This window comes from Protopterus annectens, chromosome 9.part0 (assembly GCF_019279795.1).
Source record: "Protopterus annectens isolate FY-2018-M chromosome 9.part0, PAN1.0, whole genome shotgun sequence".
In the NCBI taxonomy this organism is placed as follows: Eukaryota; Metazoa; Chordata; order Ceratodontiformes; family Protopteridae; genus Protopterus; species Protopterus annectens.
This window is the reverse complement of record NC_056743.1, coordinates 1,648,036,505-1,648,180,683: the sequence shown is the minus strand read 5'-3', so window position 1 is coordinate 1,648,180,683 and position 144,179 is coordinate 1,648,036,505.

The window sequence follows — 144,179 nt, the reverse complement described above, 5'->3', positions numbered from 1 at the left end:
TGTTACTTAATATAGCCTGTATGTCTTTTTTCATTGTACTGTCCTATACACTGTACTTAGAGTGGCTCATTCTGAGATACTTAGTTCTTTCTAGCTGATCAGATTTTTTTTTATCTTGAGGAGGGGCTGCAGGACTCCTTGGATGATACTTTTATAATATTATAGAATTCATTCAGACTACACATGAAGGATTTTTTTAAGCTATGCTAATAAAGTCTGATATGCAGTCATGCCAGACTTGTATTGCTTAGTTTGGGCCCAACTTCGATTTTATTGGCATCAGGTCCAAACAGTAATAACTGATGTGGAACAAAATATGAGGATGATTAGTGTGAACACTGATTCCCTCTTTTGGATAAAACATTGCAGGCCAAAACTAAACTAAAACTGAATATCTTTTAATATTACCCTGCTTAAGAGTGTTGGTGATGAAAATAAAGCAACAGTAATTGAAATAAACAGTTACTTTTATTCAAGTCACATGGCTTTCAAAAATGTCTGTTTTTCTGTTTTAGAGATATTAAAGGTTTTTGCCTCCTTTTATGGGGAGCTATACAAGATTGACTTTCAATTTAAGGTTGCTTCCTAGTAGGACAGTCAAGGAATTATGGTCACTGTCAGAAATGATATTTTAGTGGGTGTTTGTCAGGTATTTTGAGCCTTCTGGGATGCAAACCATTCCTGATATATGTTTTACTAAACTGTTTGCACTTTCACTTGAATTTCCTGTTTACATTTCAATTTATGGTACTACAGCCTTTCACATGCAATAACTGACACCTGGGATGTGTGAAGTGCCACCATTAGCAGACAGTCTTTACAAAGAATAATGTTCATGTTGCATTTCAACAGAAGTGCACAAAGTCTTAAAAAGTCTGAGAATTTTTACATAAAAATAACAAAAGATCTGTCCTATTGCTGCACTTAGCTCTCTGTGATTAACTTTTTTTTTGGTTTCAGTATAAATAATTTTCTAGAAAAGAACAAAGACTGGATTTAGGAAATTATAGAATTCATAGTGCAGATGAAAGTGTAAAGTACAAATATTATTCATTTTTATTGTCTTAATTTCTGTGGTATAATTTTAAAACTTCCTGGGTTACTCCACCTTTGCTCATCCTGCCTCTTGAATACAGCCCTTGAATGGGTGTCCAGCTTCCTATCAAAACCATGAAATCCTTATTAGCATTTAATGAAATTGCCAAAAAATAAGGTTGGAAACTGTTTTGTGGAGTGTTTAAAATGTAGAATATTCATAAGTCAAAAACTGACATTCAACTTTTTCTGAAAGGCTCATCTTCCGCCAAAAAGCTGTTGATAAATCATAAACATTTTTACTATTTGCTGTGCTCCCACACCACCTGCTAATTATATATTCTAACTCTGAGATCACACTACAGTGAAGAAAAGGGTAATTTTCCCAACCCCCACTGTAGTGAGATCTGATTGTAAACAGTGACATGCAAAACCACAAATGCAAGCCACATGTCAACATTACAGAGACAATGGGATTTCCACTCACAATTTTAAACTTTTGCACCTTTACCCTTGACCTTATGAATGAGGTTAAGGTAAGTTTCAAACATTTGATAGTAAACTTGGATGTCCATGAGGTAGTACTTGTTTGATTAACAAGTTGTGTTTAAAACTAAAAATATCACTGTCACTCTGATACACTTTGTAATTTGGCACAATACAAATGTGGAAATATATGGTATATATGCATACAACAAATGCATACAGCAATATGCACATACATTTAACTATGTATCAAAATGGCACACCCATTTAATTGCACAAACACAATATATCCACATTTTCCATTCAGCAACTACAAGCCCCAAAGCATAATATGTGAAACACCATTAAATACCACATATTCAGTGTGTCCACATTCCTCTCAATTTAGCATCACATTCATGATTTGGTACACAATACTGTGATTTTTAAAACAGCAGCATAACCATACCAACAACAACTGTGCCTAAAAGCATAGTGTAATACACTAGTGACTACTTACTGTCCCTAACAGTTTCCATGACATCTATTCCTAAGTTGGTTGACTAGTACAGTGGTTATATCTCAAAAAAAAAAACTTTGGGAATAAACAGAGTCCCTTCATAGACCTTATGGTAGTCCAGTAGAGTAACAATCATGAGAGTGAACCAAACTCACCTTTTTATTTATGTAGACTTAGATAATTGTCAGAAAGACATTACAATCTGCCCTGTACTAATAGATAGTCTCAGATACATAAGTATGCCAGCTGACTATGAAAACAAGCCTGCGTCACCAGTATTACTTCTGTGTTATGTCTGTGTTTTTGATGTAACAGGCTTAACAGACTTAACTTTTCCTAGATTCCATTTTCAGTTGTATTGAGTTACGATAGAAATAAATCCAAATCACAAATAAAGTACAGAAATACTTGTTAGAAGGGGAGGCTGCTGCCCCCCTTAACTTTCAACAGATCATGGTGTAAAACAAAAATAGCTGATTATTAACTTTTTTTTGCTTTATATTACTAAATTTGTAGTCTTTATTAGTTCTGAATTCCTTACACTGATGAATGTTTGACAGCTGATGCACATACTCAGTCAATGCTTCTGTCACCAAAGCCTGTCAGTCAAGGAAACCACACCCCATCCTATGCAAAATATGTACGGTGGTACCTCCTTTTAAGTATAACCAAATCCTTATGGAGTGTAATAGTTCAATAGCATAATTATTAAAAATAAAACAGAAGTAATATGCATTTACTTACTGAAATAGATGGGTCAGTGAGTTAGGCAAAGGACAATGCTTTTGTCAGGTTTTTGCCTGTTTTAAAGGTAGGAGTCTTATTTCAAGGGGATCGAAATATTTTGCAAATAAAAGATTTCTTAAGAGATTTGCAGTTGCTACAAGTCCCACGAGAATCCTTTCAAATGCTAATAGGTCAGAATGAAGAGTCGGAAATATGGCAGGTTTAAAATAAGCAAATGGGAAGACTCCTGACTATAAAGGAATCTCAGTGCAAAGCTACCAATGGGGAGAGTAGGTGATTAATAGTAACATTAACTTACTAGGTAACTAGGTATTGAGGTCAGGTAAACCTCCTTCACCTTGGGAAGGAGCTATGTGTTCATTCTTAACCAGGTCAGCATCCCTCTTCAGTAACAGGTCAGTCTCAATTTTAAACTATGATTACAAACTATATAATTGCTATATTAGCAAGCAGGATTTCTCATCTTCTTCCCTCTTTCACTCCTCAAGACAAAACAGGTTTTATACCAGGCAGGACTACATCAGAAAATCTTACAAAACTCTCTTAAACAATAAAGATTGAACATTTTCTCAAATGCCCCTTTTAAAAGCAAGTCTAGATGCTGAATAAGCATTCAACATGGTTGATTTGGTGTTTCTTTGTGAAATATCGTTGGCCTTCAGCTTTACATGACAACCTGGTCAAATGTTATTGATTACCTATTGCCATTCAGCAGTTTGGTTAAAACTAAGACCTAGATTATCTCATATTATGCCTCTCAGTAGGAGTATAAGGTAAGGGCTTCCATTATCCCACTTGTGTTTCAGCCTTTATCTGGAAACACTAACATCAATGTTTGAAGACATTTCCAATTGAAAGCTCTACTGAGAGTTGAGTCTCTCACTAAATTTCTTTGTATAGGGATACCTCTTGTTATATCTTACCAAATGAAATAAAGATTCTTCTATGCTTTTCCAAGAACTTACTAAATTTTTCTACCTTTTCTGGTTGTAGGTTAATAAAAGTAAGAGTAAGAGTGTTGAGAATAAATTATCATTTCAGTTAAATAACGTTGAAGTAATATCTTATCCTATTCTCCATACCATAAACCATATAATTTACTTGGGATCATCTATAGATTCTTCTATGCTTTTCCAAGAACTTACTAAATTTTTCTACCTTTTCTGGTTGTAGGTTAATAAAAGTAAGAGTAGAGTGTTGAGAATAAATTATCATTTCAGTTAAAGAACGTTGAAGTAATATCTTATCCTATTCTTCATACCATAAACCATATAATTTACTTGGGATCATCTATATACTATCCACAAGAGGCTGCTGCAATTTGCTCACAAATCCATCAGACGTTTAGCTTTTACACTTCTAATTGGAAATCCTTATGTCTGAACATCATGCAAAATATCCAGGCAATGTCATGGTCTGTCCTTCTTCTAGTGATTTATGCATTTCAGGGTGCTTCACTAGCCACCCCTCCACACACACAAACATTTGGGTTAAATTCAGGAAGAGAACCCCTCAATTCTTTTGGACCAATGATAAGCCTCAGAAGCTGTGGCAACACCTTACTCTGCCCTTTCTGCAGGGGCTCTGGGTATGACACAACTCAAATTATAAGATGAGGTAGCAATAAAGCAGTCAGTATATGAGGTCACAGTGCCTTCGTAGCAGGACAGTTGGGAAAGTTTTCAGCTCCAGACATTTCATAGGTTAAACACCTTTTATGGCAAGATTAAGTTAGGGAGAGATAAGTGGACAAATGGTCATTGCAGACTGCATGCCCCAATGCTTTTGGTGGCTCATAGATTATTTGACAGGCCATAACTTGGGAACTGACTGAAGAACATACTCCTAATAGCCCACTGTAGAAAATAGAGTCTGTGTAGTAACTTATTAAGTATAAGTTAAGATTATCTCAGGATCAATTACACTGGGCACAAATATTAGAAGGGGACAATGTAAAACTTTGGTTGGAGATTAAATCAGAATTTAATTTAGGTGTCAATTTTGAAATCTTTTATAAAATGTTAATAGAAAAGCTCAAAGTTAACTAACCTGAGGTTGCTTTCCAGGTTATCTTGGCCATGTTGGATTCACTGAGTAATAGAGAATGTGTCTGCCACTTCCATACACAGCGGTGCCAGAAGTCAAGCATATAGATTGCTGTTGCAACCAAGGGAACCACTACTTAATAAATTTAGAATAAAGTGAAAAAGAGAGCTAAATATAATCATCACCTCTCCCCAGGTTTGTTGGCCTTGATTTCAGCCCATAGGTATGCAAGCCACTCTAGGATGTTCACTTTTTGGTGGCTAATAATGTCGGTTTAAATATTTTTACAGTCCAGCTAAATTAGGCAGAATGTTTGCTGGAACTTCAGCCTTATGTTGCTGCTGTCAAACTGGATCAGGGGAGACATTTTTCATATTTTTTGACACCACACCAAATTATGATATTTCAAACAAGGCTTGCAAAATATCTGACAATTTATTGTGCAGTCAGATCATGATAACACCCACATTATTTTTGTTGAATGTTGGTTCTTGGGGAGCACTTCCACAAATTTCTGGAGCCTTCTTATGTTTGCTCATGTTAAGAAATGCATAATGTGAAGATGAAAGCTAATTGGCCAACCAGCAGTAGATAAGCCAAGATCAACAAGCAAGTCTATTGCAGACTTGGAATTACTTACTGATAAGTGAAGAACCAGAACTCGAGATCTAAAAAGTGCTCTTAATGAGGGAGTCTTTCCCTAACTCAAGCAAGACTTAGGTACCTGACAGGATGATACCTTCTGGGTTGTAATTTACCTTAACATAAGAAGTCACCAATGTTTGCTTTTCCCATTTTATATCTGTCAATAATGCACATAAGCATATTAATGGAATATGCATATTAATGTTGTAGTACTGTATAGCTTGACTATGAGATTGTATGCAATTGTATTCTGTAGTGCATTTTGCACAATTATATCATTCATTTTTCTTTCACATGTTTTATAGGTCCATGGGTGTTTACTAGGCTAACGACCACAAGGGCCTTTTTAAGCATAGCAATGCATTCCTAATCATTGACAAGTTCTGATACCCTTGATAAGTGTAAGGATGGACCTGGGAGATTAACCATTTACAGGTTACCTGGGTCCATTAGAAAAATATGTGACAAACCAGGGATGAATTTCTGGTTTCCCATCCAATTGCCCTAGTTGAACTTGAATTGGGTTAGAGAGAACTCTGCTTCACATGGATAGGGAGCCTGTTCCATAGATGGGAAAGTCTCTGGGATACACACCTATCTCTCCTATCTATCTTTCTTATTTTTATCTATAAAAAATGTTTGTTTTGTACAGGAAATTAAAAAAAAAAATCAGAAGAAAGATAAAATGCACAATGACATCCATACAATCACTCTTAGGTTTTCTCTTCTATTTCTTGCAACTATGTTGAATTCAATAAATAAGTGAAATCATGTTTATTTTATTATTTTTATTTTACATCTGTTGACCGGGCTAGTCTAACTGGATATATGTCCATTTTCAGTAGAGGCCCGGGGAGATAAGCTCCATGACACACAGATAACATAAAAATTGCAAACAAATATAAAAAATTGCAGAAGTACATACACTGACAATTCAGGTTAATACAGAAAATCATTTGAAGAGGAGAGATGTCATTACAATGTAAACTGCAGGTTCAAAATAACATATAGGTACAATACTTAATAAAAAAGGAGGCATACAGCTTGAGTCAATGCACAAGTACAGTACATAACTTAATGGCAAAAAAGTAGGCATTCAGGCTGATGCCCTATCCAAGTACAGTACACAATGTCAGAGGCAGCTTAACGTTCAGTAGCAAAAATAATGATTTTTTTTTTAACAAATAAGTAAAAGAGGGAAGGAAAATAATGAGATACAGAGTGTAGAAGTTAAATATTGTTAAAAAGGACGACAGAAGAGTTAATGAAAAGAAAAGGGAAGGCAGAGCATATTAGGGTGGAATAGATAGTGAGGTTTAGTACAGGGGCATAACCAGTGTGTTCTGAGGAAAAGTTTCAGTCTGTTTTTGAAGAGTGATAAAGAGGAAAGTGAGGAAAGGTCGCTGGGTAGGAGATTCCAGACTTTTCCCACCGTATTAGAGAAAAGAGAATCCCCAACCCTGTTGTTAGATTTAAATGCGGTAACTAGAAGTTTCTGAGATGAACGTAAGGACTAGGGGGTGATGATGGTGGATAGAGTAGGAGTATTGGAAGGTTGATAAAGAGTCTTATGGGCAATGATTAGTTGGTGGTACTTGAGCAGATTCTGTAGTTCCAACCATTCAAGCTGCTTTAAATTACAGCAGTGGTGAGTTCTAAATGGGTTGTCTGTAGCAAATCTGGCTATGTTATTGTAGGAGATTTCCAATTTATTGAGGTTGTTCTTAGATAGATTGGTGAAAATGGATGAGGCATAGAGGAGTGTAGAGATTAGATGACTATGTGCAATAGTATTCTAGCTGTAGGTGATAGAAAGGGTTTTATTCTGTATAGAGAGCCAATTTGTTTTTTGTTGACAGATTTAATAGTGTTGTTGATGTGTATGACAAAGGTAAGGTTATTGTCAATGGTGATGCCAAGTAGCTTGGTAGTTAGGTCAGGTGACATAATGGTACCATTAATGGATGAAAGAGAAAAATCTATGAGAGTGGACTTAAGATTAGGATTGAAAAGGAGGAGTTTGTTTTTTGGGGGGTTTAAGAGAAGGCAACGGTGAGTGAACCATTGTTCAACAGTGTTAAATACTTTTTGATTAAGGCAGTGAAGTTCAGAGGTGGTTGGAGTGGAGCATACAAGTGTGGAGTCATCTGTGTATTGTATGCAAGTAGCTTGGGGAATTGCTTGATGAAGGTCATTTATGAATATGGAGAAAAGGAGCGGTCCTAATATGGACCGCTGAGGTACACCGAGGTTAACTGGTAGGTGGGTAGATAGACTGTTGTGCCAAAGCACAGCCTGTTGTCGTTTATCTAAGTAGGATTGGAACCATTTGATAGAGAGTGCATCTAAGGACAGGGATTTGAGGAATTTCAGAATTTGATGATTTACCATATTGAATGTTTTGGACAGATCGATAAATAGTGCTGTGGAGAGCAAATTGCAGTTACGGTTTTTGTTAATACAATCTGTAAAGGAAAGTAGGGCAGTGGTAGTGGTATGGGAAGGTCTGAAACCATGTTGACAGCTAGAAAGCAAGTTATTATGGATTAGGTGGTCTAGCAATTGCCTATGCGTGCATTTCTCCATGATCTTCGCCAAAGGAGAAAGAAGAGCTATGGGACGATAGTTGGAGAATTCGGTGGATTTTCCACCTTTGTGAAGGGGGATAATATGGGAAACTTTTCAGATGCTAGGGATGTGGCCTTCACTAATAGTTCTATTGATCAGAATGGAGATGGGGTAAGCATTCGATTTGGCAGATTTCTGTAGGTATTCAGCAGGTAGTTGGTCTGCTGAAGGAGAGCATGGTTTCAGTTTTTGGATTAGGGCAAGAATATGGGTTGTAGGGACTGGTTGGAGAAGAAATGGAGGGAGTGTGGTTTTGTTGTGGGTAGATAAAGTAAAATGTTTCGGTGTTAACTGACTGGTTAGAGTTTGGATAGCATCAGTAAAAAAGGAATTGAAGGCATTGGCAGTATGCATGGGATTTTCATGGTCAGTGTTTTGTGGGTTTGGTGTACTGGATTGACCTGAATGTAGTAACTGGTTGATGCACGCCCAGAACCTTTGTGGGTTATTATGGTTAGCCTTCTGAAATTGAAGGTAGTAGTTTCTTTTATCTAATAGTATAGCTTTCTTAGTGTTATTTCTTAGCTGTCTGAAATTTTGATGGTCAACAGGATTTTTGGTCATTCTCCATTTAGCCCAGTATTTATTTCTGAGATGGATTTTATGTTTGGTTACTTTAGAAAGCCAAGGGGCAGATTTAGTCTTGATTCTAATTGTACAGGTTGGTGCATGGTGATCATGAATGGCTAAGAAGTTAGAATTAAAGTATTGAAACGCATCTTCTAGAAGGAGATATTTTAAGGGAGACCAATTGCATGCTCTAAGTTCCTTTTGGAAGAGATCAGGTTTAAAGTTCTTTTTGGATCTAATATTCCTGATAGTGGTAGGAATGGGAGTATAGGATTTATGCCTGATGATATAGGTAAGTGAGTGATCACTTATGTCATCAGGAAGGGTTCCAGATTCGTATATTTGGGGATGGTTGTTTATCAGAATCCAGTCTAATGTGCTTTCTTTCTAATTGTGTTTGTTTATCCTGGTGGGGGAGGTGATGGTTTGGGAAAAACCATAAAGGTTGATGTGGGTGGTAGGGTGGTTGCTTCTACAGTAATTCCAATCAATGTTTATATCGCCAAGGATTATAGTTTCTTGGGGCAGGTGTTGAGATAGCCAGCAAAGGATAGTTTCTATGGTGGTATTGTTATTACTGGGGGGTAGATAGATACAAATAATATAGATGGCTTTGGTATTGTTAAGTTGAAGTTTGGATATGAGGATTTCTGCATTTGTATTAAGTGGTGGCTTAGAGTCATAAGTGGTTAAATGTAATCCTGATTTAAACAGAATAGCAACCCCCTCCACCCTTTTTGGCTGCACGGTCGAGTCTTAGGATATTGTACCCTGGTGGGATGATTTCATTGTTCTTGTTCATTCATGTTCACAATTAGAAGTTGCTTTACTCACTTCTGACAGTGAATGGCCTCTGTTTCCCCTTATAGCTCCTTTATGTTTTCCCTGTCATTTAATACTGCTCTTGCATTCCCTCAGAGTTGGAGACTGCCATAATGATCAAAGTGGTTACCTCACAGACACAAGGTAGAGAGTATGCATCTCAGCTTTGAATGGACATTAAATGGCCTACAAGAGCAAGTAGCTTAGTACTAACCTATAAACCTGATCGTTATCTCTTTACTTGAATGTTCTCATGTCTTCTCCTTCTATCAGTATCCTAGACATTAATAGCATGCCATGCACTAATGATATGCTCTGCCTGATGGCAAATCTCCAAGTATGTTCCTATACAATCAAAGCAATTACAAATAATTCCTTAGAATAGTTCTTAGCCATTTATATATATATATATATATATATATATATATATATATATATATATATATATATATATATATATATATATATATATATATATATATATGTATATGTGCCAACTGTACTGCAATTATACATTTGATGTTTATATTTTTGGCTATTTTATGGCATCTGCTATTTTTTCTGTTAGATTGTAATCATAGTACTCTAATCTCTAGTCTTCAATAAATGTATTTATTATATGTGTACTCCTTATCTGTGGAGCTTTTCTCCCTGAGATTTCATTGCTAAGAGACCCTTGGCTTGGCCAAACTATATCTAAGAAAAAAGCCATTGCCCAGCACCACTAATAATAAAGATAAGCATAGTACACAGTTTTGTTGCATACCAAAAATGTTTGTCTAGTTCAGTAAAAATTGTACTTATTTAGTTCCAGACAGACTTGCGACTGTTATGGAGTAGTTTATCTTGTTATGGGAGAAATAAGGCTAGTAGTTTCTGAAACACAAATCCTGAAATTTGTGCTGATAGATTTATGCATTCCTGGAATGTGAACAAACCTTAGTTAAACTTCTTATGTCTTCTACTAAAGTATGACATCGTAAGGCTGATGTTCTTAAGACGGTATATAGAAAACCATCTTCTATTTTCATTTTAAGATTCTAAGAAGATGGTACCGTAGTATTAAATCCAAACTTGGTAAGCTTAGGTTCTGATAATCTTTAAACCCATCTTCTGTAGTCACGTCGCAGTTTGTGTTCATTGCTAAACATATTTAAGAAATGCGTAGTACTCTCTGGACTAAACAGCATGCCAACATTCTAGCATTGCACTGCTGCTTGGCTACCGTATGTGAGATGTGAATGCCCATTTCAAAATATCTACTCACTGTCTCTAGTATCCTGACAAAAATTCCATTTGCTTTGGAACCAACATGTCAGTCTTAGTTTTTGTACATACTAGTATGCATAATTTCATTTAATGAATCGTAACCATTCATTGATCTATAAAGCTATCTAAGTATGTAGTAGAATAAAAATCTGCATTAGTCCCATCAATGAATATGACAGCTATATCAGAATATTGTGCCTTGTACTGCCTATGCCCTTTAATAGTGATGTCATTTACTTCTCCCATCTCAGCTACATGCAGCTACAATATCCTTTATAAACATATATTACTAAACTTAAACCAAGAACTGGTGTCTTCCTCATTGACGCAAATGTTAGTTCTTTAGATTTACTTTCTTCATGCATACTTAAAAGCGGAAATTAGTCAAAAACTGAATAACATAAGGTGACAAACTAATGAAGAGAAAAATAAGGGGAAGTTCTGTGTAGTAACATAAATAACATCAAAGACAAACATCCTGCGTGTGAGCAATTGCCCTGCTCAAGGAAACAGAGTCATACAGGAACCAAAAAATGAGAGCCAGCAAACAGTGACTAGAGAATAAAAATATTGTATTAAGTGAACATAATCACAGCAAATACAGCAGTTACAAACCGGTTTCAGCTGGCAAAGCACAGCCTTCTTCAGTGTACAAAAATCACGAGATACAAAGCTGTTTTTATCTAATAAGCAGACATCCTATTGGTTGAGCCCTAAAGGTGTTCATTAAGTCCCGGGGGGAATAACCCTCCCAGTCTAATGATCCATTTCTTTTCTTTAATATTTAATATGGAATGCCATCCTGTTTTGTTTGCCCTGTTTCCATGTATTGTGTCAATAATGATGAAATTAAAATTGGATGTTGGGTGAACTAGTTGATGCTTATAAAGGGCATTATGCATTCTTTTTTGTTTGATGTTGCTGATGTGTTCAGAAATACGTATTCTTAAAGGTCGTGACGTTTGTCCCACATAAAAGGAACCACAGTTGCAAGAGGACAAATAGATAATCCAATCACTTGAACAATTGGAAAAAAAGTTAAGGTCAAAAACCTTGGGACAGTTACGACTGGAGAATTGTTTGGACTTGTTAATGTATTTACAGTTGGTACAATGTCCACATGGAAAACAACCATGTAACGGTTCACCAGATAATGTTGTTTGTAATAAATCATGTGTGTTGTTGTCCCTATGTTTATAGTGATTGAAAAAAGAATTGAGGTTTTTACCTTTCCTGTAGGAAAATAGACAATTGTCTGGAATGATACTGGTGATGTCTGAGTCACATTGAAGAATGTTCCAATGCCTACGTACACTTTGGATGAGGCTATTGGAATTATGGGCATATGTAGTCATAAGTCTGAGGGGTTGTGATGGCTTTTTATTGTGTGTCCTGTATGTAAGTAAGTCTGTTCTCTCCATAGAGCTAACCTTGTTGCTGGCCATGGATATGTCACCTTGTAGCCATGAAGTTTAAATCTGGTAGTTAGATCCGATTTATGTTTCAAATAGGTGGTATCATCTGAACAAACTAACTACCAGATTTAAACTTCGTGGCTACAAGAGTGGTGACATATCCATGGCCAGCAACAAGGTTAGCTCTATGGAGAGATCAGACTTACTTACATACAGGACACACAATAAAAAGCCATCACAACCCCTCAGACTTACGACTACATATGCCCGTAATTCCAATAGCCTCATCCAAAGTGTACGTAGGCATTGGAACATTCTTCAATGTGACTCAGACATCACCAGTATCATTCCAGACAATTGTCTATTTTCCTACAGGAAAGGTAAAAACCTCAATTCTTTTTTCAATCACTATAAACATAGGGACAACACACATGTTATTACAAACAACATTATCTGGTGAACCGTTACATGGTTGTTTTCCATGTGAACATTGTACCAACTGTAAATACATTAACAAGTCAAACAATTCTCCAGTCGTAACTGTCCCAGGTTTTGACCTTGACTTTTCAATTGTTCAAGTGATTGGATTATCTATTTGTCCTCTTGCAACTGTGGTTCCTTTATGTGGGACAACGTCACGACCTTTAAGAATATTTCTGAACACATCAGCAACATCAAACAAAAAAATGCATAATGCTTTATAAGCATCAACTAGTTCACAACATCAATTTTAATTTCATCATTATTGACACAATACATGGAAACAGGGCAAACAAACAGGATGGCATTCCATATTAAATATTAAAGAAAAGAAATGGATCATTAGACTGGGAGGGTTATTCCCCCCGGGACTTAATGAACACCTTTAGGGCTCAACCAATAGGATGTCTGCTTATTAGATAAAAACAGCTTTGTATCTCGTGATTTTTGTACACTGAAGAAGGCTGTGCTTTGCCAGCTGAAACTGGTTTGTAACTGCTGTATTTGCTGTGATTATGTTCACTTAATACAATATTTTTATTCTCTAGTCACTGTTTGCTGGCTCTCATTTTTTGGTTCCTGTAACATAAATAAGCCATCACCAATGAAAGACAATTTCCTTCCTATTTCATCTTCTGTTTTGATATTAATTTGCTGCTTTGCCACTGCCTTGAATACTTATATGCTCATAATTATATGCAATTTCTTTGAGACTCGTTAATAAAAACTATGCTTAAATGCAGAGTCTTTCAGTTGGGAAAAGTAAGGTAGGGGAAGTGGAGAGATACAGTTTGTATCATAGCAGTTTTGTTAATATGGTTATAAGGCCTTCTGATTGAGTTGGTACATTTTCAAAAAGTACAGGGGTGGCCTTCAGCAAAGTTAGCACTGTGGTCTACTAATGCTGCAGAGGTAATTAACAATTTAGTGGCATACAAGGTCCACATGGAAAAAAATGCTCAGTAATGCTCCTTCTTTGCATCTGAATTGAACACCTAGCATAAATGGAACATCTGTGCTAATGTTCCCCTACCAGCCATTACTGTTGTATACATTGTGCGCATGGGCACACACACACACACACACACACACACACACACACACACACACACACACACACACACACACACACACACACACACACACACACACACACACACACACACACACACACACACATTCACTCACACTTGCACATGCATGCCCACTGACACACATACATACAGTCTTGCATATGTCACCTCATACAATGCCAACTGTCCCACTTCCATACTCAGCAGTGTATGATGCCAAAAAGCAGCCCATTAAATTCCACTGCTATGCACCAAAAGGACACATTATATCTTGCCTTAGAACTTCTCTGCTGCACTGTTTAAGTCTGAGAGTAAGGCTCTGGGGTGGGGCATGTCCCAATTTGCATTAGCCCCACCCACCCCCTCATGATTGCTACACTTGCATAAGGTGTCAACCAGTTTTACTTGAGCATTACTGCAGTCTTTGAATCAGACAATTCCTGTGCACTGAAGAATCTTGCTAGAAACAGGTTTATACAATGTGCTGCTGTTCTGAATCCTCCCCTACAGTTTTTGCAAGAAGACCAAGGTAAAGGTCACAAACACATGTGAGAGATGCAACTATATAGCCAAACTGGAGGCTGAACTCTCTCAACTCAGGGCTGGCATGACCAGACAGGAGGAGATGGTAACCACACACACAACAATCCTAGTCCCACATAGACCAACCACAACTGCAAACCAAACACATAAAAACACAAAGACATACTTGGAGGCTCTAATAAAAAACTTACCAAAACAACAGAGGCTCCCAAAGCAGACATCCAAAAATCCACCACCTCAAAACAAAACACATGCAACACATACTTCAATAAATCAGTGTGTCAACCAATCACAGCACTTAAGGCCAAACACCATGCCTGATACACTAGTAATAGGTGACTCTATAGTCAGACACACTGATGTCCCACTGACCAGACTGAACAAGGAGAGGGTGACTGTGAGCTGTCTATCGGGAGCTAGGATCTGCCACATAACACACGCACTCAAGTCACTCCAAAGCAAGTACAAATATGACTCTGTCATTGTCCATGCTGGCGTGAATAACCTGAGATGTACCTCCCTGGACTACATGAAAAGAGACATAGAGGAGCTCTCCGATTATGTAGCCCAGGCTGGTATGACCCTGACCCTGAGCAGCATCTTGCCCTCACCAAGAATGATACCACAATACAAAGACAAGATGATCAGCTTTAATAATTGGCTCAAGTACTGGTGTCATTCTATGGGAATCCAATGTCTGTCTGCCTGGGATGACATGTTGGACAAGCCATGCTGCTTCGCAAGGGATGGCTTACACCTGTCACCACTGGGCTTCCGGATATTGGCTAAGGCTCTTGCCACCCCCATAGTGCCTTTTTAGGCAAGGCTCAAAAGACAAACCCACCTCCTTAGAAAACAAAATGGAAAAAACTAAGGGTAATGCTGCTCAAAGCCAGAAGTCTAAATCTCAAGATGCAGGCACTCGATGCCCTCCTCAGCATGGAGAACATCGACGTCTGTGCAGTAACTGAAACCTAGTTCAAGGCTCCTGAGTGCACCCCAGCGCTACCAGGCTATACCTTGTATCATGCTTTTCGGCACCAAAACCCCGGCGAACCACAAAGGAGGAGTGTCCATATTCATCAAGGACACCCACACCTCCAGGTTAGTAGCAACACATGAAGCATCAGAGACCATACAGGTGCAACTAACCATAGGCACAACTGCTATACAACTGGTAGCATGTTACAGACCACCCACCCAATCTCAGGAACCCCACTCAGCCTTCCTGAAGACATTGGAGGATATGAATGTATCACAAAATACCATCATACTGGGAGACTTCAACTACCCAAACATAGATTGGGTACATTATTCTAGCCCTAATACCCTAGCCCAAAGGTTCCTGGAATTCATAAATTCAAATGCACTGGAACAACTAGTCACCTCTCCCACTAGGGGAGATAATATACTAGACCTGATAATCACAAACATGGGGACAAAATGCTCCACACTGGAAGTATACCCCTCACTAGTGAGATCTGACCACAAACTAATCACCCTGGATATACATATCCCACCTCCACCCCAGCACAAAAGACCACAGTGAAAAACTTCTCAAAAGCAGACTTCACTCTTCTTAAGACTGAGATGGTATCCTTTAAGCCCACTGTGCCAGTGGATACCACATCCCACAATGCCGAATCCTTCACAAATGCTTTCTATGGACATCTCCAAGAATGCATGGATCATGCAATCCCAAATAAATCCAAGTCCCTCTCCACCAAAGGCAAGCGTCAAGTCTGGTGGACCTCAGCCATTAACAAATTGTATAACAAAAGAAGGAAGCTATTGCACGTCAGAGCAAAATCCCATGAAGGGAAGACATCTCTGATCAACATTAGCAGAAAACTATGTTCTCTCATAAAAACATCCAAGGCCAACTTTGAGAGAAAAATCGCTAAGGACACTAAAGATAACCACAAAGCCTACTTCAGCTATGTTAGAAACCTGGGCGGAAACCCTCAGATATGCTCAGAGTTAGTTCACAACAACAAAAAATATACTGAACCCACAGATACTGCCAACATTCTGGCTGACAGGTTCAGTGCAAATTTCTCCCCTCCCTCACCCCCAAAAGAAGAAATACTTATCCCAGCTGAATGTAATCTCCCTGTAATCTCAGATGTCCAAGTGAGAACCGCCCTAAACAAAGCTAAAAACACAGCATCAATGGGACCTGACGGTATCCCAGGTTGCGTGTTACGTGAACTCCAAGAGGAGCTAAACCCACACATAAAAATGCTATTTAACCTTAGCCTTACTTCAGGATATGTACCTGAACACTGGCGTACAGCAACAGTGGTCCCACTCCATAAAGGGGGTACCTCTACAGACCCTGGGAACTACCGCCCCATAAGCTTAACCAACCTGGTCTGCAACGCTATGGAAAGAATCATTATGGAACTCATAAACAGAGATATAGGGGACCTACAGAGACTTGACCCCACCCAGTTCGGCTTTATAAAGGGCAGATCCTGCCTTTTGAACCTGGTTGACTTTTTTGAAACAGTCACTAGAGCCATTGATGAGGGCAAAGCAGTCCATACAGCCTACCTGGACTTGGCTAAGGCCTTCGACACAATACCCCACTCAGGCATCATAGATAAGCTCAACAGCTTAAACGTAAACCCTTATGTCACTAGATGGGTTGCAAACTGGCTAAAGGACAGAACCCATAAAGTTAAAATCGCTGGAGCAATGTCAGACTCAAAGCCAGTCACAAGTGATGTCCCACAGGGATCTGTCCTGGGATCCCACTTGTTCGGCATTTATTTCTCAGATGTTAAAGCAAACATGGGAGGGTTGTGGCTGACAAAGTTCGCAGATGACTGCAAACTAGGCGCCATAGTCGATACACCAGCGGACACATACATCCTACAAAAAGGCCTCACAGAAACGGACAACTGGTGCCGGATTCATGGCCTTAAACTAAATGCCAAAAAATGTATAGTCATCCCCTTTGGGAAAAACAAAGCACCCACAAATTATCACATAGACAGCAACCCACTGAGTATGGAAAAAGTAATCAGAGATCTAGGGACCCAAGTCGACAGCGACCTCTCATTTGACACCCACGTTGCCAAAGTGGTTAGAAAAACATTATACCTTGCACACCTCATCATGAAGGGATTCACATCCAGATCCAAGGATGTCATTGTACCCCTATACTCCTCCCTCATCAGACCCATGATTGAGTACAATGCCCCATTTTGTATGTACCTCACCTGGCATTTGCAACAGCTGGAGAGACCACAAAAGTACCTCACCAAGAGGATGAAGGGTCTCCAACATATGTCTTATTCTGCCAGACTAAAGAAACTTCAGCTCTATTCAGTACCATACCGTCTGCTCAGAGGTGATCTCTGCCTGACGTACAAGGCCATGTCCAATCAGGATCTGATGGACATGCTCCACCTCAAAAAATCCAAATCCATCAGGACCACGAGAGCTAAAGACTTAAACCTCGGCACAAGTATGAATAGGACATGCTGGAGGGATAGATTCATAACCCAGAGGCTTCCCATGCTTTGGAACAAGATCCCGGTTCATATTAGGCAGAGCCCCTCACTGACTCTATTCAAGAGAAATCTTGATGAGTGGATGGGAGATCGTAAGTTTACCCCAGGAGTCACATCTGTGTCACTGCTAGACAGGGGCACAGTAAACTAATTCTACTATATAAGGGGACCTTCATTGTGTCACTACTAGACAGAGGCACAGTATTCTAAATTTATTCTGTACATTTTTGTACCATTTCATCGGGTGGCAAAAGCCACATCACTATGGCTAGGCTTACAAATGCCCCAGGGCAGATAGCCTAGTACTATACCATGAAACTATGAAACTATGATGATGATGATGATGATGATGATGATGCTGTATTTGCTCTTACAGTGCAGATTTTATGCTTTCAGCATGGGATCCTTTCCTGTTATTGAAAGCACATTTCTGCAACCAGCATCTCAGGCTGTGGATGTTTTATAAATGCAAATACAAACGTATAATGGTTTAGTATTAAATGCCTACTGATTTCTAATATGTTCTCACTTCTATGTAAAAAGAGAGAGAGAGTGGATAAAAACAAGCACGTAAAAAGGCTTATTTGTCTAATGTTCATAAATCCCCAATTTACGAAACAGCAGTATAATACCTCCCTTCTGTATTTAGTACTTGTGTGTACAGCGATAGGTATTATATTTTAATTCACTATTATTTCCTGAACATAAGTGCAATTATGTAATGCACTTTGCAAACTCTTTTTGCTTTGGGAATTGCTAAGTCAATTAACTTAGAAAAAAATATATGTCAATCAGAGCTTATGCCACTCAAGTTACTTCAGTGCGACTTATTTCTCAAGCAGAGAAATTCATTAGTGCTACCTAAAAAATCTGTTTTTTTTTTCTGATATGGAAATGCACATTTTACTGACTCCTATTTCTTTTATCCAAAGATATCCCTCTCTTCAAAAGCATAGTATACAAAATTAAATAAATAATATTTAAAAAAAAACTCATTTGCACATCTTCTCTTGCCTCAAGGAGTTTCTTACAGAGCTAAACCAAAACGTGTCTTCTTCTCTCTTGGGAGTCAATAGTTGCAGCCTGCACTTCAGAGGTAAGGTCTTTCTTTTTCAGGTCTTTAAGACCTGACTCCAGACCTACAGAAAGCCCTAGGCCTAAAGGGAGTTGCATTTTTAAACTGTATACATACAAATTCATACATTTTAAATGTTTACAAATGCTAAAATCAGGGGATGAAGATTTCATAGACAATAATGTCCTCTTTATTTAAATTTAATTTGAATAAACAACCATTTTACTGTGGTATTTTCACCACAATAAATCAATATATATTAATAAAATGTAGCTTTAGAGAAACAGCAGATTATATTACTTAAGCAAGAGTTAAAATGTAGATGTTATACCAAAGAAATCATGGGTATGGGAGGAACACATGATCATCTTCAGGAATTTCACATATGGGCAATACATACATGAAAGACTTTAAAGTGTCACATTCATTTTATTTCACTGAAGGCACTTGCTTTTGATTTTACCTTCACATAGGAGGCACAAGCCCATGAGCACTTCACCCTTACTCATTGGAGAGTACTTCCTTATCTTCATCATTCAAAAGTTTACATTTAGCATCCTCATCATGCTGTCTTCTAGGGGTATTCCGGCTTTTTCCCGGTTAGGCACATTGAATGGCAGTGGAGTTTTTTGACGGTGTAGCAGTTTTTCTGTGTGTCGACCCCACAGCGGCCAGTAACCGCACCATGCACAAGCACACTCACACACACCTAGGGTTAAATCCACCTGCAGCATGTCTTTGGGATGGGGGGTTTGGGGGAACCCGAGCGGAGCCCAGGAGACCACCTTGTCCAGAGAGGATGCAGACAGGCAGAGGCAGCACCCCAGCCGAGGATCGAACCGGAGAACCTCTTGCTGTGAGGCAGCAATAAACTAAGATGTAAGTAGGCACCTGGTAATAATGTTAAAGGTGGCTTGATCTGCAAGAAAAAGTATCTGATAATTTTAACTGGGCAGGCATTCCAAACAAACAAAGTGATTCCTATAAAAAATTCTTAGGACAAACCATTCCTTACTGGGAAAATTCCTGATAATGTTATACCAAAAGAGTTTTAATTTTGGGCAAGAAGTCAAAGCAAGTCAGTGTAACCAGACACAATAACTTCATTGCATCTGAAAAATAAAGTTTGTTTGGCAAAGAAAAATATGTCAAACATCTTCCATAAAATACCTTCCAGTACTGAGGATGAACCACCTGAACAAATCTAAACTTAGAATTCTAAAAAATCAAAGTCCAAAGTATGATAGGAAAAATGTAATTTTGTTGTCAGATGTTTACTTTTGTATAAGCAACTGCAGGTTACCTCCAGGTGAAGTAATGCCATTGAGCTACTATCTAGCTACTGTCACAGATATCCTGCCACTGGCTGTATCCTGTGCAAGCTCTTACTGCTTACCATGCAAATTCCATAATTCAGTCAATTACTGAGTACATATAATAAATATTTTAAATACGGAAAATATGTCAGAAGGGGATCTAGGGTGATGCAAAAGGGGAGACTGTCCAGGGTGCAAGTTGTTGGGGTAGGGGGGCATGATTGGCAGTGTGGAAGTGAAGTAGCAGCATTGCCGATCGCTGTTATTCAGTGCTGTATTGTGATGCATTCACATAAACAGCTACATATTTTTAAGCAGAACTAGTTAGCAAGCCTTTTACACTAGTTTAAAACATTACTGCAATCTTTCTGTGATATATACTTTTGCTTTAATATTGTTTTCCTTCTATAAATTCTTACCATGTAGTTTTTCCTAATCATGAATCTTCTAATTTATACCCTGAGTTCTTGTACATTTAATAGATATACAGAGAATGGTGTTAAAGAAATGATTTAATTTTATACATCCTCCCTGTTAAACACTAGATAAGATTCTGATTGAAATCAGATTTTCCGTAAGGAAGTTGAAACTGAATCATGCTTTTGCTGAAAATAATTTTTGATACAGAAAACGAGGTTATTAAACACTGTAGTAACTTTAGCCCTAAATGAAATCTGACTATCCTATCTTATAAAAAAGCTTGTGAACATGCGATTAGGGTACGTCTAAAAAACACAGAACATGTGTGTGCGTGTGTGCGTGTGTGTGTGTGTGTGTGTGTGTGTGTGTGTGTGTGTGTGTGTGTGTGTGTGTTCGCATGTGTGCACTATTGGTGAAAGGGTGAGTGTGTCTGTGAGTGCAGTTGAGGGACCACTGGCATGTGTAGGTGTGTGTGTGTGTGGGGGGGGGCTGTTATACCTCAACACTCCCCTACACTAACAAGCACGTCCTACAAAATTGGAGGGGACACTAGAAGCCGGGGATAATTCTTTACAGTGAGTCTTAAAGGTGCTTAAGAAAAGTAAAAGAAAAGTGTTTTGCAACACTAAAATACATGAGCCAGTGAGAACAATGACTTACAAGCAAAAAAGATCATAGTATTGCAGCACAAAAGATATGCTGTGGTGGGGACATTAGACACCAGAGAATACTCTTTATAGCATATAAGAAAGGAACTTAAAGAAATGAAGTAACAATGTTTTTTTCAGCACAATAGACACGGGGCAGGATGAACTCTAGATACGAGGTATATTCTATATAGCATGCCTTAAAAATACTCCATACCTGTCTTTGTGTGGTGACAACATCCCAGATATCAACCTCATACATCTGAGATGATTAAAGTCAGCTAATAATACCAGCCATTAGAGACATTAGAGTTTCATATACCTCTTACTGCACAGAAACTATACCAGTGCTCCTCTTGACCCAATTTTCTTGGCTTTGCTTATTAGTCTGGAGATGTGTGGAGCTATCGCAGCCACCCCAATCTGCACACAAAAATGCACACATGCACACACACACACACACACACACACACACACACACACACACACACACACACACACACACACACACACACACACACACTAAACAACAGAACCTGAAAATTAAACTTGCCAGCTCTTGCCTCTTCCGCAAAGGATGTATATTGACAAAAGGCTGTGTTCACTGCTGTCAGTGGTCAGGAGTGGCTGTGATACTTTAAGCAAATGAGGGATTGTCTGAACTGTCCAGCTTTTTAAATGGTTTACCATAGGCAGTTCTGCCAGGTGTGCATGTGTCTAATTACCATATGCCTCTTCCCCATACTGCTTCATTAGCATTTATCATCATGGCAGTGGTGTCACCCTAACATGATTCTGTGAATGTCTTTGTGCAAAACCACTGTGGTGCTGCTGTCTCTGAATTTAAAAAAGTTACCATAAGGTATACATTTTGTGTATACATCTCATGGTAACATTCATGAGTTTAACCTACCTTTTTGTTAACAAACAAATGTAACATAAACATGGACTTTCATACCCTGCAACTTTGGCACAGGGGCTCAGTATTAACTTATTACATTTAATGATCAGGGACAAACAGCTGGGTATGTACCTGTATATGAGGAGGTTTTAGAACAAAACCAGGAAGATGCTAAGTGACACTAGAGAGAATTTTTTTTTAAAATATGAATTGGAGTCACTTAGACATGTAATAGCAGAACAGGTGTAGCAGTACAATGCACTTTTCAAACACTAAGGAGAATGGGACACAAATGACTGACTGTGAGGATTTGTGTTTTATGAGGGCAGGGACAGAAAAAATGTAAAAAGTGACATTGAGGATGCTCTGCCAACTCAGCAACAGTTAAGAGGTGTGTGTGTGTGCGTGTGTGTGTGTGTGTGTGTCATTCATCATTACAGCTAACGTGCCATTGAATTACACCTTTCCACATTGTGTACATAGCTCCTTTTGCCTGTAGCTCTTACCACCAGTGGTGGGGTTCTTTCTGAAGCTCTGGTATTGTGTTAAGCAAAAATTATTTTGGTTTTAATGGTAAATTTTATCACCAAGTTTATAAAGAAGCAGTGGATGCAGCAGTGTCTCCATTTTTCACTAACCTGGTATTAATTTCTTGGGAAATAAATCCATTCATAATATCCCACCTGAAAATATTAGACTTCACCTTAGATATATAGATGATTTTTATTATTATTTTTCTTATCTGGGAAGGTAATACATAAAATTTTGGTTAAAACTGTGGCTCATGTAAACAAGTTCACAACTTATTTATTATTTTTAGGTGCCTAGTCAAAAACTCCGATCATTTTTATAGATGTTCCTATTATTAAGAACAGGTAATTGACACACTGCAGTCTAAAATCTAGACCCCTCCCCCCGCGCCCTTCAGCACCACATATTTACATGCAAGAGTTGTCATGTAATATATTCAAAATACAATATTATTACAAGTTAGGCTATAAGTTCATCAAGATTAACAACAGAAGGTACAGTATTTATCAATGAATATGAAAGTAATGCTTTTAGATAGAGAATATCACACAGCTGACATAGATCATTTTGTCAGGGAAATAGAAGAAAAAAAAGGCAGTCATAATAATATGTCTACTCTACTCTTGCTAACACAGAGTTCAAAGAACACTGAGAGTGAGAGAAAGAGTGACTTAAGGCATAAGTAAATATATCTTTAGCCTGCTGCCCATATTAATTAATACATAGATCAGAGAAGATAGAGAATGCTGATCAGAAAAGACCGAGAGAGAGAAACAGACTTAACAACATGAGTAAATATCTCCACTGGCCTGGAATTCTCAGATGATAGCTAAAACATAAAGATAATTTTATAAAGTAACTGAAGATATTCCTAGGAAATGTTGAAGTACTGATGTATGCGGGAGGGGGGGGCTTACTTTATTTTTAAAAGAAATATTAATCTTAAAGATATGTATGAGAGAAACAAAAAATGGAAAAAAATGAATAAAAAATGGCTGTGATGTGAGAAGGACTGGTGCTTTTGCATATGGATTTTATAAGCAATGGAAGTATACATCCAATAGAACATATGCTGTTGTTAATTTGACAGATTAATTGGGGTTAAGCACAATTATACTTGCAAGAGTAATGGGGTTTGCTTATCTTGCCTTTTGTGACATATTTGAAGCATGATATGCCAGTAAAACTGAGAAAATTATCACTTTGAAGATTATGAGCATTTATCAGAACAAATGATCTAAAAATGCATTATGTAAACATATTAAGATATTTTCTTTAATTTCATTAGATCAGATTGTTTGTATAACTTTACAACGGGGTGCAAATAACTTGCTGGAAAGTAACCAAGTCTGCTGACAGTTTAGATTGAGGGCTAATCTGTTTCCTGACCCCAATAGCACTACAAATATAAAGTGGATTTTTAAAAATGAAAGCAGCAAAACTGTGAGAGTTTAAATGAAATTGGTTTAGTTTTTGAACATATGGCTTGGGTAGATGTCTTTTTAAATAATTTTGTAATGAGAGTTGTTATTTTTAAGAAGCCTTTTGAGTAATAAAGCCACACATTAAAGACAAAGACATAATTACAACTGGCTACAACATTATAAGACTAGACAGATTAAACAAAAAGAGCACAAGTGTTGCCATTATATGCAAAGACACCCTGAAAATTGAATAATTAAACTCCCGACCTACCTAGCTCCGAAATCCTAACAACATGTCTAGTGATAAACCCAAACAAAACTATTGTTATTATAATGGTCTACCTCCCCCATGGCAACAACCTACCCATCATTGAAAACCTGCTTTGTTGGGCATCATTTACTTTCAACCAAGAAGCAATTATCCTTGGTGATGTTAACCTTGATTGGCACTCCTGTTCCTCCAAAAACTCCTCCCTCATCCTAAACCTTTGTAATTTTACCCAAACCATATCCTACCCAACTCAATTAGATAAACATTCCAAAAGGCAGTCTACTCTTGACTGGATACTAACTAACAAGCCCAACCTAGGTTACCTAGCCGGTTGCCTCCCAGACTCCCTCAGTGACCACTCACCGACCTTCCTTTACAGGAAATGAGTACAGACCCAGACCAACATTATATATACGTTCATCCATAACAAGAAAAATTTCTTCCCCACCAACTTTAACCTACTACTTCAACAAAGCAACTGGTCACCTCTTAAAAACCTCCCTCTAGATCAGGCTGTACAGTACTTAAACAACACCTTTCTCAATATACTAAGTAACCTTGCACCCACAAGAAAATTAAGCCTAAAACCTAAGCAAATGCCCTGGATAACTAAAGACACCAAATCACTACTTAAAACAAGGAGACAAAGCGTGGTTAGCATATCACACCATAGGAGGGTGGCCTAATGGTTAAAGTGTTTGCCCTGCAAGCACAAGGTGCAGGGTTTGAGTCTCACAAGGAATAATTGGCTAGGCTGAAAATGGCTCACAAGGGCAGTTAGCTTAGTACTAACCTATGAACCTATGAACTACACCACATATCAACAACTCTGCAATCTATCTAAAACATTTAAAATCAGACAAACAAACTTACTTCCAAACATGCTAACAAGTCCACCAAAACAACCCCCCAAAATTCTGGTGAAACATAAACAACCTTCTCAACCCAGGCTATGTCCCAACCCCTCTGCCAGTCACCTCTAACACAACAGACCCCATAGCCACAGAGTTCAACACTCACTTCATTAACACAATAACATCTTTCCTAGGTAACCAACCAACACAACCTCTAAGTGTTCCCACTCCCTCTTCAGCTTTCCCCAATCCCTTTACATTTTCTCCTATCCAGACTAGCTACATAAAAACAGTCCTCTCTAAACTCAAACCCTGCTGTCTCACAGCTGATCTACTACCCAACAAATTCCTCAAAATAGCTGCCCCCTCTATTGCATATCCCATATCAGTCTTGATCAACTGTTCAATTGCAGAGCAATACGTCCCCTGTCTATGGAAAATACTCACATTATTCTGTTACACAAAGGCAGAACCTCTAAAGAACTAACTAACTACTGTCCCATAGCCATCCTCTCCCCCCTAGCTAAAATCTTGGAAAAATGCATTCACAACCAACTCCTCAACCATTTCCTCCATCACAACCTCATTGTACCCACCCAACATGGCTTTAGGCCTAAACATAGCACCACCACTGCCCTAATATCTTTTACCAACACCATTCAAAGTCTCATAAATTAAGGCCCAATAGTCTCATCGATTTTCCTTGCTATGTCAAAAGCCTTTGCCCTGGGTACCCTCCAACTCCTACTCAAAAAACTGTCTTGCTTAGGCCTTAGCTCATCTGTTCTGTCTTGGCTCCATAACTATCTCTCTAACCATCAGCAAGCTGCCAAATGGGAAAATACCCTTTCTATCTTCCCCCCCTTTTTCCCCCTTTCCCCCTTTTCTCCATCACTATTGGAGTACCCCAAGGTTCCAACCTTAGTCTCCTTCTGTTTACAGTTTTTACATATAACCTCAGCTCTGCAACCCAACTAGCTTCCATAGTCCAGTGCAATGACAATTCCACACTTATTTGCTCAGCCTCTACCCTCCAGGAACTACAAATAAAAATGCAAATTTCTTTCCTAGATATAGAAAAATACCTCACTGACCACCAACTCATACTAAATCCTAACAAAAGAAAATTAATAGTTTTCAGAAATAGCAAACCAAAAGCATGCCAGCCCCCTCTAACAATACTCTCCTCAAACAGAACCACTATAGAACCCACAAACCAAACCAAACTTCTAGATGTCACAATAGATAATAACCTAAGATTTGATAACCACATTGCCCTCACCATCAAAAAGGTCCACAACAAACTAGGTACCCTCTATATAGCTAAACTTTAATTCACTGAAACTGCGCTAAGAGCTACTGCTCGCTCACATTACTTTCCACCCTTTTCTATGGATCCCAAATATTTACCAGCCTACGTAAATCAAACCTGAATAGTCTACAATCCTGCAACAACAAAATTGCCAAGTTCACCGCAGGCCACTTGTATAGAACCCATCACTGCTCAACACTCCTCAGCGCAACTGGCTGAAATTCCCTAACCTGTTAACTCTCAATCAACTCTCCATAGCCCACAAAATAATTCACCAACCCAATGAATGCCCCACACTAATCAATGTAATCCAACCTAATATAAATCACAGATTACTCAGGTCCTCAAACAAACTTATGTTAAAGGTTACCCACCCCCACAACTCACTAGGCATCTCCCTCTACTTTTACAAAATAGCCAAACTCTGGAACATTCTTCCCCAACCCATAGCAAAAACCCTAACTATCATGAGTTCAAACACCTCTTAACAGAACATCTAGCAGAACATTAGCTCTGCTCCTGCCATACTCCTGGTTAAGCCAACCTTCTCCCCAACTATATCTCTCTTTACAACGAGACCCCATCCACATCTTACAACCCCATAACTACTGCTTATATTCTCATCACTAACATCTTGCCTTTCTTGGTACTGTTAAAATATATCTCCTATTTTTACAAATGTATGTCATGCACACTGTTTTGAAACTGTACTTCATGTCTTTACCACAAGTAATTGTTTTGAAACTGTATTTCATATCTATACTATAAGTAATTGTTTCCTTTCATAGTACACACTGTTTTTATCAAACATTATTAATATTGTTATATTAGCTAGTAATTGTTGTTAGAAATTGTTAGAATTTTCTACTGTATGTCAGGAGCTTTTCTTTCCTGGTCTCCGCTGAAAATGGGCTTCTGGCCCAGTCGGACATTACCTGGTAAACAAATGTAATAAATAAATAATTAATAAATAAATAAATAGGGACAAAATAGCTAAACTATTTTTACAGTCTGGTGATTACTTATCTATAGTATCTTTTTGAATTCTGCTGGCTTCATTCCTGTGCACTACAGTTGTGTTTTTTTTTTCTTTTACTATGCACGTTTGTTGTATATGATTTTTTTCTAAGTGTGTTGAGCAGTATTCTTATTTTTGATTCTTTTATGAAGTGTTTGTATTGTTGGGGAATTGAAGAGGGCTCCCTTGGAGTCAGCTACTTTATACAAATTCCTGGTGTGAAACGAACGAGTTAGCTGAAAAAGAATCGCAGACTATTGATAAAGCTTTGTAATAAGAATAGTCACTTACCTTAGGCGTGCAAGGGATTTCAGAGACCAGTTGTATCCTACCATTACCTGATAACCACTTTACTGATGGAATCTCATGCTTTATATTAAGTATCAAAAATCTTTAGCTCCAGGGTTTCAATAGGGTGCAACATTTTTGAATGGATTCACTGTTTTAGAACATTGCTTTAGTCCACACCAAAAATAGGTAGGATGGGTCTGAAGAGACAGTTTTTATTATCTCCTAGGTTATATGCTCGAAATAATCAGTAATCATACTGAAGTAAATCACAATGGTTAAATACCAGTTTAAAGCTTAAAACATATTTCTGTCCACATTCTAGCTGAATGAAAACTCTGCCATAAGGGTCCAGGAGAATGAGTGGATGAAGAAAAGGAGTCTCCATTGTTTTCCTTGGTTTAATATATAGCCTGCCACAATCTTGAAGTCTGCAGAACTTCTCAAGTCACATTCAGAGAAGTCACAGGATTACTAGTATCCCCTACAGGTCATTGTCTAAAAATATTAATGTTTTATTCACCGTTTCTCCCATCGGTATATAACCTACACCTGCATATCCTCTCTGATTAAAAGCAGCAATGAAAAGAACATCTCTAATAGAAACATCGAGGATTCAGTCTGAGACTACAAGACACATGCACAGTATACCACTAAACAGAAACAAATCTGCTTACATTATTGACTAAATCAATCCAGCAAACCTAACTTTAACAACAAGTAGAACATTAACACTCATTAAAGAGATCTAAATCTCTTTTGCTCATAAATAGCACATGTTGGAGAGAAAGATATGTATCACAATGAATAACACCGCTTTGGAACCATCTTCCTCTCTACATAAGCAAAGTATGGTTCTTACACTATTCAAATACATCTACAAAAAATGGGTGGGTAACCACAAATTCACCCCTAGTTAAACAACCTTGTCCCTCATGAATGTGGATAACATGCAAATGTTCTGCTCATCTCTGGGTTATTCGTACTCAAAGTATAAGGGTTAAAAACGTCATGGAAATGTATCACTATCCTTCTAAAGATCCTCATAGGCCAATATCTTGGTAAGTATATGAACCAATGAACAATTACCACTCCAAGTTATGAAGTGTCTCATCCAATTCCAGGCTAGGAAATGAATAAGGATGTGTTCCAGTTTGCCAGCATAGAATAGCGGTAATACTCTTACTGCTGCCTGCATAGCTGTTCTATTACCATACTGGTAGATCAATCACCATGTAATAATGCTCAAACAGCATGCCATAAACATTGCACTTAGCTGTGTGAGGCAGTTAAATGGGTACAAAGTAGGTAAACTATGCAAAAGTAGAACTCAGAACTTCATAATAATGATGTCAACATGATGAATTCCATAAAATATGTCATTTCCTTATTAAAGCAAAATACACTATCCCAATATGCTTCATGCTAACCCCCATAGACCATAGTCACATAAACATGTTGGCACTAAGACTGTTGAAATGGGCATATACACAACATTCCATCATCTTGAAACAAAGTAGCAATATTTGGAAACCATGGATTACTCTTAAATAAGTTCAGTAAAGCTATAGCAAAGAAACCTACTGCTATCAAGCCCATATATCACAGTTAAATAGGTGTGTTTAACAAGACTACCTATAAAGACAAGTACAACATATTTACACTACATATGGGAGCCTCACTGCTGGTGTGTCATTACACAAAATGACAAGTTAAGGTATCTGTAAATCCATATGTAACTTATAAAAGTTATATAGCTTACACATCTCAGGTGACATCCAGATGAATCGGGAGAAGGTTCTGAGAGAATTTCCGGACCTATTCCAATTTTTTATACATTCAGAGATTCACAGACAAATAGTAATCATTCAGTCTGTAGACAATCCAAAGTATCCCCAAAAACTCCTCTTCAAAATTTTTCTTCAGCCTCAATGAGGGCAAGACAGAATGAGAGAAACTGTGAAACTGCCCATCTAATTATCTAGGTTTACCTTGAAATGACAAGGTAATTACTTCTGCTTGACATGTGGTAGATGTTTGTTCCAGAGGTCAGGTATAAATTAGTATGAAGATTTAGATCCTTAAATGGGTATTCAAGATACCATTTGTTCTGTGAATGGGTAGGAGTTCAAAGATGGTGGGATCTTTCTTGACACAGATCTCAAGAGAGTTTTATAAGGCAACACGTGCAGAAAGATGACTTCCAGCCTGGGCTGATAGCAAAGGTTTTGACAGCACTGATCTTTTTATGCATCTCTGAGGTTTCTCAAATTGAGCAATATATTTAGACAAATTCATGGTAAAAGGTGCATTATATTCAATAATGGGGTCTTAGAATAAAGGGGAATTAACACTTTCTGGATCTAGTTGAGATGACTTAGGAAATTAAATGAGCCGGATATAAGGCTTTTTGACCTTTTGTAGAGACATAATGATCAAATGATAAGGAATTATCAACAAGAGTATCTAGATCTCCTACAACAGTGTCCAATTGGAGGGGTATTGCACCCATATGGTATGTGAAACTTTTTTTTTGTTTACAAAATTAAACTATGCAATATTTTTTTTTGCATTTAATTTGAGAGAATTGTTCTTTGTTAACATGATCAAACCATGTTGGAGCATTTGTGAAGTCGGTGTAAGTTTGAATGACAACACATTTATATATATTCGTAGGTTCATAGGAGGTTACTAGGCTAATGCCCCTGGATTCCTTACACGCCTAGCAATTTTAATCTTGATTTGTCCCAATTGTTATTGTTTAGATGGGCACAATCTGCAGAGCAAGTCTATGATCAACATTGACTGCCCCAGTCCATGAAGGACATGGGTGCCACCTCTGGGGTGAAAAAACGTGGTAATCAAACTCTGTACCTTGTATCAGAGAGGTAAACACCTTAACCATTACAACATCCTCCAACAGTGTTCTGCAAACAGAGATAAACATATGCCATGAATGCTGACCTGAATGTCTGAGAATCTGATGCCAAATAGGAGAGGGCCCAAAATAAGCCCTGTAGTATGCAACAGATAACTATTTTGCTGTCAAAAGTGGTATTTGTGACTTTAGCCACTTAGGTTCTGTCAGACAGGATAGCTATCCCTTGAACAACATAAGGATTTGTAATCATAGTTATAGGTCTGTAAAAGATGCTTTAATGGGAAATGGTTTCAAAAGTTTTGGCCAAGTCCAAATACACTGTATATATAACATAAGCACTAGCCACTACTTTGGTTACTTTTTTAAAGAAATGAATGAGGTAAGAGAGGTAGGATCTTCTTTGACAAACTCAAATTTATGAGAGTCCAGGGTTAAAAGATTTTCAGTGTCCAGATGAATGAGCCTGAGAAAAATATCCACCACAGTTTTACATATGAGGTAAGTTAGACTATAAGGTCTATAATTACTAGGGTCTGTGGTTGGGCCACCCTTGTGTAAGAGCATCACAATGCCTGTGTTCTAGGCTTCATAACAGGTAAAAGAGAAATTGTACTGTTTATGTCTCAGACCAGTTTATAAGGTAGCTGAGAGCTTTTCCTACCCAAGATGTTTTCAGCTGCTACTGAGGTACAGATCCTAACCAAAACTTTCTCCCACTTTACCCCAAATCTCAACTGAGGAGATAGCTGAATGCATGGTTTTCCTCATCCATCTATAAGGATGTATTAATTTCCTTTACTATTTTCTTCCCCATGACTGAATCTGGCATTCACTTTGTATGTACTATCATAGCATACAACACAATATATCAGACTCCAAAGATTTCTAACTAAAACAGTCAGGGGCCTGACGGCTCTTACTTATCTGGACCACTTAACTGTCCTTTCCTTGTACTCATTCTCTAGCAGGCCTCTTTATGATGACCTACATCTGGTGTGTCATCCAATAAAAAATCTAATACACCCGATTCTACTTTCTGTTTGGTGAACAAATGACTCCTCTGACACCTATTCAAAATACCCAAGTTTCTATCAACAAATAAACAGAACATGGTGGTGTGATCGATTCTAAATCCGAGTGTTGTCTTTAATTAGCTTATTTGCTAATTATTTAGAATTAGAATTAGCTGTCTGACATATCTAATTAATTACAATTAGCAAACATTGAAACTTCTTCTTCTTTCGGCTTTTCCCAGTTAGGGGTCGCCACAGCAGAACTCCGGTCTACTAATGATTGGCAGCAGATTTTTACTGTGTCGAGTTGCCAGCCCGACACCCAACCTTCAATGAAGGCATGCCTATTCACGCATGCCTTTCGAATGCCACTTGACCACAGGGAGGACATGCAGACTCCACACAGAAGACGCTCCTGCCGAGAATCGAACAGGAGTACCTCTTGCTCTGAGGCGAACATTGAAACTAATTAGACTAATTAGATTTTGAATTAGCAACTTACTGCCAACTGTCTTAACTTGCAACTTGTCAATCCAAGTGTGTTCAGCTTGAAAACAATGTAGTCTCCAAATCATATAAGTTAAACAGTATCTCTAAGCACATGTTTAGCTAAATAATCAACTGCACAGTAAAACATATTTAAAAGCATAAAACAGTAAAATCATCAAATAGTAATGTTCATCATGGTGTCTGTTTCCCTTGGAAATGACAAGCAACTCCAGTGATGTATCACTAAGTCTACTTAGCCTAGCTGAAGCAATGTACCCATCAGCACTAAAAACCCTTTCAACATTTGCTGAAGTAGCAGGTATACAGTGGTGCTTAAGATGTAACTTTTATAAGATTGGACAAGATTCTTGACATGCAATGTCACTCCAGTAGGCTAGCGTCTCCAAGCTGCTGCATGGTGATGACAAATATGATCCCCATTCTGATTCAACACTGTTGGTGTGCTGTTGTTTTCCCTCATGTACAAAAAGAGAATGTCTGGCTGTAAAGCTGATGATTGTTGCTGTAGTATTGGTGCATGGGTGACTTCTTCTTCTGCAGGTAGTCAGTGTTTATATGATTGATTTACTACTTGCATCTCAGTCAATAATGCCTGTCATGCTGACTTGCTGTCACCTAAATCTATTGTCCACCTCAGTCTGAATTGTGGATTCACAGATGTGGTGATCAGACAATGTGCCTGGTGAAACAGATAATCACAACTTTTGTTCAACGATGCCAAGAGACCAGACCTGACTGATGTACAATGCTGTAATTCAATCTTCTCAATGTGTTTCTTTAAGCCAACTATTGTCAGTAGAATCTGACTACTTGTCACAGCAACTTCAGATTGCAGGCAAACAGTAGCCACTGCTAATGGACTTAAGAGCTGCTCCATTTCTCATAGTAAGGCAATGTCATTTGGTGTGAGAGTAATTCTGGATGATAGAATATTGCAGACTCGCTGAAGGGTTCCTTCATGTTGTGGTTCCATCTTAATTGCCAAAATAATTGACAGTTTACTGTTCGAGAATGGAATTTGTATCGATGCTTCTGTCTCCAACAACTCTGTAGCTCAGCAGACTTATGAAGACCTGACATGAAACTATCACATTTGGCCAGGACATTGTTTATCTTTGGTGAGACTTTAGCAAGTCCGTAGTGAACTACCTACTGTAAAGTGTGTGTCATGCACGCATAGTGCACAGGTACTAGACAGCTACTCTCTTCTTCAAGTCATTTCCAGTCAACTGGAACATTTTCCACCTCTTCTCCTGCTTCATCTTTATCACCTTCCCTCTCTTCATCTGCATCTATTACATCAACAAGCTTCAGGAATGCCTTCACCATGCTGACGGCATTATCTGTGACTATTCCAATATCTGTCTATCTTGTGAATTGTTTCATAACCGACTGATAAATTACAGAAATGCTTTCTGCCGTATGTAAGCCTATAAACCTCTTAATGCTCACCAGTTGGGTTTCCATCTTCTGGTTGTGTATGAACTGAAATATATGAATGTATTACACTGAAATAGCCATGCGTATGCTAGCTGTACCATATATCAGCTTGGGCACAGCAAAACCAAGAATCATTCGTCATTTTCTCAATTGTTTTTATTACCTGTCTGCACTCATCGTGAACTTGCATGGTAAACTTTGCTCTAGTTGGAATATGATGGATGTTCATTACTCATTAGAGAATGAAATCCTTCTTTTTCAACCAGACTCAAAGGAAGCATATCTAGCATGACAAATCTGACAACAGACTCACTGACTCTGTCACTTGAAATGCTTTGTGATGACAGACAAAATATTTAGTCAGAGAACAAGCAGTATCCAGATCCTGTTGTGCATTCTTCCTTTTCATGTTTCTTTCTATGTCATAAGTGCTTTATTTGCCAGGATTGCACAGCTTTGAGTGACTTATAAAATTAGAAGTCACCCTTGATGGCTTCCAATCACTGGTAATTCTTTTCTTGCAGGCCTTACATGCTCCAGAAATTTGCATTTTATTATCGTTTATAACATTTAGTTTAAAATCAGTGAAAAAAGTTGCAACATTATCTGGTATTTCTTGAACAAAGTCTGCCATTCTTACAAGTCAACAAAACAGTAAACAGGAACCAGAAGATGGAAGTTATGTGCAGTGTAGGTAACTAGGTAAAGTGCGATTTGGAACTGAAACTGGAATGGGTTGCTGCTATCGTAAGATGGTAAATTAATACACTGTTAGATTACTATATTTCAGTCACTGGTAAATACATAACAGAAACTTGTTATGCAACTTTATTTCAGTTGTAAAATATATTTAATTAAGCTTCTAATTAAGACATTTTAATTAGAATTAGTTTAAAATGGTTTACCATCAAATGGTTGACAGTAACATGCTCGATAACCACCTCCTCAACCATGGTGGGAGCAACTGTTGGAATGTTGGCCTTCATTTGTACATCCATTTAAAAGGACATACATGGACAGGGAGTCTCAGCATGTATTACAATGGGACATTTCCACCTTAAGGTCGACAGAATTTGTTGACGTTGCTGCGTCAATTATGCAACCTACTTCATATTAATCAGTTGACATTATTTGTCTTGGAAATCACCGTTTGTGACTGTGATTTTCATCCTTTTGATAGTAAACCATTCAAAACACCTAATTAGAATTACAATTAGATGGTTATTTATTCTAATTAATTAGAATTAGAATTACTGCATTTCTAGTTATTTAGCTAATTAATTATAATTAGCTAATTAATTAGATGACATTGCTAAATTGCATCACATGCCTCACCTCTGGAATACACTACCCCTGCATGTAAATGAGCACCCTTGATGCTTTTAACATTAGCAATAACAATGGATATGGACTTTCAAAATTTCTCCATGGACCTATCGTGTGTTTCCCTTGAGTAGGAGGGAACATCTGACATTGGGCATTCTGGTTAAGCTAATAATGGTCTTGAGACTGACTGCCTGGTATTAACCTGTAAGCTAATGAACCATCGTTATTCTTAGGCAAAAGTTCTGGAGCAGTTAAAACCGAATCAAGGAAGGCATTTTTTATGAAAACACCTAAAACCTATATTTTGGTACATAGGTATAAGAGCATGTACAGTATCATCTGCAGAGTTTAGGATTTGTAGAATTTATGAGCAAAATAATTAATCAAGGAATTACAATGGAGGTAAAAACACACAAGGGAGACACACCTTTATTGACAATGGAGCATATACAATATAACCTTTCCCCCGGATTCAAGAAACCTCCGACTAAATAAGTCTTACTCGGAGGGTGCAGTTGAACGTTATGATGTCAGCATGCCATGAATATTCATGAGGGCACACTGACTCTACCCCAAGTCTAACACGGACCGTGCAGGCAAGCAGGGGGTGTGTCCGACTGCCGAGCAGTCTAAAGGTCCACGCCCCTGCAAGTGTGTGAAATGCAAAATGTCAACACACAAGAGCGAGTCCGCTCAAATGTTCATGTACCCAACACCACACTCCCTGACATTGTAAACCCCCAGCACAGTTATAACAAGTAAAACATTAATTATTTTTCTAATTCCCAATATAGCTGCCCGTATTTGCACGTGTGTGCACAGGGTGTGCCCATTGCTTAGCTGCAGTTAGCAATCTCGACATGGAAGAGCATAATAAGGAATGTGTATGCAAATTACACCAGATAGTAATAGTGTAGTGGTAGAGCGTTTGCACAAAGAGGAGGCATTCACTGTTCTAGTCCCACAACTCCCCTTCCTATTTTATGTTAAAAATGAGTATATGAAATAATTCCTGACATATATGATCAAACTTTTACTAAAAAGCATTTAAATGGCCTATGTATCAGTGAAAAAAAATGTATATTTATAAAGGAACCTGACATATAATTGTCCGCAGTTAAGCAACGCTTTGCCCAGCACAATATAGTTGCCCGTAGTTAAGCAGTGGTTTACCCAGCACAATGTAGTTGCCCATAGCTAAATAGCACTTTACCCAGCGCAATCGGTTTGCGCAGAGGTGCGTGCCAGACCAACCAGCGCACCATCGGGCAACGTGGAGCAACATAGAGCAAAGTTGCTTAAACAGAGCCACACCCCCTAACCTGTCTGGACAGTAGTAAAATAAAAAGCAATGACAAGGTTTGAACTCAGGACCCTGTGCACCATAATCAAAGTACTGAACCACTAAGCCACGACAGCTTAGGATAAACATCCAATGTTAACATATATATACTTACAAATGTTAGATTAACCAATGCTAAGCAGGTCTGCAGTCAGCTGAGAATTTTCAAAAACAGCCAATCACAAAAAAGTGCAGGAAATGTGGCATATTTAAGCTCCATAGGTGGGAATACTCGCCATAACTGATTGTAGCTCCCATCTGCAGTTAGAATGTCTTGTGCTGGAGAGGGTACTTGCTTTAGAGAGCAATGTTGGGGCATCGAGGAGTCAAAATACATGGTTTGGCTCCTAGTCCATCATCATGAGACTCGACTCCAGCAGGGCCAGTTCCAATGGATGGAATATAAGGCAGAGGCTTGGAACCAGTTGACTCATGAACTCACCAGTGCCACAGGCATCCCTCGGACTGGTGAGCAGGTCCATCACCACCATGCAGACCTGAAGAGATGGAAGCAGGACCTTCTGAACCAATGGATCCAGGAGGCCAGTCATATGCATGATGCCCCACTACTAAGTAGGTATCCATGGAATGCAGTATGTAAGACATGCTAATATAGTCTAAATAATGGATAGGTATGTCTCAATAACACTTCACTTACTTCACAGCTATGGGTGTTCATGCTATGAATCAGCAAGCCTATGCAGATAGGCTGCTATGGCTGCGCCACCAGGCAGGTTAGTAATTATTCTGCATGTATTGTTATATGATATATGTGAGGGAGCATGACAAAAGTGTTGTAGCCCAATAATACAGCAATAAAATGCCCTGAATAAATTCTCTGCATGTACTGTTATATAATATAAGTCAGAGAGCCAGAAATAGAGTGTACTAACCGAGCAATAAAGATAAAATAAGTCTGGAATACTATCTCTGCATGTACTGTCATAACATATCAGTGAGCAGGCCTGAAAAAGAGTGTTGTATCCCATCAATAAAGGCATAATATGTCCTGAATATGTCTTCCGTATACACTGTAATATCAAATAAAGGAGAGAGCCTGTAGAAAGAGTGTTCAATGTAATTAATAAAGATATAATACTTGGAGTGTGTCTGTGTCACTTACTTTGAAATGTTGTTGTACCCTTGCAATAAATAAATAGTACTGTTGTATTAGGTGCTGTCAACCCACAGTTGTGCAGTCCCATAAGAAGTGGATGAAGGAAGTGCCGGTAGCTGTGAAGCATATAACATTTATTCCCTGAATAAATCCTCTGCATGAACTGTTATATATCATGTCAGATAGCCAGGAATAGAGTGTATTAACCCATTAATAAAGGTAAAATATGTCTGGAATACTATCTTTGCATGTACTGTCATATAAAATAAGTGAGGGAGCCTGAAAAAGAGTGTTGTAACCTATCAATAAAGGTATAATATGTCCTGAATAGGTCTACTGTATGCACTGTAATATCAAATAAAGGAGAGAGCCTGTAGAAAAAAGTTTTAATGTGAATAAGAAAGGTATAATACTTGGAGTGTGTCTGTGTCAGTTACTTAGAAATGTTGTTGTACCCTTGCATTAAATATATAGTACTGTTGTATTAAGCGCTGTCAACCCACAGTTGTGCAGTCTCATATAAAGTGGATGAAGGAAGTGCCAGTAGCTGTGAAGCATGTAACAGTCCTCAACAGTTGTTAAATGGCTGACATGTACAGGTAAATCTGGCACACGAGTAGCTTGTCAAGGTGATCCCCAGAAATGTGAGTGTGTGACATGAAATGTAGGGTTCTGTAGTAAATCAAGTGAAAATGTCACGTGAACACATCCAGATGTGCAGATACATAAATATATAAATAAAATACAAGTATGTAGCAGTAACAACTGCATCTTGGACAGTTGCTATGACAGTGAGTACTGTAATTACCACACAGCAGGCTGTATGCATTTACCAAATGCTGGGCAACAGTTGGTTCAGAGGGCATCACATGCACATGTGCAGATACCTATAAAAGCAGATTTTCCTAGCTATCCCCACATGCAATCATTACATTGCATGTGTAAGCAACTAAACAGCTCCTGCAGACAGTAGCACATAAGAAAATACTTTATAATTAGGTAACAAATATATATACCTAATTAAAACTAAAGATATTGATTAAGAAAAGAAAATTAATAAGCACAAACTAAACATAAGTAAGTATCTTTACTTAATAAAAAAAAAACTGTCAAAGCATACACAGACGGACCTGAAAGGGACATACAGATATGTAACAATTTGTAGTTACTGGCAAGTAGTAGATGTTTATGAATAGTACTGTACATCCTCTGAAACATGCATATGTGGCATCAGTAGGTATGTATGCACTGATGCCATGCATAACTACTGCCATGGAGAAAGTGGTGAGTAGCTGTGTGCAGTGGGACATAACTGTGACATATGTAGCTCAACATTACATGTCAAACATCTGAACATGTTATCTATGGTCTGTACAGTACTCCGTTTAATGGCAGTTTGGGGGAGTAGTGCAAACACCTATATAAACTTGGATGTCACAGAGTAAGACATGCATGATAGTCACATAATCTGTAGCTTAGCATTGGCAACTGCTGTAGCAGGCTAGTATAGTAATGTATCATTTGCAGCTATATATACCCTTGTACTATTACTGCATGCACACATGTGACAACTGTACATGTTGTAGCAAGGCCCAACAGGTCATCCATGAGGTGTACAGACTTACAACAGTGTGGACCCTGTGTCTGTATGGCACACACATATGGCGAGATACATATGTGTCTGATTTATTAGCATCTGAACATGTGCATAGAGCAAGGGACATACTGCAACTGTTTGTGAAGGACTGACATTTATATGTTGGTGCAGGTTATGTGCATATTTATATGTAGGTTGTAGTGTCTGTCAAACAAGACAGCATACAGTGCTGGCATATGACATGTGTTGTTCAAACACCGTGGGTATGATTTGTTAGGTTTTTAGTCTTCCAAATAGGGGGTCCTGCTAAAGATACATGGGCTGAGAATACCTTCCATGCATTCTGCACAAGTCTTTGCAATATCATTACATAACTGTATCCCTCTCAACCTTTGCATACTTGATATTCCCACCATGAAAGGTGGACTGTGTATGTGCCGATATGCATATCTATGTGTACACCACTGGATGTTCATATGTACGCTCCAGCTCAATGTTGTACATGTATTGCCATCCCTGTTGTTAAAAGCCCTGTACCCATGAAATACTACATATGTGGTAGTCTACTCAATACCAAATGTGTGATAAGAGACTCTAGGACACAGGTGGACAGTAGTGTCCCTTATGATAATCACAGTGCCACACTAGTCATGTAAACTGAGTACAGTCCACATGTTATCAGTAAAGGTGTGTTATCCATGGAAACAGAGGTCAGTGTTCCACTCTACTCATCAGTCATAACACCCATCATAGAGTACAATGGCCTGTTGGTATGTACCTCAGAAGACATCCACAGCAACTGTAGACACCAGACACATACCTCACAAAGAGTATTACCGGACTCAAACAGATGCCCTATGCTGACTGTCTTACAAAACCACAGCTACACTGTGTCACATACCGCCTACCCAGAGGCTACCTCTGCCTAACATACAAAGCTAGGCCAAACCCACAGGTGTTGGATGTGCTCCATGTAAACAGATTGAACTCCATACAAGCTTCACACTGTACTGATCTAAACCTTGTAAAGTCAAAAAGCAGAACATGCTTGAGTGGCACATTATCATCCCAGACACATACCATACTCTGGAACCAACTACCTATCAACAGCAAATGAAGGTCCTCATTAGCAGTTGCCATGAATAATCATGATGATTGGATGTGAGATAGGAAACACAACCCGGTAATCACCTCTGTGGCTCTGCATGACAGGGGCACATGAACCTACATTACAGGGATGTTGAAAGGCAGGGTACCATATGGCTAGGCTTCCATAGGCCCTACGGATAATAGCCTATCAGCTACCTAGGACCTGATACACACATGCATATACCTGTTGCATCACATGCTATGTGAGGTTGACTGGGTGTGATGGAGAATGTGTAGGCGAATGTGTCAAAGATGTGTATATGTGTGATAACCTAGTGGGAAACTGTTTATACCATGGTATGTAGTGTTGTAGCTCTAATCCCATCAAAAGGTATGTATGCTATTGCTAGGCAGGAAAAGCAGTATGGCATACGGTATGACATAGTCCCATGGTGTTGACTGGAGTGTGCCACTGTAGGCTAAAGCAGTACATGTATGCTTATTGATTGTTAACACTAGTGAATACAAATCACGTATGAACTGTAGTACTACCTGAAGCTGTAGGCCTCAAAAGCACAGTATGGTTTATATCCACATAGCTTGGTAACACTGTTTTGTTTGTTACCTGTAGTCCTCACACATTACTTACCTCAGGCATGAGGTTTTGCAGGTGCTGCCACACAGTACTGTATGGTACAGAGGTAAATCTAATCTCGGTTGCCATACCTTTGTGTCTTGTAGATATGTCTGATGTGTGTGTGGGTATGCCTGTAACATGGACTCGGTGGTATGTGTGTCACAGGATTTAAGTGCGTATCTAGCAACATGTATAGTGTAGTACAGCAGTATGCCACCTATAGTGATGAATGTGCACATATGTTACTGAGGGGTTTGCTATCAACAAGTAGCGTGGTATACTGGTAGTACTGTAACCGTACTGTACATTCATTTCAATGGATGACAAATGTCTGTATGCGTTAGCATCATATACACCTCCTTTGGCTAGGTGGTGCATTGTGTCACATACAGTGTGTCATGTACTGTTGTATAGTCTTACATACTGGTTCCACTTTGTTGCTGTGCATAACATTGTCTGGTATATAGTATGTGCCAGGCACTGTCAGGCAGTTGTGGACTGAGCAGTCATATGTGGTATTAAAAGTGTATATCTACTGACAGCCAATAGGTTGCTATATATGGCATTTCATTGATGTCTGTACTTTAGAATGTTGAGTATGCCACATGACTCACAATTACTGTTTCATTGTCTTCCAGGGAAATGTCTCACAACAGGAAACCCGCATATTCCCTTGTGGAGGAGGAAGTAATATCAGATGCCCTCATACACCATGACAACCTACTGTTCTCCAGACCCTGCCAGGACCAGCATGGGCGCACTGCACCGTGGCAGGATGTTGTCCATCAGGTGAATGATGTAGGCATGCATAACCGGACTTATGAGTAGGTATGCCATCACTGCAGTGATTTAATCAGACATGTCCAGCAGCATGCCCCCAATGTCCACAGACAACAGCTTGCCACAGGTGGTGGTGTCGCAACACATCCCCCCTCACCAGAGTGGAAGAGCTGCGTGGTGGCTCCTGGCCAACCAGTACAACACATCTGTGTCATCATGGAGGCCGGAGTCACCCAGCATGGTGATACAGAGTGTGCAGGTAACATGGCATATCTGTAGACCACTGTTATCTCAAGTGTTATAACATGCATTTATCAGATGTGTACTGTGTATGCAGAATATGTGGAGCCTGGTGTCATGCAATACTGATAATTTGGGACATTATCTGTATGCCTGTGACTGTCACCTCATGTACTACTGTAAAATTGCAAACTCACAGCAGCAATGCCATAGTTGTTGACACTGACAAACTGTCTCATATCCTTGCAGGTCCCTCTGGTGTGATAGCAAGACAGCAGACCCATGCTGGTGAGTGGGCTACAGTTAATATAGCATATAACATGTGCATGTCATAGGAGAGTTGTAGGCCATATACACATGTTAAACACCTACACATAGTCCATGCTCTGCATGTTCTCTGTGGGACTATGCACATCCCAGTAACATGAGTAGCTGACTCAAACACATGCAATACACAGAGCATCCCAAACAATTGGGGTACACTGTAGTGGACATTGTATAGGCAGAGTCAATACACATGCACACAACATACACCACTTTGTCATATGCAGTATGTGTTAATATGATACACATGGCATATGTAGACACCTGCTGTAAGGTCATACTCCAGTATCCCATATGTCATCAACACAGCACACATACTATACCTGGGGTAGAGGCCTATCATGGGGCAGTGTGACATGTGTCAACACACAACACAGTCATGTTAGGCAATGCTCCCTATTGAACACCTGACATGCCCATGTAACAACTGTCTGTGAAATGTTAAATGTAGCCTAAGTGGTGCAGGTCAGGTACAGCAAGATAGTTGCCAGTGTGACATACATTAGTGGCCTTGAGTGACCACATGATGCTGCCTGATGATGGCTCATGGTACTACACTACATCCAGTTACAGTACCTACAGTACTACACATAGCATTCATTGTTATACACCTGACAGTTGTGTGCATCCGGCCATGGTATGTATACCTATGAGTGATAGTGCACAGGACATTGGAAAGCGTTTTAGACTTGCAGTGCAATGTTGTGTCCATGTACACATTGTGTTCCAGGGTGAGGCCAATCATTGAACAACACACATGCATCAACCACATGTATACTGTTATCAACAAGGACTCTCTATACTCACACTGCATGCTGTTGAGCAACACACATCCTGCATGCTGACATTTGTGATAGGACTCTTTGGCTTGTGATACTGTACTCCACCACAAACCACTAATGAATATGTTCCATATTGCTGTTGGTGTGTGTGTGTGTGTGTGTGTGTGTGTGTGTGTGTGTGTGTGTGTGTGTGTTCATGTGTGCATGTGTTCATGTCTTCATGTGTTCATGTGTTCATGTGTTTATGTGTGCATGTGTGCATGTGTTCATGTGCTCATGTGTGCATGTGTGCATGTGTGCGAACATCCTGTACAGATGGTAAAGTGTGCTTCCTGTCTCCTTCTCACAGGTGATGAGGTATTGTTGGATGGGTGCAGCAGGGAACCTGAGGTCACTGCCACAAATAGCGAACATGATGATACATGTGTTGTGGCACAGGCAGGTTTGACAGGGTCTGTCATTGGTCAGCCAATTGACAGTACACAGCTTTCTACTCCATCTATGCGCACATACATACATCCCTCAACACCAATGGCCTTAGGTGAGGAACAGCATACGGTAGGCATTGACCAGGACAGTGTGGTATCTATGGCACATGCAACCCCACACAGCAGCCATGCCCAGACACCCAGAATGGTACCACATAGGCATATGTCCAGGGGTTCTCGTGGGAGCACCGCTGGTCATAATGCCCCTGGCAGATGTGCCCACACAGGTCTCACAACCTCAGGTATGTTCCGGGCTGTGATGCAAGCACAGGCACGTATGGAACGGTACACCAGGCAGGGACTAAGGGCGCAGAGGGCTCATAACACCGTGATCAATGACAGTATCCATGACCTTGCCGGTGCCATCCATAATTACACCAATGTCATTGATAGACGTTGGGGGGAGACACTAGATGTCCTCCGCAATGTAATGTCCATGTGCCAGGACAGTGCAGGACGGCTGGGATGTTGACATGGACATATGCCAGCAACATCATCAGCTGGCAGATGTCGCGGATGACACACAAGTGCCAGCCACTCCCGTAGTGGCAGTACCAGCCCCAGCAATGTTGTGGCTGGGCTGTTGGTAGACCGTCTGAGACGACTACGTGCACGTGACTCTGGCCAGTCAGTCCCAGCAGGGACATGGGTCCAGTCAACATTTGTCTGCCTCTGACAATAGTACTCAGTCTGGCTTAGTACCCGATACTGTCCGTGTCACCCCTGCCAGGCACAGGTACTGCGTCCGGGGCCAGAGACAGTGATCTGTACAGCCTGAAAGGTACAGTCTGTGGCTGTCCCACAACCTCCCCTATTTGGCAGCCACAAGGGGACACTGTGTGCATGCAGACACACACACATACTACCAACACCTAGGGCTAACACATACACACACACATTACATCAACACTGACCCATACTGTACTGTGGTCCCACACACACACACACACACACACACACATACACACACACACACACACACACACACACACACACACACATACATGTCGATTGGATGGGTCATTGTCAGGCTCTGGAAAACAATAACACACCCTGTGCATATGATGAAACTGTGCCACCTCCTGTCATCTGTGACATTGATGCAGGAACAGGATAACATGGTGCTAATGCACAGGGTGACCTAATAGCAGTGTAGCAATGTTAGCATGTTGTCAACAGTAAAGTGTAATGATATCCTTGTAGGTATATCTGAGCAGGCATGATGCATCAAAGCAATGATTATCAATGTAGTATTGTTTACACCAGTGTTAATTCCAAACATGGATTGTCCACACATGTGCCAGTTGGCTGATGTGTGTAGTACTGGCAGCATGTGTCAGTGAGTGGACGTTACGTGTGTGATGTGTGCAGTACAGATTTCAAGGTGTACATTTGTGAACATGGTGGAGGTGCACTGTTTGCATGTACATGCATGGTGGGCACATGGGAAGGGTGACATGCCCTGTATTACACAGTGTTAACACTTCATATTTCCTATTGGTGTCCAGTATGCATTTTACTACACATATGTCACAACTTGGGTACACATGTGTGTATGACATGGTATGACACTATGCTGTGGGTGATACTGTTAATATCGGTCATTGGTTAGCATTCTGGTAGTGTACATAACCTCAACAGCCTGATTTTAACCAATCGTTAGATGATGTCTTGACAACTGACACACAGCTGTAGGATACACAGTAGCATTTGAATCATTCCGGTACTGTACTATACCAGTTACCAGTGGTATTGACCACCACACATTCCTGTGACCACTCCTGTTTGGCATGTGACTGTCCTAGGTACAAGCAGACACACTAGGGATATGTCCGTCCACATCTGGTAATGCATACAGTGGCCTACAATGCATTCCCCAGATTAGACACTTATCCTCCACAAGGGTATCATACAGACATATACCTGTTGACAAGCCCATGCTGTGAAGCTATGAGCCAACTATAGCATAGTCATCCACATTTACTACACATAGTATCCTGACAGTACCACATTGGTAGTAGCCCACAACATGTAGCAGGGGTACTGTTGTGTACATACAGCCACATGTGATGTCATCTGTCCTTTGATATTCACATTTCCAAAGGTAGGCTGATGTCCCTCAGTGTATCACATAAGCAATAAGGGGTCTGTATGCATATCCACAGAGTTGTTGTACACCTATAATAAATGGCCATTATTGACAGACTGTGTTGTGCTTGAACATGTCTGAAATATGCCCCAGGCATACACACTCACTCATACTATTCTATAGCAACTGTCATGTGTGTGTGACACAGATGACCTAGGGCACAGATCACTACAGTGGCTGGACTTGTCACATACATACATAAGTGACCTATGGTATGAGAAGCAGCACAACGGCTGTCAATGGTAACAGATGTAGTTGTGTTGAAAGCAGGCTTCATACCTATGAAGCGATTGAGGTCACATGTACATATATGTCTTGTCCACACAGTTACCAATTTAGGTCACATGTACATATGTGTATTTGCCACACAAATACCTGAAGTGTGCAATGCACATACTGTTGTTTTACCGATATGTCATACAGTAGTAAAAACAAAACCCACACCACATTGATCAACAGTGTCACACACACGCACACACACTCAGCAATTGCAGAATTCAAACCCCTACCTAACTATGTTATGATACTAGAGAGATGTGCATTACAATGACACGCTATATGCTTTACTGGGAGGTTTCATTTCCACTGCTGTATTTGTGGGATACTGACATCATCAAACCAGCCAAAGGGGAAATCACCTCTTTTAATGTGTTTTCACAGTCTACAAAAAGGCCACTTCTCTCATAGAAAATGATGCACACACACACACTCAACAATTGCAGGATTCAAACCCCTACCTAACTATGTTATGATATTAGAAAGGAATGCATTACCATGACACGCTATATGCTTTAGTGAGCTTTTTCATTTCCACTGCTGTATTTGTGGGATACTGACATCATCAGACTTGGCAAAGAGGAATTGACCTCTTCTAATTTGCTTTCACAATCTCCAAAAAGGCCACTCTTCTCAAAGGAAATCATACACACACACAATCAGTATTTGTAGGATTCAAACCCCTATGGAACGATGTTATGACACTAGGGAGACACGCATTAACACGACACGCTATATGCTTTACTGGGAGTTTGCATTTCCATTGCTGTATTTGTGGGATACTGACATCATCAGAGTTGGCAAATAGGAAATCACCTCTTTTGATGTGTTTTTGCAGTCTACAAAAAGGTCACTCCTCTCCAATGGAATTACACACACACATACCCAGCATTTGCAGGTTTCAAACCCCTACCTAATTATGGTTATGACACTAGTGAACTACTCATTAACATGACACACTATATGCTTTACTAGGCATTTTCATTTCCACTGCCTTATTTGTGGGATAATGACATCATCAGAGTTGGCAAAGAGGAAATCACCTCTTTTGATGTGTTTTCACAGTCTACAAAAAGGCCACTCCTTTCAAAGGGAATCACGCATACACATACTCAGCATTTGCAGTATTCAAACCCCTATCTAATATGTTATGACACTAGGGAGATACGCATTAACACAACGTGCTTTATGCTTTACTGGGAGTTTTCATTTCCACTGCTATATTTGTGGAATACTGACATCATCAGAGTTGGCAAAGAGGAATTCACCTCTTTTGATGTATTTTCACAGTCTACAAAAAGGCCACTCCTCTCAAAGAGAATCACACATTCAGCATTTGCAGGATTCAACCCCCTACCGAACTATGTTATGACACTAGGGAAGATACACATTAACACAATGTGCTATATGCTTTACTGGATGTTTTTATTTCCACTGCTGTATTTGTGGGATACTGACATCATCAGACTTGGCAAAGAGGAGTTCACCTCTTTTAATGTGTTTTCACAGTCTACAAAAAGGCCACTACTCCCTAAGGGAATCATGCACACCCCCACACACTCAGCAATTGCAAGATACAAACCCCTACCTAATTATGATATGACACTAGAGAGATACGCATTAACACGACGTGCTATATGCTTTATTGGGTGGTTTCAATTCTCCTGCTATATTTGTAGGATGCTGACATCATCAGACTGGGCATGGTAATGTGTGTGCTCTTTGTTTTATGCAATCCCAGGAATGAACCATGTGGGTCAGCAGGTGTGAACAGCTTGAACAGGACTCCACAATTCTTAGCTTGTGTGATCTATCTGTGGACAAAGTGCCATTCCTTCATATGACAATAAATATTTATACGCAGATTGTTGGTTTCGTGGATACGACATGTGTATGTGATGTTGATAAAGGGCTATTTAAAGTCTATGTGGGATGTGTGTAGCTCCTTTCAGTGATGTATGTCCTGGGCGGCTGCCTTGAAAACAGTCTAGAAGGTTTGGGAAACATGATCTGCCCATTAACATACCACAGTTGGTTGGGTTGTGTGTTTGTCGGATTCCAATAGCTCTGTTTCTGACTGCATTCATGATGGACTCCATGGCCTAGCAGTTCAGACGTCATAGGCTTATAGGACTATAGTTCCCATGGTCTGTTGTGCACCAACACTTGTGGGGTGTGCCATATGTTGCTGTAACACATTCAACAGTGTAAGATCCTGAAGAGAGGGTGAGGCTCAACAGACTGTTCAGGTGCAGGGTCTGTTTGTTGTGTAGTTCACTTATGACACATATGGGGAAACAATGTTATCCAAGTGATGCCATTCATTCGGCTTTGGGAGGAGCTGTTTACCCATTCTACATGTGATATCTCCTGGTATGATGATAGGGCCTTTTGTCAGTGGGAGGTGGGCATGTATGTATGGGCCTGTCTGACAGGATGTTGGCATTGTCAGTCAGGTACAGTTGACCCTGACTCAGGACATATATGAGTGTACATTGCTATTTCTGACATAGCTGAAGGAGGTGTCATGGTTCTGTCTGTACTCCTTCGCAGATAATCTTTCCAAAACACCAACAAACCTGTCCACTAAACCCCTGTTATACTCTTTTACACACTTAGCACACTACTGATCCTTTGTGATCAGTCAACAGAGTATGTCATTATAATATCCTGGCATGTCCAAAGGTCGGTTTCATGTGTACTGTCCAGCCCAGCTGGTGCATATTGGAATTTTGACACAATGTTACAACTGCCTTATGTACACAGATAACCCTGTCCTCCTCCCAACAAACTCAGATATATGTGAGAGATGCAACTGTATAGACAAACAGGAGGCTGAGCTGTCTCAACCCATGACTGGCACAGTCTATCAGGTGGTGAAGGTAACCACACACACCACAAATCCAGTCTCACATAGACCTAGGATGACAGCAAACCAACTACATTACCACACAAAAACATACTCAGAGGCTCTAAATAAACTCTGCCTAAGCAGCAGAGACATCCAAAGCAGACACCCAAACAACTGCTAACCCACAACTATACCCACACATCACATAGTTCACAAAGTCAGTGTGCCACACAGTCATTGCCCTTAGGGCTACACAACACACCTAATACACTTGTAGTAGGTGACTCTTATTGTCAGACACACTGACGTCCCACTCACCAGGCTGAATAAGGGGAAGGTCACTTTGAGCTGTCTGTCGGGTGCCAGGATCTGCCACATAATACATGCACTCAGGTCACTCCAAAGCAAGTACAAATATGGCTCCATCATTGTCCATGCTGGTGTGTAAACCCTCAGATGTTCCTCCCTGGACTACATGACAAGAGACATAGAGGAGCTCTCTGATCATGTAACTCAGGCCAGTATGACCCTGACCTTGTGTAGCATCTTACCCTCACCAAGAATGATGTCACAGTATACAGACAAACAGATCACTTTTAACAGTTGGCTAACATATTGGTGTCATTCAAAGGGGATCCAGTGTCTGTCAGCCTGGGATGACATGCTCGACATGCCACTTAGCTTCGCTATGGACAGCATGCACCTGTCACACCTAGGCTTTCAAATGCTGGCTAAGGCTCTTGCCACCCCCATAGTGGCTGTTTTAATAGAGGCTCAGAAGACAAAACCACCTCCATAGACGTTACAAGGTAAAAAAAACTGAGGGTAATGCTGCTCAACAACAGATGTCTAACCCTCAGAATGCATGCACTCAGGACTCTCCTCAGTATGGAGACTGTCGATATCTGTGCAGTAACAGACACCTGGTTCAGGCTCCCAAAGACACACCAGCACTACCAGGTTTTACTTCATACCATGCTTTTCGGATACAAGACTCGGACTGGCCAACAAAAATAAGGGGAGTATCCATATACATCAAACATACACACACCTCCAGGTTAGTAGCACTGCACAAAACATCGGAGAACATACATGTGTAATTAACAGTGGCACAGACTGCATTTCAGTTTGTAGACTACTACAGAACACACTCCTGAACTCAGGAGCAACACTTGGTATTCCTGGAAACACTGGAGAATATGAATGTCTCTCGAAACACCATTATATTGGGTGACTTCAAATACACAAACATTGACTGGGAATACTACTCAAGCACCAACACCCTCGCACAACAGTTGCTAGGATTTATAGACTCAAATGCTATGGCACAACTGGTCACCACAACCACAAGAGGGTAAAACATGTGGGACATGATCATCACCAACATGGGGACTCTATGTTCCACACCAGAGGTATACCCCTCATTGTTAAGGTCAGACCATACATTTATCTCACTGGACATACATATCCCATCCACACCCCCATCCTAGGTGATCTCAGTGAAGTACTTCTCATAAGCAAACGTCACACTTCTACAAACCAAGGTGGTATATGTCAGAGACCCCGGGACAGTGGTAATTATGGATCAGACCACTGAATCCTTTACAAACACATTCTATGGACACCTACTGGAATGCATGGATTGTGCTATCCCAGATAACTACAAGACTCACTCCTCCAAAGGCAGGGGACCTGTCTGGTGGACCACAGCCATTAATAAGCTATACAATGACAGGAGGAGGCTACTACATGTTTGAGCACAATCACAAAAAGGGAAGGCATCTCTGATCGGTACTAGGAAAAAGCTACGATCACTTGTTGATTCATCTAAGGGCCGCTTCTAACGGACACTTGCAACAGACACTAAGGACAATCACAAGGCCTTCTTTAGTTATGTCAGGAACCTGGGTGGGTACTCCCAGATATGCTGTGAGTTACTGCATAATGACAAAACATACACTGAACCCACTGACATTGCCAACATCCTGGCAAAGAGGATCAGTGGAAATGTTTCCCCCCATCCCCCCTAAAGTGCAAATGTCCATACCAACAGGGTGTAGCCGTCCTGACATCACAGATGAACAGGTGAGTACTGCCCTCTCCATAGCAGACAACACAGCATCAATGGGGCCAGACGGTGTCCCAGCCTGCTTCTTACACAAGATTCATGATGAACTTAACACTCACATTAAGTCACTGTTCAATATTAGAGTTACTACAGGATATGTACCCAAGGAATGGTGTACAGCAACAGTGTTCCCACTCCACAGAGGTGGTGCCACAAGGGACCCTGGACAATATCGCACTATAAGTCTAACTAGCCTGGTCTGCAAAGCTATGGAGCGTATCATCATGGAACCCATACACATAGACATTGGGAACCGACAGACACTGGATCCTACACAATTCAGCTTTGTTGTGGGCAGATCTTGCCTCTTGAACCTGTTTGATGTCTTTAAACAGTTACCAGGTCCATAGACATGGAGAAGGTTGTCCACACAGCCTACCTGGAGCTCGCAAAACAGTTCAACACAATACCCCACTCGGGCATTATACATAAGCTCACTGGCTTCAATATCGACACATATGTCACAAGATGGATTGCTAACTGGATCATGGATAGCACCCACATGGTCAGTATTGCAGGTGCCATGTCTTACTATACACCAGTTACACATGGCATCCCACAGGGCTCAGTCCTGGAACCTCTCTTGTTCAGTATATATTTCTCAGATGTACAGGCTAACACAGGAGGAATATGGCTGACCATCTTCGCAGATGACTGCAAACTGTGTGCCATAATCAACTCTCCAGCTGGCACAAGCATCCTCAAAAAGGGTCTCACAGAGATGGATAACTGGTGCCAGAGCCATGGCCTACAGCTACTTGCCATTAGATGCATAGTCATCCCCTTTGGTAATAACAACGTGCCCACACATTACCACATAGGTGATAATACATCACGTACGGTGGGTGTTATTAGGGATTTGGGGACATGAGTAGTTAGTACTCTCGCCTTTGACAATCACGTTGCCAATGTTGTTAGACAGACCTTCTATATAGCCCACCTTATCCCATAAGGTTTCACATCTAGATCAAGTGGGGTCATTGTGCCCCTATACTCATCAGGCCCATGCTTGGATACAATGCCCCATTTTGGATGTACCTTACCCGACACCTGCAGCAACTGTAATGTCCACAAAAGTACCTAACCAAGTAGATCTGGGGACTCACACAGATGGTCTGCGCAGTTTGGCTATGGTAACCCCAGCTCTACTCAGTCACTTACTGCCTACTCGGATGTGATCTGTGCCTGTTGTTTAAAGCCATGTCCATCACAGAATTTATGGACAGGCTCCACCTCAGGATATCAAAGTCCCTTACAGCTACACGCTCCAGGGACAGAAACATCAGCACTGATATTAATAGGACATGCTGGAGGGGCAGATTCCTATCCCAGAGGCTCCACTCACTCTGGAATGAGATCCAAGTCCCACATACGCAGAGACCCCCACTGACCACCTACAGGTGACATCTTGACAAGTGGATGGGTGATCATATGTTTAGCCCTGGGATATGTTCTGGGTCCCTGCTAGACAGAGGCACAATAAAATAAACATAAGTGGGCTATCTTGTGTGACCTACTATTCACAGGCACAATCTACTAATCTAACAGGGTTGTGAAAGCCAAACACACTCTGGCTAGGCTTATACATGCCCTAGGGCAGATAGCCTAGTATCAACCTCTGAACCTATGATAATGTTCAGGATGCACATTGTTCATTGATGATACTGATTGCAGGTTTTGTTTCTTCTTTGCTTTCCCACTTTCTATGAACAACCTAAGTATCTGCATAACATATTTGATTATGACAGGGTTCCACTATATTATATATGTGTCTGTTGTCATATAACTGTGTGCACAAGGCAGATTGGTGAATAGTGCGAGGTTCCTGGGTTAACACATGCAACTGTCGGATATGTGTGGCCCACTGCTGTACTCAGACATGGCCTAAGTGTGTGAGCATGCCCAGTTCGGCCTTTCAGTGTTTTGTTGACTGACATTTGTCTCATTTATTCAAGTGTGTGAGCATGCCCAGTGTGACCTTGCAGTATGTTGCTGTCTGAGGTCCACTACATTTGTTGATGTGTGTGAACATTACCAATATTAACATTTATACTATATGTGTGTTGAAAATCAGGTTCTATTCTTACTGCAGGCCTCACCTTTGTGTCTTAACTCGACAGGGATTATGCTATGCCTGCAAGGTTTCCATGAGTTACTTTGCATAGACCTATATACATTTCTTCATACAAACTGACCACTGACATACTGTCATGGTTTAGTGGTTCTGTGCTATGACTATAACACACAGTGCCCTGGGTTCGAGGACTGTCACTGCTTCATATTTTCATACTGGACAGAACAGACTGCTTCAGGAACAGTGAAGCAGATATGACCATGTTTACCTGCTTTTGCTGAACTATGCCCAACTTTGACCAAACTTGCACAACATTGCTCAATGTTAACCAACATTGCTGAAAGGTGCCCAATATTGCTCAACATTGCCTGAAGTTGTGCTACTTAATGTGTGCTATTTTGTTTACATATACTAAATAGTGGTAAGAGCTGTTTAGCACTGATTTATATTGCTTAACACATGGCAATCATGCCTCAGGTGGTGCTGCAGGGCTGCCTATGTCGGATGCATATTTTACACTACATGTTTGTTAACAAGTAGTGTCAAGTTAGGCATCCCTTTTGCTATATGTGCGAGTCGGAGAGAGGTATAATTTCCAGGGTTCCTACTGAGCCAGTGTACATGCTATGAGTTGCCTCTTTGCCAAGGCCAAAGCATACTGGACATGCCTCCTTCTGCCTACTGGGGCAGGCTCAGGTTGTTCCTCCTCCGAGTCATGCTATGCCTGTGATGGCCTTGGCAATGGTGGGGGGCTGTTTGGCCTGGACCTATGCTGCTCCTGCTACAGCTGTTTTCGCAGGATCATATTATGTAGCATAGCACATACCATGACTATTTGGGTACATGCAGTTGGTGAGTACTGCAAGGCTCTACCAGATGTGTCCAGGCACTGGAACCGTGACTTGAGCAGCCCAAACACATGCTCGATTCAATTACATTTCATGTTTGTGCGTGTGCCTCAATATGGCGTTCCTGTTCAGGTGTGTGTGCATTTCTGATGGGTGTCATCAGCCATGGCTCGAGTGCATATCCAGCATCCCCCACTAGGTGACCATGTGGGATGTCCCCATTGGCAAATGTCTGGTACAGCTGTGTCAGATGCCAGATATGAGAGTCATGGTAGCTTCCAGGGCAGCCTTCACACACATTCATTATTATGCCCTGGGCATCACACACGACTTGGCAGTTGATGGAGGGGAAACCCCTTGCGGTTATACTAGACCCTATCCCACTCACCAGCTGGTGCTTTGATGCGAAAGTGCGTGCAGTCAATTGCACCCACTACCTCAGGGTATTCTGCTATTTTCTGGAAGAGATGCATATTACTGGCCAATACCTCACGGGAATTGGGGAAATATACATGATCACTGACATGTGCTGACATGGCATTCAGGAACTGGTGCAGTACCCTGGATGCTGATGCCTGTGAAATCCCCATCATATCACCAGTTGGTCTCTGGAAGGTACCTGTTGCTAGTATTCTTAGGCCAACACATACCTTGGTTTCCACTGGGATGGGTTCCCCTCTGTTGGTTCTGTGTGTGAGGTGTGGCCTGCACAGCTCAACAATTTGCTGCATGAGGTCTCTGTCCACTCTATAGTGCTCCACTATCTCCAGCTCATGTAGCCCCTGGTAGGTTACCCTGGGCCTGTACACTCTTCTCCATCTCCTCACTGTGGGTTGCTCAGCAGCATTCACATTGTCACCACCCACAGCATGTTGCATATTTCGCCTTATATCAGCAATGGCAGCCCCTAGCATTTCTTTGTCTCAGTAAAACTTTTTCAGTTTTCACTTCCATTAGCTTACTGTAGTGTTGCAGTGTCTCTGAGAAAAACATAGTGGAAAGTTGTTTGCTGAGTTTTAAGTGCTGGGCTGGGCTGGGCTAGTGTACTGCCTGTGTAATTGCCTGATTCTGATTGTTTTCACCTGCTAGCTCTGCTAGTACTCCCTGGTTAACTTCCTACTATTTGTTGTGCTTCCTTTTCCCTTTCTGTTTCCTCAAGGGGCAGCGCCATGCACACAAGTGCAAACATGTGCACACATGCTCAAACGCGCGCAGACATGCTTCCACGGACTATAACTTGCTTATTCTTGCTAACACGTGTGCACACAGGCGAAAACGTGCTTACACGGGTTTCTACATCCTTACACTTGCTTACTCCGGCTTAAAGGCGCACACACAGGTGCACACGTGCACACACAGGCTTACTCGGTTTTACAGGCGCGCGCATACACGTTGCAGGCACTTCTACAAGAAACTTTAGTGTTGTTCACGGCATACACCTTCAATTTCTTGCCTTTAGCTAGGGTACCTGTTGACACACCTCTTCCAGTGATTAGTAACTGACAGCAGACACATGCCACTCTACTCCAATGAGCTTCACTTCTTTCAGACATACCGCCCTCATGATGTCACCTATCTTCTACTCTGTTACTCCCCTTATCCTACTCCTACACTCCACTGACTGTGCTCTTTTGCTATGTAAACTTGGGATTCACTATCCTTACCCTCATTTGCATAGGATTGCCTACTAATGCTTGGTTACATCTCTTAGACTGAGCTTCCCCCCTTAGCAACCTCTACTTGGTAGCCATGTTGTCTTTGGACTGCCATTCCCTTGCATTGTATATTAGGGATTACTGTAAAATCCACATTTGTGGATTTTAATTATTGGTTTTCTGGTTTTTAGAGCGCAGCAGCGCTGCGCTATGCTTAAACATCGGCGATCAGGATAAAAAAAAAATGTTATTTTAATTTTGCATCAGTGAACATTGTCAGTGGCCGTATTGTTGGCCATTGGCATGCTTCCTCGACTGGATGCATCCTTTTTTTGGAGCTGTCACGGCTCCGTTTTGCTATTTGCAGAACCTTACTCAGTTGTCAATGGAGTACATTTCTGCAAATAACACTACTCTTACTCGGACAGGTTAGGGTTTCCTGAATCGCAAATTTACCTCATTTGCATACCTTTCGGCAGCAAATGAGGTAATTTGCATAACCTAGCCCTGTCTGTGTAAGAGGAGTTTTAGGAGCTCTCTTTCACGCCCCTGCCGGCTGTTCCTGGATCGCTCGGTAGACATGTTGGCTGCATGGAGTCTTACTCTACTCTTAGACTCCGTGCAAGCCTTTGTGAATCCAGCCCTTTATCTAAACAGGAAGATTAACTGGTTAATGTGTTTTCAATGGGTACTGAAGCCTTATGAAATTTGAGTGCAATAACTATTGCCAGATAAATTAGAGGAACCGATCGAAAGAAAAAATGTTTAACAAACTCATAGTTAAATTACTTAAAAAGTTAAGTAAAATATATCTAAGAAATTACTCCAATAACCAAATAAATATATTTAAATATAAGCATTTACATAAATAAATAAAATCATGTCTGCATTGGAATACAGTAGTTTCTTAATAAATTCCACTATAATAAGAATTCCATGGTTAAATCGCTATTCAGTGATTTAGGTTGTAGAGTCTCCTTGGTAAATATTGATCATTCTTCTTTGTTTAATAGCACATCAGAAGCATTTAAGAACATGATTGCATAAGTAAATCTATAAATAAAATCATCATATCTTCATAATTCTTGTTATATTTTACTGAAAGTACACATCAACTGTATTACCTAATGCAGGATGCTTGATGTCCTTTATTCATTACTCTTCCCTTACTTTTACTTCACATAAAGTCTGTCCAATTTAATATTGTCCACATGGGGTATTTTAAACCATATACAATGGCTTTGATGACAGACCCACTTAGCTGGTAGTTTGAGATAATGTCCATTGATGGAAGGACTGGAGTTGTAATCTATGAATTTGTAGGTGGAACAACCCTTACAATGTTTATGGCCCAAGATATTATCCATCTTGTTTGTAAAAGTACGAACATGATTAATCTAGTCTTTCACACTAGGATAACTATTGTGAGATGCTTTCAAAAATATTTTGCCTATGACATCATCACTGACCATACTACACCACTGTTTTTTGTTTTTCTTTTATCTGTAATGCAATTTCCACAAAAGGGTTGAATAATGAGTCACAAAATAAATTTCCTCCATATCCAAGTTCCTTAATCATTTACTTTTTCTCCCTTGGAAAACCTTTCTGCAAGGAGTCATTAATTCTACTTTTTGCAAAGAAGACATTAACTGGTTTTAAATATATCCCCCTATCCTTAATTTGCAAAGTACGCCAGGTCACATGTTAAAATTCCCCATCATATAAACATAAAGACTTTGCCCATACAGACTTCTCAGAGAGTGAGGGAAGGGAATGAAATTCCTAAGGTGTGCAGGATAAATATCCTTTGCATGTGAAAACACATTTGCAGATTAAAGTTTTCTACACAGAGTTGCATGTATCTCACCATTCTTAATATAAATTGAAATATCCAAATGTCAAATGAAGATACCATGCAAGTTATGTATAAAAGATATGCTACAAACATTATTATGTGTCCCACCCAAAAGTTCACTAAAACAATCTTGAGGTCCTGTAACTATGAAAAAGAGGGCATCTATGTACCTCTTATAAAAATATTAGAAAAAAGTATGGTTCTACATACAGCATTCCTTCTTCAAACCTGCCATAAGTAAATTGGCATAATTTGGTGAAAATGTTGCCCCAATTGCTGTACCACTCACCTGCTTGAAGTAATCTCCATTAAAATAGAAGCATTCAGACAAAAATTAACTAAACATAAGACATGTGATACTCCAACTATATTTTTTAGTAATAAAGCAATAGCTGCAATATCTAAATCATGATTGATTGAGGAATGCAAATTGTTGGCATCAACAGTGGCGACTGTAATTAATTCTCTTGCTATTTGCTCTTTCCCAGCTCTTGTAAAAGCAATGTAATAGTTGTAATATATGAACTCAGTTAAAGAATGCTGGGTTCTTAGCAGGATTCAGTGGAAGCAAAATTATAACAGCAATCCACACCAAATCTCACAATGGGAATGCTCTTGATCGCATCCTACATAACATTCTACTATAATTCTCTCCCTACTTAACATATCTACTAATAGCTCTCACCCTACATAATCTCCTACTATAATTCTCTCCCTATCTATCATATCTACTAATAGCTCTCACCCTATATAATCTTCTACTGTAATTCTCTCTGTACCTAACATATCTACTAATAGCTCTCACCCTACATAATCTCCTACTGTAATTCTCTGTACCTAACATATCTACTAATAGCTCTCACCCTACATAATCTCCTACTGTAATTCTCTCTGTACCTAACATATCTACTAATAGCTCTCACCCTACATAATCTCGTACTGTAATTCTCTCTGTACCTAACATATCTACTAATAGCTCTCACCCTACATAATCTCCTACTGTAATTCTCTCTGTATCTAACATATCTACTAATAGCTCTCACCCTACATAATCTCCTACTGTAATTCTCTCTGTATCTAACGTATCTACTAATAGCTCTCACCCTACATAATCTCCTACTGTAATTCTCTCTGTACCTAACATATCTACTAATAGCTCACCCTACATAATCTCCTACTGTAATTCTCTCTGTATCTAACATATCTACTAATAGCTCTCACCCTACATAATCTCCTACTGTAATTCTCTCTGTATCTAACATATCTACTAATAGCTCTCACCCTACATAATCTCCTACTGTAATTCTCTCTGTACCTAACATATCTACTAATAGCTCTCACCCTACATAATCTCCTACTGTAATTCTCTCTGTACCTAACATATCTACTAATAGCTCTCACCCTACATAATCTCCTACTGTAATTCTCTCTGTACCTAACATATCTACTAATAGCTCTCACCCTACATAATCTCCTACTGTAATTCTCTCTGTACCTAACATATCTACTAATAGCTCTCACCCTACATAATCTCCTACTGTAATTCTCTCTGTATCTAACATATCTACTAATAGCTCTCACCCTACATAATCTCCTACTGTAATTCTCTCTGTATCTAACATATCTACTAATAGCTCTCACCCTACATAATCTCCTACTGTAATTCTCTCTGTACCTAACATATCTACTAATAGCTCTCACCCTACATAATCTCCTACTGTAATTCTCTCTGTACCTAACATATCTACTAATAGCTCTCACCCTACATAATCTCCTACTGTAATTCTCTCTGTACCTAACATATCTACTAATAGCTCTCACCCTACATAATCTCCTACTGTAATTCTCTCTGTATCTAACATATCTACTAATAGCTCTCACCCTACATAATCTCCTACTGTAATTCTCTCTGTACCTAACATATCTACTAATAGCTCTCACCCTACATAATCTCCTACTGTAATTCTCTCTGTACCTAACATATCTACTAATAGCTCTCACCCTACATAATCTCCTACTGTAATTCTCTCTGTATCTAACATATCTACTAATAGCTCTCACCCTACATAATCTCCTACTGTAATTCTCTCTGTACCTAACATATCTACTAATAGCTCTCACCCTACATAATCTCCTACTGTAATTCTCTCTGTATCTAACATATCTACTAATAGCTCTCACCCTACATAATCTCCTACTGTAATTCTCTCTGTACCTAACATATCTACTAATAGCTCTCACCCTACATAATCTCCTACTGTAATTCTCTCTGTATCTAACATATCTACTAATAACCTCCTTTAGCCCATAATCTCCAGGAGGAACTTGCATTCTTTTTTTACTACCTCAATTAGTACATAATGGAATTTTTCATGCATTTGCTCCATCAAATGCCAATTTATTGTAACTACTGTTACCATGTATTCTCTTTCTAATGTCTGATTAACTCTTTTGTAAAATTTGTAAGAATTGTTATTCTGTAATCCTGTAATTCTGAAATTTATTATACTTGTACATACTGGAACTTTTCTCCCCAGGACTCCATTTAAAATGGGTTACTTGTGGCCCGATGGACTATCCCGGTAAACAAACTGCAAATAAATAAATAAAATTAATTTTCTACTTTTTCCTCTGTGATATGTTGATTGAAAAGCACTGATCTTCATGACTGAACCTCTGTTCAGAAAATTATTCCAGAAACTGAAAAATTTCACCCATTAGAGGTGTGACTTAATAACAGACATTTAGTGACTAGTATTATGGTGGTAGCCTTTTGAAATGTCAGGACCCACAAGAGTGAGTCCTGGAACTCAGACTGAATGGCCAAAAAAGAGACATACATATACCAAATCCAACTTAGGCATTTCCCAGAATATTCACTTTTCTCTGAGGCATGGTGAGGTGATCTGGGTACTAATATATATATATATATATATATATATATATATATATATATATATATATATATAAGTTCAGCAGATGCAGATGGTTTGTCCCCCTGCAAAATAAAAAAAAAAAAAAACATTTGAAGGAGAATAGAAATCTTCAAGATTCACTCTTTTCTACATTTCATTAGGGGTCAGTATGGTTCATGTGCTTATGGCACATGACTAGGAAGTGAAGGATGTCATAATAACAGCCTCTCTTTTCTTATATTGGAATTGTCAGTGACCAAATTGTTTATTTTGCTGACTCCAAGTTGTACATGAACATGTCAAACTTGGACTAAAATCTATAGGACAGTCTATAATTTAAATAAAGAAAAGTCCAAGACCTTGTTTTTAATTATAGACCAGACGGACATATAAAGAAGGATTTACCTTATCTTTGGAGGAATACGGGGCAGACTGGTGACAGTTGTCTTTTTGTGGGCCTTCTCAAGAGTAGGAAGCATCTTGGATAACAGTTGTAAGCAACTCAAATAGTTATAAATGTAAGATATATGGGTGATTTCTATTAGCCTCGATTTAGGTTAAGGAAGGCTATGGAAAATATATTGCTGAGACACCCAGTGTTTTGTGAGCTACAGTGGGGATGTTGTTGCAAACCACCACTCCAATGACATATTTTGTTGTCTCAATGGGATTGCTCATGAAAATGAGTGTTTGGGTAATCTGTTTTTAGTCTTGTTTAGTGGCATAAATCATTACAAATGTTGATATTTAAAAAAAAAAACTACAGTACATACTTGATCTTAAGAAAATGAATTCCATCATTACAGAAATATTATACCAGATTGTAAGTAAACCCAAGGATTTTTAATGTGTATATGCACTGCTTGGTTCTCAATAGTAGTGAACATTTTTGAAGTAGAGCCATCCAATGAATTTGAAAGAATCATCTGTAGAAATTCTGTGTTGACACTCAATATATGAAAAGACTACAGGGTTGTAATGATTCTTGCCCAGGATTAAGAGATACAGGGTAGCAAAGTCTTGCACAATATACTGAGACTACAGATGTGTAAGGTAACATGAATAACTAAGCAATGGCCTGCTACACCACTAGGCAGGCAGCAGCATTTCAGTGAAAGCATACTGGGCAGGACAGGAAACGCTCAACCCCAGCCGAGCGGTGTAGAAGAAAAAATGTGTAGAAAGGAAAGTCAGTGATCTCACAGTGCATTGTGGGATCTTAGGAGTACACATACTGAGTCCACATTTGGTAGTGTAAGACAGCACTTGCCATGGCAGATTGTCACTAGGTGCAGTATACCAACAACATATAACATATCCTAATGATCTGCTATTGTGGACCATGTCCAATGAACACTTTATTGGCTAGCAGTACAATTTCAGGTTTATTGGATGTACAGGTCTTTGTGTATGTGTTTTAGGCAAAAGTGAAGGCCATGCCAGTGCACATAGCAGCAATCCGCTGCCAATGGTCTAGTTACATGGCATTCCCTATTTTACCATTTCTTTTTGGTCCATATCCTCCTCTACCAGTGTTTGTGCTATGCAGGACATTGTGCAAACAGTGACAAAAAATGAAATGAAGAAAACTCAAGAAAGGGACAAACAAATGCCATGTTGTTATACAATTCTAAGCTCTGAATATCATGGCATAACCTGTGATGTGCACCATACATTTGGAATGGAAAATCTTGTAAGAGATATGTTAGAAACTAATAATACACATTGCAGTTTCTTACTTCACAACCCTCACAAGAGATAAAGTTCTGACATATCGATGCTATCAACTGTCAAACTTTCCAAGGCCAATATAAGTTAAAGGTAAAATGAGCAGTTTAACACCACAAATGCAGATATACTAAGTAATACATTAACTATGCCCCTGAGTATCAGACACAAAGATGTTGTCTCCGTGAATCCAAAACATAGAAAACAGGGATATGGCACAGTCATCATCACTTGAACAGAGTTTTGTGTGATGGTCATTACAGAAAGAAGTTACAAAGGGATGATACACATTGCGGTTTCTAAATTCACAACCCTCACAACAGCATTCATTATAAAGTTGTGACATTTGGACACTCTCAACTCTCTACATTTCCAAGGCCAATATAAGTCACAGGTACAATAAATAGTTCTCCAACACAAATGCAGATATAGTAAGCACTAAGTTAGCTATGCACCCTGAACATCATACACAGATTTTGTACCCCTGAATCTGAAAAGTAAAACACAGGGATATGGCACAGTTATCATCACTTACACAAGGTGTTGTGTGGGGGGCAGGAAGCCTAGGCTGACACAAAAGGTCAGCAAGTGTGTGTGAGTAAGAAGGCAGACAATTGGACAAAACAACAAATGGGCAGATAAAGAAAATTAATGACTGTTATGTGTGTGTCATTACAGGTCCTTTGGTTGAAATTGGTGCCTGAGTGTGTGCATAAACACAGCCAAGCTGAGTGCTAGCTATACATATTGTTGTGCTGGACAGGTGTGAGCTGTGCATGGTAGAGGTAGCAGTTCATCATTGTTCTCCATGATCACAAGAAATGGCTCTGCCAGGAGTTGCACTGGCACCTTGACATCCAGGACCATGCAGAGATGCACTTCTGCTACCTGAATGTGACTGCTGTGTGCTGCATGAGGTCCCTTCACAGGAACACCCAAGACTATGACTCCATGACCTGCCACATCTGTGTGTGGACAGCACACTCACTGATGTAGCAGGGAAAGTACTGCTACTATAGGAGCATGATCAGGTACGGCCCCCTGACAGCAGAAGGTATGGCTGACCTATGCCCATGAGGATGCCATTCCCCTCCAAGCAGACATTCCATCACAGACATTGCTCAGTCCACGAAAGACACTCCTTCTTCTATTACAGACACTTTTCATTCTATTGTGTCATTCATCCAATCCAGTGAATCTGTAATACAGTGGAGCAGTGGAGGCAGTCATGCATTTTAGACTGTGCCACATCCACAGTCCTGAGCATTTGTCTGGAGCACCTATCTGAACATGCCTGTGCCTCCATGATGGCCCTAAACATATGCTGAGTGGCAAGGAAAGTGACACCTATACCAGGAGGAGGAGGGACAGCATGCTCCCTCTGAGTACCCCTATAAATTCTCCTGCGTTGTACCTCGCCCACACTTTGGCTATTGCCAGACTCAGCAGGTACTGAAGCTGCAGTAGCCAAACTTCCCTGATAAATGTTGTCACCCTCCACCTGTCTTAGATCTGTGGGCTCAGTGGACTGGGTAGGAGTAGGCATACCGGCTGTGTGCAATGTAAATGGGGGGATGGCTGTATGTCAACCTCTGTGCCAGATTCAACCTCTGCACCCCATGACTGTGCCTCAGTTTGGCCACCATCATCAGGGGGCACATCCCACATTTCTGCTGTGAGAATCACTTGTGATAAAAAAACAAGACACACAGGAATACATTAATACCGGCACTACTATAGTGGAATATATGCTAACAAAGTAACAATGCTGCCACTGTTACAGACAGCCCAGCAATGTGCACAATAAACCTGAGATCAACGTCACACTGCAATATTTGACTAAATTGATCAGCAGTACTTACATCAACCTATTTGGCCTACCAACAGCAGAAGACAAGCTTTCCTGGAGACCTGATGGTCCTGAAATAAATTAAGCAAGAGGTAAGAGCAACAATGTCACAATCAACTGTAACACAGGGGGTAACAACATTTGCCCCTTTTTAGCTTCAATAAACATGATTATAAACAAAAAAGTGGCTTACAATTCCAAGCTAAGCTTATAACAGTAACAATCTTCAATCCCCCATCCAAGTAAATACACGTGACACAGAATTAACGTATTCTTTTAACTTCACTAAATATAGAACAGTATTCAACAGTTCAGATAATAAGGCGTACCTGGAAGCTCCTCTTGAGATGTGGTTTGTATGTCTAACATGCAGGCTCCCACATCCATCACATGGTGAACTTCAGTTTCCTGTCAGCTTTGTGTGGTCTTTAAGTCAACTAGCAACTGCTCATTGGGGGTCAGTGGTGGTTCCTTAGCAGGGCCTCCACCTCTAACTAAGAGATCATGGCCTACTGCAGTTGCTCTCCTTCTTGCAGTGATGATCATACCAGTGGCCCTGTGGTGCACCTGTTCATAGGTTCTGCTGTGGCCACCTCTGGCATTCACATTAGCAACAATTTGTTGCCATAGTACGAGCCTACTGCCCATACCTTGCCTTTACCTTTGCAGGAGGAAGGCACAATGCTGCCATAAACCATCAGTTACTATATTGTTTTCTGCATCTATAAAGGGTTTTAGACACAGATTCACATGTCTCAATGCTATGATTGTAGATGGCTTAAAAGAAAACAGGCATATAATACACATAAGTATCACATAAGTATAAAATATTGTTTACATATGCAACAGAAAAGGTAGCCAGTCAGTATTACCCACTTGTAAAACATAATAGAGTCTAAGGATGTGAAATACTAACAACAGACAGGGTGCAAAACAAGGACAGTAACAAGACTAAAATAGCCTTGTTAGTGCCATAACAGTAAACTTACCTTAGCCCGCACCCCCAGAAAAGACCATACACATGAGGCTTTTGACTAACAAAATATCTGCTGTCAAATGACCTGTCCCTGAAACATTTCTACATATTCCTCACACAGTAGTCATTTCCATTTATTTTAATGTCTTGTCAGTTGTATCTATCTATGAAATGGCTGGGCAAACATGGCCATGACATCAGTAGACTTCTAAGTAATGCATACAGGTAACATTGTAAATACCTGTGAGTCACATTATTGTTAAATACATTCCAGCATAAGCAGTATGTAGGTGACAAAATGGAAACATACCTTGTGAGAATGAATACTCCTCTGCAGAGATATCATGAAGAAAATGCTTGTTCTCAATGTTATAAACACATAGAACTAACATCAGCTTGCCTAGCTATGGGGTTGCTTTTTATGTGGTGTACATTATTAATGGATTGCAGCTGTGCATGATAACTGCTTGGAATGGGGAAAATCACAACAGTACTGCAGGCTGCTTTAATTCCACTAGATGTGCCACCTTAGGTCTAGAAAGTATTGCATGTAAGGTTGGAAATTTTAAGTAAGCAGCAGACAATCCACAGGTTCTCCTTCATTTCTTGACAGCTGCATATTATATGCTTTTTTAATTCATATCCTCACACATTTTAAGGACAGTGATATAGAATGGGTTACACAGTGCATGTCTCACAGCACTGTGGAACAGCCTGCCATGCATGACTGGCTCCACCGTGTTGCCTATTCACAGCATCGGATGAATGAAATATAAAAACAAGGGTATCTGTGATGGAACGAGAGGTGTCAATTATGGAACGGGCAGTGTCTGTGATGGAATGTCTGCTGGGAGGGGAACAAGCCTCATGGGCATAGGTCAGCCACATAATTTGCTCTCAGCCAATGTGGCCATGTCTCATCACTCTCATATAGTACCAGTACTTCCAGTGCTCCATCAGTGAGTGTGCTGTCCACACACAGGTCATGGGGTCATGGTATTGTGTGTCCCTGTGAAGGGAGCTAGTCCATCAGACACCAGTCATGTTCAAGTAGCAGCACTGCATCTCACCATGGTCCTGAATGTCAACACGCGAGTTGAACTCCTGTCAAAGTCAGTTTTCCTGGTTGAGGATGCCAACAATGAACTGCCACATCTACCATGCATGGACACACACATTCACACACACAGTTGACACAAGTGAGAATAGAACCCCTACCTATATAAGTACAGAGCCTACAGAACAGAGTTTATTACGCAAGTGCCACAGCTGAAGTCCAATTTAGAGCGTGTCAGACATGCGTTTATAGCTGATATCAACAGTGTCTGCTAAAGAAAGAATAAATGTCCCACATGCTGGTGTAAAAGGCTCTCAATAATGTCAAGCAACACACACACACACACACACACACACACACACACACACACACACAGTTGACTACAGTGAGAATAGAATACCTACTTATCTACAGTCGATATAAAAAGTGTACACACCCCTGTTAAAAATGCCAGATTTTTGTGATATAAAAATGAGACCACAATAAATCATTTCAAAACTTTTCCCACCTTTAATGTGACCTATAACCTGTATAATTCAATTGAAAAAACAAATCTGTTAGGGGAAAAATATAAAAAATAAAAAACATTCAATAAGCTGGTTGCATAATTGCGTACACACTTAAACTAATACTTTGTTGAAGCACCATTTGATTTAATTACAGCATTCAGTCTTCTTGGGTAGGAGTCAATTAGCATGGCACATCTTGACTTGGCAATATTTTCCCACTCTTCCTTGCAAAAGCGCTCCAAATTTGTCATATTGCGAGGGCATCTCTTGTGCAAAGCCCTCTTAAGGTCACTCCAAAGATTTTCTGTTGGATTTAGGTCTGGGCTCTGGCTGAGCCATTCCAAAACTTTAACTTTCTTCTGGTGAAGCCATTCTTTTGATGATTTGTATGTATGCTTGGGGTCATTGTCATGTTGAAAGGTAAAATTCCTCTTCATCTTCAGCATTCTAGCAGATGCCTGAAGATTTTGGGCCAAAACTGACTGGTATTTGGAACTGTTCATAATTCCCTCCACCTTGACTAAAGCCCCAGTTCCAGCTGAAGAAATGCAACCTCAAAGCATGATAATGCCACCACCATGCTTCACCGTGAGAGTGGTATTCTTTTGGTAATGTGAAGTGTTGTTCTTGTGCCAAACGTACCTTTTGGAATTGTGGCCAAAAGGTTCAACCTTGGTCTCATCAGACCATAACACATTTTTCCACATGCTTTTGGAACATTGGGAGACTTGATATATTGTTTTATTTTTCAAATTTTAGCTGGGCCTGGATGTTATTCTGTGTAAGGGAAGGCTTCCATCTTGTAAACGTACCCCATAGTCCAGACATATGGAAAATGTGGGAGATTGTTGTCACATGTAATACACAACCAGTACATGCCAGAAATTCCTGCAGCTCCTTCAGTGTCACTGTAGGTCTCTTGGCAGCCTCCCTAACGAGTTTTCATCTTGTCTTTTCATCAATTTTGGAGGGATGTCCAGTTCTTTGCAATGTCACTGTTGTCTCATATTTTCTCCACTTTTTGATGACTGTCTTCAGTGTGTTCTATGGTATATCCAATTCTGTGGAAAATTTTTTGTACCCTTCTTCTGACTGATACCTTCCAACAATGAGATCCCTTTGATGCTTTTTAAGCTCTCTGTGAACCATGGCTTTTGCTGTAGCAGGCAACTGAGTAAATGTCAGGAAAATCCTACTAGGACAGCTGAACTTTATTAGGGGTTAATCAGAGTCTCTTTATTTGATGGCAGGTGTGTACCCAAGAAGAATGAATGTTGTATTCAAAGCAAAAAGGTGCTTCAACAAAGTATTAGTTTAAGGGTGTGGACACTTATGCAATCAGCTTATTGTATGCTTTTTATTTTTTATATTTTTTCCCCAAACAGATTTGTTTGTTTTCCAATTGAATTATACATGTTATATGTTACATTAAAGGTGGGAAAAGTTTTGAAATGATTTATTGTGGTCTCATTTTTTATATCATAAAAACCTGGCATTTTTAACAGGGATATGTACACTTTTTATATCTACTGTAGGTGCACAGACTACAGAACACAGTACTTAAAGCAAGTGCAATGGCATAAGTCTGAATTTTACACATTGCAGAGATATTTACTGATTCCTATATATGCCAGTTTTTCTCTCAGCTGCATTGGTACCGCTGTATTAAATGCTAAGCTGAAACCTATGAACAGCATCCTGACATAGTTGCCATTGCCCTGTAGATATTCAAGAGAGCTATGTAGCACTACTTACATGCCATCAGCCATAGATCTGTTGGCTCTGTAAGCAAACTGCAGAGGGTCAAAACTGGGAGGTAGGCTTGATGACAAATGATTTTTGATCAGCAACTTGAAACATTTCATAACAGTGGATATCAGAGCAACTTTTCCATAGTGGTTAGGGCAGGAGGGGGAGGTTTCTTAGGCAATGAAATTATGTTTGTTTCCTTGTAGCATGAGGGTTCTTTCACCATGGCAAGAGAGGTGTTAAATATTTCCATCAGCTACATACTGCGTATGCTTACATGACAGTATGAATAGTCTGTGACATGTGGCTTACACTTGTAGCTGTCTACATTAGTTATGAGTATATTCTTTATTTGGGGGTGAGGGAGCGACGCTGCATTTATGTCATGTCACTTAAGAAGAATTGTTGTATTGTTACTCTACTTTTGTAGCATCCACCCTGCCTAATAATGTAATAAAGTGTCTGCTGTTACATGTTAATGCCATTTCTGTACAAATCTATTAACTTTTACTTGCTGTTGTTTCCATGCCGACTCCTTTCCATGGCTGCATTCAAATACACAGGCAGCACAAACACAAGGTCAACACGGTTGGTTTACAGCTTGTTGAATCACTCCACCATGTTGGTTTGCTCATTGGCATACAATTCAGCTACTTATGCTGTAATTTGCATGCCGCATAATTTATCATGTTTGTGTGTGTGTGCCACTACATGAAGTTTTTTTAATGTAAAACTTTTTGGGGCCATGTGTGCATCATGCCACAATATGCACACAGTGATAAATGACCATGTAGGCTTTATTGGATTGCCTCCCCATAGATGTTCCCCATAGATACATTGGATGTTCAAACACAGAGTAATGTTACCACAGTTAGTTGTATGTTTTATTTCTGCATGTGTCCCCCTATCATTTGTATGAACAGCACAAGTTATGACATGTTGCAGGGTAGTCAGATTAACTCTGTGATAACTTGTGCTGTGTATTCACAGGCCAGACTACTGGAATAGTGACATCTGAAGAAACTGTAGCAGGATATTACGCAATGTTTAGCTCTATGAAGTGTCTGAAGAATATGACAATGCAGTTATGGATACACAGTCCCAAGATACAACTGGCACTGTCTGTCCATACACTCCCCCCTCATTATGGGGGCCTCTCTCATGTCTGATACTACTACCACTGCTTCCCTGAGGCTTCAGCACCAAATCAGTTCACTTCATCCAACATGGGTATACATACATTACAGCAGATTATCAGGGATGTTTGGCTCCATCCAGTGTCAAAGCCAACAACCATATGCGAGCAGCACTTGGGGTCAGCCAGCATTTGTGCAAGGTTATTTTCTGGGTACAGTCTGCAGATATTGACACTAAAATGGAGATAATTTTTGCTGCATGGTTTCCATGAGGATGTCTCCCTGCAGAATTAATGATGTGTGGAGGCAGTGAAGTCTTGAATGCTGCAATGATAAGTCTCATAAAGTATATACTGAAATATTTTATGTAAATGTCTTATCTCATTGTAAAGGATGGCAAGTACTCAGTAACATATCTTGGTGTGCCATCAGTGGCCAGAAGAATGTGTGTACTCAAGTTGGTCAGTTAAGGAGATCATTGCAAGGAGAATTGTTTGTACTTGCAACAATAGACGCATCACATCTTGCCACCTCACATTGAGAGTGACCGTGGCACAGAAACTTCAGGTTCCAGACATCTGAACAGTGTTTTCCATAGAAGTTCCATTTCACCGGCAATACCACATTTTTTCTCAAGGGGGTATTTATTTCTACAACATACAACCATCACTGTGGTACCACAGTATGACTGAGTACTGACCCACAGGGGATATTCATTATGAAATGAATGTTTCACTACTAAGAAACCCATGTCTTTCCCTAGGTTGAACAGTAAACTTTCTGTGCTGTATTACCAGCCATATGATATGTCCATAGGCACCTGGGCAAATGATGAAAGCTATGACATACCATCCTTCCTGTTGTGCTGTGCAAGTAGAACTTATGCACAGTTGGATTGACCATGCACTGCACAGCATAGCCTTAAAAAGCATTACCTGCATCATTTTATTTTGTGATTCATTGCATATCCACTGTGTACTTGTTAGGGTTCAATGCTGTGGACCAGATTGTGCCTATTCCTCTTTGTTGTGGTATGTCATGTGCACCCCTGTCTGTCCAATGTACTCTGTGGTTACTGTTTGTCCTCTTTCAGCATCACCAGAGTTGCTGTCAGAGGTCATAAGAGTAGTGGTTGTAACATAACCTGATGTTGTAGATTTTGAGTTACCTGGGCTTGAGGGATGGGCTGCCTCTTTCTTTCTTTTAAGTAACATGCAGCATGCAACAAATAACTTACAGACTATGAAAATGGCATACTGCAATATCCCTCAAAGAAGTGTATAGCAAAAAAAGGCTTCATGCAAAGAACTCACAACATGATGTCCCAGTTTTATGCATGCTGCATTGCATATTCCTGTACAGTATGAATTTCTAATGATCATCATCAACCAGAGCTCAAGCTGGCATCCTGGATCTCATGAAACACTGTAAGAACATAAGGGGAGGTGAGCTAATGATACATGCTGTCTGTGACTGTATAGATCTATAACTACCAGTGTCCTTGCACTTTCTCTTCTAGGAGGCCTGTAGAATGTTGCTGTGCAGGACAAATTATACATATGACTTGTGTGTCAAGCATGAATCATGGACACTGCTTGGGTGCTGTGCATATATCATCAGCCTTGTGAGTTGCGCACTACTTGGCAATTGATGGGATGATTGCCCTTATGATTTATATACCACAATTCACTGACACCTGGTGGGACCTTTATTGCTCAAGATATGAAAGATATAGTTCTCAGTACCCTAGGGCGGCAGGCGTTGTCATTGTGGCAACTTACAGCTGTTGAATGTCTCATCTGTGTCTTAGGCAAACAGATATTCTTAGCCATATTTAGCAGAAATTTATTATGAAACAGCTTGAGTATTCTGCATGCTGATGCCTGTGATATACTCAAGATGCCTGTTGCCTGTCTCAGAAATGTCCCTATACCTACAGTAGTAATAGCTATACATGCATTGCTATCTTTTGGTATAGGAAGTCTATGCATTCCTCTAGATTAATTTTATGAACTATGTACTGTGCCCATTTCAAAATGTAAACAGTACATCAACTGCTTGTCAATAAGTGGATGGTATGTTATCTTCTGCCAGTAACATTTTTGATTATGTCAGTTGTGGCCTTGTCTCTCTCCATGGTGGAGGCCACTAACATGTATAGGCATAAAGTCCTGCCATACTAAAGCATATCTGTCAGATGCTACTCCACAAACTGTTGTGTACTTTTTGCCTTTAGAGTCCAATACAGCTGCTTTTCTGCCTCCCTTCCTTATGACTACGCATAGTCACTTGCTTTTACAGACACTTGTTTTGATCCCTTTATACACTCATTTGATTGTGATTCTTCATTTATATGTCATTATATGGCCATTTGTCCTCCTACACTTTTTTTCCTTATTGCCCTTTAATAATTGCTGGTTCTATGACAGTCTGACAACCAAAACTCCTGTGGTCTACAGAGAAGGGAAAAACTCTAAACAAAGAACCAGACATCTCTCTTGAAAATCTTCCAGGAAAGCAATACACTTTTTAAACATCTTCAAAGTAGTCACACTTTTAAAAAAAGATTTCTTTTTTTTCATTCTTGATAAAATTACAGTAAATTATAGGGGGGTTAGAAGATCTGGTTGGAACAAAGAGAACTAGAATGTCAGCTATGACTTAATAACACAGTATTTCCAGGCATTAATGAAAGTCTTTCCATTTATCCAGTTTAAAAGATAGCGCATCAAAGCTCAAGTGATATTTTTAATATATAAAAGTCTTTTGAATTGTGAAGAAAAGTGAAGGCTGCCAGCCTAGCTAGATAGAATTTTGTAGATAGTTGTATGTCTTTGTAAATATTAAAAAGCCATAGACTTCTCTTAAATGCAAGAAGACTGTATTGGATGTTGAATGGCAAAAATGTAACAACAGTGCACTCTGCTGTAGAAAGCTGATAACTCAAGCATTTTATGACTGTTTGATCCCAGGGCTTAGAGCAGTGGTGTCTGAACCAGCATATTTTTTGTATTGTTTTGAGACTGGAGTTAATTGCTAGATTTTACATATATAGGATTCTGCAAGCTCTGCACGGTGTGCAGGACTAGTGCTCGAGCTCCAGCAGGCGATATGTCTGCCGTGCGATCCAGGAATAACCTATAAGGGTGTGCATGAGTGCTCCTGCACTAGGCCTGCATGGACTCAGCCCCTGTATGCAATTTACCCCATTTGCAGAAGAAATCCATGCAAATGAGGTGAATTTGCGATCCAGGAAGCTGGAAACTGACCATGCAGTACTAGTGTAATCTGCATAAATGTACTCGTCCAGTAACGGAGTACATTTCTGCAAATTACAAAACGGAGCCATGACAGCTCCAAATCATCATCTTCTTTCAGCTGTTCCCATTAGGGGTCACCACAGTGGATCATCTGTTTCCATTTCTTCCTGTCCTCTGCATCGTGCTCTGTCACACCAACCACCTGCATGTCCTCTCTCACCACATCCATAAACCTTATCTTAGGCCTTCCTCTTTTCCTGTTACCTGATAGCTTCATCCTCAGCATCTTTTTCCCAATATATTCAGCAGTCCTCCTCAGCACATGTCCAAACCAGTGTAATCTTACCTCTCTGGCTTTGTCTCCAAACCTTCCAACCTGGGCTGACCCTCTAATATACTTATTCCTAATCCTGTCCATCCTCGTCACACCCAGTGCAAATCTTAACATCTTTATGTCTGCCACATCCAGCTCAAACTCCTGCCTTTTTGTCAATGCCACAGTCTCTAACCCATATAACATAGCTGGTCTCACTACCCTCTTGTAGACCTTCCCTTTCACTCTTATACTCATCTGTCACAAATCACTCCTGACACTCTTCTCCACTCAATCCATCCTGCCTATACTTTCTTCTTCACCTCACCATTACTCTGAACTATTGATCCAAAGTATTTAAACTCATTCACCTTTGCCACCTCTACTTCTTGCATCCTCACCATTCCTCTATCCTCCGTCTCATTCACACACATATATTCTGTCTTAGTCCTGCTGCCCTTCATTCCTCTTCTCTCTAGAGCATATCTCCATCTCTCCTGGGTCTCCTCCACCTGTTCCCTACTCTCACTACAGATCACAATGTAATCTGCAAACATCATAGTCCACGTGGAGTCCTGCGTGATCTTGTCTGTCAACCTGTCCATCACCATTACAAATAAGAAAGGGCTCAGAGCCGATCCTTGAAGTAATCCCACCTCCACCTTAAACACATCTGTCACTCCCACCGTAGACCACACCGCTGTCACACTACCCTCGTACATATCCTGCACCACTCTTACATACTTCTCTGACACTCCCAACTTCCTCATACAATAGCACAACTCCTCTCTAGGCACCCTGTCATATGCTTTCCCTAAGTCTACAAAAACACAAAGCAACTCCTTCTGATCTTCTCTGTACTTCTCCGTCAACACTCTCAGAGCAAACATCGCATCTGTAGTGCTCTTTCCTGGCATGAAACCATACTGCTGATCACTAATCATCACGTCCTTTCTTAACCTAGCTTCCACTACTCTTTCCCATAACTTCCCATGACAGCTCTAAATAAAGGGTCTATATCATGTAGAAAGCATGCCAATGGCCAACTATAAAGCCATCGGCATGGAAAACACTTGCAAAAATAAAAAAATCAACTTTTCATTTTTTTAGCCGATCTCAGCTGTTTAAGCGTAGGGCAGAGGCTTGAAAACGGGATGGGGGAAAATAAGAAAAAACATAAAATAAGCATTCTAACCAAAATCACTATTTTGCCATTATACTCTTGGCAGGCAGAAGACAACATGGCAGTGAATAGTAATTGCTAAGGGGGAGGCTCTGTCTGGGACATGTAACTATGCATTAGCAGGCAATCCTATGCAAATGAGGGGGATGATACTGAATCCCAGATTTCCCCTGCATGCTAATCAGCACCTAACAGTATAAGAGCAGCAATAGCTTGGTGCAAGCCTAGGAGTTAGCTGACATCATAGGGGGGTGTGTCAGGCATACTGTAAGTGGATTGAAGCCCTGTGGCTCGGGTTTGCTCCTAGCCTAGCAGAACTAAGCAAGAGTCTGAGGCTGCCTAGCACTCTTTACATTGCCTAAGGGGGTGTACATGCTGCGCACCAGGTTTTAAAGGGAAAAAAAAAAGTAAACTAGGAAATAGCCGCTCTGTGCACATTTGAGCACTGTGTTTGAGCAGCACACCCCCGGCCTTAAACAGGAAGCCAATGGGAAGGGAAAACAGCAGTGGGAAGGTAATCTAGGAGAACTAGCATAGCTGGCAGGTGAAATGTATCAGAATCATCCAATTACACAGGCAGCAGACCAGCCCATCCCAAAACACTACTATAAACTATGCAAACACCTTTCCCTCTGGTTTTTCCCATACTCTACACCACCAGTGTATACAAGTGGGGAAATTTTAACAAACATAACAACAAAATAATAGGGGCTGCATCATACAACAACATGTGGAAGAGGCTGAGGGTGGTGAGGATGTGAATGCTGTCGACCAACCCACAGTGAGGAGACGGAGAATAGTGTACAGACCCAGGGTAACCCACCAGGGGCTACATGAGCTGGAGATAGTGGAGTACTATAAGGTGGACAGGGACCTCTTAGAGCAAATTGTTGAGCTGTGCCGGCCATGCCTGACACACAGAACTAACAGAGGGGAACCCATCCCAGTGGATACCAAGGTATGTGTAGGCCTAAGAATACTAGCTACAGGAACCTTCCAAAGGCCAACTGGGGATATGATGGAGATCTCACAGGCATCAGCATTCAGGGTACGCAACAGTTCCTGGATGCCATGTCAGCACATGCCGGTGAGCATGTATATTTCCCCAACACCCATGAGGCATTGGCCAGCAATATGCAACTGTTCCACCAAATAGCAGAATACCCTGAGATAGTGGGTGCTATAGACTCCAGACACATATGCATCAAAGCATCACCCAGTGAGCAGGGTAGAGCCTACATCAACCGCAAGGGCTTCCCCTCCATCAACTGCCAGGTCGTGTGCTGAATGTGTGTGCTGGCTGCCCTGGATGCTATCACAATTCCCACATCTGGCATCTGACACAGCTGTGCCAGAGATTTACCAGTGGGGACATCCCTTACGGTCACCTAGTGGGGGATGCTGGTTACACACTGGAGCCATGGCTGATGACACCAAACAGAAATGCACACACACCTGAACAAGAACTCCACAAACCAGAATTATAATAGAGCATGTGTTTGGGATGCTCAAGTCATGGTTCCGGTGCCTGGATACATCCGGTGTAGCCTTGCAGTACTCACCAGCTACATGTACCCAAATTGTCATTGTATGTGCCATGCTGCACAATATGATCCTGCAGAAACAGCTGCAGCAGGAACAGCACATGGCAGGGCCACAAAGCCCCCCACCATTGCCAAGGCCTGCACAGGCACAGAGTGACTCGGAGGAGGAACAACCTGAGCCTGCCCCAGTAGGCAACAGGAAGCATGCCCAATATGCCCTGGCATTGGCAAAGAGGCAATGCATAGCACATACATTGACCCAGGAGGGACCCAGGGAATGACACCTCTCTCTGACTCACACATACAGTAAAAGGGATGCCAAACATGACACTACCTGTGCTCAACCATGTGTAGGGAGTGTACTATGTGCATCTGACATAGGCAGCCCTGCAGCACCACCCTCAATACTGCCACACCCACAAGGTAAGTCACGCAACCTACCAATTGCCGAATGGAGTAGTATGTGTTGTTACCTGTATCTATGGTATGGATGTGACCATGCAAGGGAATCAGGTGGCTGAATGGTATACCAGCAAATAGCAGACACCTATAGTGGCACCATACGATCTGTAACAAATACTGGTGTCACCATAGTAGCCAGTACTATACAGGGCGGCAAAACCCACTGCAGGAAATGTGCTAGGCCACATGTGTGTCCATATGACTCACACATACCAGTCAGGGAGGTACACATACCCAACAACAGTCTCAGCCAGAGGATAGGTGTAGACAAACAAGTAAAGGCTGTGCTATGGCCTCTGAATGATGCCTATGGATATCCTCCCCCCAGGCCTACACAGACAGACTACATCAGGTCAGGCAGTGGGATGTTAGTTCTGAAGGGTAGGAAGTCAGAAACTAATATGTAGATCAATCAGACCTAAGACCTGTAGTACACTGATATGCCTCTAGTCAGCATGATAGGTTAGAATACAGAATGAAATGGAGTACCTAACATACCAGTGCAGTCATAGCAAATGTGTACAAGTGTCAGGTGTGCCCCCATCCTATGTATTAATGTAGAAACAGTCAGGTGTTCCCCCAAACCTATGTAGAAATGTAGAAACAGTCATGTGTGCCCCCCCACTTCTGTGTATAAATGTAGAAACAGTCAGGTGTGCCCCCTCATCCTATGTAGAAATATAGTAACAGTCAGGTGTGCCCCACATCCTGTGTAGAAATGTAGAAACAGTCAGGTGTGACCCCCCCCCATCTTGTGTAGGAATGTAGAAATAGTCAGGTGTGCCCCCCCCAATTCTGTGTAGAAATGTAGAAACATTCAGGTGTGCCCCCCAATCCTATGTAGAAATTTATAAACATTCAGGCATGCACCTTCCCCCAATCTAGTGTAGAAATGTAGTAACAGTCAGGTGTGCCCCCTCACAACCTCTGTGTAGAAATGTAGAAACAGACAGGTGTGCCCCCTCCCTCAATCCTATGTAGAAATGTAGAAACAGTCAGGTGTGCTCCCCCCAACCCTAATTAGAAATGTAAGAACAGTCAGGTGTGCCCCCCAAACCTATTTAGAAATGTAATAACGGTCTGGTATGCCACCCCAACCTGATGTACACACATTGTAACAGTCAGGTGTGCCCCCCCACACAATCCTATGTAGAAATGTAGTAACATGTATGTGTAGGTATAATACCAGTGGACACAGATGTCCAGTGGTGGCCAAGGTAGCAGGATAGATTATAGCATTTGCACAATATGCAGGTATGTGTGTGTTAGGTTGGTGTGTGTTTCATATTGTGTGAGAGTGGTCATTATGCATGCATGTTGAGGTATGACCTGGTGGCCATTGCCCACTACTTCTGATGACAGGGCCAAGTCCTCACATCTGCAGTGCCTAAGACAATTCCCACCAGTATAACACATGCTAGCAGTAAGCCATTGTAAATGTATGGTGGTAATATGTGTCACCATCTGAAAAATTGAGATGGCATAGCTGTTGGGCTAGATATACAAGCAGTACACAGGGGAAAGTACCCCAGACATACAGTATATATTGTGTAACTGTGTAATGGACACACCCTTGGAATTGTACAAACAGGTATGCATCACATTATCTGGACCTGCTGTAGGGGATATCAGTGTTGTATGCCCAAACACTTGCAGATCACAAAGGAGGTAGGACTGATGTATTGCAAAACAGCTGATGTACCTGCACATGCCAGCATAACTGGAATGCCCCCATGCATATCTGTGTGTCAGATGCAAGTAGTGTCCATAGCACACATGCACCCAGCTCACTTAAACACCACCCACAGGTACCTCTCTGGTCGTATCCCTGCTGTGAGGAATGGGTACAATATGACCCCACCTGTATATGGCAATAGCAAAAGAATGCAGCATGCAGTGCAGGTGTCCCATGCAGGTGTGTCCCTAGCTGTAGGTAGCACCCTGCCAGCATCCACACTACCTGATCAAGACTGATAGAAGGTATTGGCATGAACACCTAGCACACCTACCTTGTCACCACAGGGGAATATACTGTATGGCGGCCTGAGACTGTAGGACTGACAGAATGCAATAGCCTGCCACATCTGGCCTGCATCAACACCAAATGGCCCACAGACCTCTGCCAAAGACCTGTGTCTCACACATACTGCCAATGCATGTTGTGCCATGGACACCCAAATAACAACATAACACACTCCACATAAGCCATATACAAGGGCATGTGGACAAACCACAGTAACATGTCCCCCATGTCCCACTGCATGAACTGTGGACCAACACCAAAACGCAGCTGTGATGGGGTGATAACCTTAGGGAAAGTATCAGAGAGAGAATGCATAATGTATGGAAGAGGATAGAATAACAGGGGGCGGAGCATGGGCAGCATGGAATGTGCAAGGTCTGACACAAAGCTGTGTGCGCATACTATTACTGGCTGCAAACACATAAATGGGTGGCTACATAATTGCCCATACACCACAATAGGGGTAATGTACTGACTCAAGGCCACTGCCTCTGGGTAACCTGTGTGAATCTGTAGAGCTGTGAGGTATTGCCACAGCAAGATTAGGCCATACTGTCATGTCGATGGATGTACAAGTATGGGATCCTCTGCCAGCACTGTACCAAGGTGATGAATCGGATACACAGACCCAGCAGCAAGTGTCTGCAGCTCCCCCTCCAGAATAACATAACTTACCATGAATATGTAGGCGTCTGCCCACAATACTGGACAAAGCTGTAGTCACCCTTGTCCCCCAAGACATCACTGTGAGCAGACAAGTACATAAGAACAGAAACCCTTATGTCACTAGATGGGTTGCAAACTGGCTAAAGGACAGAACCCATAAAGTTAAAATCGCTGGAGCAATGTCAGACTCAAAGCCAGTCACAAGTGGTGTCCACAGGGATCTGTTCTGGGACCCCTCTTGTTCGGCATTTATTTCTCAGATGTTAAAGCAAACATGGGAGGGTTGTGGCTGACAAAGTTCGCAGATGACTGCAAACTAGGCGCCATAGTTGATACACCAGCGGACATACATCCTACAAAAAGGCCTCACAGAAACGGACAACTGGTGCCGGAGTCACAGCCTTAAACTAAATGCCAAAAAATATATAGTCATCCCCTTTGGGAAAAACAAAGTACCCACAAATTATCACATCTGAGTACGGAAAAAGTAATCAGAGACCTAGGGACCCATGTCAACAGCGACCTCTCATTTGACACCCACGTTGCCAAAGAGGTTACAAAAACATTCTACCTTGCACACCTCATCATGAAGTGATTCACATCCAGATCCAAGGATGTCATTGTACCCCTATACTCCTCCCTCATCAGACCCATGATTGAGTACAATGCCCCATTTGGTATGTACCTCACCCAGCATTTGCAACAGCTGGAGAGACCACAAAAGTACCTCACCAAGAGGATCAAGGGTCTCCAACATATGTCTTATTCTGCCAGACTAAAGAAACTCCAGCTCTATTCAGTAGCATACCACCTGCTCAGAGGTGATCTCTGCCTGACGTACAAGGCCATGTACAATCAGGATCTGATGGACATGCTCCACCTCAAAAAATCCAAATCCATCAGGACCACGAGAGCTAAAGACTTAAACCTCGGCACAAGTATGAATAGGACATGCTGGAGGGATAGATTCATAACCCAGAGGCTTCCCATGCTTTGGAACAAGATCCCAGTTCATGTTAGGCAGAGCCCCTCACTGACTCTCTTCAAGAGAAATCTTGATGAGTGGATGGGAGATCATAAGTTTACCCCAGGGGTCACATCTGTGTCACTGCTAGACAAGGGCACAGTAAACTAATTCTATTATATAAGGGGACCATCATTGTGTCACTACTAGACAGAGGCACAGTATTCTAAATCTATTCTGTGCATTTTTGTACTATTTCATGGGGTGGCGAAAGCCTCATCACTATGGCTAGGCTTACAAATGCCCCAGGGCAGATAGCCTAGTACTAAACTATGAAACTATGAAACTATGAAAACATCACAGCGTATAACAGTACATGTCTGAATATCTCTGCTAACAGCAGTACCATGTAGCTGAAGCAGCACAGGCACAAGCACCTACAGTACACACTATCCCCTGCACATTTTGTCCCCATATTGCCAAATGATCGACGAATACCCTGCAGAAACAGTTTTCTACTTGTAGGTATACAACACAACGGTCTGCACTGGAGTACAAACTACCTGGAATTGATCCACACATTCAGTACAGAAGGGAATACTGGGCATGCTCACACACTAGAAAAATGAAGGCAATGTCAGACAACAACATACTTAAAGGTCATACTGGGCATGCTCACACACATAAACAAATAAGTCCATGTCTGAAGACAACAGTGGACCATACATATCTGGCAGTTGCAAATGTTAGTGCATACACTCCTCAGTATGCACCAGTCATGCTTTGCACACACAGTGGATAGGAATACAGACATATTTCCATAGGTTCATACGTTCATAGGCTGGTACTAGGCTGTTGGGCCTAGGGCCTATACAAGCCTAGCCATAGCAATTCTCTGGCTATTTCTTCCCACAGTATTTACTTCCCTGGACCCCTGTCTAGCAGGGTGACTGCCGTGATCCCCGGGATGAATTTCCTATCTCCCATCCAATCATCAAGGTTCCTTTTGAAGATGGCCAAAGAGGCGCTCTTCTTGTCATGTATGGGCAGTCTATTCCAGATTCTGGGGAGTCTCTGGGTCAGGAACCTATCCCTCCAGCATGTTTTGTTCATTGTGATGACAAGGTTTAGATCTCTAGAGCGTGTGGCTCTGAGGGATTGGGATTTCTTTAAGTGGAGCATGTCCAACAGCTCAGGGTTTGATATGGCCTTGTATGTTAAGCAGAGATCACCTCTGAGTAGATGATATGTTACAGAGTATAGGTGGATTTTTTTTAGATGGTCAGCATAGGCCATCTGCTTTAGACCTGTGATTCTTTTAGTGAGGTATTTTTGCAGCCTTTCCAGTTATTGCAGATGTCTTGAGAGGTACATACCAAACGGAGCATTGTAGTCTATAATGAGTCTAATGAGGGATGAGTACAGTGGGACAATGACCTCCTTTTTTCTGGATGAAAAGCCCTTAGTCATGAGGTGTGCCACATAGAAGGATTTCCTGACTGTTGTGGCAATGTGGTTATCGAAGGTGAGACCACTGTCCACCTGTGTCCCTAAGTCTCTTATCACACTTTTGGTGTTTAGTGTACTGCCACCTATGTGGTAATTCACGGGTACATGTTTTTTCCTCAGATGGGATAACTATACATTTCTTGGCATTGGGCATCAGCCCATGGCTCAGGCACCAAGTATCTGTTTCTGTAAGGCCCTTTTGTTGAATATCCACATTATTTGGGGATTCAATAGAAGTTCCCAGTTTGCAGTCATCTGCGAACTTTGTTAGCCAGAGTCCCTTAGTGTTGGCCTGTACAGGCAAGTAGATGCCAAACAAGAGCGGTCCCAGGACTGAACTCTGAGGTACTCCACTTGTCACTTGTCTGGAGCCTGATTTGGATTCGGCTACTTTTACAGTGTGGGTTCTGTCAGTAAGCCAGTTGACAACCCATCGAGTGACGTAGGGATTAATGCCCAGTTTAATAAGTTTATCTATGATTCCAGAGTGGGGGATAGTGTCAAAGGCCTTGGTGAGGTCCAGATAGGCTGTGTGGACCACCTTACCCTTGTCCATCGCTCTGGAGACTGATTCAAAGAAGTCATTCAGGTTCAGGAGACAAGATCGGCCCTTTACAGACCCAAACTGCATGGGGTCCAGTGTTTGAAGGTTGCAAATGTCTTTGTTTATAAGTTCCATGATAATACATTCCATGGCCTTGCAGATCAGGCTCGTCAGACTGATGGGGCGGTAGTTCCAGGGATCTAAGGTGGCTCCCTCTTTGTGGAGTAGGATAACTGTAGCTGTGTGCCACTCAGTGAGCACGAAGCCTGAGGTGAGGCTATGATTAAGCATGACACTTAGGTGAGGTGCCAGTTCATTTTGTAGTTCATGTAGTACACAGCCTGGGATGTTGTCTGGTCCCATGGATGCTGTATTCTTAGGTTTGGAGAGTGTGTTTTTTATCTATGTGGCCATTAATACTGGAATTTGGCAATCTTTCGATATTGAGATAGGCCCTTTAGGGGGTGAGAGGGGGGTGCAATTTGCACTGAATTGATCTGCCAGGATATTGGCAATATCCTTGGGATCAGTATATTTAATGCCATCCTGTTGCAGCTCAGAGCAGATCTGAGCATTGCCATTTAGATTCTTGACATAGCTATAGAATGCCTTGTGGTTGTCTTTGAAATCTTTGGCAATTTTATTTTTGTAATTAGCTTTTGAGGATTTTATGAGGGATCTTAGCTTCTTACTGCGGCTGGTAAGGGAGTTTTTTGCATCCTGGGAGTTTCTTATTTTCTGCAACAGTTTCTTCCTTTTGTTGTAAAGTTTGTTTATGCTAAGGGACCACCAGATTGGCTTCCTTTTTTTGGAGGAGAGCATCTTTGTTCCATTGGGGATGGCACAATTCATGCATGAGTGGATGTGCTCATACAGTGCCTTACTGTAGGATTCAGCAGTCGAACTTTCAGTTCACATCTGCATGGGTGTCATGAAGTTTGTCACTTCTGACTTGAGTAGCACAAAGCTGGCTTTGGAAACGTTTTTATGGAGGTTTCCTTACTGCGGAATGGGGCTGGGATGTAGATGTCAAGGGTGATTAGCTTATGGTCAGACCTGACCAACGAGGGGGTGATCATAGGTTTGGATCATCGATTTCCCATGTTGGTAATGACCAGGTCTAGGATATTGGAGCCCCTGGTGGCACTAAGGATTAGTTGATCCAGGGCATTAGAATTTATGAATTCCAAAAACCGTTGGGCAAAGGTGTTGGTACATGAGTAGTTTTCCCAGTTAATGACAGGGTAGTTGAAATCACCCAGTATTAGGGTGTTTGGTTGTATCTTAATATTTTCCAGTATGTTTAGAAAGGTGTAGTTGCAATCTTGGGGCATGGTGGGTGATCTGTAGCAAGCTACAATTTGGATTGCAGTCTTACCTAGTGTATTTCAGACGCAGTGTGTTGGGCAACTAGCCTGGTGTTGTGAATATCCTTGGTGAATATGGACACTCCTCCACCTTTAGTGTTTCAGTCCTGGTTTGGTGGCTGAAAAGTGTGGTAAGAGTTGTAGCCTGGTATTGCAGAGGTGCTCTCTGGAGCCTTGAACCAGGTCTCAGTTACTGCACAGATATCAATGTTCTCCATTTTTAGGAGTGCCTCGAGAGAGTGGATTTTGAGGTTTGGACTTCTAGCATTGAGTAGCATTACCTTCAGATTTTGCATGCTTGTATCTGTTACAGTGGTAGTTTTGTCCTTTGAACTTTGCCTGAAAAAGGCACTATAGTGGTGGCAAGTGCCTTAGCCAGTAACCTGAATCCCAGGGTCGACAAGTGCAGACCATCTCTGACAAAGCATCGTGGTCTGTTGATCATGTTGTCCTAGGAAGACAGATACTGGATCCCCTTTGAATGACACCAGAAGCTTAGCCAATTGTTAAAGTCAATCATTTTGTCCTTATACTGTGGTATCATTCTGGGCGAAGGCAGGATGCTACTCAGGGATAGGGTCATACCTACCTGGGCCACATGATCTGAGAGCTCTTCCATGTCTCTTTTCATGTAGTCCAGGGAGGTACGTCTCAAGTCATTCACTCCAACATGGACAATGACAGAGTCATATTTGTACTTGTGGAGTGACTTGAGTCAGCTGACTGTAATTTTCTTCTTGTTCAGCCTGGTGAGTGGGACATCAGTGTTCCTGACTATAGAGTCACCTATGACTAACATGTTAAGTACGTTGTCTTGCCTTAGGGGCTGTTGGGTGGCACACTGGTGTTTTGAACTATGTGACACTTTGGTTGTGATTTGTGTTCATTTGCATTTCAGCTTCAGAGGTCCTTGTTGCCTGGACAGTTTACTATTAAGGGCCTCCACATAAGTGGGTTTAGTGTTGCTATGTGTGGGTGTTGTTGGTGCGGGTTTAGAAGGGCTATATGTTTTTTGAGGTGTAGTGTGGGTGTTAACCTTCTCCTCTTGACTGTCTAGCACAATCTTGGGTGGAGAGAGCTTTGCTTCCAGTTTGGCTATGTAAGTGCATTTTATGCAGGTTGTAGTGTTGAGTGGTAGGAGGAGAGGGTTGTCTGTGTACATGAGGCAATTGCTGCATTGCCCCAGTATCCCCAGATTCACCAGGTGGAAAAGAGAAATCACCGAAAGCTCTCCCTTGGACATGCCTGGTTTGGTGATTATTTTTTGTAAAGTACAAGAGCTGTTTTCCCTTAACTTAGCAAGGTACTTTGCAATTATAAGCTGTTTAGTACCTACAATTTATTTCTCCTTATTAACAAGGAGAGTTGAGTGCTTGTATCAGTTTAAGACTTCCAAGGACAACACACTATAATAAACCAAAATTAGACATACATAGATGTATGGAAGAGAGTGACTGTGACAAGGAGCCATCCATCATTTGGCCTGTCCCACCTAGCTCACAGCCAAATGGATACAACCACATGAGGTGTAAATGTCACTCACTGTAGACAATAGCCACCAGTATCCATCAGCATTACACACTATGTGGTGCAAGTGCTAGCTGTGCAACATGACTGTATAAGGAAGTAGTCATCTAGCAGCTGTATACACATACCTGCAGAATATACCCCTTCATGTGTCCGCATGTGGTGTGTCAACCTCTAGATGAATGGGTTATAGCCAATGCACACACACTGCCCTCCCCATAGCCCTACTATGACAAACCTGCTGAGGTCATCCACTTTGAAATACAGTAGGCCAGTTATCTCTGTGGCATGTCCTATAACGGTGTACTGTTGTAGTGTGATAAACAAGTTAGGTAGGAGTTCTAATCCCTGACATGGCAACTCTGTTTGTGTGTGTCCCTGTCTGTGTAGGGAGCAATGAATTTTAGACTATTCACACTCACTACAATTCAAATGCCCTACTTTGGTAAGGCTGCTGATGTCATTCACTGTGAAATACACCTTTGTGAAAGATGTAAGCCAGAAATCTCCATGGCACATCCTATAACTGTGTACTGTTGTAGTGTGATAAACTAGGCTGCTGATGTCATTCACTGTGAAATATACATTTGGGAAATATTTAGGCCAGTAATCTCTATGGCACATCCTATGACTGCATACTGCTGTGGTGTTATAAACTAGTTAGGTAGGAGTTCTAATCCCAGACAGGGCAACTGTGTGTGTCCCTGTCTGTGTAGGGAGCAATGCATTTTAGGTTAGTCACATTCACTACAATTCAAATGTCCTACTTTGGCAAGGCTGCTGATGTCATTCACTGCGAAATACACCTTTGGGAACAGTGTAGCCCAATAATCTCAGTGGGGCATCTTATAACTGCATACTGCTGTAGTGTGATAAACTAATTAGATAGAAGTTCAAATCTCAGACATGAAAACTGTGTGTCTTTGTATGGAGCACTGCTTTTAAGGCTACTCACATTCATTACAATTCAAATGTCCTACTTTGGCAAGCCTGTTGATGTCATTCACTGTGAAATACACCTTTGGGGAAGGAACACTCCAGTAATCCCTGTGGCACAACCTATAACAGCGTACTGATGTGGGGTGATATAGAACCCTGGTAGGGGTTCTATTCCCACACATGGCACTGTGAAATGCACCTTTGGGGAAGGAGTACTCCAATAATCTCCATGGAGCGTCCTATAGCAGTGTGATGTAGAGCTCTGGTCAGGGTTTTAATCCCACACATGGCAAGTGTGGATGTTTGTGTGTGTGTTTCTATGTCTGTGCAGGGAGCAATGCTTTTTAGGCTAGTCACACTCACTACAATTCAAATGCTGATGTCATTCACTGTGAAATACACCTTTGGGGAAAGAATACTCCAGTAATTTTTATGGCGCATCTTATAACTGTGTAGTGCTATAATGTAATAAACTAGTTAGGTAGCAGTTCTAATCCCAGACATGGCAGGTGTGTGTTTCTGTGTGTCTGTGTCTGTGTTTGTCATTTGTATCCTGTGTGGAGCTGGATGTGAGTGTGTAACAACTGAACTCATTGTGGACCGTATTTTGCCAATTTCTTATATGGTGGCCCTATATGTCACAATGTTCACCTTATAGGGATATCAGATGTTAACTAGCCGAGAGGCTGGGGTGCAAATCCATACACCTACATGTGACATCAAGGACTGGTGAACAAAGTTAGCAACCCTTGTATTACCCACAAAACACTCTCAACCTTGTCTCACACACACACACACACACACACACACACACACACACACACACACACACACACACACACACACACACACACACACACACACATGAGGCCCGGACAGGCACATCTGATGATAACAATCTGTGCACACAACATGAGCCAGACACCCCAGGTACAGTTCCACATGTCACTGTACATGCATGTGGGATGTGTGCACATCCCAGACACCGTCCATGTCATGGACTAAGGGACACATACATGGCACGCAATGCACAGCAATGGGCACACAAAATAGTTACGCAGTTGACTGGATGGTGGCTACAATACTCACCTTTGTGGGCCAATCCAGACACTAAACCCCTGAGCCACACTGAAGACCATTGTCATGTGGCCTGATGCCAAGGTATACCCATCACCTAGCCTTGTATAGCTGTCTGACACAGTCGACCACTACACAATCATGAAGCAATGCACCCATGCATGTCACACTCACCACAACCCCCAATGACATACTGAAGCATGCTGTCTGATGTCAGACACCTCCACATACCCTTTGCCCATATAACCACTGGATAACCCCTGTGGTGCATGTGATACCTGCACAGTACTGTATTGTGGCAATCTAACTAGTGAGGAGTTGTATTCCTGACCCTGCCAAGTGTGTCAGTGTGTGTGGGTCCCTGAGAGAGTGTGGCTGTGTTGATGCTGACACCTGTTCATGCGGACAGGCACGTGTACTACACCTACCATATAGCTACAATATCACTGTTGCAGATGTCACTCACCATCATATATACGTTTGGAGGGATCCTCAACATGTAACTTATGTGGTGCATCCAATAGCCGCATAGACATGTGACAGCAATACATAGTCAGTCAGGGGTTTGATACCCTGTACTTGTAGGTGTGTGAGACAAACATGATAAAGTTTCACTCTCCCACCCCTCCCTGACATATCTTTGCCTCTGTCTATCTCTCTCATACCCTCAGTGGTGGATGTGGAGACTTACATCTGCTTTGCTTATGCAGCAGCATGTGTATTGTAAGTGATGCTCATGATCACCTGATGGCCTCTGCATGAATTGCAGCCCTCCTCTAGCTGATTGCATGTGGAACAGCTGTTGTAACATTCTGATAGCCAATTGCATGGAAACAAACTCCAATATCTAGGGACATCATATTGGTGTTGAGCATTTTCATTCACTGTGAGCAGGAACTTGATCTGTTGTTTGGAAAACAGCATCACAGATGGATTAAGGATTTAACTCTAACAACATACACTATGGAAACAGGCCAACACACAGGAGGGGGATGTGCCTGACATGACTACAGAATGTAATTGCTGCTATACTGCATTTGGAGTAATGTTGGTTTAGCAGGGTGTGTTTGGATATGGCTGGCCTACATGTTTTAATACCTGTCATGTCAGTGTTATGAGGAAGCCCACATCTGTAGGGTCATCTGCAGACTGGGCAGTGTGTGGTGCCTTTTGTTTCTTGTGTTACCCACAGAGCACCTGTCTGTGAACTGCAGAAGCATAGTATGAGGACTGCAGTCAGTACATGGTGACAGCCATGAGAGTTATTGACTTCATATCTCTCATAGGACATATGTTGCAGCAAACCCTGTTACAACAGTAAATGTATGAGGTTATCATAGCAACATGTCAATATTGGCTCTGTGTTAGTGCCTCCAGCCACAACTCTGTCAACCTTTGTACATATGTCATGCAGTAAAAGGTGCATATGTCCTGTACACCATATTTATTGACACCATATCTGATTACAAGCCAGTGAGATATCAGACTGCTACACATGTTATGTATAGTAGGGGATATATTTGAGGACATAACCTAGGCATTTTGTGGTTATGTGTACAGTACTGAGGTCTGTGTACTTATGGTGATTGTCGACAGTGTGTGTATTGTGAATATGTACCTTGGCCTGTGTACAGACTGTGGTAGATGTCATTGTTCTTGGTCCTGTTCTGTCTTATGTTACATGCTGCTCCACTGTATGTTACCCTACCAGCTTACATGTTTGTAGGGCACATGTCCCATACCACAGACAGGCATCGGACCACACTGTGTAGCAGCCCAGTATATGTTGGGCTAGTGTGTGAGTGGCACATATGAGGATGGTGTTGATCAGATAGTCCATATACTGTAATATTATGCTAGCTTACCATATTTGGCTGTGGCTGTGTTCACATTGGTTGTGGTTATGCACTTTCACACAGGTGTCTGTTACTGTGTGCTGTGACATGCCTGTAGATCCTGCTATATATGCAGGTACATATGTATTCCCCCATAGGAAATGTAGGCCAGTGTTGTGGCAGTCTGCCTGTAGCCTGAACAGTGCTTTGTTACATACTTAGCAGCTTAGTGAACTTACCCAGTGAGATGTTATGTCCAGATACTTGCCAGATATACTGCTGCTGGGCCACCATAACAGTCATGTATGTCAGACAAAGCAGTGGGATGCTGTACAGATGAATGTCACTAACTAGTGGGTTGTATGTGACCATGGCACCTCTATACCAGCAGTTATTATGTGTCAGGACAGACATGGGTGTGTGAATGCATAACCTATGGGGGCAGATGTATACCACTATTTACATGATATACCCATCTACATGGCTGTTAACATCCACATTGTCAGGCTTGGTCCACATGTCTTGCACTAAGGGGTTCTGTGTATACCTCTGGACTGACCAGAGGGTGTCAGACTGTCCACATATATTGGCCATATCTCTGCTGTAGTCCACAGGATCATTACTGTGCTAGCAGTGGTACTGTACTATGATGTCCTTAGGATGTCTGTCAGTAGCCAGTGGTGCACATGTTAAAAGCAGATATGACCTCCCACACACAACATGTCTGTGAAGACAATCCCTATTACAGTAGCAATAGTCTACAAATATACCTGCGATACATACCTGACATTCCCTTGCACTAAGAGGTTGGGACTATTGGGGTTGAGGTAGGGCTCCACTCCATGTTCAGGACATATGGTGAACATATATGCATATATAATTATCCATATATCTTTATAGATATATACACATATACATACATAGATGGATATGTGTATGTACATATATATATATATATATATATATATATATATATATATATATATATATAAACACTCAGATATATACATATACATAGCAATATCTGTCTACATATATACAGACAGAGAAACATATGCACATACATGTATGAATATCTACACATATATTGACAGTAATAGCTGTAACAGAAGAGATATGTATGCACATATAGTTATAGATATCTACATATATCCACATAAATAGGCATATCTGTACACATAAGATGTGCGTATATATATATATATATATATATATATATATATATATATATATATATATATATATATATATATATATATATATATATATATATATATATATATATATATATATATATGTGTGTGTATATACAAAGAGATTTACACATGGCCATATATACGTTGCACTATACAGATGTGTATATGTATACAGACATATGTATGAGTATACATGTGTATTTACATGTAGACATATATCGACCTATTATATGTATATATCCATATTCCTGTCATGTGTAAACCTCACGGTTGTGTATACCCTCCCAGATATATCTCACTGTATGTATCTGCTATGTGTACATTATGATAAAACAACATATGTGATGCAACAGTCATATTAATAACAAGTTCTACACAATTACGGAAGTAAAGGCAGTTGTTCAATACTACTCAATATGCGTATTGATATATATATTGGTAATACACCAGTTGTCTTCACAGTGATCATGGCATAGTGGTTAAGTATTGTGCCTATAGTGTACAGGTTCCTGGGTTCAATACCTGTAAGGGCTGTTCATTTTGTTGTTGGGCAGAACAAGGGCTGTCAGATATAGAATGGTTAAGGCAATTTTGAGCAGCTTTAAACATGTTTGCATGGGTTTGCGTGAAGCTAAGCGGTGCTAAGCTATGGGTGAATGTACACGCACTTACACAGTGTAGGCATCGCTTACCAGTGCGCAAATCAGCTCAGCTGTTATATTGCAGCAATGTTGATAATTGCTAAGCATGGCTTAGACCTGGTAACCAGTTCACACCACCTAGTCTGATAACATAGCAGGGTAATGACATCTGTAATAAGTGTATGTAATGCTATGTACAATACATGTGCCTATGTGCTGTCATTACAGTAGCAAGGGGTGTGAGTGTCATCTTTGGGACACAGATGTATATGAGGCCTGTACAGCACTGTCATCCATGTGAATGTGTTACATACAGGTGTAGTAGCCCATGGTATGTGCTGTCACACTGGCATGTAGTGTATCATGACTGCACTACTGTTGACAGTGCTTACCCTGGCAAGAGCAGAGTGCTAAATGTAGTACTGACAACAGGCACACCTGCAGGCATAGCTGGACTCTTGAGGCCTCCCTGTTGTATCTCTGGTGTGTGAGCTGTGTTACAGTATATAACCCCTACTGGTTAATGATTTGACATGTGGAAAGTAACTGTAGACTACCATCTGTACAGCACATGCTAGTGAGGGCTTCTGACATGTAGTTATGGCATACATATTGTTGTCAAATGTCTATCTGTCAACACACTCCTACTGCATAGTGACTTGCCAAGCTGATGACTGTCAGTCCCTGTACAGATGTCCAGATGGCAGGTATCCAGCTGGGATATGTACAGGATACCTAAGTTTGATTGACCTTGACATGTCTACCCAGCTGTGTAAGAACTGGCACATATAGGAGATGACACCCTGTATGCACCATATACCATGGGTACCTCCACTACAATACCACAGTCAACAAAACATGCCTGGGTACAGGTTTCCCTCACAGACAATAGCCATGTGTTGTAATGCAGGTTGCATATATGTCAACTTGATCACCTCTGTGGCCATGTGCAGGAGGCACCTGGAGGATTGGCTGATGCATATCATTCTCACCCTGAGGGCCACCACAGTAGTGTCTGTTGATAGATTGCCTGCTGCCACATGGCAGGTGGCAGGATACCACTGTACACACAAACCCTACACAAACCATCTCTCCTTGGACAATAGCTAGGTACACAGCTATGACCACCTGCAGCGATGCACTGCTGTACTGATACATGTGTATGTGTGCATGACTAAGTATAGCAATGTCTGTGTGTTAGCACACCTGTACTTGGGAATTCCATGAGGGCCTTCACAACCACCGCAACACCCATTGCCATAGTCAGTTGTGGCTGCTGCTGTACGGGACATTACATATACCCTGTTAAGCTCCTCTCCATACCAGCTACCACGAGCCTTGCAGTACCAGCACAACAGTGTTGTACAAATGGGTTGATAGGCATGGGATACCCATTGTGTTCTGGCAAGTGTGTGTATGTGTGCATGTCTGTATATCTGTAGGGTACAGCATTCTGAGGCCACATATTCCTATTACAATACCCATTGCCACACAGTAGTACAGATAATGTTGTTGCTGCCCATAGGTGAGGCATGACAATGCAACACCCTACTATACATGTGGCATTAGCCTTAGATGCCTATCCCTGTAGTACCACTGTTGGGTATACTATGGGTTGTATCACAGTCATGGCCAATGTGTGATGGTGAGTATGGCAGAGAGTCATCATGGGTTGCAGGGAGTACAATATCCACTGGGGGGTGTGGTTGCTGTGTACACTGTCATTGCACCAAGGTACACCTGGTATATGTCCCATGTACCACATTATGTTTACCACTGTCACCATCAACCATACAGGTAATTGATACCACAATCCAGGCCAGTTATGCATGTGCTGTGTGCAGCCTACCTGTAACACATTGGACACACAGTCAAATTAGTTAGCAGTGATAGGACTTGGTCTCTTGGATGTGTGTCTGCCTGTTATGTGCCCTTTAATGCGTATATGAAGGTATGTCACACTACATACTGTCCATATACATCCATTACATCCCTCATTAGCATACTGTGCATGTCTGGGAATGTTCTGCATGTAATATGTAACCTGGGACACACCTCACCATAAACTCTGTGTGGTGTGTGCAATGTAAGCCACACACTTCAGTATCACTACATACCCAGGTAGGGGTCTAGTCCCAGTGTTGCCAAGTAACAGTGTGTGAGTATGTGGATGAGTCTACATCAGGTTGCAGGGTATACAAACCCCAATGGGTCACCTGTCCATGTGCCACAGGCAATAACCATTATACTAACCTGTGACATGTGTTCAACTGTACCCTAGATATGTCACAGCCATGGTGTTACCACAGTGCCATACCTCATTGTGGAATATGACTGCAGACCATCCTCGTGCTGACACATGTACACCTACAGCACAAATGGATTACATTATAGAGACCACAATCAACCATTGTTACTAACAGCTATAATGTATCATTGCTGGATGGCTACACTACCTGACATATATACATTACACTTCACTCCTTACATGTTACACTGCAGTACTGTGGTACACTGTAGTACAGTCACTGTGTGCATCAGAACCATATAAGTCTGTCACTGCATTGATGGTATGGATGACAGGGATGTGGCACAGGTATCATCATATGCACAGGGCATCCTCGTGCTGACACATGTACACCTACAACACAAGTAGATAACATTATAGAGACCACAATCAACCAGTGTTAATAACAGCTATACTGCATCATTACTGGATGGCTACACTACCTGACATATATGCATTACACTTTACTCCTTACAACATGTTACACTGCAGCACTGTGGTACACTGTAGTACAGTCACCGTGTGCATCAGAACCATATTAGCTTGTCCCTGCATTGATGGTATGGATGACAGAGATGTGGCACAGTATAATCATATGCACAGGGTGTTTTGTTGGTTTGCCAGAGGCCGAAGGTGGGCCATACATTTGACACAATGTGTGTGGGTGAGGGGTGTACTGAGGTGAGCTGGGTGTGGTGATGTGGTATGTGTATGTATGGGGTTACCCTAGGTGTGTCTGTACAGTGTGTGGGTATGCATGCATACAGTTATGTCATGTGGCTGCCCTACACAGGTGTTTATGGACAGCTGCAGACCATACCTGACAGGGTGTGCAGTTCACTACCTCCAGCCATGGACATGTGGACTGTGCGTGCAAGGGTTTCCATGGGCACATCCAGCTATAGGCCTTGATATGCTACTCTCACCTGCCAAAGACAAGTGTCTGTGGGTACCCGGTCCCTCCTGGGACTGGCCAGGACTATGTACACGTGGCCTACTACAGTGCCCTACCCAACACTGCTGGGGCTGGTACTGCCACTATGGGAGCCCCTTGGCATCCTAGCACATCCATGTTGACTGTCAGCTGTTGGTGTTAATGGCCTACATCTACGTGGCTGTCACTGCACCCTCATCACAAATTCAAGCATGGACATACCATGGGTGATGAAGGCAATACTCTCACCATGCCATCTATCCATGAGCTCTGTATAAGCATGGATGGCACCAGACATTTCACGGATGTTGTCACTTATAGACGTGAGAGCAGCCCTCTGCAGCCTCAGGCCCTGTCTGGTATAATGTTCCATACATGCCTGCACCTCCATGACAGCCTGAAACATGTTCCTGCTGGTACCAGCTATGTCACCTCTGCCAGGGGCATGATGTCCAGCACCCTACCAAGAGCATCCTGGGACATCTGCCTATGTGGTGCCCTGCCAGACATCTGGCTATGACTGCTGCAACCAGACACAGTAGGCATGGTTATCACACTTTCCTGTGCACTGCCACCAATTGCCAGCTGTCCCTCCACTATGGCCACTGGTGATGGGGTATGTATAGACACTGAAACTCTGTGCGGGGTTGGGGTGGCTAAAAGGGGGATTTCAAATGATGGCGCAGTGATGGCCCATGACAACCCCACCTGTGTCTCAACAATACTGTCATCATCTTCGGTGTCTGTATGGACACCAACATCAGATCGCATGCAAGATGGACCCTGACCCACCTTGCCACCTGTGGGGAAAAACAATAAACACACTTTAAAACTTGTACAGCATTGCCTACCAGTACACACACACACATACACACACACACACACACCACCGTAATATCTACCTGTCCATGACTTTACAGACAGTCCCACGTATATGTCCGTGTGTACCCCATCCTGCATCACACTTGGTAACACACACACATTGATATCACTCATTAAAATATCAGTCCTCTAAATGCCTACATAAGTGATCACAACACAAGACCTATTACTACATTACCTTCCTGACCTGTGTGTAGTGCTTTTAGATGGCCTCACTGCTGTCATTCGGTGTTCACCCAGTGTATGTCTGGACATCATAAGCATGGCCTCTATATGTGTGGGCTACTATGTTCTATCCATAATATCATGCACTGGTGCGTCATGTGTATGTAATGCTCAGTACATGCCAGATATGCTGCTCAATCTGCCTGTCATGTTACAACTGTAATAATTGGATACACTCCCTGGTGTTGACTAGTACTTCCCCAATGCATCTGTAGTGCTGCATATGTGGGTTGTAGATGACCTCTCTGCTGAATGTGATATTAAGGGTGTACCTGGTGTCTACTGCCCCTCTCAATGCCTGTTCTATGCTACAGACCATATTATACTATCAGCTGTCCTGTGATTACACACATGACAAGTATTCCTGGTGTTTAATGTGGCAGTCCATGTCCATGTACTGCATGATCCCAGAGGGAGGTACTGCTGTATGAAAACCCCACAATCACACATGTGCATACATGGCCAGTTACACAAACACAAACCCATGCACACACGTATCCTACATGCATCAACCTCTCTCCACTTCACCAGAGTGACCCTACAGACAAACTAACTACCCACCAGGATGCACACACACACAAACACACACACACACACACACACACACACACACACACACACACACACACACACACACACATACAGGTGAGGTTGCACAATGATAGTACACACAGTCCTCCTATTACCCCTCTGTCAACATGCATAACATATGAGACTCAACAGCATGCAGTGCAGTTATAGTCAATCCATGCTAGCAACAGTGTACATGGGTGTGATGCATGTGCTGTGTCACTAGGTGAAGCCCCTTCCCCTGGATACCACTGCACCCATGTACACAGTATTGATGTACACCTGTTCTGCACCCTGCCATGTACTGTGCATCACACCTCACAGGTGTACAGCCCATTGCTGAATGTGTACTACTGTGTTGGTTATGTCAGCTTTAATGCTGACAGCCCTATGTTTTCCAGCAACACATACCTCAGATGATATGTGGACAGATGTCATTAGTGAATGCCTGATGTCTGATTCACAGCTCTGAACATCAGCAGACCATGTATGACCAATCCAATACTCTTACACTGACAACCATCAGAGCATACCATGGCTATGGGGGGTGTACACACCCTTATTGATATGATGCACCCATCCTTGATCTGCCATAGGACCACATCATTGCATATCTTAACAGTACATGAGCCCGATATGTGACATATGTCCTGTACTTTCACATGCAGTGTCTACGGAATCTGTTAGATGTGCGGAAGCTGACCTCGATGCATACACACTGTGTGGGCATATGTGTGCACACCCTTATCATGATGGTTTGTTGCACCTCTTGTTGTGAGTACTACAGCAGTCACTACTCCTGGCAGGGGTATACCAGTATAGACCATCTGCATTTTCCAGTGTATGTTCAGTCTGCCCTACACATGTCCCCCTAATCTGCATGATTGCAAGGTCTACTTATGTGCACACCCCTTGGTGTTCACACACCGCCGTCACTATTGCTGTGGGGGTAGGGTTATGGCTGCCAAAGGTCCTGAACCTGACTATGTGCAGATACAGCCATTCTTAGCATCCTTAGGATCCCTGCTGCAATGCACTGGTGTGTCACGCTGACACCCCTCCCCCATCCTTGAGCCTTTTTGCAGATGCATGACAAGTAAGCCCTACTCATGTGTCACTTTGCAGTGTCCCATACACTGTACACCACATGTTACAGCCTGGTCCCAGCTGATAATGTGGACCACTGTAATGCCTTATGCCATAGTGTATATCTGCAGCAGTTGTCATTGTCCTACAGGTATATACACTGGTATTGCACTGTATATGGGTGCTGTTCCAAACATGTCTCTACTGTAGGCCATGTCTCCAACCATTATGTTACTCCCTGTGGACACATTCTGCAATGACAGGATGTTAGTTATCATGCAGGTGTCTGACATACCCTTCAAATACCCCATCATGGTCACCCCTGTCAGGAAGTGCATTTAACAACAACAATACATGCACATGTACAGCATGCATTCTGGGTAGGTGTGTTAGATGCCCGGTGCATTGGCAAGCATCTACATAAACCATACTCACGAGCTACAGGCTGCTGCCTTGGTGGTATCCCAGAGGGACCTACATAAGAGGGTGAGAGATACAAAGTCAGTGGTCACAACTGTGGCATTGCTACAGGGTGGGTGCAGTATTACAATACATCAACAGTACATTTCCACAAAACTACTGCATATAGACATTTGTTTATCACTACTATGCAGCAACAAAATATATCTATGACATGTCAGATGTGCATGATCTGCCTGTAGCAATGTGGATGTATACTCCACAGTGGTCTACAGATCTGCCCTGTGGCCTTACCTGCACACTTCTCGGCCAGTGTGTGGGAGGCACCCACCTCCACAAAGGTGTCCGGCAGTTGGTGGCTGGCCGGATGGGCAGGTACTACGAGGCTGGCCAGGAGCTCTTTCACATGTGTTGGGGGTGGATGGCATGCCCCCCCACCCCGTGGTGAGGTGATCCTCCCAGACTCCAGCAGCACACCGATGGGCATTGTGAAGCAGGTCAGAACAATGATGCCGGACCTGCTCATAACTGCGGTTGTGCAGTCCGACATCATTGACCCTGTGGACGAGGTCATTCCACAGGGTGGTCCACTCCTGCTGATCATGGGCAGCCCAGCCAAACAAGGTTGCATAATGCTGTATGAGTCCATTCAGCAAGATTTCATTTTCTGCTGCTGTGTAGGCTGGCAACCTTATATGAGACATCGTGCCTGAAAGACATAAAGATGGACATAGGTGTGAGCAAGTCATGCAGCAAGGTTACCACAGTTCTTGATATACATCACTGTCACCCCCCACCATATCAGCAACAACAAACTGTACACACAACTCAATAGGTATGGCTACAGCATACCTACCAGTGGGGCAGATATTGTACTGTACCACGCTTTGTGCAATGTGTTTATAGCCATGTTTCCTGTGTGGACACTATCATTGCTGGGCTGTTACAGACTATTCACCTGCATGCCATTGTCAGGGCCACAATGGTTCCATATATGCCTGTGATATGCTTGCTATGTGTGTGCTGCACATCTGACATACTGTGTTATTGCGGGTATCTATGCATGCTGTTGGACATGTTCTGGGATTGTGTAGACTATTACTACTAACATATGTTCTGTAACAGTGACACAATAGCATGCATATGTATTATTGGCCAGCAGAACCACCTCTCCAAACTCATCTGCCCATGTTACCAAGCCACATCACATGTGTGTCCCACCCTGGGGCCTCCTCATGCATTGGTCCAGCAATACTGTCAGGTGGAATCAACCCAGGGGATGTTGTCCCCACCCCCGCTGAGGGCACACACAGACATGTTCCTGTCCACTGAGGTCAGGTCCAGGTTGTGTTCCATAACAGGCTCCACAGACACATGTGGGATGTGCAACATCACCTTGAGGCACCCAGTACACATTCACAGGGCCCACATGCTCCTCCTGCTCAGCCTCCAGGCCAGGCACCTTCAGGACGTAGACTGCTGTTGTGAGTAACAGTGGGTGGGAGGCTTGTTCCCATTGTGTCCACATTGGGGCCCATGGGGTGCCCACATCACAGACCATACACACCATCCAGGGTGTTTTCCTACCACATGTGTCACATACCACCCCTGTAGGCTGTCCTCTATATCTACCAACCCTGACCACCTCCACAACTATACCTGCCATGCATCACCATATTTCCCATTCCATACTTCACTGACAAGGGCAATGTGGTTCTAACAAAGGGTTCACATGTGACATACCCATCCATATTGCACACACTGACAGCTGTAAATATCTGTGTGTATTGCTATGTGTGCTGTTTCCTCACACATAGCATCCATCACTATGGTAGTAATATAGGGGACATGTATTTACATACATATATGTTTGTGTGTGTTTTTGTATATATGCAGACATGTGCGTATAGGTATATATCTATATATATGTGTAGATATATGTGATGTATATATGTGCTCATATATATGTCTACACATGGGTATCTGTATATTTGTGGACATACATGTATATATATATATATATATATATATATATATATATATATATATATATATATATATGTACACATATGCATACCTATATGTGGGGTACATTCAGACATCAGGTCCACAATCTCTCAACACCTTGTTGAACAGATGCACTGTTCTGCCTTGCTACAACACAGACAGGTGCTAAAATATGGACACAACCTGATATTAGGGGGGTATATGTAGGGCCAGATTGCAGGTAACACTGTTGCACACCTACGGCATTCCAGCATGCTAAAATACAGGTTAACCTGAGTATCCTGCAAGAGGTGGGCTGTGGAACCCACGTGTCCATCATAGTGGCATTACTTCCACTACCAGCTATTGGCTACATAATATACATACTTCCCATTACACAACACACACTATGATGGCTTACATCTTATTAGTCAGTGCTGCTCTGCACAGTTGATGGGTATGGCCCACTACCCACATGGATGGACTCTATTGTCTTAGTAGTTGTTCAGCTGAACATCATTACAACAACACCTGAAGGCACGTATAATTCATTCCACTTCATCTATCCCATTATTATGGACCAAGTACTAAGGTAAATTACATACATGTATAATTCACATACCTGTTCTGGTCTGTGTCTCTCTCTCTCTCTCTTCAGTAAATGGAATGAGCTGCTTTGCATGGATTGCACTATGGAATTTGTAGGTGATGCACATGATCAGGTGATGCCATCTGCACCAAACAGTGTCCTACACTTGCTACCTGCATGCAGCATGCCGTGTAGTACTACCAATTACCACTGTCATGGCAACCAACTATTATTAATCCCTACATCTTGTGGGCATGGTCCCTTTACCTTTCATGTGTGATGGACATCCTTCCTATGTGTTGGCAGCAGTGTTAAATACAGCAGGTAGCAATACCTCTTACAGGAGAACCTGCACACTCAGGCCAGCTACATATTTGTAGGAGGTTCCAGAACTACAGACAGAGTGTAAGTAGTGTTGTTGTATGCCTTGTATAGCACCAGTGTTAAAGGGTTTGTGTGTACATACTAGTTCTAGTTTAACTTGGAATGCAGTCTGCCTGCATAGCTCTCAACTGTGGGCCTATCCTCTAGATGGCTAGAGGTGTGACTATTATATTTTGTCTGTTCACCACACAGGTCTTGTGTCAGATTTATCACTGGCAGTGTGTGTGTTGAGTGCTATCTTTACATGACTCAATCCATTTCTGTATCTAATTTCATATTCCTGACTAAGGGTATATTGCAGACTATCCTGTAACATCAGTGACTTGCTTATTGTATGACAACAGTTTTGCACCTATGGGCCTGTGTTCCATCCTCTGTCCTCCACCTACATACCAGGTTTTGTACATATGACATGCTGTCAGGGGTTGTTATGTAGTGGGCTGTGACTATGTCACGCTGCCATTCCTGCCATCAGTCCACTGCTGTTGTGTCCCCCACACATACTGTGGGGTTGGGTCCATATATGCCTGGGATCACCTACACAATACATGTGTGCCATTATGCACTCCAGAGGCCAGTGTATGTAGCAGTGGTATATGGCCCTGTATTATTGTGTCTAGGGGGGATGCACCATACCTAACCTTGGCTGTTAGAACATGTGGGGGTATCAGGGGTAAGCTGCCTTAAGGTATCTGGATGTACATTACCATACAATTCACCTTAGGTAAATGCAGGCCGACTGCCTCCTGCCACACAGAATGTTCTGTTTGCCAGTGTGATTGTGATGGTGTCAGTTATGCCTTGTTATGTAATAGATACAACCCATTGTGTCAGCTGAGGTCTTTACACCCTAGAGATTGTGTACAGAGTGTAGATAGAGGCTGCTGGGCTATACATCTGCATTACTTACTGTTGATTGTTTGGTATCCTGTGGCCTAGTCTGTCTTTACTATTGTACTACTTGAAGGCCTCGGCCTGGACAACAACATATGTAAACCTTTTCAGACTACTGTATTAATATAACTGCTTCACAGTTGCATTACTCTGTTTATATGGATGTTGGTGTCTAAACAGCTATATGACATGTCATATACAACTGTAATAGTACACAAATAAAGCTTTCCAATGTATGCAAACCTGTGTGTGGTGTTATATCCTTTGACCTCTCTGTGGGTATATGTTGCAGGCAATGATTGTCATTTGTATGGGTGGCTCATAGAGTGTCCAGATGGCAAGGTGGTAACTGTAGGCATAGTGGCTGTTCCATACTGTGTCCACCTTCTACATATGTATCTTCCTATACATATCTCTGTGTGTATATGTGTAGTTACATGTGTATGTGTATATATATATATATATATATATATATATATATATATATATATATATATATATATATATATATATGTATATCTGTATCTGCATATATGTGTCTGTATATATGTATCCTAGGGATGTTGGCTGCTTCCACATTGTACATTACCTATGGTAGCCAGACTGTACTGCATGATATGTTACTGATACTAACCTGACATCATACAGGTGGGATGGAGTATTGTTAACATCTTGTGCCCATGTTGAGTCAGGTCCTGGTTAGGGGATCTGCAAAAGTTGGTATTGTATTGCAGGGCAGATGTGTTTGGCTGTTGGGGGGAAATACAATACCTATTCGTACAAGACGTATGTTGTTTCAGCCCCCTCAACCCGATTAACGGTGCATGTGGACATATATGTTTTTGTTATGTTCCCATTTTTATCTACAGATGTATGTCTGTATATACCTAAATATATATATTATATATGTATATATATATATATATATATATATATAGATATATATATATATATATATATATATATATATATATATGTATATGTATATATATATGTGTATATATATATATATATATATATATATATATATATATATACATATAGATGTAGACATATATATCTATAGAAGTATGCATATGTATGCATGTATGTTTATATATATATATATATATATATATATATATATATATATATATATATATACATATATAGATATGTATATATCTATTTAGATATTAATATATGTACATACACACATACAACTACTGCGGTGGTGGTGCTGCGGTAACATTGTCACCTCACAGTTAGACGTTGCCCATTCGATTCTCTATGAAAGCGTCTCCTGTGTGGCGATATGCGTGAGCTGGCGTTCCTTCATTGAAGGTTATGCGTTAGGCCCGGCAAGCCAGTGCGTAAAACTCTGCTGCCAATCATTAGCGGACCGGAGTTCCACAACCCCTAACCAGGAAAAGCTGAAAGACACAAACAAACAAACATACACACATACATCTACATGTTTAAATACATTTCCTGTACTGTTGAATGACTGCTGGATGATATATTTGTAAAAACATCAGGGTTATGTGTATCAACATGGCTTAGTGGTAAATCACTTTGGCTATAGTGTGCAGGGTCTTGGGTTCGAGACTTGTAGTGGTTGTTTATTTTGTTGCTGGGCAGAACAAGAGCCATAGGATACAGAGTGAGTAAGGCACTTTTAAGCAGTTCTAGGCAGGTTTGCGGTGAGGTAAGCACTGTTAACTTCTCGTTACAGTTTCTTATCCTCAGTTAGCTCATAAATTGCTTAACCTGTGTAGGCATTGCTTACCCCCACGCAAACAGGCTTAAACCCGCTTACTGCTGCTTAAATGTGCTTACTCCCATTTACCCCCACACTAATTTCTTTAAAAGAAAAGAAAAAAGGGTTGATAGGAAAGTGGTGAATAAGGGGCACGAAGAGGGAAAGACAGTAGGGAAAATAGCTAGGAATGTGCAGGAGGGTGTCAGGAAGGTCCATAGCTGCCCATTTGTTCTACAGCAACAGCTGTGCATATACACTGATTTTGGAGGTAGATTTGTACACTAAAATCCCTGAGAGAGGGGTGTGGACAACATTAATATGTTGTGATGTCAATTAGACCAGATTACATGTTTCCAGTGGACATGTGTGTGAAATGGACAGCTATGTATGGAGTGATATTTTTTTTTGGGAACAGATTGCCCTTTTGTTTCAGGTGAGAGTGGGTTGTTGGGGAGGATTAGTAGGTATATTTGAGGAGGTAGGTTGGGTAGGTTAACAGACAAAAAAAAAAACAAGAAGCATACGGGGCAGTATATCACCCTTGTGGGGTTAAACACCTTGATGGAAGGGGTACTGGGAAATCGGAAGCCCATGAGCCCTCTAGTGGAAAGAGTGGAACTGAGATCCCCACCCATGGGCAGTCACCACTGCACCTTCACGGCCTCGAAGGTGGCTGTGCTAGGGGCTGAGTAGGAGAGACAGGACGAATCTCTAGTCATGGCATGTAGCCCTCAAGCTGGCTTAGATGATCTCCAAACTGCTGATCAAGCTCTCTATGCACCATGACCCAGACCTGATGATGGGTGACAGCTTCCCATCCACACCTGCTTCTGGGGTGGACAAGCCCCATCCCATGAGGTGGTTCCACCCGAAGGTGATGCAGGACCAATGGACAATGAGTCCCGGGTTGGGCCTCAGATGTGCTGTTGCCCGATGTCACAGCCAGCTGAGCTGGGACAAGTGGCTCTTCTGGGACCCAGATTCTCATTTGTGCTATGGTGTTTATGGTGTATCAACATATGTGGGTTAGTAACAGTCAACACATTCCAGGGTTAGGTATAGCACCATGCAGAGATATTACCATTAACCCAGACACCAGATACAGAACAGTTGCATAGCAAACAGAACACATGCATATATGGGACCACAGTGGTAATAACAACATCATGCAGGTACATTGATGGCACCATGTCACCAATGTTGGAGTATTTCGACATAGCACATGTATGGAAACAGATTTAAATAATTATCAACCAATAGGACATATGTCCCAACAGAACAGTGACATCATCACATACCAGTTGAGGTGGATATTTAGTTTATTGTTGGAGATATGGTGGAGGGAGAGAGATGTCAATTAACAACTAGTATATTCCTGTAGTTCACATTACTTTCCTAGTCAGTGCTGTTATCTGTACCTTACAAGTATTACTACACCACCCTATTGACTTAATTTGGACAGTGATATGGCTACCGTTATCTTTGCACATGACCTGATTTTACCTGCAGTATACACCTCTTACCTGGTATACCTCTGGAGGAAATGTTTGTTAACACTAACTAACTGTTTCTACACATACTCCCAGATTCCAGGTTGATGTTGTGCACATACCTGTCCATCTCTTTCTGTACAGACTCTGGCCATGTTGTCACCACATGCCGGTGAACCGGGACATATGTAGACTATTGCCCGCTTCAACCTTTAGTGACTTACAACACTCTTATACAGGCTTTCCTACACAGTTATATTATGTAGCACAGTGTGGGTGACAGTGATCAGTGATACCTTATTATTCAGAGCAACTGCAAGAATCACAGTTCCATACAATACCAGAGTAAACAGTACCAGTACAGGGTATCAAGCTTTTTATTTCTCGGCACAATGTTCATGTCCAATGTACCTGTGGGAGCAATGTTTGTTAGCACTACCTGAATGTTGCCACACAAAGTACCAGATTATACACTAGTATTTTGCACATGCATCTCACTCTGTTACTGTACCCACTCTGGTCTCAGCTTGACAACACGGGGGTGTAGATAGGACATACTTGGCTTATTACTCTCATAATAGTTTCAGGAGTTGCTAGAGTGAAAGGTTTGTTCTCATAGATGTGTGGAAATCAGTTCTATTCCCTGTTTGCTGCCTAAACATCTGGGATCATTCCACTGACTTCCCAGGGGGGCAGGGTGACAGGCAGTAGATATGGGCCCATATACTAGACATTCTGGTCTTATCTGTACAGTTGCAGGGTATGATTCTGTAAGAAGCCTACTTCCACTTCCAGGATTCAGACCATGAATGTGTCTGCTAAAACTAAAACACTGTCCATCACAGTTGTGTGTGCTATATAGATATTGCTGTATATCTCCTATCTGCTTTCTGTCTTATAATTCTCCTGTGGTTTTACATTCTGACATTGTATTACAACACTCTTATACAGGATTTCCTAGACAGTTATATTTTGTAGGACAGTGTGGGTGACAGTGATGAACAATACCTTATTATTCAGAGCAACTGCATCAGTCACAATGCCATACAATACCAGAGTAAACAGTACCAGTACAGGGTATCATTCTTTTATTTCTGGGCACAATGTTCATATCTGACAGACCTGTGGGAGCAATGTTTGTGAGCACTATCTGAATGTTGCCACACACAGTACCAGATTCATCATTACTATTATGCACATACTGGTCACATTACTGTACACATTCTGGTCACAGCTCAACAACATGGGGGTGTAAATGGGACATATGTGGCTTATTACTCTTATAAGAATTTGGGGAGTTGCTAGTGTGACAGCTTTGTTCTCATAAATGTGTGTCAATCAGTTGTATTTCCTATTTGCTGCCTATACATCTGGGATCATCCCACTGATTTCTCAGGGGTCAGGGTGATAGGCAGCAGATATGGGCCACTTTACTGGACATTCTGGACTTATCTGTAGAGTTGTGAAGTATGATTCTGTATGTAGATTACTACCACTGCCAGGATTAAAACCATGACTGTGTGTGCTAAAAAATATAACAGTTCACATCTCAATTGCATATGCTATTTGGATTTTGTAGTCTGCCTTTTCACTGTTTTCTGTCTATGTGTCTCTCAGTTGTACTAAATCACCTCTGGGGATTACACCAGTTATATACAGGCATTCCTACACATTTTATTTATGTTGCACAGTGTGGGTAACAGTGCTAATACAACAGTGCTATTAAGTGATTGCAAATCTACATTACCATATGATACCAGAGTATACACATGCAGTCCAGCAGTTAGACCTTTACTGTCAGGCTATTATGCTTTTATTTACATACAAACTATATGAGACTCTTCCTGCCATATTCCCCGGTGTATGCTGTACTTGCCTTAAACAATACAGGTTTTATACTTGCAATTACCTTACTAATGCTTTTAGATCCATTTCCTATGACAGTACATGCAAGAGTATTACTGACCTGCCTCGCATCGTAACCTCTCCAGGCAACAGCCATGGGCTTCCTGGTTCATGGCCCGCTCACTTGCTGCTGTGAAGGACATAAGAGGAATATTTAGCTGTACCTATCCATAATATACATGAACTGGCTATTATTACACACGTAGTGGAGTGATACTGACACACAGTTGGGACAGTCCCTGCTGTCCTAGCCTCTTGGATCCACTGCTCCAAGAGGTCCCCCTTATGCCACTTCAGGTCGGCATAGTGATGCCTGACCTGCTCACCAGTTCGAGATATGCCAGTGGCACTGGTGAGGTCACGAGCGAGATGGTCCCAGGCTTCTACCTTATATTGGGAACCCTGGTACTGGTCCTGCAGCAGTCTCTGCTCATGGTCTTTGACAAGGAGTCCCACCATGACTCTGGACTCCTGGATGCCCCAGCACTGCACCTGGAAGTGTACTCCCTCTCCCCTTTCTGCCATGATGCCAGCAAGGGGAAAGCTGCAACCAGTTATGAGATGTATTCCCACCTGTTGGGTTTAAGTAGGGCCAAATTCATGCACTTTGCCATGATTGGCCGGTTTTGAAAAGGCTAAGCTATGGGTAAACCTGCTTTCCTAAGGTTGGCATTGTTTAAATGGGTATACCACTAGACACATTGAGTTAGATGGCCTAAACATTGCTTACACCTCCTAAGCTGGCCTGTACAATGCTTATCATTGCTTAAATTTGACTTTGGATTATATTTGCTTTTTGGCATTGATTTATTATTCATTTCATCTTAAATATATGTCTGGTATCCATGATTCATGTGTACATACACTGTATGGAGTCCTTGTGTTTATTAGTGGACTTCAACACTCTATTACATTTACACCTCACATCTAGGCGTACTTCAGTACTCCATTTCACATATTTCTCTTATGTAGTGGGTTATAGAACATTTGACTGTATACTGATTCCTTTCATATATTCAGTTTGATTTTACTATAGTGAGGATTTGTTTGGTGATACCTCACTCTCGCCCGTGACCTCACCAGTGCCACTGACATATCCCGAACTGGCTTGGTGGTTAACTACTGTGACTATAGTGTATAGGATCCTGGGTTCAAGAGCTGCAAGGCTGTTTATTTTGTTGCTGGGCAGAACAAGGGCCATGGGATACAGAGTGATTAAGGCACTTTTAAGCAATTGTAAGTGGGTTTGTGTAAGTTTGCCCTAGGGTAAGCAATGCTAATGTCTGGTTAGATATACTTACAGACAGTTAGCTGCAATATTGCTTAACCTGTGTGCACATTGCTTACCCCTGTGCAAACAGGCTTAAACTCGCTTACTAGTGCTTACATATGCTTACTACTGCTTAATAGTGCTTACACTTGCTTACTAGTACTTACTCCTGCTTACAACTACACTGATTTAGACAGTAATGTATAATGGTTCTTGGGAAGGTGGGGGATTTGGAAGCTGTATGGCGTTATCATTCATTACACATTTTACCTTCCATTTGTATCCATGATTCCTGTGTACATATACTGTATGGGGCACATGTGATTATCTGTGGACTTTGCAACATTATGACACTGACATCTCACATCTGCATTTAATGCAATACTTCAGTTCACAAATATATGTTATTTAGTAGGTTATGCAACTAAAATATTGGTCATAACATGATTTGACATGGAAAATGGAATGTGCTGTAGTGAGACTCGAACTGGGAATGCCTACTCATAAAGCGAATGCTCTGCCCACTACACTATTGCTATACTGCTTAATTTGCATATATCTTCCTTGCTATCCTCTTCAGCCATTTAAGCTACATTAACCATAGCTAAGTAATGGGCAAACCCGTGCACCTACGGTTAGCTTTAATCGGATTCATAAAAGGAAAAATGGTATGTTTAATTTCTTTGTATTTACTATTGCTGATTGCTGTTGTACATGTGGGGGGATGTTGCTGGGGGTTTGCAGACACCTATGAGCAGTCTCGCTCATTCTTTTGGCCTTTCTGCTGTTCTTCATTGCGGGAGTGTGTATATTCTGAAAGCTCTGCTCTCAGACACGCCCCCTACACTCTTACATGCTCCGTGTAGGATTTGGAGCTCAGGTAGCATGCCTACATTAATATGCACGGCTGCCATCATGCTCCTAAACAGCTGCTTCTGTGCAGGATTAAGCTAGTCCTGCATGGAAGATTAGTAAATCTGGGGGGAATGTCTTTAACTGCAGTGGTTTACTGACCAGGTACAAGCTTAGTAAGAAATGTCAATGCAGGGTTTCGGTTAGCCTTGGAAACAGAGAATTGTTAAGAATTATGTCATCTAAAATGAGTCATCAGGATGTATTATCAATTTAAAGGATTTTCTCAGAGACAGAGAAGTATTGAATTATAATCGGTTTAAAATAAGTGGGTATACATTTTAAGAATTAGTGATAGGTTGTTTTTAATTACATGATATGACTATCTTTTTACTGTTTAAAAGCATTGAAGGCTTTGTGATTAGGTTTTGAGAAAATCTTATGTTTTTAAGGGACAAATACACATTCAGTCAAAAAAAAATGATTTCCTGTAGGAATTTCAAGTGATGGTTTTTGGTTTTATGAATCTGTATATAGCAGCTCATCCTCAATATTTATGCAATAGTAAGCTGATTCCTGTGCAACGTGTCTTTAAGGAATATCCCTTGTCTAGCACATATATATTATTAAACAATTTGATTGTTCCTAGCCTCTATATTTAAGAACAAACATATGCTGCAAAACAGACAAATTGTTAAAATAAGAGCTGTAGAAGATAGATGATGTTTATGTATTCCTTAAAAAATAAGTGTTGAATTTTGCTAAAATAGCAGCTTCATGAAAAGTCTTGTTATGATTTGACTTGCTTGTATTACATGAATAAACATGATTATGGATGTGCCAAAAAAAAAATCAAATGCACTTTGGTAAGTAAGCTTAGAGAAAACAGCAGTAAGTCAGAGTTTAATAATTAAACCAGATAGTAGTTCCTGAGTTTCTGTCATCTTCATGAGGTTTGGGTGAGAAGTAATATATTTTTTGCTAGATGAAAAAAGTGTCTCATGATATTAGCTGGATAAACTACAATTATCCTATAGCTCACTTTTCTGACCTCACTTACTTCCTCAGTTCGCCACCATTGCATTTGAGAACAATGAACTGTTTTGAAAGTGTTTTAAATAAGGGATACACCCCATACACCCCCCACACTATGAGGCCTTTAATATACTACCTCCAGGAATATTCATTCTCAGAAAAAAGAAAAAAAATATTCCTATTCTTGGAATTGATGTGACCTTGGAAGTAGCATATTTAAATATAAAGTCGACCAATAGGTGTTGCTTCCCTGAAATAATATATACTCAAAATTATTTATGAGATGATGGTATAGTCAGCCATGGTGGATTGGATGGCTGTGTAGCAGAGGATACCAAATTTGGGCAATGCTCTGTCAAAGTAGCCCCACAAAAGTATTGCTAAAACTAATTAGATAGTGTGGGTGTAGGACTTTTTTTTTTCTTTGACAGAATTAATGCCACAAATGGACCAGTTCTATAATAAAGTATCAAGTCTCAGTATTCCAGGAATTAATTACTACAAATGAAATGTCTAAAATTCACAATAATGATTCATTCAAAGGAATGACAAACCATTGCAAAAACGAAATTAATATATATTTTTCAGATAGCTCCACCTTTTTCACCTCCAAGGTGGGAGATCTGAACTCATATCTCCAATCTCTGAATGTACAGTTTTGAGGTTGGTCATGTAAACTTGAGAATTTCTCCTTTTTCTTTAACTTTGAGATACCTAACCTCAGAAAAATGAATATGCTCCAGTGTTGACAGGCCTACAACCAGATCAATAAAGAGCCAGTATAATACATAGCTTCATTTTGAAACACAATACTTTACACACTGGTAAAATGTGGCAAAACAAAGAATAGTGTCTCCTTCTGAAAAAATTCAGAAAAATTGAAAGCATGATCGTAGACCATACATGACTACTGATTACAGCCTTGTTTCATTGCCTTCCTCTGATCAGTAAAGATATGAGGCTATGATGAAAAAGTTTACAATTTTTTTCTATCAACAATGACTTAATCTGAGTAGATAATATAATTAATATTTCTCTTAATTTTTTGACTAGCAACCTAGAAATGAATTCCTGTTATGATCAATAGTTAATTACTGAGACTACTAATAAGGTCTTGCATTTCAGAGTTGTTCACATAATACTTGGTTAAGTTTTATGAATTTTTCCACATTCATTTGAAAGATGGTTTCTGTTTCATGAAACAGATCATGGCCTGTCCTGAGCTTACTGTTCAACTAAGCAGTAATTAATTCTTAACTGTCTTAAGAAGGAAAATATGTTTTAAAAGGTACTTATTTGTCTGAAAAGTGAGATGTTTGTTGCGAAAGCCCTAGAATTTTTAGTCATAGGTGAGATAGCTTGTAAATTTTGATGGTAGTTTTTTTTGTATATTTTATGTAAGTAAGGTTTGCATTTTATGAATGGTAGGAAAAGTTATATAAAGAAATTCAGTGGGGGTAATTTGATATAACATGCTTTCTGTAGTTTTTGTCTCATTCATTTACTCTGGAATTTTCAGAAGAATTCTTTTGCATTTCACTGCCATTTACAATTTCAGTTTGAAGACCACTGTACTGTGGTTAGTGTCATTCTCAGTGGCAAATGTCATGTAGCAGATTAGATAAGTCCTATTGTACTTCAGAGTCACGTAGAAAACCACCATTCTGGTAGTTTTTAGATTCAATGATAGAAGCAATCTAGCAGATTATGAAGCAGCATGTTACATTTCTGACAGCACTCATGGATGTTGAGAAGAATTTGTTGCATATGGATAGATGACCTATCAGAGAAGAGCTAGTGAAGTCAGTGCAGTGAAGTTGCAGTTGATTACTCTTGTACCGAAGCACTGCTAATATCTATGTAAGATACAGTACCATTGTCAGTAATGGAGAGCGAATAACCCACTTTCACTTTCAGGGGTGATTGTACTTCATCAACATGAATCTGTTCAGCATTAGCAAATAATGATGCTTCAGCATGTAGCTGGTTATATTAATCCTAAGGACATACATTGTGTTCTGAAGGGCATGTCGTTGAATACAAAATACTCACAACTCTGCACAGCAGGCAATTCTGTACGCATGTTCATTTTAGTGGTAGAGCACTCTTATATTACATAGGAAGTTTGCTAAAAATAGGGTGACAGAAGTTAGGTAACAACCAGGTGGTTAAAATAAGGTCTGAGTAACAAATACAGGCATGTGGTTACACTAAAATGATAGCACATATTTATGCTAAATACATTTCTAAGGCTGTTTAATAATTTAGCTATTGCTACATTATTAGTTAATGTTATTTGATTTGTTCAGTATATCATGACCAGATGTATACATTTCTTTTTTCTTTTACTAATGTTTTTTCTTTTTTTCTTTTAGAGATCTAATTTTTTAAGATCACTTACTTTCTTAGTAGTACGTTTCCAGTGTTCATAACTTTGTATATTTCTGCCAACAGCTGGATCTTCTCAGTAAGCTATAATGGCTGATAATAATATTTCTGTTCTGTACATACCTGGTGTGGTTTCTGGTATCACATGAATACATCTTACACATCTTATATCTTATACAGTTTCATATAACTATATGTTCACACTGACATATCACATTTCATAGGCATGCTCCTTCTAAACCAGTTTCAGATTTTCATCACTACCATGAGGTACCACTCTGTAGCATGGGATGTCACTTTCCATAGCAGGGGGTTATAGTCACGGGCAACTGTTCCTACCTACTGTGCCATCCTGTCTGTGCATTTACACATTCTTAAATAATACTTATTTTCTATGTGCAGACTTCCCCTGATGTCATATACTTACACACTGCATAACTGCATTTCTCCTCAAAACCTTGTCTTTACATGTATACAAACCTAACCAGGAATGATACAAACTATGGGTCATATTAAACTTTAAAATACCAAAGGACAGTAGTCATCATCTGGAACCCCTTACAATGCTCATAAACCATAGAAGCACAAGGTAGAGTTTTGTAATTCATAAGACATAACGTTTTAATTATTCAAATGGTACGTGTCAGAAAGACCAGCAATATACTTGTTACATATACACTCCAGTGAAATGAATGTAGATCATACCACTTAACTGTCCAGAGATTTGCAGAATGTCCAGATTTTTGTGTTATATTTTGTGTGTTCCTCATAGAATTTCTGGTTTTCTGGCAAATCACTGGGCTGATCTGAGGAGTGAAGTCAGCAAATAAGGACATATGTTTGAGTTTCAGACTTCAGATCCATCAGAAAATGCACATTAACACAAACCCTGTTACTCTAGCAAATTTATAATTTAATAAGAACAATATTTAAAATCTGTCCCGATTTTTGTACATTTGTCCTCCCATTTTGTCAGGTGTTGCCCAGATTTCTTACTGTAAGAGGTTGAGAGGTATGATGTAGATTGTGTTTTTTTTTTTTTAAAGTTCCGAACTTCATCTTGCATTTGCAATATGGATATTAAAAATGTAATTGTTACTGTCATCCACCACCCACTCATGTTTTGCAGCATAACTGACAATGCGTATAAAGTCATCTGTAAAGCTGTACTGCTATCATCAACAAATCTAAATTGCATGATAGAATTGTTTCTGTGTGTATCTCAGTGTATATCAAAACCCTTTATTTTGAAAATGCAAATCAAATTTGACTGATTTCATGGGTTATGATTTTATGTCACCACAACAGTTTATAAAGAAACTGTTTGCTTTGTTCTGCTTTTAATTTTATTTAAACTGCTTGATAATGAGTCTGTAAGTGGGTGTGATAAACCTGGGTGAGCAATCATTAGGAAAACCAGGTGAGATAGATGTGCAGAATCTAATTAAAGCAGTAAGCAATTTCAGCAAGCTTTGCAGCCTGAGATACTTCTTAATTTACAGCACTCAAAATACTTCCAGCAGCAGAACTGGCACTTAAAACACTGTCACATATTCCCTGAAGCATATCTCTTTACATTTGTTGCAAATGTCTATAAATAACCAACATTTGGGCTTATAAGAAGAGGAAAATGTATGGATGCCCAGTATATATTTACACATTTTATTGAGATTAGCTAACTCAGAAGTGGTTCATTAATATTTGAATTTAATTACCAGGAATATTTTCAGCAGCTGTTTGGGGTCAGTGACCCCAGAATCTAGAAGGGACAAAGTCTAATTTAATAATGAATGAATTGATAATCAGCAAATCCTGCTAAATATGAGTTTAAGTCTTCAGTCAGGTGCAGAAAATGACAGCTGTTAAATAACATTCCATTTTTGCTTCTCCTTACTAATTATGAAATACTAGTTTGATGAATAACATGCAGTTAACATATAAATAAGCAATCACTAACAGTGAGGAAATGTTTCTGTTTGTGAATGCTATGAACATTTTATAGTGCTCATCTTAACCGTTCTATACATTGACTGTGGGCTACATAATATTTGTTTAATTTGTTAAGTGCAACATTCTGCAGAAAAACAATTTATGTTGTTTTGGAATAACAGGGGCAAATGTCAAATTATTTAACAAAAACACTTTTTAAAGTGCGATAATTCACTGTACGGTACCTGTCACTTGGATTTCCCAGTAACGGTACAGCAGATTAAGACAACAAAGGCTAATATTCAGCATGAAGATGACATGAATTAAATGGGACTTGAGCTGCATACAATACGTGTATCGTATTTCTGTCAACAAAAATTTTGAGTGACCTGGACTGCTTTAATTATCGTCGATTTTCATGCTGTATTATTACCCCATTGTAGCTTCACAACTTACTTGCTGTATTAGAATATGTAATCTAAAAAGTGACATGGAAATGTTCCTGCCACTAACTGATGACTATACACCTAATGAGCCCTGAGATTATTTCTCAATAGCAAAGAGCAAAAACGTCCTTAATTGTTTATACAGTGAAGTTACATAGGGAACGTTCTTAGTAACTTGGCTGCTTTTTAAGAGTAGTTTTAAAGTTTAGTATATTCCTGCACAATTCAATATTCATTGAACAGCTCTAGAAACATATAAAGATTCTTTATGTCACAAAGAGGAAACTTCCATGTTTTGGACATCTTTTTAGTTAATTTTTGCAGACTAATAACACTGTTAGTTACAATAGCGGGTTTGCTTTTAAGCATGGTAGCTTGCGTATTTTAATAAAAAACACACTGCCTCGAGTAAAGCATGTATAAACTCTAGCCCTAAGTAGAAGAGGAGAAGGAACATTGGTGCAAGTATGCAAACATATAAATTAAAAAGTTAGACTCTAAAGTGAAACCTCAAGTGAATTTATTGAATACTTTAATACTTTCACATAAAACCTTCTTGCAGACTTCAGGAGATCTACTGCAAATGGCACTGTGCTTTGCTTCAGTATTAAAACTTTTAATTTATACAGCACCAAAAAAATTACACACAGCTATTCGAATACATTAAGAACATATTAAAACTGATATAAATAAACTTAAGAATATATAGAACTATATAAAGAAGGGAAGTTGTTGGTTAAAAATACCTAACACTTTAAAACTATTTGTATTTAAACTTTTATGTTTAAGAATAATAATAATAATAATAATAATAATAATAATAATAATAATAATAATAACCAATATTTATTTGTATTTGTTTACTGAGGGTGTGCAGTTACCAGTATTGCCAATTTCAGGCTCAGCTTTGAGCTACTTTATGAAGATTTTACATCATCCCCAGGATTCAATAAACTTGGAGCCTGCATGGAATTTACGTGTTTGTGCGATAGTGCGCTGCAAATGGCAGTGTGCAATGCATATTAATGCTGCACATTGTGCCTAAGTTAGTTTTCATGGCTGACAACAGTGTTGCCAGCCAGAAAACCATGTAAGTTAATGTGGATGCAATTCTGTATAAATCAAAGCACTTACGTTCCGTGGATTTGCATGGAATGCCAGAATGAATACCAGGGCTTCACAGATAGCTGTGCATCTGTTAGTGAAACATGCCTCCACAAAGGCCAACATAATGCAGGGACATTTAATCAGAAATAGGGACATATTTGTAATAGATGTCACATAGAAATGTGGTAGAATGAAAGTCAAACATACCTGTCTTCATCTCTGAGCAAGATATTTGGACAAAGGCATTCATAATGGGGAGGGGCAAAGGCACAAAAATAGAGACAGATTTTTAATACTACATTTTCAGACTTAGAAAGTTGATGAAATAATGGGTTGTACATCTAAAGAGCATGAAGTTTGAAACTCAAATGTCAGTCTTCATTTTCTGACTTCACTCTACAATGACATGCCAATGATTTGCCAGAAAACAAAAGTTTTATGAGGAAAAGATCACAAACATAAGACAAAAACTGGACATTCTGCACAAATCAGGACAGTTGAGAAGTATGCATGCAAATATATTTAATATTGAGTCACATTAGTCCAGAGATAATCGCAGTGATATGGCAGACAGGCACAAATATATGGAAAACATCTGAACATCCTAGAAATATCTGGACAGTTGAGAGATATGAATGTGAAGTACATTGTACAAACACAATACAGAACAGTGTACCTACAGTGCAGAGTATTGTGATATCCCATTCCTGGCATTCTGTACTGAAGCTATATTAATAATCTGTAAAAGGACATGGGACTGCCTTGTAAAATGATCACTCAGGGAGAGTGTGTGTATTGAATAGGGACACCCAGAGGAATTGTAGGTATGAACACAGAAAAAGAGTACAGGCGAAACTCCCACATGTACAGCAGGTGAGGGCATGTCAATGGAAGACGGTTGTAGCAGCAGCACCAATCACATATTTATATGGTACAGTACAGAATGTACAATGAAATTGTGTTGTCTGTGACTGTCACACAAGGTGACATAACAATGGGGAGAATGCCTGTGCGAGATAAGCATCCTTACATGTTACAACCTCTGGCTGAGAAGAACATTTCACACATAATAGAATCTAATGATTTATTTTTAAATAAAATAAAAAAAACATTACACGATGCGGATAGCATTTTATTAACATCAGATGTTGAATCATTATATACTGTACTTCCACACAATTATTGTATTGGAACAGTGACTGATTTGTACAGGATAGACAAAGTAAACTTTTAGATATGGTGCTTAGCTTCATTTTTTTACATGTAATGGAAATTTTTATGAACAAAAGACTGGTATGGTTATGGGGGCAGCTGTGACCACTAGCCTAGCCAATATAGCCCTAGGCAAGGTGGAAGAAGATTATGTTTTTAACAGAGAATGCATGCAACATATCACAGTGGATCTGTGCTTTATTGATGACATCTTTATCATATGGAAAGGAGACATTGCTAAATTAGAAGAGTTTATCAACTATCTGAATCAAACCACCAGCTTCCTGCAATTCACCTCTTCCCACAGCCTTACCTTGGCAATCTTCTTAGATATGCAGATTACTAAAGACTTGGAACATGCTAAAATGGACACAGATATTTACAGAATATATACCAGAGTAAACCTCCTGCTACATAATAAGAGTCTCCATCCTACCAGAACAAAATATAATGTTGTTAAATCCCAGGGCTACAGGTTGGCCAGGATCACCACAAAAATGGAACCCTTCCTTAAGAACCTAAATGATCTTGAAAATGACTTTTTTGTGAGGGGATACAAAAGCAAATTCACCTGCACTTAACAGTCCTTATAGGAGGATTTTAAAGAAGAAGCTTATGGACAACAAATCTAAAGACAGTTGTATCTTGACTTTTAGTGTTGACTATTACAGAATCATTAATATTATTAGAGATAATTGGGCCATAATTACTGAAAGCTCTTATCTAATGGACATCCTTGGAGAAGATCCTTCCTTTGTTTGTAGGAAAGACAGAAACATCAGGAGTTGAGTTGAAAGCAGGCCCAGACCACTGGATACATGCACCAATAAGTGTGGAGCCAACTGTGTTTTTTGTCAGCTCATACAGGAGGGAAAGATGTTTTTCTGCACTGATTTAAATAAACTGATTAAAATCAAATGCAGGAGGTGGCTGCAACTCAATGCAGGTGGTTTACAGGACAAGCTGCAATGACTGTGAAACATTTTATTTGGGGAAAATGCTCAACAGACTTAAAAGAAGGATCTCGGGCCATCTTTCCGAAATTAAAGCTAAGTGCAAGTATAATGCATTGGCTGAGCAGCTACAGGTTCACAAAGGCCACATTGGTTTTGAATTTCAAATTATTGATCAAGTGGACCTTTTGGAACTGGAAGGAGACATTTCTAATCTTTTAGAAAAATGTGAACTACCATGACAGCTGAAACTGACCTCTTTTAGAAAACCGGGGCTTATTTATTATTGCTCCATAAAAAGGATACTAGAATTCAGAAAACTGCCCCACTGTTTAAAAGACTATTAAACATCTGATATGGGACTAAGTAATGCTGACATTGCACTTTAATATTTTACATGCTAACATTGTTATAAACAAATATCAAACATTGTAAATATTTTACAACAAAAATAACTGACATTGGTACTATGTTCTGATACTTTTACTCATTTAAGCTAAGTGCTTTCTTAGTTATATGCCACACAGATCCTCAGGGCCTTAATGCTTTATTTCTAACATTTTTCACTATCTATATCTAAAATTTTTCACTGTATTTCCACCTTAGCAATTATAACTATGGCTTTCAGCCTACTTAGGTGTTCACTTGTAAATTTATACACATGTTCATTAATATTATGATATGTTTTTTACACACAAACCTGATGAAGTATTTATTTCATATGAAAGTGATCTTTGTTAAAAGTATTTCTGTTTATAAGTTACTAATATTTATTCTGATAGATGTTTAGTGATAGATCTTTTTGTTAGTTAATTAGTTATTCATTTTCTTAGTGAGTTTGTTTCTCAGTTAAAAAACTTTGGATTAGCAGGTTAGCCTTAATAAGCTGTTCTTATATTATATATTTTAATTTATGTCTATCTTTCCAGTTTCAGTTCTAAGGTAGCATGGCCTCAGTTTACAAGGGTAACTTGGTTAAGGGAATGAGTTTAATGCTTTTATTGCTCTTAAAAGAACCACCAGCTGTAACCACTCCTTTGCTCTAAATAACCTGATTGTATATAAATTAATGTTAGTCTTTAATGCTTTATATTATACTCAACTAGGATCACTTGTTTGTGTGTTTGAATAAAAGATATTCCATTTTAACTCAACTGTGGACTACCTACTATTTTATTATTTTGTATTACATATTTTAAAGTTTGGATTTTATTAGTGAACTAGGTGCGTAACATATTTCAAGGAGTGAACTTCACACCTTCCACACTGCAAAATGTCTGCTTGGTTTGTTCATCCTTACATGAAGAATGCAGAGGACATCTATCAGGGATCTGACATACAACTGGGGTAGGGTGCATATTGTGAAGCTGTGCAAACTGATATACCTGAATATGAATGCAATCTCAGCAGAGGTGTCCAGTAAGTGGCCACAGGTAAAGGATCATAGAAAACATTAGAAGAATCAACCACATTCATGGGCAAATCCAAATAATACCACCACTAATCCCATGCCTGAAACAAAACATATGTGATGTGGAGTGACAAGAGATGAGCATGCACACACACACCTGAACAACTATTTTGATACATCCACAGTTTTTGAGGGTCACCGCACACACTGTCCTGGCACTGTAATATCTGCAGGATATGTTAGGAGGGACACTGCTATACCTGTATGCAGCAGTATGGGCAATACAGATTAGTTTCCTTTTGTGCATTGTATATATATATATATATATATATATATATATATATATATATATATATATATATATATATATATAGATCTAGAGAGAGAGAGAGAGTATAATCCATACTGCCACAAATGATATACGTGCCATTAATGCTGTGAAACACCTGTGCATGTTGTGTGTGCACAAGCAGAACAGGTAGCACATATGCATCTGGTGTAACGACTTGATTGGTGTCCCGCACCATCAGACAGTCATGTATATTCCCCAGAAAGAATCCTTAGTATGGCTAATAAGCTGTGTCACAGTGCACTGTGACAAAGGTGATACACTTCAATTACACATCACTGGAAGATGTGTAGGGAGTAACATGAAGAAGGGTGACTTGTACACAGTTATTGGTGTGATGAAGACTGGGAACCATGAAGGTATTATTTATGGCTCTGATGTGCATGTCCTTCATATACCCAGTACTTGTGTTACATTCAACGGAGCAGTCAGCACTGTGCTCATATGCTGGTGAATGTACCACTTACCATCTACCCCAGGACATAGGTCACATACCTATTGGTCTAATTATAGGGAGTGATGTCCACATTATACTTGGGTGGTGTTTGTTTCCTGATTCAACAAATCCATCCATGTTTCTTGTCAATAGAGGTGTTCTCATGGCTGTGGCAAGATTATACTGTTGTCATCATGCATGCTTTCAATGACCTCTTTGAGGACATCTATCAGATGTCATAGACTTGATGTAGCATTAACAGCTCACACAGGTCTGTTGCACACACCTGGAGTATTACCAGTGTACATATAGAAGAGGTCCATGTTGGTCTACCTCACAGTTGAGGAGAGTCAGGATGTCCCTATACATGTATCAGGTGCTGCCCCCCAACTCAGGTGAATGTATGTTTATGTACATCTTTATACAGGAACATAGGCCATGTAGAGGGTGTGTTGAACTGTGTATTCAACTGTATCAGGATGGTGTATGTACTGAGTCATGCCATAGGTGACCTATGATTTTGTCACAGCCTATTGAGTCCCTTTGATAGGCCTGGCTGAAGATAAGACAGTCCATACTGCCTATCTCAATCTGGCCTAGCATTTTGGAAAAATTCCCCATGCAGATATCATTGAGAAAACCTCTAAATTGGGGATTAACCCTTACGTCACTTAATTGTTAACCAATTGGCTCAGTGACAGAACACATCATGGGAAAATTAGTTAATCTATATCAGTAAAGCTGTCACCAGTGACAAACCCCAGGAATCTGTGCTTGGACCTTCAATGTTTGAACTCTATTTCTAGACAGTTCAGTCTAAAGTATATGGCCTTTGGCTTACCATGTTTTCTGATTCTTGCATGTCATGTGTAATCATTGAACCCACCAGTGATGATTACATAGTACTGGAGGAGGTAACAATTACAACTGAATGATGACAAAGATACAGGATCTACAGATAAATGTAGACATGTGTATTTGTAATGTCCATTTGAAAAGTTGGAATTCAGTGTTAATCACAGCATTGGCAATAGTCCTGCTATGCAGAAACCTGGTTATGAAAACACTGGGAACACATGTAGATAGCAATCTGAACTTTCACTACCTAATGTTGACACTGGTACTGAAAGCCTGTGTTGTCCACATTATAGGTCATGCTGTCATATTGAGATCTTAAGATTGTATGGCAACACTGCAGTTAAACCTCATCACAACACTAATAGAGTATAATGGTGTCTTTTTCATGTATCTCACCAGATATATGTAGCAGCTGGAGAGACCACATGGTTTTCACAGCAAAACAGGGCCTACAAACCATGCCGTGATGTATGCGGATATATTAAAAGCCGTGTCACTGTAATCTTTTTTGTATAGGATGAGATGACTTCTGCCTGTCCTCCAGGTCAGTCTCTGACCCTACCCTGGTGGGAGTATTGCACATCCAAAAATATGATATAACTGATGATATCAGCAGTGCCTGTTGAGGAAAATATAACAGTGTCCTACATGCTGGTGTAAAATACTTTCTGTAATATCAAGTAACAGCTCACAAACACACACATGGTTAATTGCAGTGAGAATAGAATCCCACCCTGAGTACACAGACTACAGAACACAGTACTTTACCCAAGAATCACAACTCAAATCTGATTTGAAGTGTGTCAGACAAGACTTTATAGCTGATGACATCGGCAGTGTCTGTTGAGGAGAATATAACAGTGCCCCACATGCTGGTATATAATTCTCTCTGTAATGACAAACAACAACTTACATACACAAACACCCACACACACACACACACACACACACACACACACACACACACACACACACTTGACTACATTGAGAATAGACTCCTTACCTAAGTACACAGACTACAGAACACAGTATTTTATGCACGCACCACAGCACAAGTCTGAATTTTGCAAGGCTGCAGGCCAGCTTATAGTGGATGACATCAGCAGTGCATGTTGGAGAGAAGAATTTGGGAGGTATTCATGAAATGGATGTGTAGGCATGTGCAAGCAGCAAAATGCTGCCAATCTATGGGATTGGAGCAGTAACTTTAGGATACACACTTCTGTTCTTCTGGCCAGACAGGGATGCAACCACGCAAACACACATGCTAACTTGACTGCAGCGAGACCAGTGCCCATACCTAAGTACACAGAATACAGAACACAGTAGATTATGCAAGCACCACGGCACAAGTCTGACTTTTACAAGACTGCAGGTGAACTTATAATATATGATATCAGCAAGCAATGTGGGAGACAAAATGTTGGGAGACCTGCATATGCTCATAGCTTCATATGCTCATAGGAGGCTACTAGCCTCATGGTCCTATGGTGTTTAGAAGCCTAGCTGTGTAAAAACATAAGTACCCTTATTGAGCATATTTGGATAGTCATTGTTAGCACAGCGATTTTGTGAGCAGCACCAACTAGCACAATCTATGAGGGACATACAACCCAACCCAGAGGTGACTTTACAATCACACAACCAGTAGTCAAGGTTGCGTTTTGCCAGGATCATTGAGAAAGCACTGATTCATATGAAGTGGGAGCCTATTACAGAGGAGGTTGAGAGGAGTTAGAGTCATTGGGGGATATATCAGTCTCTCTAGCATGTTCAGTTTATGTCACATTATTCTTGTCCCATTTGATTTGCAGATGTCCAACATTTCCAGTACAGCAGGATCTGAGATTGCTCTGTAGGACAGCCATAGGTCACCTCTCAGCAGTCTGCAAGATACTGATTACACTGACAGGTCTTTCAGTTTTTCCATGTATGTCATATTTGTAGGCCCTGGAGTAACCTGGGCACATTCCTGTATTTTCTCCAATTAATGAAGGTGTCTGGTGAGGTACAGACAGAAGGGAGCATTGTACTCAATTAGTGGTCTGTTAAGGGTAGAGTACAGCAGAGGTATGACCACCTTGGTCTTGGATGCAATGTCCATATGCATGATGTGTGCAATGCAGAATGTGTGTGTCACCACTATGGACACATAGCAATGAAAGTGTAGATTGCTATCAACATGTGTTCCCAAGTCTTGCAGAACTGTGTTTGAGCTTAGAGTGGTGCGATGTATATCATAATTAGCAGGTGTGCCTCATTGCCAAATGGGACAATGAGCCATTTTATGCTTTAAGATTCAGTCTGTGAGTTTGGCACCAATCATTTGTGTGTGGCAGCCTGTGCTGTAATATGTTACCATTATTGGGTGACTCTACTAGTATATCCACTTGCCAGTCATCTGCAAACTTGGTATATCACATGCCATCTACCATTGCCTGTACTTCAGAGAAGTAGTTTGCTAACAGTTGAAGGCCCAGCACATATACTTGTGGTATTCTAATGATAACTGGCTACTGGTTGAGGTGCAGTCCCTAACCTTGAGAGTGTGATTAATGCCAGTAAGTCAGTTGACTATCCATGTACTACTGTATGCCTTAATTTCCACATGGGAAATCTTCACTATGATGCATGAATGGGGGAATATTGTCAAAGGCCTTGGAAAAGGAAACACAGGTGGTTTGCCCTGTTATCCGCCATCCAGGTCTGTGGAGTCAGTATCCAAGAAGTCCACAAGGTTCAATGAGCAACATCTAGCCTTGACAAAAACAACATAATCAGGGTCAAGTGTGTTGAAGTTCACCTTTAGGGTCAAGTGTATTGAATGTCACCTATGTTCTTGTGGATATGGTCCATGCTTATTCCTTCCCTACCATTGCAGATATGTCTTTTTTAGGCACATGGGGTCAAAAGTTGTAGCTCTGCATGTTACCGGATTGATATGTATTGCATAGTACACAACATTTGATATTACATTTTGTACATTGGTTATATATGTGTGGAAACAGTACTGAAACATCAGGGTTGCAGTGCTGGGGGTGGGTGGCAACAGATGGATGTATTGCAAATATGTGACATATTGTTAGATAGGGCTCTCCATTTTTAATGTTTACACATGTAATTTCATGTCATACATAGAGAATGGACAGTAAATAGCAGTAATACAGCATAATATGTATATTTCCATAGTGAGGTGAGCAGCAGTTTTGTGCGCAAGTTAGCAAAGTATGTATGCATGCGAGATACATATGTTTGCTCGTAAATAAGCAATGCAGTCAGACAGTTTGTATTGAGTCTATGAAATACACTTGCTGCTTAACTGACTCTGTGGCAGCTTATTTTAATGCATTGATGGATTCTTTGTTGGGACCAGATGGTACTCTGTTTGAATACCAGTGTATCTCAGATTTAAATACATCTCCGCCATATCTAATACATAAAAATACATTACCACCATTCCCTGTTATCTTGCTTTGGTTCACAATGTAAACTTTCAGGCAAAAATGCCTTAAAGAGGTGAAATAGGTAGATAGGATAGTTTTGAAATGGAGAACAGGTAAGGGGAAGAACAAAGGGAAAGCAGGGCAGGAATGTGCAAGAAAAAATAGTGCAGAACCATAGCTATCCATTTCTATAGCAGTGTAAAGTGAACTTATGTGGAAAATATTAACTGAATTTAAACTGTCATCTCCAGAGAGAGTGGTGATCACAACACAATTATGCTGTATAGACAGTTGGAGTGAATTGTGTCATGACGACATGCAGAATGTGAGTTATGTATGGGATGATTTTTTTTTTTTTTTTTTGTAATGAGAGAATGTTGGGGAAGGGATGTAGGAATGTCTGAGTGAAGTAAGTTGGATAGGTGAGGAAGCAAAGGCAGACAAACAAGACAAACAAGACAAGAGACAGGAACAGTGATGTATACAAAATGTTGGGGGGTGCCATGATTAGGGTAGGGGTGGGGACAACCCCAACTCATGGTTGTAAAGCTGGGTGACAGTGAGAAGTGAGTCCTCACCCACTGGTCTATCATCACTCACCTCACCCCACCACTGGCTGGAGTGCTTGACATCTCCTTCTCCTTGTTCTGATGTGTTGCAAAATGAAGGAGAGCAACCACTCCAGCTGGCATAGGTGTGGTCCAGCAGTGTGGAACACAACCCTACACACCATCCCTGGCAATTCAGTAGAGGTGATAAAATCATGACCTCTGCTACTGTTCCCAGAGGGTGTCACTGGACCAGCTTCCAGGGCAGGACTACCTACAGGGGCAGCTAGTGCAGGGTTATCAGTGGTGGTGCTGCCAGGCTGGCTCCCAGACATGCTGGGCAACTGTGCTGGAGCTGGTGGAGAGGTGGCAGGAGGATCCTGCGGGGCAGGCTCACCCTGCTGGGCTTTGGGCAATTAGTGATGTGGTACACCTGAATGACATGAACAGCATTTTTACGACACATAAAAAAAACAAACAAAAAATAAATAAATGTAAAACAAAAAAGAGAGATAAAGATTTGGGTGAAAGAAAAAAAACAAAGAGATAATATTAGTACCTTCATATGTCACATACAATTCATTGATACAATTATTTGACTCTATTATCTTAACTTTTACTTTTAAAACTACCAACTCCTACCAGATAACTTAGCTCCAAACAGATGCACACTATACTATAGATTGCAGCAAGTACTCTTTGACATGTGCATGTATTGCACATATGCGTGTTTCAGTTATATAGATTACAGTTTACAAAAGTGCATTTCTGCCACTGGTATAGAGTTTTGGAAGCTGCAGTGGTGGTGCTGTGGTAGCATTGTCGCCTTACAGTAAAACATTGTCCTGTTTGATTCTCAGCTAGAGCGCTATCTGTGTGGAGACATGCGTGAATGGGCATACCTTTGTTGAAGGTTGTGCGTCAGTGCTGGCAACTCGGCACGTAAAAATCCACTGCCAATCATTAGCAGACCGGAGTTCCGTTGTGGCGACCCCCTAAAGCCAAAAGATGCAAGATAATGGAAGAATTAATGGTATTGTATATTTGGGAAGTGTGGTATTTGAACCCACAACCTCTGACTAAAGTCTAATATTGTACTCTTGGTTTGTGCTACAGGCTAATGCATGCATACTTGCTTTTACAGTTGAGATATGTATGCTCAATTAGATAGAGCTCTATAAAATACCAAAAAAAACTAGCTTTAACTTTTAATGCTACAATAATACTACTCTTCTTCTGCATATTTACCACATGCCTCACTCATCCTGGCCAATCTACCCCCATGGGCTTGGACATTTACCTCACAATCACTGGAAGCTGTGGGAAAAACAGAACAGAACAGAATACCATTATGAAAACCTGTCTTGACTATATTCAGTTTTTAAATCTTGCAAGTACTCTGGGTAGTTGATACTTACTCAAGTGTGGGATGTCCACAGTCCTAAATTCCCTGATCCAATGGTGGAGGGCACTGTGGTTCTTAACTAGGAGTCCGATAAAAATCTTCAGCTCTTGGACACCCATCTCTGTGCCCTAAACCTGACACCTTTCCCACAAATGCCTACCTTGTCTGCCCTGGATCTAGAGCAATAGAGAATGATGATTTCCCACTAGTTTCAGCCATCGAGTTTACTGGGAGTGCACACACTGTTTGAAAATGTTGCTCTACACTTACCATCACATAAACACAGTTGTCAGCAGTGAGCACCTCCAAGCACTGCATTTGTGAGATGGTAGTGGAGCACAGCAGTGGCAAGCAGTGAGGCATTACATAACTGCAGTTGCAATGTCAAGGTTACTGGATGTACAGACAGTTGTGTATGTGTGTTAGGCAAATGTGAAGGCCATGTCAGTCCAGATAACAGAAGCATGCTTACAGGAATATAGTACACAGTATACCCTTAGTCATGTCTATATTAGAACATCGAAGTTTCAGAAGTTCGAATGTTCTAATATCGACCCCTATTCAGCGAAACCTGAAAACATCGAAAATTCAGAACTGCAAATTTTTTCCTAGGGAAAAAAAATTTGCTGTTCCAAAACACATGCACACAACACAAGCACACCTAACAAACAGGAATCCACACACATACACCTAAAATCTTACATCTAACCCTACACTAAACTGTACTAACACCACTATCTACCCACTTACATTAACCCAAACCCTAACCCTATGGTCCGTCACTATCGCACACACACCTCACTTGCGCCCTAACTCACCTACCCCGCCCTAACCCTCGCTTCCACACATTCGCACACTTACCTGACCCGTGCCCTAACCCTAACTCACCTAACCCACCCTAACCCTCATGTCCACACAATCGCACACTTACCTGAACCTGACCCACAACTTTCCACCACAGTGCTGAAAATAGCGAAGCGACAGGAATGGACAACCAAATTCTTTTCCTAGGAACAAATTTGTTTTTCTGTAACTTCTCTATTTTCAGCTTTCGCTGAATAGGGGTCGATATTAGAACATTCGAAGTTCTGAAACTTTGATGTTCTAATATAGACCCCCTAGTCATATATGTGATAATAAATGTGATAATACAGCGAGATATATACATAAATAACTGACACAATACTAGTGCCTCAGCCCTCAAACGTATAATTAATATGAGCTACACTATGTCAAGTGTCATAAGTGAGACTGACTATAATGGGAAGTGGAGCAACAGTAAAACTGTATGGAATACCCTGTATTCATACCCAGAACCATGTGCATGGCAGTCCTCATCTTACACCTGTTGCCACAAGAAGTTTGAGAAAATACTTTTCTATGTTTCAGTTCATTGTTATAAACTGCAATATGAAACTGTCAAGGTTGCATAAACTCACAAATTGAAACACAGAGAAAAAGCTTCTGGAAACAAACTGTAGCCAACAAGAACTGATTTATTCAGTAAAACAATAAAATGAAGCACTTTTTATTTGATCAGTGATACAAACTTCATCAGACATACATTCATTTGTTTTCTTGCCCTCTTTAAATCAAAAAACAATCATGTGATGTCAATAATTTGAATAATTCATTGATTAATTTGTTCTTAAAGAACTATATGGGAAAACCATAACAACAGCCACTCAGTACTATCATAAAACTAAACTACCACCAAATATATATAATATCTATAACCTAAATCTACAATTATACATAAACATATGAATCTGTTTATCTAGTTAGATTTTTAATGTTTCCACACTTCAAATGTAAGAATGTATGTTTCAAATGAATCTGTATAGTACAGCCATCGGATATATCAAAGTTAACTTTGTTGATCATGCTTGATACTGAATGTACATATTTGTAAACTGTACTATATACTGTACCTTTTATACTTTTGTATCCTTACTGTTTTATGTTTTATGTATTATGGAGCTTTTCTCCCCGGGCCTCCACTGAAAACAGGCACAAAAGGGCCCAGTGGACTTCCCTGGTAATCACACTGAAATAAATAAATACATAAAAATTTTTAGTTTAAGAAAACATGGAATGGAACAACTCTCTTTAGAACCAGGGTACATACAGGCATTGGTTCGTAGAATCCATAATAATTCTAGTTTTTCAAGTAAGATGTTAATAGGACCCTCTCCCTTCTGTGTTTACTTGGTCTATTACCTTGAATCTGAAATTTTGTATTGGGCATTCATTAATATGCCTTACTAATGCATTTTCCAGTTTGTTTTTATTTATACAATATAGGTGTTCATATATCCGTTCTTTTAGTTTCCATTTGGTTTTTCCGATGTAAAATGTTGGACAGGACTGGCATTGAGCTAGGTATACTACTAATTTAGAATTACAGTTAAATTTTTTCTTTAAGTAGTATGTATTATGTCAGATGTGCCATTTACTACCTGTCTCTATATGCTTGCAATAGTTACACATTTCACATTTGAACATCCCAATATTCTGTGTCAAACACACTAGTGGGCTTTCTATGTAATTTTTTTATGCTAGGTCCCCTCCTGAAAATAATGGTTGGTTGTTCACCTATTTTCTGTATAATTTCCCTCTCAGAACTCATTAACAATCAGTTTTTCTGTAAAATTATTTTGATTTCACTTGCTTGTAAACTGTAAGTGGTGATAAAACTAGAATTGCAGGTAACAACTATGTTAGTCCTGTTCTCACCATTACTGTTTAAAACATTGGCATTATGTGTTTCCAGTACTGTTAATGATGTAGACAGCTCTTTGGATGTACTTCTAATTAATTCTGTCTTTAAAATTGGTTGATATAGACCTGAGTTCCTTTTATTTTGAACTTCCTTAATCAAGTCTGTTAGTAGGCCATTTGGATAGCCTATTTTTAAGAACATGGATTTCAAGTTTGTACACTCATTTTCAAAATCATTTCCTAAGGTAATCATTCTTGCAGCTCTTACCAGTTGTCCCTTAATAACTGATTTTTTTCTGTTGGTAAGGGTGAGAACTGGCAAAGTGCAAGAAGGTGTTTGAGTATGTTGATTTTCTATGTATCTTTGCTATGTAAACTAACAGACTTCTATCCCTTGTCATGTCTACATCTAAATATGTTATAATTTCTGTGTTGAAGTTAGTAAAGAATAAAAATCCTATTGTATCATTTAAATATTGTATTAACTTCTCAGCATCTTTAGAATCTCCCTTCAAAATAATAAAAATATCATCCAGAAATTGGGTGTAGTAATGGATTTTGGTTCTGATATTCGTCTTGCTAAAATGTGTTCATTTTCCCAGTCTGCTAATACCATGTTCGCAAAACTAGCACCACAGGGGGAATCCATTGCTACCCCAATTTTCTGTAAGTAAATTTCATTATCAAATGAAACAAAACTGTAAGATAGAATAATGTCCAAAAGTTCTTCGACAAGTTTAACTTCTTCTCTGGTCCCCCCCCCCTTTTCCTCATATGTGCTGACACCCATTCTATTCCCTCTAAGTGGGATATTGAGGTGTATAAGTCTTTAATGTCTATGGTGAAGAAATAGTAATTTTTATTAAATGCTAAGTTGTTTAGGTCTTCTAAAAACATCCAGGAGTCAAGGCATATTTGTTTTTCTTTTATAATGTATTTCTTGAGTGTTAAATCTACTACCTTTGCGCTTGCATATTTAATAGACTGTCTTGCGTCTACCAATACCGGAGGGGGTTATCTATACTTTTGTGTAATTTAGGTAACCCAAATACTCTAGGTATTCTTGGGTATAATATGGTCATGTAGTTAAATGTGTGGATGTCTACTATGGACTGGATGAATATGCCATTAAAGTGAAAATTCACTAGTCTGTAAGCTGCATTTGGTTCATTAATACTTATTTTTTACATATGTACGCTCAATTAATAATGCTTTCATCTTAGAGTTATATTTGTCGATATCCATGACCACAAGTCCTCCCCCCTTATCTGGTTTCATTACTCTAATGGGGAGGTGTCTGTAGTCATTCAACATCTTAAGTTCATTTCTGTCCCCATTTTTCACTTTTTTCACACTATTGTTGTTTAACATACGTATGTCCAGTTCACAAACTTTTTCAAACGACATTTGAGTTGGGTGGGTTGGTGGATTAAATAAACTAGGGATTCTTAAATTTGTAAACATACTTTGTGAATTCCCTAATAACATTGTCAAATTCAGTTTCCTAACGAAACATTTCAGATCTAGTAAGGTATTTGCTACATCCATCTGACGTGCAGGCACAAAAGATAGACCTTTAGACATTAACTCAATCCATTCTTTTTCAGTTCTTATGTCTGCAATATCACAACAGTAAAACAAAGGTTGCACACCCTGTACTAGAACCTAGGACCATCTATATTCCAGCCCTATACTTACATCTACTGCCACAGAACTAGTTATATGACATTTCCTATTTTACTAATCATTCTTTAGGTCTCCCTATTAACTGCTGCACAATGTCGCTTAGCCTATGTGCATGATGCTCAGTAGTATTAATTGAATGCATCCAGATTCTATTTTTGGCTGTCTGGGTCCTGTCTGGTCAGTTGTCCAGTTTGTACAGTATCACACTTCATACAAACCAGATAAGCACAGCCAAATCCGACATTCATTTTTCTTTGGTTCCCATGTTTGCACTAGGCAGTATATCACACAAACAGTGCCCCCCCCCACAAACAAAAATAAAGAAAAAAACGTAAAAAAAAAAGGGAGAGGTGCTTGAAATAAGGAAAGGTAGTCTATGGCACACACACTAGAAAATGTTAGTGCACATGAGATATTTGTACATTGGTCTGGATTTAAGCTCTCAGTCCAATGCACCTTCAGAACACAGGATGGGTGCCTTATCCTTTTTGCCACACAAACAGCTTTGCAGCAAAGAACTGAACTTAATCTGCACACAGCCAACTCCAACAGCGTCTATAGTGGTATCAAGCCATAACAGTGTTATTTGTGCATGTATTAGTTTTGGATGTAGTGTACCTAGTAATCAAACAACTTGTCATGACTATTGCTTGAAAATGTAAAGCTCTGTCTTACATTTCTGTGCTTGTTGGCCATTCTTTATTTATCTGAGCAATAATCTGAGACATGCAGTGTGCAAGCCATTCTTTATCTTTGACCTTAAAATGTGTGAGAATATTAAATGGAAATAATATCATATGCAGTTGCCAACAAATGAAGGGCAGGTTGGGTGTTAAGGAATACAACCTGTGAATTGTGTGCTGCTTACTTGCATTTCCACCCATACATCTAATACTTTGTAGATCTAACCTGATATACCCAGTGGAAGAAAGACAGCCTGAAGTGCTGTTGTGTTTTCCTTCTCACAAACACTAATCCTTCACAGAAACAATCCATTAAAACAAACAATGAGGCCATGTCTGCACTATGTTTACATTTACTACATGGATCCATTTTTTTGGATTCATACCTTATTTGCATATTCACCATGTTAACAGCCCTGAATCTATACCAAATAAAAATGCAACCATGTAGCTAGGCAAACTGATGGTGAGGAGACTTGTTTATGCTGGGAAGACTGCAGATAATGCTATTTATTCAGGATATATCTGTACAGAGGATTAGTGAACTTTCAGAAGGTATGCTTCCATTTTGTCTGCTACATACTGCATATGCAGGAATGTAGTTAAGAAAAATCTGAAGGAAAGGCTTTTATACTTTTATCCATATGCATTAGTTAGAAGTGTACTGATGACATGGGCATGTTTTCCAAGTCATTTCAGAGGTATACATGATTATCAATACATGAAAATGGAATGCTTTGTAATAAATATATACAAACATTTCAGGGACATTTCCTTTGATAGCACTTTTAGCATTTCAAAGGTGGTAGGTTAGGAAAATGTGTCATTTTCCTTTTCTTTTTGGAGGGTGCAAAGATGAGTTAATATTATGGCATAAACAAGGATAGGATGGTCTTGTTATTCTCCTTGTTTTGCATCCTGCATGCTGTTCCAATTTCACATCTCTAGACTGTTTTATGTTTCTCCAGTGGGTAATACTGAGTGGATACCTTTTCTGTTTGTTCTGTAAACAGTTATTTAGTAGTTATGTGATGCTTACGTGTATTATCCATCTGTTGCCTTTTAGGACACCTAGGGGTATGCCACCCAGGCATGTAAATCCTCAGAGACAAACCCTTCCCAGATGCTGAGAACCAGGTGATTGTGGATGACTTTAGGCAACATGGTACTTTTCTGCTAGAAAGTGGACTGGGACATATGGCATGTAGGCTGGAAATATGGCACCAGATACTAGCTCATGTGAATGCCGTGCATGGCCATGGCAGGATATATGAGCAGGTGTGCCACAGGGCCACTGATATGATCACATCTGCATGGAGGAGAGCAGCTGCAGTGGGCCATGGCCAGATAGTTACCAGAGCAAGGCCTGCTAGGGAACTACCACTAATACCCATAAAGAGTTTCTGGCCAATATCAGTGATCCAGACAGCTCCCAGGAGAGTGCTTTACAGCATGTGCTGGATGTTAGAGCAGCAGTTTCAGAGGCAGCAAGCATATCCCAGGAGGAACTTCCAGGTAGGGTTTTTTTTATATATGAACAGTTGAATACTGTTATATAGTAAAACAAATGAAATCAAGAATTTACTTCTGTGTCCCATCTCTTTTTTGGGGAAAAGGGGTTGAAGATTTCTACAATTATTAGCTTAGGTGGGAGTTGTCAGCCACATTGTTGTTGAAAGTATAGTTAATGGACATATAAAGGGGTAAAAGTATTACCACCAGTGTTACTGTTAATTGTGATGATGTTGCTCTTACCTCCTGCTTAACTTCTTCCAGGGCTGTCTGGATTACATAGGGGGATCTCTTCTGCAGATGGTAAGCCAAATATGTTTATGTCAGTACCGCTGAACAATTTAAAGAAAGGTTTTAGTGTGTGCTATTTATTTCATGCCTATAGTCTATTGCTGTACTGTCTGCAATAGTGGCAGCACTTTTACTTTGTTAGTATATATTGCAGTATAGTAGTGTAGGCATTCATTTATTCCTGTGTTTGTTGCTTTTTATCACAGATGCTCATGACAGTAGGAGTGTGGGCCCTCTGTCACCTGATGTCAGTGTATCAGCAGACTCTGATGGTGATGGTGGCCAAACTGAGGCACAATCTGGGAGTACAGAGGTTGAATCTGACACTGAGGTTGACATACTACCATCCCATGTAATTCCATCAGACACATCCAGTAGGCCTTTGCCTACCCATTCCAGTGAGGCCACAGATATTGGACAAGTGGAGGGTGAGGCCATTGATGAGGGAACTGTGGCTGATGTAGCTTCAGTGCCTGTTGAGTCCAGCTGGAGCCAAAGTGTTGGCAAGGTGCTATGCAGGAGTGTTGATAGGGGTGCTCAGAGGCGGCCTGCTGTCCCTCCACCACCTGGTGCAGGTGTCTCTTCCTGTGCCACTCAATGTATATTTAGGGCCATCATGAAGGCATGGGCAGATTCCTATAGGTGCTCCAGCAAATGCTCAGGGTTGTAGATGTGACACAGACTGACATGCATGTCTGCCTCCACCATGTTGCCAATTCAGTGGAGTGAATGAATGACACATTGGAATGAGCAATGTCTGTGATGAAACAGCTGCTGGGAGGGAAATGGTATTCACATGGGCATACGTCAGCCACATCATCTGCTGTCAGCCAATGTGGCCATGCCCCATCACACTCTGATAGTGGCAGTACTTCCACTGCTCCACCAGTGAGTGTGCTGTCCACACCAAGACATGGCAGGACATGGGGTCATAGTCCTGGGTGTGCCCGTGAAGTGAACTCATCCACAGTCACTTTCAGGTAGCAGCACTGCATATAACTGTGAGTATGGACATACCAATTCATCTCCTGGCAGAGTTTACACATCCATTTCATGCAGGCCTACTAACATTTTGTCTCCCACATGGCATATTTATGTCATCTGCTATACGTCAACCTGCAGTCTTCTAAAAGTCAGACTTGTGTAGTGGTGCTTGCATAAATTATTGAGTTCTCTAGCCTGTTTACTTAGATAGAAGGGGGTTCTGTTGTCACTGCAGTCAGCTTTATGTGTCTTACCAGAAGAGCATGCGTGTATCCTGCAGTTACCATCCCAATCCCTTGAATTAGCAGTATTTTGATACTTGTGCATGGCTACAGATCCATTTCAGGCTGGCCTCCCAATGCCTTTTCTCCAACATGAACTGCTGATGTCATCCACTATAAGATGACTACAGCCATATAAAAGTCAGACTTGAGGTATGGTGTTTGTATAAAGCATTATGTTCTGTAGTCTTTGTATTTCAATAGATAGGGGATCTATTCTCACTGTAGTCAACTCTGTGGGTGAGACTAGCCAAACATGTAAGCATGTATTCTGCAGTTACTGTCCCAATTCAAAGAATTGAGAGTATTTTGATACTTGCACATGGCTACATATCCATTTCAGGCAGGCCTCCCAACTTCTTCTCTCCAACATGCACTGCTAATGTCATCCACTATAAGTTCTTAAAAAACAAACTTGTCAAGAAAGTCACAGGCAAACTCCAACCGATGTGTTAGTTGCTTTTAATCAATGCACACTTTCGTTTGGCTCCCTGGCCAAACTTCCTCAGACTTAAAAAAGTTTCATCTAAAAACTTTCCAATAAAATATAACATAGCAAAGTCACATGCTTCAACACCACCAATGGTAGTGCACAGCCCTCACATTAATCAACACAATAATTGTTAGCACCTATCCACCCTTTACAAGCATCCATTACATGCCTAAGAACAAACAGTGGGCAGATAAATCTAATCTCACATTCACATATTTTAAAAACCCTGTTAGATTAGGCATTTAAAAATGCAAGATACATCTGGCAACAGTAAATCAAGTGTGGATGGAATCACTACTTGAAATAAATCCTATAAGAGTTTAACATATCAAGCAGAGGGAGACAAATCCCTTACATAGGTACTTTAATACATAATGTGCCGAATGTTATACCAATGTGATAGTTTGTTTGTGTTTATAAAATTTCAACAAGAAGGTGGCATTTTCCCATCCTTAAATTACTTATTCAAAGGATTTGTCTTCCTCTGATTGATATGTCAACTCTTATCTGTCATCTGTGAACTTCATTAGCCCGAGGCCTTCTGTGTTAGCCTATACTTCAGAGAAATAGATACCAAGCAGGAGAAGTCCCAGGACTGAACCCTCTGGTACTCCATTTGTCACTGGTTTTAAGTCAGATTTGGAGCCTGCAACTTTTACAGTGTGGGTTCTGTCAGTGAGCCAGTTAGCAACCCACCATGTGACATAGGGAATTATACCTAGTTTAGTGAGTTTAGCTATAATTCCAGAATAGAGGATGGTGTCAAAAGCCTTGGCAAGGTCAAGATCAAAACCACCTTACCCTCATCTATGGCTTTGCTGACTGCCTCAAAGAAGTCGATCAGGTTCAGTAGGCATGATCTGCCTTTCACAAACCCAAACTGGGTCGAGTCCAGAGTTTGGGGTTTACCAATGTCTTTGTTTATGAGTTCCATGATGATACGTTCCATGGCCTTGCAGACCAGGCTCATCAGGCTAATAGGGTGATAGTTTCCAGGATCAGTGGTGGCTCCTCCTTTGTGGAGTGGGATAACTGTTGCTGTGTGCCATTTTTGGGCACAAAGCCTGACGTGAAACTATGATTGAACATGGTGCTTAAGTGGGGAGCCAGTTCATTCTGATGTTTGTGTAAAACTCAGCCTAGGATGTTGTCCGGTCCCATGGATGCTGTGTTTTTGGTTTTAGATAGTGCAGCTTTTACCTGCATAGATGTTATTACAGGGACATTCTTCTTGTATAGATATGGGCCCTTTAGGGGGTGAGAGGGGGGTAAAGTTAGCCCTGAACCTATCTGCTAGGATGTTGGCAATATCAGTTGGCTCTGTAATTTTCATGCCATTGTGCTGTAACTCAGATCTGGCTGTTGCCATTCAGATTCTTGACATAGCTATAGAATGCTTTGTGAATGCCCTTAGAATCAGTGGCGATTTTGTTTTCGTAGCTAGCTTTGGAGGATCTTATAAGTGATCTCAGCTTCTTACTGAGGCTGACCAGGGAGCTGCTCCACTCATGGGATTTTACGCTCTTTTGCAAGAGTTTCTTTCTTCTGTTGTAGAGTTTGTTTATGGCAGGGGACCACCAGATTGGCTTCCTTTTTTAGAGGATAGCATCTTGGTTATGTTTAGGATAGCACAATCCATGCACTCATATATGTGCTTATAGAGTGCATTTGTGTATAATTCAGCAATCATAACTGTATTGTCCATCTGCATGGGTATCATGAAGTTTGCCAATTCTGTCTTAAGAAGCATGAAGTTGGCTTTGGAGAAATTTTTTACCATGGTTTTCTTAATGGTGGGTGGGGTGGGATGCGGATATCTAGGGTGGTTAGCTTATGGTCAGATCTGAGCAAGGAGTTGACTTCAGATGTAGAACACCATTCACTCATGTTGGTGATGACTAGGTCTAGGATATTGTTGTCCCTGGTGGGGTGTGGAAAAGTTGATCCACAGCACTGGAATTTATGAACTCCAGAAAGCGTTGAGCAAAGGAGTTGGTACATGAGTAATTTTACCAGGTAATGGTGGGGTAGTGGAAATCGCCCATTATTAAGGTGTTTGGTTGAACCCTAATATTTTCCAGTATATCAAGAAAAGAGGAGTGGGAATCCTTGGGAATGGTGGGGGATCTGCAGCAAGCTACAATTTGGATTGCAGTTTTGCCCAGAGTTAGTTGCACTTGGATACCCGTGGATGCATTATGCTGTGCAACTAGCCTGGAGGTGTGGATATCCTTAATGAATATGGACACACCTCCACCTTTGGTGTTCTGGTCCAGGTTAGATGGCCGAAAAGTGTGGTATGAGTTACAGCCTGGTAATGCATGGGTGCTCTCTAGAGCCTTGAACCAGGTCTCAGTCACTGCACAGATATCGATGTTCTCCATTTTAAGGAGAGGCTCAAGTGAGTGCATTTTGAGATTTAGACTTCTAGCATTGAGTAGCATTATCTTCAGTTTTTGCTTGCCTGTCCCTGTTATGGTGGTGAATTTGTCATTTGAACCCTGCCTAAAAAAGGTACTATAGGGGTGGCAAGAGCCTTAGCCAGTATCCAGAATCCCAGGGGTGACAGTTTCAGGCCATCTCTGGCAAAGCATCATGGTCTGTTGACAATGTCATCCCAGGCAGACAGATACTGGATCCCCTTAGAATGACACCAGAAGCTTAGCCAATTGTTGAAGTTAATCATTTTGTCCTTATACTGTGTTATCATTCTGGGTGATGGCAGGATGCTACATAGGGCTAGGGTCATACCTGCCTGGGCTACAAGATCGGAGAGCTCTTCCATATCTCTTTTCATGTAGTCCAGGGAGATACGTCTCAGGTCGTTCACACCAACAACAATGACAGAGTCATATTTGTACTTTTTGTGGAAAGACCTGAGTGCATGGGTTATGTGGCAGATCCTGGCACCTGACAGGCAGCTGACTGTAACCTTCTCCTTGTTTAGCCTGGTGAGTAGGACATCAGTGTGCCTGATTATAGAATCACCTATGACTATTGTGTTGGGTACATTGGTTTGCCTTATGGGCTGTGGTTTATTGGCACACTGAGTCTGTGGGCTATGTGTCATTTGGGTTGTGTTGGGGGGTGGAGGTTGCTTACGTTTATGCTTTGGAGGTCTCTGTTGCTTGGGCAGATAATTATTGAGAGACTCTGTGAATGGTTTTGCATTTCTATGTGTGGATTTTGGTGGCATAGGTTTAGTGGGACTATGTGATGAGTGTGGTGTGGTGCAAGTGTTTACCCTCTCCTCTTGACTGTCAGATTCATTCTTGGTTGGAGAGAGCTTTACCTCCAGTTTGGCTAGATAAGTGCATCTCTCACAGGTTGTGGTGTTGGGTGGTAGGAGGAGAGGATTGTCTGTGTAAATGAGGCAATTGCTACATTGCCTCAAGATGCCCAGATTCATCAGATAGACAGAACACTGGGAGTTGACCCTTGGACATGCCTGAATAAAAAACTACTTTCCTATAGACAAGTGAGGAAAGTGAGTATAAGAGCTGTTTTTCTCTGAGCAAGTGAGGAAAGTAAGTACAAAAACTGTTTTCATTTAGGTAAAGAGGAAGGTTGAGTGCTCTAGTAATTTGTAGCTTATTTAGTGCTGACAACAAGTTCTGAGCACGAATAGGCAAATTCAATTGCTAAAACTAAAAATCTGTACCTGGATCTTGAGGTAGATATGCTACCTAGTGCTTACCACTCCCACTGATAAACTAGAATGCTTCCCTCCAACACAGAATGGCTTAGGGGGCTCAGAAGCTTATAAACAGTCCTGGATGCAGCCAATCTGTATCTGGGCTAGACTAGTTACAGGAAAGGTGGGAAACAAGTGCAAATGTGGGCTTTTAAACCAGAAAGTTGAAAGATATGGAAAAACTGCCAAATGGCCAATAAACTACACTTTCTGGGCCAGAAACCACTCTTGTGGTAGATAGGCTATACTCTAGAATAAGCTAGCCATCTATGTCAAGCAAAATTCCTCATTAGCACTCCTCAAGAAAAATCTTGATGAGTGGATGGGAAATAGGAAATACACCCCGGGGATCACTTCTGTGGCTCTGATTAACAGGGGCACAGGAAATTAACTTTCTTGGGTGCATAAGCCAGGGAACCTTGTTGGCTAGGCTTACTTAGGCCCTTGGCCCGATAGCCTAGTACCTACCTATGAGCCTATGAACCTATTATGTCATCAGCTATATCAGATTTTTGAATATACAGTACCTGCTCCAGAACAGGCTCAGAGACTGGCCTAGATGCCAGGCAGATGTCACCTCATCCTATACAATAAAGATTACAGTGATATGGCTTTTAATCTATCCACAGACATCATGGCATGGTTTGTGGGCCCTGTGTTATCTTGCAAAGAAAGCCCTGTGGTCTGTCCAGCTGCTACATGTGCCTGGTGAGGAACATGAAAAAAGAGATATTATACTCTTTTAGTGCTGTTATGAGGTTTGACAACAGTGCTGTCATACAGTGCTGAGATCAGTATGATGGTGTGAATTATGATGTGCACACCATAGGCGTTTAATACCAGTGTGGACGTTTGTTGGGCGAAGTTCAAATTGCTACCTACATGTGTTCCCAGTGCTTGCATCACTGGGTTTCTGTATAGCAAGACTGTTGTCAATGCTGTGATTAACATGGAATTTCACTTTTAAGATGGACATTGCAAAGTCACATTTCTGCATTTATTTGCAGATTGCATGCCTTTGTCACCATTCAGTTAGGTGTTAGCTCCTCCCATACTACATTATCGCCATTCATTGAGTCAATGATTGCACATAATATGCAGGAATAAGCAAACTTGGTAAACCAAAGGCTATATACTTTAGCCTACAATGTAGAGAAATAGTGTTCAAACAGTGAAGGATCAAGCACAGATCCCTGGGGTTTGCCAATGTTCACAGCTCTAGTGGTACAAATAAAGACAAACAAAGCTGATCTACCAGGGAGAGGTAAAATGTTAATACCAAAATAGCATCCAAAAACACAATCTAAAAATATATCTCTAAATATGTCTGTAAGATGGGCACTTTTGGCAGAATGCCTTCATCAGTTCACATCAAAGGCTCATTCACTAAGCTGGTTTAAACAAGGAGTTGACCAATCAGGTCTTCCTCCTGAATTTCCACCCTTTTAATAAGGGCCTTAAAGGAAGCACACCATTTAATCCTGATAGTTTATCTGCTTGCAGATCTGTAATGCATTGAATATCCACTATCTCTGTTATGTTATGCAGTTTGTCCATTCTTGGCCCATCAGTCAATAGTTCCATTACCTTAAAATAAAAATTATAGTCAGGATAATTCATTATTTGTTGGAACAAGGTGGTTGTCTTACTTTTTAACCATATGTCACTTAGATGTCACAAAACTCTCTTTTTAAAGGGGAGATTAGTCTTCCCAATGTAAAAACTTATACATACTCTACAGCTGGCAGCATATATTACATTCTTAGTGTTGCAGTTAGCATAAGTATTAAGTTTATATTCCCTCTTAGTAATGGGATGTAGAAAGCTGTTTTTAGGAATTATATAGTTGCATGCTTTACATTTCCTGCACAGGAATGTCCCCTTCATCTCAGTAGCCAATTTTATCTGCCTGATAGTTCCATCATGACATAACAATAGTTTCAGATTCCTTTTGTTCTTGAAACAACATTTTAGGAAATCTCCAACTATATGCCTAATTCCTTCATCTGCTGTCAAAATCTTCCAATTCTTTATTATTATATTACACGCTTGTTGTTATATGTTAATTTTCTTTTAATCTTCATGGATCCATTTTTCTCCTCATTAGTTTCATGACAGAAATATGGTTTACCTCTAGTCCCTCTAATTCTGTTGGTCTCAGTAGCTCCTTTATAAATCTCATCCATCTTATATCCTCTTTTGTGAAGATTCTGTATTAACCTCTGTGATTCTACATCAGAGTCTGAGTCATCAGTACATAATCTTGAGGTCTGAAGAAATTGTCCCTTATAACATGAGGAATATTTGTCTTGGATGCATACTATTTCAATGCAAAAGGCAGTTTTTCCAACATTGCTTCCTAAAAATATGTGTGTTAATAATCCCATCTCCACCTCTTGTTAGTGTGACATCAAGAAAATCTATTTTCTCTCTGGAACTAAAAATATCAAAATTCAAAAATGACATAGTACTCTTAAGATAGTCAACAAAACCAGAATCTTCATTGCCCTTCCACAGGAAAAATATGTCATCCACAAATGTCTTGAAAAACAAAGTGTATTGTTTTCATATATTCATATAATTGGATATGAATTCCAATTCCCATTGTGCCATAACAATATTTGAATAACTATTCACACATGCTGCCCATTGCGATAGATACCCCATTACTGCAGAAAATATTTATTTCCAAAAAGTAGTACATTATTCAGCAACACCAGTTCAAGCAATAAGCACACTTGCAAAATCACTTTCCTGTCAAAAATATCTTTTTCATTTAAACTTTATATATGGCTTCTATCCCATAGGCATTGGGAATAACTGAGTAGACTCCTCACATCCATTGTCATCTTTATATATTCCATTGTTCCATCAGCTGCTTGAATATAGGCCGATAAAGTTTCTAAAAAGTTGTCAGTATCCTTTAATACTGTAGTTCCCTTTGGAAGCGTTTTTTTTCAATTTATGTTCAATATAAATGAATGCAGGCTCTGTAATCCATCCACTACTGGAAACTATGGGGCACATTGATGGATTTGTAGTCTCTTTTTGAATTTTGGGAAGACTCTTGATGCATGGTATAGTTGAATAGTTTATTAGAAGATAGACATAGAGATCTGGTATAATGACACATGTGATCAGTATGTCATATAGATTCTCCTCCATTCTTTTTTATGATCTTATCCAGTTCATATCTCTGTATTTTCATATACATTTTATTATCACTCAACAAGTCAAACATTTTCTTTTCATAATAGGATTTATCCATGAGCTTTATTCCTCCACCTTTATCCATGGGTCTTATATCAATCTTATTGTAGTCCATAAGTTCCTGTAAGACCTGTCTTTCACTCTTATCCATATTGTAAAAAACATAACTTTTCCTATTATTCCATATGTCAGCTACTTCCATCTCACATGCTCTCACAAAGGTCTCCACTACAAGATGTGGTAAGGGAGTAAATGAGTTAGGTTTTTAAAGATACTGATGGACCCTGCATTGCTTTCACTACCCATATCTTTGAATAGATTCCTTGCAAAATATTTAATATCTATTGTGAATTCATTCAGTCATGATTGTAATACAGGAATAGAAGAAAGTCCTTTATTAAGAACTCTAACCTGGGCTTTATTCAACACATACTGTGATAGATTCACAACTAGAGAGTCTATCCTTTCATTCATTAATATCATCAGGTAGCCTTCAATGTCTCCAAAGGGAGAGATGAAAAGTCAGCAAGCAAAGGAGAGCAGTAATGCTGACATTTAATTCATCCTCAAGTCTTGGTGAGTACCTTTGCAAGGTGGAACCTGTTTTCACAAATTGTCATCAAGGTGACACTGATATATAGACTGTATTTATACAGCATATATCATGGACAGAAGTAGGTCAAAAATTAAAAGAGATAGCTGGGTGCACAAGATCCAGGATAAAAAAGTGCCCAATCCTGGTAGGTGCACTGGTGCCAGGACTGGAAAATATTCCAGTGTAGCATCCTCAAAATATGGAAACATTTCTACAGTGGAGCAAGGCCAGGCCCTGGGAGGATGGCCAACCAGTTGTAGAAGGAAGTAGCAGTCCACAAAAATCACAAAAAGTGATTGGCCAAAGAAGACCCATAAAGACAATAGAGTGGACTATTGAGGATAAGAAATATATTTTTTATTGTTACTATTATGCAAAAAGCCAAGCATTTCCAGACACAAGATATACAAAATGATTAAGAGAGAAATTAGAGGAAAGAAAAATACTTCTGCAAGAAAAACTGTCAGAAGCTCCAAATGAACTTTTGGATTCATTAATACAACAGATTTGTGAAAAACAGTATATAGCTCAAGAAACTTTGATCTGTTTGGAGAAAGAAGCATCTGAGGAAGTTTGAAAATATAAACAACAAAACCTAAAGATATTTTAAAAGTATAAAAAGAAATATGGACATGGGAAAGAATGAGAGATTTGATATGGTGCAATATTTATGCAAGGGGAAAGCCAAATTAATCAATATAAAGAAGGCAGTCCCAAAGCTATTCAAAGAGAAATACAGGCAAAGGCATCCAGATATGGAAAGCTTCACAATAAAAAAATATCACAAAGATTTGATGTAGAAAAGATTAATAAAGTAGAAGTTAAAAAATAGCAGTTGAAGTTATGGAGTGCTTGTGAAGTGAAGGATTTGGTGTAGAAGGTATAACACAGGTTGCATCACAGCATGATGAAGTTGAATCCCCAAAGTAAGGAGAAACAGGAAGATTGGGAGACATCTAAAGAAGAAATATGGGCATGGGAAATAAAAAGGGATTTAATATGGTGTAATAGTTATGCAAAGGAGAAAGCAAAACTAACCAATACAAAAAGAGCAGCACCAAAATTATTTGAAAAGAAATACATGCAAAGGAATCTGGACATGGAAAACTTTACAATACAAAGAATAAGAAAAAAATATGAAAAGTATAAAAAGAGATTAGTAATGGAGATGTTAAAGAAATAGAAGCTGAGGTTATGGAGTACCTGCAAAGTGAAGGATTCAGTGTAGAAAATCAAATGCAGAAAGCACCACAACAGGATAAGGCAATGGCTATCCAAATTAAGGGGAAACCAGTGGAACAAGAAGCAACTGGTCAGGTGCCATATCAAGATATTTTGGAGCCTTTCACAGGAAACCACTATAAATGTTCACTTGAAGCTAGACAGCAAGGCAAGGAACAGGAAACTGTGGAAACTCTGAAGCAGTCAATGTTGAGGAGTGATAGACCAATGAGTTCCCATATGACAGAGCAATGGATGGCACAGGATGAAATTGAAGAGAAGGTGCCACAGGAAGATGCCATAGAACTTTCTATAAAATGCCTTCAGGAAATGGAAAACAAGGGATGTGCCCTCAGTTTGGAAGAAAATGAGCTAAGAGAAGAGTTGCTTGATTTAGTATATATGGATTAAGATCAATGAGAGAAATAGACTGCAGAAGGTCAATAAAACCCCAAACATCAGAAGTCTGATAAAAGAAATGAATGCAGTAATTAGGAGTGTCCATAGAGTTCCATGTGATATAACAGAAGTAAACAGGATATATTACTGTGCTGCCAAATTAAAAACTGATAAAGTTCTACCACAAGAACACTGGGTAGTGAGGACAAGGAAGGGGAGAAATGAAGTACCATCATGGAAGTACCAATGTGTCATATAGATGGGACAAAAGTATTAACGATATGTTGGTTTATGCCCAGTTTTAATTTCCAATAGAAAGGTTGAGCAAACCTATTAAGGAATTGGATTTTAAAGCTTGTGGGCATTGTTCCATATGTAGTCATACAGTACTTTTGTGTGTATTACTGGAGAGAGGTACTTTTTGTGTGATACCCATAATTGTACTACAGAAGGAGTTATATATGTACTTAAATGTGAATGTGATTTATTTTATATAGGAGAAACTAAACAAAGTTCCTGTGTGAGATTTTTAGAACATTTAAGAAATATTAGGAATGAAAAAGTGGAATTAGGGCTACATTTTAAAACGCATCACAATAATGATGGCAAAAATCTAAAAGGTACCATTACAGAAAAAGTTAACAATGTCCAAGGAGCTTGTATAAAAACTCAATTGCAACAGAAAGAAGGATTTTTTATTGTAAAGTGTGTACCTTGTACCCAGGGGGGTTAAATAAGGAACTTAATTGGAAGTGGGTGTTGTGATCGATTGTTTAAATTATTTTAATTAATGTTTTTTTGTATAAAAGTGGGGATGATGGGAAAGTGATTTTATACTCTGTTAAAGGCATTTGGCTAGGCACTAGAGAGAAGAAGTGTTTTTTACTCAGCATATTGGTGCAATAAATTCTTATTGGATTTACTGGTTTTGTCATTTTTCATTTGGTTTACATATCTGTGGTTGTTCCAACCTTCTATAGAATATTTGCAGGAAATGGAAAACGAGGGATGTGCCTTCAGTGTGGAAGAAAATGAGCTAAAAGAAGAGTTGCTTGATTTAGTAGACATGGACAGATATATTAAGATCAATGAGAGAAATAGACTGCAGAAGGTCAATAAAACCCCAAAAGTCAGACGTCTGATAAAACAAATGAATGCAGTAAT